Consider the following 118,948-nt stretch of genomic DNA (forward strand, 5'->3'; position numbering starts at 1 on the left):
AAGTTTCACAGTGTATGGTTGTGATTGCTTTGAGACCAGACATGGTGACATGATATTCCCTTTGAAGATGTGATTGACGAGGTTGGCAAGCACTCACAAGACTAGTGGGTATGTGTTTGAGACCACAACATTTGGATTTTGGTTTTTGAGGGCGGTCACTCACAAGAGCTTTAAAGGTCTTGTGAGTGAGGTCTCAGCTTAGGCTGCTGGCGGGAACAGTATTTAAGTTGTGCACTGTTGTTATAACCTGCTATGGTTCAAAAGTGGCTTCATGGCAGGTATGGAGATACAACTGATTTTGCTGAGTTTCGCCAACTTTAATAATTAGTTTTCATTGTTTCCAACAGGGAAGTGCAATGTGCCAGAGTCAGTTTAGCACCACAAACAGCAGTCAACAGCAGTATTTACATATTAACATATCAATATCAATGTTTTCTTTATAACAAGCACAATAACAAGTGAGTGATTATTTAACTTTGGTTTTTGAACGAAGTTGGTGGTTGGGTCGGTTCGGCCCTATATATTTTAAAGGCAGGTATTCTGGCTTCTGAATGACTTTCATAGCCATGTAGGGTTGCAAGGCTTGGGGGACGCGTATACTTCCATCCTGGAAAAGGAAAGAGAAGGATAGGAAAGACAGGAGAAATGAAACACAGGATACTTGTCTGTCAATCATAATGAGAACTACAAGAATGCTGTGCACCTTAGGGCTCCATACAAAGAAAATTCAATTAATAACGAATTGATCAAACCTTTTTTTTTTAAATTTTAAGATTTTAAATGTAGCAATGGCCAGATACACTACAGAAAAAAATGAATTAATTTCAAAATAATAAACAAAATAATGTTTTAAATAGGGCCGGGACTCGATTAAAAAAATTAATCTAATTAATTAGAGGCTTTGTAATTAATTAATCGAAATGAATCGCATTTTAATCGCATATAAATATTTGACCTGAGAACAGTGAGAAGTAATTTTTTTCACATGGATTTTTAGTATACCATTGAATAATGACTGAATACATAAGCTTAAGCAACACAAATATTGTTTATATTTGTTCAAGTCCAACAGACCAGTGCAATTTTTGCCATTAAGTGTAGCAATACCATATTTAGAAATGTAGTACATACTATAATACTTTGGGTTTTTTAAGTAAAACACAATACTTTCAAGTACATTCAGAACATTGGAAACCCTGACAGTTAGAAAACATCTCTGGTGGAGTGTGGGTTGTGTGTGGGTTGTACCCGGAGTAACTAACCCGGAGTCAGGCTTAACGTCCACGCTAGCTGCTATATGTTTTTGCATTGAGGTGATATTCGATGTGCTGCGGTGATATGCAAATTCCTTGTTGCATAGCTTGCACTGAACCATGTTCTTATCGACGCCTCCATCCGTTCGTTTTTTGTAACAAAATGTCCCATCAATTGGCCCAACCAACGCGGTCTCATCAGCTTCTTTGTTCATGTTCACTGTACCACTGTGGTTTGTTCAACTTGTTTGAACCGAATTTATGCGCGTTAGTTGGTGCGCCAGTATAATCGGTCCGTCTGGAACTCTTCCAGTGAGAAACGTTCCGCGGTGCAAAAATAGATACGATTAAAATGCGTAAAAATTTTTAACGCGTTCATTTTTGTGTAATTAATTAATCTTAATTAACGCGTTAAAGTCCCGGCCCTAGTTTTAAATGATATGGTATCAGGGCTGTAAAATGCTGAATTTGTGGTTTCGATTTAATTCCTTTGCAATGGCAATATGACAATTTATTGCAATGAAAACATGGTAAAAGCTAGATAGATAGATAGATAAATAGATAGATAAATACTTTATTAATCCCGTGGGGAAATTCTGGTATTATTCTGGTAGCTAGACAAAAGAAATACGACACAAATCTTCGATACTAATGTACAGACAATGTACTTCAATTTAAATAAAAGTTTTCAACTTAAAAATACTAATTCTGAGTAATAACCATTTAACCAACTCCATTTAAAAACAAACCCTGTACTTTTCAACATTTTACTCTTATATGGCCAATGTGATACTTAAGCAATATAGTACGAGTGCGAGTGGGGTAGGTAAGGGATATTCCCACGGGTCGGCCGTAGCCACCGAGGCCGGACATTGGCCATATAAGAGTAAAATGTTGAAAAGTACAGGGTAGAAGTATATCTAGCTTTTATTGCTTTTATAAAACAATTCTATAGTCAACCAATTAACATTTCAACACGAAGTTATTGATTTAAAAAAAAAATATTTCGCCATTGTTTCACCGCAACAAAAAATTGTTCCATTGTCAACGTCTTGGTTTGGAATTATAAGAACTTTGAATTAACAGTTATCATCAACGCACTACAGAATGTTTCATCGCAGAGTGATTTATTATTGGCTGTGAAAAGTCAGAGTTGGGTTGTTCTGGGTTAATCCAACTCATGGAACGTCTCTCGTCCAATCAGAAACAGCTAAATAACACAATAGAATCCAATTGTTTTATAATTGTCACTATAACTGATATATTCCTTGATCCAAGTCATCAAGTAATTGTTAAATAAGTGCATATTTAGAAATACATTGTAAATTATTGTAAATGCTAAATTATTAAGTCATTTGAGGGTTGTTATGAATTGTTACTATAGCTTTAAATTAAATTCCCCACTTGGTTCCATGACCCTTATTACCAAGCTACTGAGTGCTACCGAAATTACAGTCTAATTTTACTAACGTATTAGTTCATAATTCATTTCAGCCTATCAGTTTAAATGCATTTCATAGTTTATATGCATAAATTAATAAAACAAGCCCTCAAAAAAGTATTTGTCTGGGAATGATTCTGTAGTTGGTCTGTATCTCAGTTTTGAGAAATAATAGAAACAGAAATCTCTACCTTATTCTGATGAGTCTCCAAAATAGCAATGATGATGCGGGGGATGGCGCAGGCCGTGGCATTGACCTGGGATTAACACACAGTACAGTGACTCACAACAGAATGGCATTGAACTGGGATTAACACACAGTACAGTGACTCACAACAGAATGGCATTGATCTGGGATTAACACACAGTACAGTGACTCACAACAGAATGGCATTGAACTGGGATTTACACACAGTACAGTAACTCACAACAGAATGGCATTGAACTGGGATTTACACACAGTACAGTGACTCACAACAGAATGGCATTGAACTGGGATTTACACACAGTACAGTGACTCACAACAGAATGGCATTGAACTTGGATTTACACACAGTACAGTGACTCACAACAGAATGGCATTTACCTGGGATTAACAGACCGTACAGTCAGTCACAACAGAGTGTTTATCAAGATAAAAACAAGCCTTGCAGCTAAGTCTACAACATATCTGGCTATGATCTGATGCAGACCTGGCTTAAAGATGCAGTCTGTGATTCAGTTTCATATTGTTGATGTTTGAGTTTAACAGCTAATCAAATTACACCCGTCCTTTCTGTGCTCCTGAAGCATGTGTGTTGATTCTTTCTGGGTGTGTTATATGCATATTTCCCATTTACAGAACCAGGACTGCATATGAACACCAGAGTTTTCTTTGACCGCAAACACTGAACGGACAGCTTGCGGACCGTGAGGAGCAATTACCTGAATTTAACCAAAAATGGGATTAGAATTACGGACTGCACCTTCAACCCTGCTGTTAGCTGCTGTGTCACTTCCAAACAGCTATAACAGAAACTATCCACTCACTGTGTGGGCGTAGTGCAGAGTACCCTCATCCCTCTCGTAAAGAATGTTCAGCCTGCGGCTTTGGTAGTCTGTGCAGTTGGAAGCACTGGAGATCTACACACAACAGAATGGGATGAGTCATATTTAAAGTCTTAGTTGCAGTCTTTCAGCATTCTGGTAATCTAGATTATTCAAAAAAATTCCGTCCACAGATTCCAACATACAGACCTCTCCAAAACTGCCCCGTCCAGGCATCCAGGCCTCGATGTCAAACTTCCTGTACGCTGGGGCACCAAGCTCCTGGGTAGGCATTTCAAGGACCCTGCAAGACCAACAACACACAGACAAAGGGGTTACACGTTGCGCTTTAAATCCACATACACACACACACACACATATACAGTCTTTCCAATAATGAAGTGAGTTAAAAAAGTGAGGATACCTAAAGTGGAGCTCAAGGGACGAAAATATTTCTTTCTGGAGGGTGACAAACTCCTGGAGCATCTGAGCACTCTCCTCTCCTGATTCATCAGCAGTCACCCCAAACATCTCCACCTGCACACATCTTCTCATTAGTTACATCCGTTACATGCACTGTGCACAGATGCATGCTCTCTAATGCGCTCTACTTCACCTTGTTGAAGTGGTGGACTCGGTACAGGCCCCAGGTCTCTCTGCCAGTGTCAGTCTCTGCCCGGTAACACGTGCTACTGCACACAGTTCTGCAATAATATCAACAACTGATTGAGTGGCCGAGTCACTCAGCATCCGGCAGGGGTAAGCATCTGTCTCCACGGCAGTAGTGCTTTTTACCTGACTGGGAGGTCCTTTGAGTGTACAGCATGATCCATGAAGTAGCCTGCCAACCCAAATCACATGATCGTTTAAACAGTGATAAAGAGCAGAGCAGAGAACTCTGGGTCACTTTTAATCCCAGGAGCCTCCTGCCTGCCTGGGTGACTAGTCTGATGTTGAAGACCAGTCTGATCTCATCCTGCCATCTAGTCTGACCTAGTCCTGCCTGGGTGACTAGTCTGAGCTGGCACTGCCTGGCTGTGTAGTCTGAGCTGGCACTGCCTGGGTGTGTAGTCTGAGCTGACTCTGCCTGGGTGACTAGACGGAGGTAGTACCTGCGATGCCCACTTCCCCTGTGCCGGCCAGGTTGAGGTCAGGAAAGCGAGACTGGTCGAGGGAGTAGACCTGAGAGCGGTGGGCATATGGTTGCATGCCACAGCCCTCCTGAGGGAGAGGAGAAGCAGCATCTTTAAAGCACTTTGATACAGACACAGCTACTTTACAATTTCTAAAGAGCAGCAAGAAATATACAATAAATAATCATGATAACAGCAAAACCAATGGAACTCGTCGTGTCCCTAACTAAGGAGTCCTAACATACTGGCAAATTCAACGCCATTCATTTAGACCTAAAAGTGAGTAACAGCCCAGCTCCCTCGTCACCTCACTCCAAACTGAAACAATGAAATGAATCTTTATAAGTAGCCCTGATGTCATTGTGGGCAGGCCAATATTACATTCAAACTATCAGACCACACTTACAAACGAAGCTCCCATATTACACTGAACCTATATTACCATAATTGCAAACACAAGCACATACTACACTTAAACTATCAGACCATACTGATATGCACACTCTAACTATCAGACCACACTTACAGACACACTCACACTATCAGACCACACTCACAAACACACTCACACTATCAGACTACACTCACAAACACACTCACACTATCAGACTACACTCACAAACACACTCACACTATCAGACCACACTTACAAACACAGCTCCCTTATTACACTCAAACAATCAGACCATACTTACAAACACAGCTCAAACTATCAGACCATACTAACAAACACAGCTCCATACTTACAAACACAGCTCCCTTCAGAATGTCTGGCACAGCCATGGGGATGAAGCCCTGAAATATGCAGAAAAAACAAAGGTTTCTGTTAATGATTCACTACACTTGAATTAAGTTGGAGGCACTATCGTTTCCCAGATGGGAATGGTAGACCTATAAAGAAATGAACATCCACACAACAGTAGCACCCAACATTAGGGAGTAAAATACGGAAACGTTCCAGTTTCAAAATTAAAATGTAATATGCAAAATTACAATGTCTGAATTGAAATTTCCAACTCATAAGTTGGGCTCAAAATACATTTTAATTTGAATAAAGCTACTCATAAAGCATCGAAATCTGTGTAAAAAGGAAATGGCAAAAATAAAAGGAATGACTGAATTTGAATATTCATTCTGAGGCCAAACTTGCATGAATGGGACATTTAATTCAAATGTATGATTGTGTTGAGGGGGTAGCGGGGGGTTCGTGGTTTGGCAGACACTTACTCGACGCTGCAGCCTATCCAGCACAAAGTTCTGAAGGGCCGTCTGGAGTCTGGCCCCGGCTCCTCTCAAGTAGTACGACCTGTGCCCAGACACGTGGGCCAGACGTCTGAGGAAGAGGGGAGGTCATCCACATCATCATCATCATCATCAACATTAATATCACATCACAAGACTGGAGATACATTCTCCCTTTCCCATTGCTTGCTCAGACAAAGTCAAAGTTTGTGTTTCTAAGTGTCTGTCATTATCGTGAATGGATGTATCAATGTGTACCGAACAACAACACAAATGCACTTCTGACATGGTAATCTCTAGATCACAGACATAGAGACACCATCAGATAAGAAGAAAAAAAATATGTACATCTAAACCAAGATCTCAAATGTGCAAAGTGATGCATTTAGTGCACTGAGACAGTAAGAGGAGATTTGACATATGATGAGCATCAGCATTTTCAGCATACTAAATGTACCATTTGGTGTACTAAATTTACCATGAAACACTTACTATTAAACTCTATTTTGAGAATGTGTGGAGACTGTGGTATGACTGTATGGTGCGTGTATATGACTACAAAGAGTTCCATTACCTTTGCCTGAGGATGCCCAAAGCCTCGCCAATCTCTAGATGACCTCTGACTTTAAAATTAAATTCTAAATGAAAAAGTCATATATATACATATGAAAATACACTGAATACGAAGCATGACAAAAAACATATTAAAAAAAAATTATAAAAAAAAAACATTTTAGAAAACAAATTCTACTGCTTCAGGCTCTTGTCCAAAGTTCAGAGTTCACTTTGGAGAAGTATTGGTAAATGTGCCCTCAAGTGAAAAAGAATGATTAAGGCCCTTAGGGCGAGGGTTCACAGTGAGATGCTTTAGGCCATTAGGGCGAGGGTTCACAGTGAGATGCTTTAGGCCCTTAAGGCGAGGGTTCACAGTGAGATGCTTTAGGCCATTAGGGCGAGGGTTCACAGTGAGATGCTTTAGGCCCTTAGGGCGAGGGTTCACAGTGAGATGCTTTAGGCCCTTAGGGCGAGGGTTCACAGTGAGATGCTTTAGGCCATTAGGGCGAGGGTTCACAGTGAGATGCTTTACTCACCTCCAGGTGAAACTTATGCTGTGTCAGGCAGATAGCTATCTAGCTAACTATAACATTTCATGGCACCACCTATTTCCATCTGCCATTCTTTTTAATCCTCATATTTTGAAATACGAAAATACATATAAAAAACACAGAATATCACAGAAACCACAGGTTTTTTTTAAGACACTTTGACACAATTCCATGTGTAGGACTGCCAGCTGCCTCTGACCGCTTCTATTACTTCTTTTAGGTTTCTTGAGGGATCTTACCTGGCTTTTGGCCAATAAGCTCCACAATTCTAGCTTGGCTCTCATCCCCTACTGGCTAAAAGATAAAAGAAACACAGAATAATGCTGTAAGATCAAATCTATTCAGGCTGAGCCATTTCTACCCTGCCAACCTGCTCTGCTCTGGGCTGGGCTTTTTAAAGCATCTTGAGACAATGGTATTGTCTGGGCACTATACAAAATAAATTGACTGGAAAAAAGAAGAAGTTAAGTTAAGGTATTCTGCAGATGACTTTGTCCAAACGACTTAAAAAACATTAGATTAAAAAAAAAACTGTATAAAAAAAAGCATCAGAAAATTAAGTGATGAGCGTCTGTTGTCTTTGCCCTCTCTTAGCAGCTACCTTTTTATCATATGTGAGTTCTTGTAGACACAGCAACTAAATATAACCTAACCTGAGCTGAGCTGTAGGTTGAACCACATTTGGCAAAGAGACATCAAAGGGGCTTAAGACGAACAGAAGCCTGCAAGTTTAATCCTGTGTTAAACTCCTAGGTGTAGCAAGGCTAACGACAGAGCAATAGGCCCTGTATGCCCTGCTGGTTACTACACTCCCTCAACAGACTGGTCTCTCTCTGAGCATGCTCTCACCACAGCAGACTGGTCTCTCTCAAAACATGCTCTCCCGACATCAGACTGGTCTCTCTCTGAGCATGCACTCACCACATCAGACTGGTCTCTCTCTCTCTGAGCCTGCTCTCCCCACATCAGACTGGTCTCACCTCATCAGACTGGTCTCTCTCTCTGAGCCTGCTCTCCCCACATCAGACTGCTCTCACCTCATCAGACTGGTCTCTCTCTCTGAGCCTGCTCTCCCCACATCAGACTGCTCTCACCTCATCAGACTGGTCTCTCTCTCTGAGCCTGCTCTCCCCACATCAGACTGCTCTCACCTCATCAGACTGGTCTCTCTCTCTGAGCCTGCTCTCCCCACATCAGACTGCTCTCACCTCATCAGACTGGTCTCTCTCTGAGCCTGCTCTCCCCACATCAGACTGCTCTCACCTCATCAGACTGGTCTCTCTCTCTGAGCCTGCTCTCCCCACATCAGACTGCTCTCACCTCATCAGACTGGTCTCTCTCTCTGAGCCTGCTCTCCCCACATCAGACTGCTCTCACCTCATCAGACTGGTCTCTCTCTCTGAGCCTGCTCTCCCCACATCAGACTGGTCTCTCTCTAAACATGCTCTCACCACATCAGGATGGGTACGGTTGGGCAGCTTCAGGGCCTGTCGGTAGTGAGCCTCCTCCAGCTCTGTCTCCTGCAGTGCCAGCTGACTGAGTTTCGCTCTTACGAGTCGCCCTTCTTCTCGGGCTCTCTTATACTCCTCTAACTGGAAAACAAATACAATCAGTATCCCAGAGATGCCTTTCCACTTTTTTCTGCAACACACACAAAAGAACGATATATTCCCACTCTCAATGGTACTTACATCAGAAAGAGTTGTCCTGTCGTGTTGTTCCTAAAATAAAATGACATTTAAAATCCCATTAAAATCTTCATTGAGGTCTGAAGGTGATGTGATTGTTCATGATGAGGTCTGCCCTACAACAGGTTATGTATGATCTAACCACAAGTATCACAGACACACAAACATAACAGCTCTGTATGATCTAACCACAAGTATCACAGACACACAAACATAACAGCTCTGTATGATCTAACCACAAGTATCACAGACACACAAACATAACAGCTCTGTATGATCTAACCAAAAGTATCACAGACACACAAACCCAACAGCTCTGTATGATCTAACCACAAGTATCACAGACACACAAACACACCAGGTTTCACAAGTATCACAGACACACAAACACAACAGGCTCTGTCTGATCTAACCACAAGTATCTTGATAGCAGCGCTTATCCTTCTCTTCTGTTCCTCCAGCGATGCGATTCCTTTCTGGACCTCCTGCAGTCTTCCCCACACTGCCACCTGCATCAACATATCAACATATCAACTTCCTGATATTCAAACCTCCCACAGATTCTGGTGCTTCAGAATGCTGTACAAAATTGAACATGCAAAAATAAATATGGAACTGCTGACTAGGTGCATTTTTAATATCTAGTTTCATTGAGTTTGTGTTATAAAAAATGTAATTGCATTACCTTAACATTAGAACATATGGAATGTATAACACAGACAGGGATACAATAATAAAGACACCCAAAAGTGTTTATGCCGTAGCGTAGCTTTTTAGGTTGTGACGCTGCCATATGGAATGTGTTTCTAGATGAAATATATGTTTAGTACATAACTGTAAATAAATAGTTCAAGTTAAAACCATGACCTGTTAAACATATTTGGAAATGCTAATGTATTTCATTTTGTTTGTTTTGCTGCTTGCTACAAAAGCCAACCTTTTTTTTTTTACTAAACCGTCTGCACTTGAAAAACCTCACTGGCAAGGCAAAGGGTGGAGCTGCTGGGGCAGGAAGCAGTGAGTAGAGAGAGCATATGACCATCTGAGAGAGCAAAGGGGGGTGTGTTTTGGGAAAGCCTGGACAATATCTCAAAGCCCCACCATTTCCTGAGAAGGCCATCACCAAGGCTTGGAGCGCTGTCAAGTAAGTTAAGTCCAATAGGATTTAAAAAGTAGACATGTTCAAAATAAATATGTTCAAATAATATGTTGGACTTGGAAAAAAGACCTGTCCTTGCCGGTGAGAACCAGCTGGTTTGTTTTCCATATCTTTTCAATCCTTATCCTTCCTCATTTATCTGCAATGTATTGCTAAACCTTTTTTGGATATTCCTTTTCACTCCTTTTGGAACATGCGGATAAGAGGGTTGCAGCTGCAAAAGACTGTGGACTTGGAAGATAGGGTGCAGGAACTCTCCAAGTACAAATGGCATTGGAACTTATGACTCTAGGGTCTTCCTGAGCTACCGGGAGAAAACATCTCAGTCAAAAGTATTAGATGTGTGACAGGCCATCGTCCCTCTGTATTCAAGCAATCATCCCTGTGTATTCAGGCTATCATCCCTGTGTATTCAGGCTATCATCCCTGTGTATTCAGGCAAGAGCCAGGAGCAGCAATGTAGGTGTTCAAACTGTGCCTGAGGAGGAACCACGCTGTACTGTACTATTTGTGATGCACTCTGAAGAGCTGCCAAAAACTATGCTCACTTAGCCCAACATCACTTGCGATTGGCAGAGAATCTCTCATCTGAAGAGCAGGAGCAGCACAGCAAGCTTTGGCCACTAGTTGTAGACGCTCACCAACAAGGTCGCCGTGCCTACTTTGTGGGTCATAAAGGTTATGTCAACAGCAAGGAAGAGCTTGTATAAGGCAAACAAAACATTAAGTAAGCTGTGATGGTTCCAATTAGTCTTATCTTATGTTCAATGCACTATATGATAGTGCCCATTCATTAAACATGATCAACAGCATTGAAGCCTGTAGCAATGTATATAGCAATTATAGATTCACCTTCGCCTCCAAACATCGCTGGAGAAAAGTATTTGAAAAAAATCTCTACAATAAGTGCTGGAGCTGCCGTGCTGACTCAACGAAAGCACTGTGGCAAAATTACCAGGAGGCTTAGGAGTTGGTCTATGGATAAACAGGGACACATGCTCTGAAGCAGCGTTTTGGGTTGTGGGACACTAGGTTATCAAGATTCCAAGCAACCAGCGTTGTGTTGCCATCAGCCAGATTACCAAAATTACAGCCTTCGCTAAAAGAAGTGCAAGACATTTGACGAGAGTGGAGAGCAGGATGTTGATCCTGATGGATGACACGAGTTTAAAATAGAGAGGTTTAATGTGGCCATCGATACACTAGAGCCCCGGACACCGACTGTATACCTATGGGCACCTCTTCAGATTATTCAGTGTGATTTTCTGTACAAAATCAGAATCCAGTGCCTCGGTTTTTGAGAAAGCTCAAATCTTGGCAGCTGCATATCCATCTGACCTAAATGATAGTTTAGGTTATGAACTAATTCAGTTCAGATCATTCATTAAGCCTCAAGATTATAAAGGACTGCTCCAAATAATTCTTCAGTTTGGCCTAATCTATGTTCCCAAATGTTTATGTTGTTCTGCGGTTTTGTCTGACTCTGCCCGTCACCAACTGCAAAGGGAAGCGGTCATTCTCGGTACTGTTGAGGATCAAAAACAAATTGAGGACTAAAATGGCGCAAAATCGACTCAAGGCACTTTCTCTAATGGCAATTGAGAGCGAACTGAACAAGTCACTGGACTTTGATGATGTGGTTTAGGGTTTGCAAGAGCGAAAGCTGTGAAAAAATGCATTGCATGTTTCGCATAAGGTAAGACTGTTTCATGATACATTTTTTAGGCTTATTCTCGTATTCCTGTGTTTCATTGCTAACGTTATTTGTGTGACAAAGTTACTTGCTGTCTATAGTTTTTTTTACTAGAGGTGGCTTTAACTCTTATTTGTGGGTTGAGTGTGGTGCACCTATTAATGTGCTATTGGCTGTAATTGAGTGACCTGCGCTATAAATCCTGTTGTTAACAGGTGAATTTAATTTCTTGAATGGCCTATGTGTTTGCTTTAATTCACTTTATCTGCGCTGTAAATCCTGTGTTGATACAGGTTAATGTATTGTGTTGTTAGTTTTAAGTGTTCAGATGACTGTTCTATAACTGTTGAGATGCAGGTGAACGTCAAAGTAAGGCTATTATTCTGGCCCTATTTGTGCGTGCACTGTGTGTGTTACGACATTCCGCAGTACAGAACATGGAGGTGGAAAACTACCAATCCAGTCTTTCTCGTGGCACTATACAGACCCCCTGGCTCCTCTGACACTGAATTTCTTTCAGAGTTATGTGACTTCCTACCCACCCTGGTTATAAACTCAGATACAATCATCAAAAAGCACAATACGAGGCAGAGGCTTCTGCTATCGACCACCCCTGTTATTTATTGTACGCAAAGCGGTACAGTGCTAGCATATATCTACAGTCAAAACGAAAGCAATCTGGGGCCGTATTCACAAAGAATCTTAGGGCTAAAAGTAGCTCACAAGTGGCGAATTTAGGAGAAACTCCTAAAAATAATGGGCGTGTCAGTCTTAAATTTAGGACTCCTATTTTTTTTTACTAAGAGCAATTCACAAAATATTTTATCCCTAAAAGTAGCACCTAAGTCTAGGACAGCTTAAAACTCCTCATGAGGACTCCTAAGTCACTAAGACCTATTCACAAAAAGTCTTAAAATGGCTGAAGCCAGACGTAACGTGTTGGAGACAATGAACGACTCTGAATTGTTGAGAAGATATCGTTTAAACCGTGAAGGCATCAACATTTTACTAGAATTAGTGCGGGATGCAATCACGTCTCCAACTAACCGAAACAACCCAATCAGTCCGGAAGTTAAATGTTTGATAACATTAAGATTTTTGGCTACGGGGGAAATGCAACTTTGCAACGCAGACGACTTCAGAATATCGCAATCATCAGTAAGCCGATTCATTCATCAAACAATCACCGCACTCTGTAGACCACACATTGTACAACAGTTTATCCGGTTCCCTTTGGACAATCGCCTACTTCAAAGGATCAAGGTCAATTTCATGGCGATTGCAGGAATGCCCGGTGTCGTGGGTGCCATCGATGGAACACACATTAAAATAATTGCTCCATCCAGAGATGAGGACGTCTTTGTAAACCGCAAAAAGGTACATTCAATTAATACACAGATAGTGTTTGATCCAAATTTCACAATCATGGATATTGTTGCGAAGTGGCCTGGATTTACTCACGATTCGCGCATTTTAATGGAGAGCGGTCTGCGCCAGCTTTTTGAGCGGCACCATGTACCTGCTGGATGCCACTTGTTGGGTGACAGTGGCTATCCATGCAAGACATGGCTTTTGACACCCTTCCTCAATCCACAACCGGGAGCACAGTTGAACTACAACATGCAAGTATACGCATGAGGCCTATTTTGGTGACACAATACCTGTAGCCGCGACGGCTCTTTTAAAGTCCACTCCGCAATCTCCATCCTACATTGTGACTGGAGCGCATACCACCGCTTCTCGCAGTCATCGACAGAGCGACACACGGCAGGGAATGAAGCATTTATGTTAACACATATGTCCTCCCATGCCTCACGCATAGTTTGCAGGGTGCTTTAATTATTACTTCTTTCATGCAATTTCCGTGTTTTTTTCGGCAATTTCTCTTTCTCTTAACGTGCAAAGCGTCATTCTCGTTGGATGCACAAACTTGTCATCATGCGTGTGCATTCTGCTAAGTGCACTGTCCATAACTATTTAATATGACTTCATTTGAAGCCTAGGTTATTCTCTTATTTTCTGTTGATTTAGTGGGATCGTTAGGGGGATGTTAGGACTGAGTTTTGAATGAGAGCGCCTGTCAGCAACCAATCACCGTGCGCACCGCTTCTAAACTCGTGCATGAGAATTGACGTCATCCATAGCAACGGAGTTTTTGTCTTAAGCTTAGGAGTTGGTATTATCCTTAGTATGAGTAGGTCTCAGAGGCGTTGTGAATCACTTTTAAGAAATTACTCCAACGTAAAATGTTTTAGGGCGAGTTAGGAGCACTCCTAGTGGTAAGATAAAAGGCTTTGTGAATACGGCCCCTGGTGCGTTGTCTACTGCAAATTCTGTTGGTGGTTAGATTAATTGGTATAGGTGTTGGATAACAGATACAAATCACACTGGGAAATGATTATATAGCTTTTTCACAGTATACATCACTTGGAACTGTCAAGGGATTTGATTTGCTCTCTGATGAGTGTATTTCTAATCTTGGCATACTCCTGACAGTGACACTGGTAAATAAATATACAGTGCCACTTTAAAGTATGTGAACCCCTTGAGCACTAAGAGTTTTCTGTTGTTTTACCATGATTTTTCATTTTTTTCATCACCAATTTTCCATAGATGAAATGTTAGGTTTATGTTTATCATTTGCATGTACTTGTTTGGAGGGAATTGTTTGAGTAGCCAAAAAACTACATGAAACATGGAATTAGTCCATTTCAAAAGTAAGTGAACCCCCAGCTGAATTGGTAAAGTCAAGTAGGTAACAGAGTCGGTGAAACATATTTGGGTGCTTAATAAGTAAATTAAGCAAACCGATCAACTGAGACATCCTTAGGGAAAGGTTTGGGCAACACAGATTAAAAGAGAGAGGAAACCAACAAAACTACTGTAGTGCCAAGGTGTACCACACAGATCAATAATGCCGAGAGGAAACAAGATATCCGAGAACATCAGGAAGAAGGTACTGACAGCCCAAGTCAAGTGGCACTGTATGTATATTTACTAGTGCTGTCAGTTTAACGCGTTATTAACGCCGTTAACGCGAACCCATTTTAACGCCGTTAATTTTTTTATCGCGCGATTAAATATATATATATTTTTTTTTGATTAAGATTGCCCTCCCAAACTTTGTAGTAGGCTAACGTCACGTTTGAGTGAATGATGAGCGCGATACAGCGAAATGGATGATAAACAGCTTCTGAATAGAAAGTTTACCTTTAAAAGTTGTGTTGTGCAAAAGGAGCTTCACTGTTGTCTGAAAATGTCAACAGGCAGCTGGCAGCAAAAAATATTAGCCTAAGCCATGGTTTAACTGCACTATAGGCTGAGTCCTTGTTTATCTTAAATGTGCACTTTAGCTATAATTTTATTTTGTACCGCCCTGTTTATCAATGTTGTTTTTCAATAAAATAAAACATTGCTTAAAGCAAGCCAATCCACTTTTCCATGTTGATAACAGCATTAAAATAAAATAAAAATGATGGAAAAAAATTATTGAAGGGGCATTTAAGTAGGTAAAATTTGCGATCACGATTAATTTTGATTAATTTAATCGCGATTAATTTTAAGTTAACTAGCTATGACAAAAATGCGATTAATCGCGATTAAATATTTTAATCATTTGACAGCACTAATATTTACCCAAGAACAGACAGTTCAATGCATACAAGGCAAATGCTTAAAATAGGTACATTATAAAGAAAATATATGAAATCAAAATCTTTATGCACCATATGCATGCAGCTCAAACATGTTCGGCAAAACATTGTCAGTAGGCCTACAGTGCCTTTGAGATCCAACTGAACATCAACACCGATACTAGGTATTCAGCATAAAACACAGGATATCGTTTTTGGTCCATAACATTTGATGTTTACTAACAAGTCTAATTATTAGACTACGTCTTTCTGAAGTAATTTGCTGGCTGTTGTCAAAGGTCGATCCTCCTGACAGTGGCATGCATAGACATATACGTATGGTGGCATGTACCGACAGCATACGCCTCGTCACTGGGTGACATTGGCATGTCCCTCCCCTTGTCAGTGGTATGTACCTCTTGATGCCATATGCCGATTAAAAAAATAAGACTAAAAACGAAAAACGTATGTTGAACGTTGAAAAACATTGACATGAACGTAGTTTTACATATCGGATTTGTTGAACACTGCAACCTATATTTTGGTTTTGGTTCCAATAACGTGTTTTGCTAAGAAACTCATTGACTTGATTTACAAAGGTTGGTCTACTTACAATGTCTCTGACGTCTTCTTTCCGTAGGTCTCCTTTACGTTTGTCAAGTTCGGAGATAACTTCATCGGTGTCATCGCAAACCCGTGTCATGTCTAGCACGGGCTTGTGGCTGTAGCCCTCACGGACATGTTCATACAAACTGCTACGCAGATTTTGAGAAGCACAACGATATATTACTCTTGTCCAAACATATGGGCTTACACAGCACCGTGCCGAAGATTTTAAAGCAGAAGTAACACCAATCGCTACCAAAGAAGTCATGCTCATGGACGTCGCCATGTTTAGCAGCGTGTTGCCAGTGACAGTCACAAAAATGTCAATATCCGCCACCTGTAAGTTTTTCAAAATAAAAGTCGAAAACGTAGAAGAAAAATGCACATTCTGCAAACTGTATGGGCTCACAAAGTACACTGCACGTAGAGGTGGGAAAATACAAGCCTTACAGAAAAGACTGTAATATTAGTCTTTGTCTGTCTTGGTGATACTTAGGACAATGTACAATTACATGTTTCGATTACATATAGTTTTGATTTATAGTCCTTACCCTAAAGTAATCACAGCTACCATCAGCATGTTTTTTTCATTAAAATATTGTACTATTCAACCCTGCATGCTCATATCTCCACCTTAAAACAATGTCTTCTTGCTTGCTTCCATTGGTGTTCCTGCTCTAACCCACTTTTCATTGAGAGCTAGAGCCAGCTGTTCTCTTCTTCACTGAAGAGGCATCTCTCCCAACTCAACTTGAATTGCTGCCATTGGGGTGGTCTTAAGGGGCTACTTGGGCTCTTTGCAGTTAGCTAACGTTAAGGTTAGTACAAGGTCAGTAATTGGTGTTACTGCTGAACAAACCTCTACTTTTGAAATACGTAGTAGAAGTCAACGACTGTTATTGCACTAGCTATTTGTCAATCAAAAAACCGGAAAAACAAGAGCCAATAGCACACGTTGTCCTCTTCTCTAGTGTTTCTGCCTCTTCAAGGAATATATTCAAGATGGCGGCGATGTCTGTGTACCCCATGTGTGTTCGGGCTAGCCATGGCCTTCTCCGGCTACGGAAAGGTGTCCGCTGCCTAGATCCGTCGATGATGGACTTGATTCGTGTACTGTCTACAGATCCCCCCAAACCAGACGGTAGTCCCGCAGGTGGATTGGCTCAAGCAATTTTGCAAGAACGTCTTCAGCAGCAACAGAGGAGTCAGGTGAGCTGTCCAGCTAACGTTAGTTCATTCGTTCGGCTAACACAAGCCGCAGTTGTTAGCAGTAACCTTAACCTGTATGTTAAGCTTTAGTAGAGGAGACACTATTTGCTGGCATTAGAATATGAATTATGAACGACTTTTGTTTTGACTCATGAAATGTCTGTGGCATGACATTAACGTTAACATTCCTTTGGGCAAGGTAACGTTAACCGATGCTGTCAGACGTCCTACCATTTAAGTTAACGAATTTGTCTGACGTTTTTTTTTTTTTTTTTTACAACAATACTGCGATAATTCCACTTGGAAAGGTTACAGTAAATGTTTTCCTAGGTTGTATAGGTAATACAACGCTGAAGCTCATCAACACTGGAATGGTATCATCACAACGTCGACTAGCGAGTTACTTAACCATGTATCATTTGCCAGGACCAAGTGTAATGGCCACGAGTTAACTAAATTGACAAGATCACTGTACTGTACGTACAGTAGTTAGCCGGCGTTAAGTGGTGGCTACATTGGCTGAACGTGGTAACATGACCAACACCCTTGTGTCTTTTTTTAAAGGTCATAAATATTTGTAGGTGATGTGCCCAAACCTGACTTTCGAAATTAAGTTAAAGTCGGGCATTGGCTGTGTTTGAAATGGCATAGTGGTTTACGAAAACACAACGTTATTTGACAATTCGATCGCTCCACAGCAGCAACATTAGATGGATTACGATCAGTGGGAATGTTCGTGCTTAATCGTATGGAAATATCCGAAGGTAGTCTGTCAAAAAATTCTACTCATAACTGTGATCAACTGTTTTTCAACTATACTATAGCAGAAACCATTGCATTTTCTCCTAGGTGAATTCGTGGGTTTGTGGGTGATATGGCGCATGCTAGCACAATTTGATCACTATTTATGCTACTGTTTGTTGATGTAGGCTGACGTTATCTATCAAGGTGTTTTATTTAACAAGTGCGCAGGGTAACACAAGGTCGTCACAATAAGGGCAGGAATGGCAATAATAATAATAGTCAAGCAAAAAACTACAGTAAAACACTATCAGCAGTTCCAGGTCCAGTAAAGATGCTACACAACGGACAGGATAAGAGTAATACTGTTATAAATATAAAGTGTAAAAGTGGCAGACCAAATTCAAAATCAACCAAATTTTGCATTATTGCACAAATTTTGCATTATTGCACAAGAATGGCATAATCTTATGGGTTCATAATCACAAGATTTACATTCAGTGTTTGACGAGATGAAAGTCACTTGTGCCACTTTTTTAAATGCCATGTGAGCAGTCGCTATGTTCCATTATTGGGATATGGTATTCTTGCAGTTCTTGCAGCTGTGGATCTGTGTTGATTCCTGCTCCATCCTCCACCTTCCTTCATTTTCTTATTCTAGAATTATTAGAATAGGGAAGTCAAAATACTATACTTTTTTGATGCAAATCGCATAGCTGGAAATAAGGCCCATCAAATTATCTGGGAAGGAAGTGATCTTGGTGGGCAATGGCGGAGAACTTGCAGCTAAAGCGTTAAGGGCTTTGTATGTTAGAAGGAGTACTTGGAGTACAAGGTCATGAAATCGTTACTGCTACAGACTACAGGAACAGAATGTTTGATTTTATTGTGTTTTTTTGTTAGTCTAGAAATGGTGTTAAAGAGAAACCTTGGGTTGTTTTTTTATTATTTTCAATCAATACAAGAATAGGAATTTTGATTTCGCCTCAAAGTACTTGTTTATGGTTAAGAAGACTATCCTTCCACGCCAGATGGAATACCTCAAGTTATGTGGAATACCATTTTTTTTCTAGGTTCTGTCTTATTTGTTTCGGTGAACGAGTCTGATAAGTACCATGGGGCGAGTCTTTTTCTTTGTTTTATTCTACTTTTCAATGGTGCAACAGTATCAAGGGTTGAGTGAAGCGCACATATGATGCCATCTGTGAGTAGGTCGATGAGATGGGGATGTAGTGTCACACGAGTGGGTGGTGTTACAGTTTGGATGTATAAGATGAAGTACGAGGACTTCAAATGATTTGATTTTAGGCCGAATCTCGATTCATCCCCTTGCCCCTTTTGCTTTGTCTTTGTCTTTGTCTTAACCCTAGCACTTGCAAGTGTAAGGGCCAAAGGCTGAAAACTTTCCCCTATGAAATGAGACGCCACTCGGTTTCGGGTACGTCATGCGTGACTGTATGAGCTATGAAACTAGCGATTTAAAAAAAGTTTCAATGAAGAACATGGTTGCAAATATATATGTATACAACTGTGTAGAGCACGAAACAATCGTCATTTTTAAATTAATTATAAGCCAAAAATACATACATGTAGTGTATGTAGCATCTAGCTAGAAAGCTACCATATAACCCAATGAAGTGGTGGCATACGCGCTAATTGTAACCTAAAACTACCGTTTGAAAGCTTCAGTTAAGACCTACAATACTATGCATCGGTTGTGTAGCACATTTCAGATCAAACCGAGTCATTATAAACATATAAAAAGTTGTGTAGATAGCTTTATTCATGTAAAATATTCCTCGCTTCAAGCAGCCATGTTTTTTTGAAAATTCCCGAGCTGGTTTCCCTGTGTGCTCTGGGATAGCCCTTGGAGGAGCAAGTAAGCTCTCCGATAATCTTAAAAACAAGGGCCATACACCCCTCAATCTTACCCCTTAATCTTGATCAAATTGGGTATTGAGACACCACTAGCTCTCACATGAACGTGCAACTTCAAGGGTAAGGGGGAAGATAAGGGGTAAGGGGAAGTATTGAGATTGGGCCTTAAATTCAGGTGTTGAGGAAATACCTAAGTTGGCATGGGAAATTGTTGCTATTCCACTTCCTTCCACCTCCTGTACTGCAGGGAATGTGGCAGTTAACATGACTTGGAGGAGTAGATTAATTTAAAGCAAGGAATTAATCTGGTTTCGGTTAGAAAAAAGAATGTTAATGTGGTTGTCCGTTATCAACTTGTTAACCGTATGTTAATAAGGCCGAACTTTAGGTGTGTACTGGTAGCGCTTTGTACAGATAAAGTTTTTATCTTTATCAGATTTTCCTGTGTAATACCTCTTTCAGTCTGATTTTATAGTGGGTTTAGAAGTTCTGGGTAAAGATACAGTTTTTTTATGTTTCTATTGGTGCAGCAGAAGTTAGTATAGGCTAGTAGTTCTGCCTCCTAGTGTTAATTTTGGGTTGTCAGCAGTCAGGCTTGGCTAGATGGTGCGCTACGTTTTTAGAAAGGAGGCTAGCACTTTCCCGGGAGGTTTGGATGCCATCACTCTGATAACCAGTTGTTGAGTGATAATAATCTGCTATCCAATCTCATCACCAGGGTTAATGGGTTATGGGACCCAAACACACTACTAAGTCTGACATTTGTTTAGCAAGAGTAAGCACTGACATGAAATTTAGTATCTTAGTTTCTACATTTAGGGTTCGCAATTATTTGTAGGTGAAATTAGATGTTGTTTGCTCTAGCTCTGGGTATACAGTTCATTGTTTGCAACAGGGTTGCTAACTTAATGTTTCTCAGAGCAGAATCGCCAATTAACAGCTCTTTATCACCAGCACCAGTGTTACTGATCGATTTATTTTGTAATAAAGTCCTCGCTTTACCGTGACCCATTTGTCCTGCAATTTATGCTGCGGTAATGCCACAGGTTTGCTAGGAGGTGGAGTAGCCGCAATCATGTCATGGCAATGCACCATTAACCAGTGGAGCACTACAACCCTTGGTTAGTTGGCTTTAACCTTAACCTAGGTAACGTTAATAACGGTTAGCCTACTGAATGTTAGCCAGTCTACTGTACTCTCACCGATGATTTGCCAGTTCTCGGCATGTTTGTTTTTATATTAGGCTACCAAATACAAGAACGGCAAAAACTATAATGGTGGAAATCAATGGAAGTCAACAGACGTTTAAATGTGTATGGTCTCTGTAGCTAACCAGCAAATATCCAGCTGTCAGCTAGCTAGTTTACCCCCTACCTAGCTGATATTTAAGAGTGGGAGCTACTATCAGTGAACAAAAAGAAGCCTGGGGCCGTATTCACAAAGCCTTTTATCTTACCACTAGGAGTGCTCCTAACTCGCGCTAAAACCTTTTACGTAGGAGTAATTTCTTAAAAGTGATTCACAACGGCTCTGAGACCTACTCATACTAAGGATAATACCAACTCCTAAGCTTAAGATAAAAACTCCGTTGCTATGGATGACGTCCATTCTCATGCACGAGTTTAGAAGCGGTGCGTACGGTGATTGGTTGCTGACAGGCGCTCTCATTCAAAACTCAGTCCTAACATCCCCCTAACGATCCCACTAAATCAACAGAAAATAAGAGAATAACCTAGGCTTCAAATGAAGCCATATTAAATAGTTATGGATAGTGCACTTAGCAGAATGCACACGCATGATGACAAGTTTGTGCATCCAACGTGAATGACGCTTTGCACGTTAGAGAAAGAGAAATTGCCGAAAAAAACACGGAAATTGCATGAAATCAAGGAAGTAATAATTAAAGCTCCCTGCAAACTATTAGGTAATCGGCATATTTCCAGCCCTTAAACACTTCAAATATCAGTCCATACGGCTCTTTAAGTCCTCCTGTCATAATGGACGAAACGAGGGCGAGACGTAAGAGAAAGTCGAACTGGTCCCAGGACCAACTGTCCATGTTGGCCCAGAGTGTGCTGGAGAGGAAGGGAGTTATAAAAGCTAAATTTGGCTGTGGGGTGACCACAAAAAAGAAGCGTGAGGCATGGGAGGACATATGTGTTAACATAAATGCTTCATTCCCTGCCGTGTGTCGCTCTGTCGATGACCGCGAGAAGCGGTGGTATGCGCTCCAGTCACAATGTAGGATGGAGATTGCGGAGTGGACTTTAAAAGAGCCGTCGCAGCTACAGGTATTGTGTCACCAAAATAGGCCTCATGCGTATACTTGCATGTTGTAGTTCAACTGTGCTCCCGGTTGTGGATTGAGGAAGGGTGTCAAAAGCAATGTCTTGCATGGTTGCCACTGTCACCCAACAAGTGGCATCCAGCAGGTACATGGTGCCGCTCAAAAAGCTGGCGCAGACCGCGCTCTCCATTAAAATGCGCGAATCGTGAGTAGATCCAGGCCACTTCGCAACAATATCCATGATTGTGAAATTTGGATCAAACACTATCTGTGTATTAATTCAATGTACCTTTTTGCGGTTTACAAAGACGTCCTCATCTCTGGATGGAGCAATTATTTTAATGTGTGTTCCATCGATGGCACCCACGACACCGGGCATTCCTGCAAACGCCATGAAATTGACCTTGATCCTTTGAAGTAGGCGATTGTCCATAGGGAACCGAATAAACTGTTGTACAATGTGTGGTCTACAGAGTGCGGTGATTGTTTGATGAATGAATAGGCTTACTGATGATTGCGATATTCTGAAGTCGTCTGCGTTGCAAAGTTGCATTTTCCCCGTAGCCAAAAATCTTAATGTTATCAAACATTTAACTTCCGGACTGATTGGGTTGTTTCGGATAGTTGGAGACGTGATTGCATCCCGCACTAATTCTAGTAAAATGTTGATGCCTTCACGGTTTAAACGATATCTTCTCAACAATTCAGAGTCGTTCATTGTCTCCAACACGTTACGTCTGGCTTCAGCCATTTTAAGACTTTTTGTGAATAGGTCTTAGTGACTTAGGAGTCCTCATGAGGAGTTTTAAGCTGTCCTAGACTTAGGTGCTACTTTTAGGGATAAAATATTTTGTGAATTGCTCTTAGTAAAAAAAAATAGGAGTCCTAAATTTAAGACTGACACGCCCATTATTTTTAGGAGTTTCTCCTAAATTCGCCACTTATGAGCTACTTTTAGCCCTAAGATTCTTTGTGAATACGGCCCCTGATCTATAAATAATACATTTGTTTAATTCAGTTGAGTTGTTAAAGTAATGAAAGTTCAGACATTGGTCAAATGAACTTGGTTCAAACAAAGTGAACTACTTACTGAAGGTTACCCATTGGCTACATGAGTCTGTCTCAGCAGAGTTCAGCACCTCTTCCTAAAATGAAGGGCTGTATTGTGCTGTGGCCGTGCCTGCGTGAAAATGAGACAAAAAAAGTTTTTTTTGTGTGTATTAAACATATGTATTACTTTACATAATAATGTTTAGAGTAAAATATAAGGGGAAGCAATTAATTTTTTTTCCTCCTGTGATTTCTACCCCTTGGGTGGGTAGGGAAGGAGTCCACCAGAAAGTAGTTTTAATTTAGTTTTGGGCCCTTTTCTTTTAAAGTGAATGAAAAAGTGTCGTATGTCAATGTGATTGTCGCATGATTTTTTAAAAATGTATTTGTACTTTAAATTTGTAATTTTTTTATGGACAGGACCAAAATTCTGAAACGGGGGAAGATTCCAACCAAAGACAAGAGAAGAATGAGGAAAAGAAACAGAATGAAAACACAGCTTTTGCCAAGAAAGTGGTTTTCCGGTTAGCAGGACTTATGGGAGTTGGTGCTGCAGGTGGCGTCGTGTACATATTTGGTGAGTGGTTGTATAAATGATTCACCTGAGCCTCCCAGTTCTCAGCCTTCAGACTTCTCAGAATCTAAAAAAACAAATGTCTGAAAGAAAAATGTCTCTTAAGTGGTGTTTCTTTTTGGTAACCCGACAGGAAAACTTGATTGTCTCAGGACGTCGGATTAACGATTTGTTGTGGGCCCTGAGTCATTTGTTGAATCGCTTAAAAGCTAGCAACATGGCTTAACACATTGAGGTGTTGGAATGATTTTACTTGTTTGTTTTTCAGTGTTTGTGTCAAATAGGCAATAGTCAATGAACTGTCACTGATCAGACCAAACATAATCATATATTTTGAGGTACACGGGGATATTTGGTTCATCTAAAAATGTGAAACTGCCCCTTGGGTGTCAGTTGTATCTGAGTTGTGCAGCTTGGATTACTAAAGGATTAGTCATGAGTCATGACTGCTCTTCTGATTTATGAATAACGTATGAAAACACATTTTGGGACCTTTATGTTCAAAGGTTATGACCAAGTTTTAGAGACCAACCTTCTTATTTTTCATGTATAGACACACATTTTAGAGAATGTATGGCCATGAAAATCTGCCTGAAAGGCATAGAAGTCATGGAAGTCTTTTGGTAAAAATGTGTATGAAACCGGTATAAAATGCTCGTTATATCTAATCCTTAAATGCACCATCAGTGAATTTTTTTTCTTCTTTCTGTATTCAGGGTGTCAGAAGATTATATATATTTTATGTACAGATGGATCATCGGGCAGGTTGTTTTTTCATTCCAAAGGAGCCAATTCACACCCATCAGTCTTAATGTGGAAGGAAACATCTTCTTTAGAGTGGTAGCAGGAAGGTTGGTCTCCTATCCGAAGGCAAAAAGTTGGTAGATATACTTGTGCAGAAAGCGGAAATCTCTGTTTTTCTTGATGTTTTGAACATGGTAGCATGATTTAGCATCAAAGTCAGGCAGCAAGGACAGATATCTGTGACCTCCATGTGGTATTTTGGGATCCTGTGAATGCCTTTGGACTGGTGGTACATCTTCTTGTGGATGGCATTCAGTTATTTTACTTAGATTTCGGTGTTAGTCAGGGCATATTTATGAGGATATTTAGTTGTGCCTTTAAGAGTAATTACACAACATCATGGCAGTTCTTTGAGATTGGCATCATGGCTGGATGTACCAGTAATTATAAGGGCATCTAAATGGGTTGTTGGTGGTGGAAGGCTGCAGGACTGCATCTGGTTACCTCCCATCTGAGCTTAGATGGATGACATGACTACACTGACAACAATTGCTCCATGTACCCATCGGCTATTTGCCAAGTGAAATGAAATGAAATGCTCAAATGAGTAAGCATGGATGAAAGTGTAACCAAATGTAGAAGTGTTTTTTTTAGTAAGGGAAAACGAGTCGTTTAATATTGATGGTGAGTTCAATTGTAGAAAAACCTGTGAAGAGTTTAGGCAAGTGACACAATTCCACATTGAGTGAACAAGGACGGGTTTCCTAGCTGAGAGAATAAATTGGTAAGGTTATCAGTACGGTTAATAATACCGTCTTTCCTTGTAAACTGAAATTGTGGTGTTTGGGTGTTTACCACGCGCAAGGTGACCTTGCATTATGTAAGAATTTTACCTGAAAATAACCGCTTTAAATCATTTTGATTGTACACTAACTTTAAATACGGAGATTGGCGTCCGTGCCAGTGCCACAGCACGCCTGGTATCGCATCATATAACTATACACTGTATTCTCTTTCCGGACATCATGGCACATGCCATAAAGAGAAACCGAGGAATATTTTTGCGGAGGAAGTGAGCAAGGGACTGTACCAGAGTCAGTCTTGGACTGGTTTTTACTCGTTGGCGAGCCAGGCTGGCTTTCTTTCTGTTGGAAAGGAATAACTTTATAAGCCATCTTGCTATGTCTTGTGTTGCGCTTGTGTTGTGTTTGGCTGTGTTAGGAAAGTTGCCGACTTGCTAGTTTTTCATCCTAAACATCCCTGCCAGTGTTATTTATGAAAGAATGCGACGTAGGATGTAACCTTATTGGTGTCATCCCTATCCCTCTAAGATTTAGTGTTTCCAGATGCCCAAAGTCACCGATTTTTTTTTTTTTTTTTTTTTTTTATTGTCTTTGTCAATCTCACACCAAATAAGCCTGGGAAGTTTGCAACCTTGAAACCCTGCTAGCTTGTCCATAATATCCATTGGACAGTGTCATTTTACAATATGTGCCCCTCACAGCTTTGTCAGCTGCACCTTGTAATTCTGAAATTCTGAACATAGTCTTCTTCTTAAGCCCCATTTACATGAAGCCTAGATTCACCGAATAGGGTTCATTTTTCACACGAATCAAATCTTTTAATTTCGTAAAGACAGAGCCTGGTAACGAGAGATTTGCCTAAAAACTGAGCCACCAGATTGTGTTGAACGGGCTGTAGTACATACCCCACGCCTGTGGGTGGCGCTTTAGCGCTGCTACATACAACTGAAAAAACGTGAAAAACATAGAAGAAAAGACTAAACAGCACACGGTTAAACACATTACACAAGACATTCAAGCTCCAATTAGCAACATTACATTATGGTGGTTAATAAAATAAGTGGTCAGACTAAAGGTTATGCGAAAATGAATTATATTTTCTATTGATAATAAAGAGTTTGAAACAGTACAACATGACATGGCTGTCATCCCATTTCCCATGAGGCTTTGCTCCAACCATTCTACATTAATATATGAAGAAAAAAGCTAATTAAATCGCTGGCCAATTTATATTTTTGGTCATGAAAGTTATGTAACGTCTGAATAAAAAGAATTAGATCAAGATAGGAGGCTAAACAAAAATCAGTAGGCTGGATTAATGAGAGTGAATTCGAGACTCACCACGAGTGATAAGTAGAGGGAGAACAAGTGATATATATATATATATATATATATTAGGGCTGGGGGTAAACGATTATTTTCAAAACGATTAATCTGGCGATTATTTTATCGAATAGTCGACTAATCTAACGACTAATTGGACGATTAGTCTAACGATTATTTTTCTGTTGCTCGATTAAAACCATAATGTATCTCAAATAAATACCCCAAAAAATCTTAATAATATACTTTAATGAGCACCGTTTTGCACAGCAAAAGTCCAACAATGCATTTCATGTTCATCTAGAGTTCACAGTAAAAATGTTTGGTACTCAAATGAGCCCTATCACATTTGGATGTGGTGCTCATTAATTTAAATGTTTTCAGTGCTTATAAAAACATTAATTCATTGATGAGCACTGCGCACCACCTTATGTGCAGCCCTGTCCTGGACATTGCTTGGCTGCATTAGTTGACATTGGCGATCTAACGTGGTAGTGAATCATGATACATACTATAAGCTGGCCAACGTTAGTCTAATGTTATGTGTTTGACTCGTAAATGACCACAGCATGAGTTAGCTCTCTGTGCCGTTTGTTGGTGCTTGGTTGGCGTGTTCTGCAGCCGTAAGTTAACGTTTACTAAACTGACACAGCTGTCTAGCCGCTGCCGCTATAGTAGCTAGCTAACGGAACTACTAGCAACCAAGCACGAACAAACTGCACGGAGAGCTAAGAAGATAGTTAGCTAGCACCACCGAAGTGCGCAGAGCTCAAGCTACACAACACACTGAACAAACGTTAAATACGAGACGTTTGAGAATGGAGATAGAAACGCACCCCATTGTCTCTCGTGAAGGGGACAATAAGTAACGTTGGTTACATTAATTTAACGTTTGTTCAGTGTGTTGTGTAGCTTGAGCTCTGCGCACTTCGGTGGTGCTAGCAAACTATAGCTCTCCGTGCAGTTTGTTCGTGCTTGGTTGCTAGTAGTTAACGTTAGCTAGCTACTAGTGTGTCAGTTTAGTTAACGTTAACTTACGGCTGCAGAACACGGCAACTAAGCATGAACAAACGGCACAGAGAGCTAAGTCATGGTGTTGGTCAGCTTATAGTATGTATCATGATTCACTACGTTAGATCGCCAATATCAACTAATGGCGCCAAGCAATTCCCTGGGTTTCTGCTCTCTCAGTCCTTGCGCAATGTTTGTTTCTGTTTGGGTCAACCACGTGTATGTGGCGAAGCGTCGACGTAAAAATATGGCGTCGACGTAATTTTGAAATCGACGCGTCGACGTCATCGACGCATCGCTACAGCACTATATATAGGTTGGAGATTGCGAAGTGATCACTAGGGATGTCACGAGAACCGATACTAACGATACCTTTCGGTACTAAAATAACAAAACACAGACGATACCCATTTTTTTTTAAGCACCGTAGGTACCGTGAGCGCCGGTGCCAGCTGTTAGAATCGGTGCTGCGCTTCTTCTGGAACTGACGGGGGCAGTATACGCTCGGTGTACCAGTCGAAGTTTTGACATGTTTTTCACACGCAGATCTGCCATTTACTATTGTAAACGGTGAAACTAGTGGAGGTGTGAAGTGTTGCCAGACTGAAAATGGCGTATCGTGTCAGGCTCATTTTGGAGGATAATTATCATATCTGGCAACACTGGGAAGGCGGACGAAACAATGAGAGCATGCGCAAAAAGGTGGAATGTAACGGAGATACCCTTTCCAAAAGACGTAATATTAGTTTGTGAAACAGGACGTCTAGTCACCCTACTTTTGAACATTATGCAAACGATGCTACCGTGTTCTTCAGAGCAAGGGAGATAGTACTTTCAACTTAGCAAAGCACCTGAAAGACAGTCATCTGTATTTTTTTAAAGAACTCAAGGATAGTTCTGATTCATATTAACAACATCCAAATAATGCAGATTTTCAGTTTTTTAAATCTGTCATACTGAAATACACGTTACATGATGTTTAAAATGATGGGCACGTTTGTTACAATGGCTTATGTTATGTACGTACTTTAGGTAAGCTATGCTGTAGTTTTAACGTTAGCCTATAGCCTACCTTGGTTAGAAGGAGATAGAGAGAGAAAGAGAGCATGTATCTTGCAAGTATCATGATGACTAAACTAGGGAAATTCACAGAATGTCCTAGTTTAATATAGTTACACATAAATATGCAATTGGTTTGATAAAACACGATTACCCAATGTATTTATTTTTTTGCGATGCCATAGACTCAATGTTGCCGATGTTTAAGACGATTTGTGAGTGACAGCTGGAATTTTGCCGCGACCACACTGAACATTTTGATTTATTTTGTATTAAATACGTCCTTTAAGAAGCTCAAAACTCATGTTCATCTTGTTAGCTGAATGGCTGCACTGTTATATCCACGGTTTTGTTTTGCACTGTTGTTGTTTTTGCACAGCACCTTTTGAAAAGATGCCTGGAAGTCTGAAATGTGTCTGGGGTCACTAGTTGTTGCTCTTTAACCATTATATGCACTTTATTATGTTGTGCTATGCTATATTGCACATGTTTTGTATGTCTTATGACATTTTGCTATTTTGACATATTTTAATAAAGAAGTTCATGTTTCATGTTCAAGTACATGGAATCTTGGAAAATCCTTTTTTTTTTTTTAACCGTGGTATTGAAATTGGTATCGAGAATCGTGTTATTTTACTGGTACCGACTACTGAATTTTTGGTATCATGACACCCCTAGTGATCACGTGGGACAATGACGTCATCAGGTTGCGTGAATCCGTGCAGACGAACACCAGCCCCCGTACTGATTCAAATCTACTCACTTTCTACCCCCGATTTGGATCGTTGCGGATACCGTGTGCGGATAGAGAGTGTTCGTCTAAATGATAGGACTATCTGTATTCTGAACTTTACGGACGGAGACAATCTAGTCTTCGTATAAACAGCCTCTTAATCATAATAACTTGAGCAACTTCAACAGACCTTGAATGAACAGTTGGGGTGTGTGTGAGTGAGAGAGAACAAGATGCAGCTGATAAGACTGCAAGGTTAAATAAGCTTACTAACACCCCTTACAGCCTTGTCAGCTGTACCCCATAACTCTTAGCCCAGTGTTCAGTGTTGACTGACTGAGGAGCAGGGCTACCTTTCCTAGTCACAGCCTCAAAAGCTGTTTGCAGCCTCTCCTCAAAATATGTGCAGTGTGCCCTCTTCTTGTTTCTGTGTGTGTGCTCTGCCTGTCCGTCAGCACTTGACTAGCTCCGGCTCCTTGGTCTCAGTCTAATGCTCAGGTTCACTTCCTGTGCTGTCTGACTGTGGGCTGTTCTTGTGTGTTGTCCGACGATACTTCCTGACTACCTGGTCCTGGCATCTCTAGGTGTCCCTTAAACTCCCCCACCTTTTTCTTTGAAAAGACAATAGAAAACATATTCAGTATAAATACATTGCAAAATGGCTTGTTAGAATGCTCTCTCTGAAATTGCATTAACTGTAAGTGCCACTGTGCATATTCAAGCCTAATGACATTCATCATGATTTTCTCCAGCTAAGCAAAGTCTGTATGAGCTCTTGGCCATAGTAGACTTTAATATAGCCATCACGCTAGAACATGATTGACCTGTATAAAAAGTGCATATGAGTTTTGATTTCACATTATATGCCATCTTTTTTTAAATAATTGTCCTGTTCTAAATATTTACATTATGTGCATAATATGATTAACAATCTGTTCTGTCCGTTGGTTTGCTGAAGTATCAGGAGGATGCCCATGTTGTAAATGCAAGGAAAGTCTCTTGACAGTGTCCAAGTGACCATAGTATACTGTGTATTACTATGTTATCCTAACCCCATGTGATTATAACTTGCCATCCAACATCTGAGTGATCACCTTTATGCTATGATGAAACATTTCAGTTGTGATGAGTGTTTTTTTTCCAGGAAGACAATGCCCCTATCCATAGGGCTTGAGGGGTCACTGAAAGAGTTGATGTGTATGGGAATTATTTCCCATTTTTTTTTTTTTTTTTTAATGAATTAGTCTTTTTAACGCAACATTGGATTAGCCACATAATGTCATTGAAACACAAGTAGTGATGTTGGGCAGAACATGGGCCTTGGTATCTGTAAAAGCCATGTGCTATTTTAAGAAAGTCTCCACTACATTTCTGGTACCCTCTCAAAAACCTTTTCTATGGGGTTAGCGTCTCCGCTTTGCAAGTGGTTGACTTGCATTTGCTTCCAGATCAGTGCAGGTTGTTTGTATGTCACTTTGGATAAAAGTGTCTGCTAAATGCCAGTCCTTTAACTTTTTACTATAAGGTTCAAAGGTCGAAAAAGCAAATGGCTCAATCTGTTTCATATTTATGCTCTATGTGTGATTTTTCAATGTAAAGGAATAATTACCCTTGTTAAACTGTTTGTATTCCAGAGGTTGGCATATTTCCATCGTATTAAATATCAGTAGGTAACATGTGTAAAAATCTAAAGTTAGAGGGCTTTTTTATGGGTGCTATAAATGAGGGAGGATAATATACTGTATATTGTGATTTTGCCTCCTAGACTAATTGTGGAACATTAGGAATGTGCCCGCTTGAACAAACCTGTCTGTTATATCTCCACCAGTCTGTGATACAATGTTGATATATAGATGTTTAATGCAGTACCTTTTAGTTATGATGGCTGTTCTAGATATTTACAAAGATTGCTCCTTTTTTTTACAGGTAGTAATTCCGTGGACGAGCAAGGAAACAAGGTATGTGAAGTTTCACTAGGAATAGTTGTATTTGTTCTTTTTTTTTTGTAACTCTAGTAAGATAATTGATCATAATACCCTATTTCTGAAGAATACAGTATCCACTTTATTTTGAACTCAATATTTGCCCTCATGGTTCCTTTATTACTGAAAATAGCTGCTAGCTATGTGTCTGTTGATGTGTCTGTTGACTAAACACAGATGGACGTTCCAAGGTCATACTGGGGTTCTAGATTTAGTTATTTGTTTGAGGGTGCCTGTACAGCACAGAAGGGGGCAGGGTAGGACATTTACATAATTTTTCGGGGGCAATTTTTGCCCCCACTTACTGAAATCCAGGGGCATTTAACAAAAAAAGTGGGGGCACTTTTAGAAACTTGTGAAATAACATTTTACCTTTGTAAACATACTTATTTAGGCTTACAGTATATAAGCAACTGTCATCAAATGGCAATAATAAGACTACAGTATTAGGCAGAAGTCTACAAATTCAAAGTGTTTTTCTAGATTTTTTTGAACAAAAACCAAACAGAAAACATAAGTCAGACAATCATATTCAATTTTATTCTTATTTCTTTTTTTTTTTATAATAATAAATGACTATATTTATTGATTTTATTGTTACCTTTAATCATCACCTACAGGAAATACAGATGGGACTAGTTAGCTAGCTTGCAAGCTAGCCTTTGTGTCTAACGCACTCTCAGAGGTAGCTAACGTTAAACTACCTAAACCGAAATAAATCATTTCAAAATGTATTATTACTAATTATCATTAACCTTAGGCGATGGCGTGTTGCTTGGCGCCTGGTGACGAAAGGCCATGTATTTCTTTATGTTTTCGCTTCCCTTGATGAAGTCAGCAGAAGAATTTGCATGTGCTGGATTGAAAACGAACCTTGGCAACTCGTTGTCCACAAGTGCGACATGCCTTAAAAAATGCAGGTCTTTTTTTCTCCTCGTCGTCATCCTCCACCCCAAGCCAATCTAGCTTCCATTTTTCGACGGTCGCTGGGTGTGTGCATTTTATCTTTTAGAACCTGAGATGGTGATGGAGACTGTTTTTGCTGATTCTCATTTCTCCTCGCACTCGCAGTTACAGGTCTGAACAGGTTAGAGCGTTCGATTCTTCACGCACACGCAACAATCAGTCAAGGCGAAAATCTAAAACATTTTATGGCAACTGGACCAGGTCATATAGGCTACGAGGTTTTAGACAAGTTCATTAAATTACTATTACAGGAAATTATGGGGGCAATGATATTTTTTAGGGGCAGTTTTGCCCTTTGCACTCGACGCTGGTAGGGGGACGTGTTGAGGTGGCCTATGACATACATATATAATGCATAGCATTAGTTGAAACTGTTACAGTTTACAGAAATATGGACACAGAGACAATACTTAAATAAAACAATCTAATGTATATGAATTTGTCAAACACAGGTATTGTATGTTTTGAAAGAACTGGACTGAAAATAAAGAAACTCACTGAACTCGTGAACACTGTCTGGCCATACCCCCTTTTTATTTTTTCATTTGTTGCGTAGATTCTAACCCATCAGAATTAATGTTAATGTTTCGTCTAGATTATTGCTCTCAGTTTGAAAATGTAAATCATTCTCCTCTCTTGCCCTCTGCTTCCAGAGATGCGACTACATCGCTATGCGAACCCCTGGATCAATCTAAATATTCCAGGAACCGGTCCATAGCCTGATTTCTAAAATGACGTTACGTTACAACCGTTCAAGTAAAAATGACAACATTTTTATGGCTAATTCAATTCAGTTTAATTAATATTGCGCTAAAACAATGCAATTGTCTCAAGATGCTTTACAGAGCCGAGGACCTCAACCCAATTTTAATTATACAAGGAAAGCAAGGGTGGCAGGATTCCCAACAGTGAACAACTGGCTGGTGACCGGTGCACTTGTGTTACATGCTGTACCCGGGATCCACTCACTCGGAGTACTCACTCACGGTACAACATGCGCTGTCTGTAGCCCAGTTTTATTGATATTGGTGATTTTATATGTGTTTAGTTGTGATGAGTAATGTTAAGTTATGTTGGCTGGCTTGGTGCATGGGGAGTTTAGTTTAACAAGCATGGTAAGGCTGGCAGGATACAGTGCACGACTGGCTAAGGATAGCTGCAACACGTGCCACATGTACCAGGATCAGGCCCTTAGACATACTTCAACATGGGCTGTCTGTAGCACACTCATGCTAAATACAACATGGCTAACAAGAAGTATGAAGAATGTTGCGGCAGGTGAGGGTTTTTGATGCATTATTCATGACTATATAGTAAGTAAGTAAGTAAAGTTTATTTTTAGAGCACATTTAAAACAGCTCGCACTGACCAAAGTACATAGTGCATAGAAAGAATAATAAAATAAGACAAAATAAAATGGAATAAAGTAGATAAGAAAATAATTACACATACCAATCAGTGATTTAAGCTAAGGCGACACCAACAGACAACACTTAATTACAGACATAACAGGGTGAGACAATTAGAACACAGGAAAGGCCAATGTAAAAAGGTGTGTTTTGAGCCTGGTTTTAAAAAGTGTGATTGAGGGGACATTTCTAATGTCGAGTGGCAGTTGGTTCCACAGCTGGGGGCCGGCAACAGAAAAGGCACGATTACCTTTTTGCTTGAGCCGGGACCGAGGGACATGGAGGAATCCTTGGCTGGAGGATCTGAGGGACCTGGGGGCTACAAGGGGGATGAATGATCGGCCATGTAGCTGGGGGCCAGACCATGGAGAGCCTAAAAGACCAGGAGCAGTGTTTTAAATTGTATCCTGGACTGGACTGGAAGCCAGTGCAAGGAAGCTAAGACAGGTGTAATATGTGCACGCTTTTTTGTGTTGGTAAGCAACCTAGCATTTTGGACCATCTGAAGCCGTGCCACCAGTGTCAGAGGGAGACCAAAATAGAGGGAGTTACAATAATCTAGACGGGAGGTTATGAAAGCATGGATGACTTTTTCCAGATCACTGTATGACAAAACAGTCTTAAGTTTGGAGATGATTCTTAATTGATAAAAACTGGTCTTTACAACAGATGTGATTTGCTTGTCCAGGTTAAAGTGAGAGTCAAAATGAACACCCAGGTTACGTGCATGGGATTTCACATAGGGGGCCAGGGGACCAAGGTTGGCAGGGATGGAAGTTTTGGATTTTGAAGGCCCAAAGACAATAACTTCAGTTTTGTTATCATTTAACTGAAGGAAGTTGTTAGCCATCCAGATTTAAATTTCTTCCAAACAGTCTAAAAGAGGCTGCATGGAGTTGCCAGATTTAAGTGGGATGTATAGTTGGGAGTCATCTGCATAGAAATGGAATGAAATATTGAATTTCCTGATGATGTTACCTAGAGGGAGCATATACAGGCAGAAAAGTACTGGGCCCAAAATGGATCCCTGGGGGACACCGTAAGACACAGGGGCAGAGGATGAAGAGTACTGGCCTATGGATACAGGGAAAGATCTTTGGTGGAGGTTAGGGATGGGCATAATTAATCGACGATCGATTAATTGATCATTAAGAATTTCGTCGATGACATTATTTTTTCATCGATAGAACTAATGCACGTTCTGTTGCGTAGTGTTAGTCTTGAAGGAATGCAATGGATTTCGCTATGTGGCAGCAATTAAAATGTTACCAAACAAGGGCAATGTTTGAAAAAACTACTCAGTTACCTTCAAGTTTCCGTGTCTTTCAAAAGTAAACATGAAGAGGTCACCGCGTGTAGCGTGGGACCATTTTGATTTAAAAAAATGACTTCATTGACAACACTGCGAAGCTGTGTATTTAGTACAACTCGGCCACAACTCAAATTATGTACCACTTGAGCAACGCATATCCGACCATGGTTAGTGACAGTACACAACTAAGTAAGTATTAAACATTTGGAACCCACCATATTTATCAGCACTGTTGGAAATAGCTACAGCCTCCATCACTTAGCTTACCGTGGCTAAGTTAGCATACCTACCTAACCTAGGATTACTGGCGAACTTGGCTTGAAGGATTCCAAAAGGTAGCCAAGCTAGCTAACTGGTTGTTTTAAAAACGTGTGCTTTCACAGTTAGTTACTAGTTTTCAATACCTTCCAGGGTTATTGTTTCTGGTTAGAAAACCGGGGAATGACATAGCTTGAAATTGGCACTGGTCAAGAATCATCTTAAAAGTTGACGTTTACTATCAGCTGTTATTCTACGCACCTGGACTTGTAGGTTTAGGGCTTAACTATTAATATTCTCTTTAGCGGTGAATTGAATTGCTTGTCGATAATACTGTTACTGGTTGTTTTAATGGAGCTTTGTTAATTAGCCTAATTCATTGTTAGGTAGGCTAACCGAGTAAGTTGTGTTTCTGAGCACCGGCTTCTAGCTGTCGGCGCCGCAGCGCATATTCTTCAAGTGTAACCATTAAACGGATCCGGTTTAACTGCCACAAGAGTTGTCAATCTTGTAATAAAGATCTCATTGAGGAACACGCTGTGTTTTATCTTTTTTCACTGCATTTTAATATAGCCTATAAATAGTGCATTTTTGATATAATTTTTGTAATGATTAATCGAAAATCGATCGTTAATTCTCCCGACGATCGATTAAGACAATTTAATCGAATGCCCATCCCTAGTGGAGGTAGGAGTGAAACCAGTTCAGAGCTGTACCCTTAATGCCAACCCGCTGTCCAAGTGGCTGTAGCAGTGTACCATGGTCTACAGTGTCAAATGCAGCACTAAGATCCAAAAGAACCAAAATGGCATCACCTGAGTCAAGGGTGAGCAACAGGTCATTTGTCACCTTTAACAGGGCTGTCTCAGTGCTGTGACGGGCTTTGAAACCAGATTGAAATGGCTCTAGGATCTCTGTTGAGTTGAGGTATGGAAGCAGCTGTGTTAACACCACCTTCTCCAAAATCTTAGAGAGGAATGGCAGTTTTGAGATAGGCCGGAAGTTATTGGGACATTTTGCATCCAGGTTATGTTTTTTAAGCATAGGCTGGACAACCGCATGCTTGAAACATGTAGGAACGGTGCCGGTGGCAAGGCAGGAGTTAAGAATAAATTGAACAGAGGGACCACACTGCAAAAAATGCCCCTCTAGATTTAAGACAAATAATTACATATTTAAGCAGGATTTTGCTTAAAACAAGCAAATTTGGCTGCCAGTGCGTTAAGCAAATTTGGCTTGTTAAGATTTCTTAAAATAAGTAATATTTGCTTGAAATAGGTAAAAATAACCTTACCAAGAAAGCACTAGGTAAGTACAATTTAGCTAGAAACAAGACCAACTAGATTTTTCATCTCAATATAAGAGTAATAACACTAGGTTAGAAAAGCATTTTTTGCAGTGCAATAGCATCAAAAGCATCTTTGATGATCTGTGAAGGGATGGGATCGTGTGGGGCTGTTGATGGTTTCATGTGCTTTACAATGTCCCATAGATCAGTGCAGGACACTGCTTGGAATTTATCAAAAGTAGCTGTAGCAATGGGGAAATGGGGTGAAGTGTCAGATACAGCAGGAGCAGTGAACTGTGCTCTGATGCGGTTAATCTTCTCAGTAAAAAAAAACGTCAAGAACTCTTCACAGCTATTGGTAGATGCCTCAACCTCTGGAGAGACTTGGGGGTTAACAATTGAGTTTATGGTGTTAAATAGGATTTTAGGGCGATTGGAATGTTTGTTTATGATGTCAGAGAAATGCTTAGCCTTGGCTTTTATAGCTGCAGCTTGGAAGTTGGCCAGGGAATTTCTGAATATTTCTGGGGAGACTAGAAGGTGGTCTTTTTTCCACTTACGCTCAGCTCTTCGGCAAACCTGCCTTAGATGGCGGGTGGTTCACTTAAGAGGAATGTCTTTAGTAAAGATTGAAAGGGTGTCCACTTCTTGGATGGAAGCAGGATGATTATTCCACAGGAGGTATTAGCATGATGTCAGAAGGCTCTGTTACAGGTGTAAGAAGAGTAGGGACAGAAAAACATAGTCCTATTATAAATGTCAATATTTTCAGATATAGTATAATAATCTTTCATTTACTACATGCATGCATATTTCTTAAAACTTTGTGAATAAATGGCAAGTACATTTATTTAAAAAAAAGCCCTTATTGTTCCTTATGTGTAAATGTAAATCTCACAATATGCACATATTTAACACAACAATGTGTAAGGGATAATGTATAGAACGCAGGTCCTTATCGGAAAATAAGTCCCGACAGGGTGAACCGGACACCGACGCGAAGCGGAGGTGTCTTGCTTTGCCCTGAAGGGACTTATTTTCCGATAAGGACCTGCGTTCTATACATTATCCCGCTTATTATACGGTTACTTGCCACAACAAAACAATAAACACAGTGTGTCTTTTTACAATGTATTTGTTACTATACGTAGTGTTAAAAAGCAGAGAAATAGTTCGCCAAAGACGTTGAACTTCAAAGTTGTGAACATTCTTTAGAACACAGCTGCTCAACCGTCCGCTGAAACTCCATTGATAAGTTAGTGTGGAATACTTGCAGACTGATACGAAAGACCTATATCAGAAGCACAAAACCCGTTGCCATTGACAGCACAGCGGTCATTATATGCAGGTCATTATATGAAAATAAGTACCTGCGAACGTTGGGGATGGTCCATTCAAATCAACGGGGCTTTTTGGAACGTTCTGAAGAGCCGTATAATAAATCTGTTATAAAGTCACACTCATGCCTTATACTCACTAGATGGGTTGGAAAAACCTTCAGAAACGAAACACTCAGGTACTGCTTCACACCCGATCAGTGTACAGCTACCATATCCATGGATTATAGTTCCTTAAATCTTCCCTTGAATAAGACATGCCGTAAACAGCCCAGAACAGACAAAACAAAACACTTGGGTTGGTAGCAATTCAGCCACCTCACCACTAGATGCCACTAAAAACTCCACACTGTATCTTGAAAGCACTGGCTCAGGACCAAGAGAAAACTAAAGTCTACCATGAACTGTGGCTATAGTTCACAAAGAGAATTATTTCAAAGCATAACCGCATTTTAGGATTAAACTCTGTATTGCTCTGACATCTCTCTGCTGCAGCCATGTAAATATTTCCTTTGAAATAATTGCTATCCATTTTAATTATAGGCCATGGTAAATTTGCTGAATGGATGGTAGCTGAGTTTCTTGTGAAACCAGGATCATGCAGTAATGTTCAATGCAAAGCGAACATGAGGCCAGGGCAGCCAATTGAAATTGGTGCTGAAGCTGCCAAGCAGGAAGCTAGGTCATATTTCAGCAACACTTTGTTTTATCAAAACCAAACTTGGTACATGGAATCGGGACTTACAGAAGTTTTCAGATGGATTTTAGATTTTGTCATTTGAAACTCTAAACTTGCTGTGCGTGCTAACAGCCATATTCTTGACACAATGCCATCAAGTTTCCATCGTGTTTTCCAACCCTCTCCTGCTAGACTCCTTGGCTCCCTCATGCTTGCCGCTATATTTCAACATTTAGTTCTGTTCTGGCCATGGCAGCCCCTGGAACTGTGTGGGAAAAAGTTGTGAAATTTGGCACACTGGTTTGGGCTTCTACACTGATTCTAATCAGCAAGTTTGATGTGTGCCGCTCGGACAATAATAATATGTAATATGGTTTGCTGATAATGTTATGTCAGCAGTTAAACCTCTCCATAAACAACTTAAGTGGAGAGATGTCTTTCCTGAGAAATTGTTGAGAAATGGAATGTTCCATCGTTCACTTATCAAACTTACCAGCCCCCAGAGACAACAACTGCACCTGAACACAGGTTGTCCAAAACACAACAAACAGTACCCTACTGCAGTTTTTGTAGGCGTCAAATTATGGGCTTCAAGACGGCAAATGGTGCCATGACACACTTCACAGGCAGCTGTGACTTGTGTCGAGTAAGGGTCTGAAGGTGTTTGCCTGGGAAAGTGCAGACTACCATAGGGCACACTTCTCTCACATGGTACAGGTGACAGAAACTCTGTTCTTAGTGATCTCAGACAGGACTTGAAAGAGCATTGAGGCCTTGTTGGTGGGTTTATGGAAAGAGGCATGTGCCATAGTGCTGGATTTTACACCTTTGTCCATTATTTGCCACTGAAGTGGGTTGGAGAGAGAATTCAGTCAGTTCTCGGAATTTTTGCACGTTTGCTTTAAGGTCTAGCAAGGGTGTTAATCATCGAAGGGTCCATCGTTCACTTATCAAACTTACCAGCCCCCAGAGTCAACAACTGCACCTGAACACAGGTGGCCCAAAACACAGCAGAAATTAAGCCTACTGCAAAATGTGTAGGCGTTAAATGATGAGCTTCAAGACGGCAAAGGTAGATGGTTTGAAGACCAAATCAATGTTCATATTTGTTTTGCTGTACATGAAGTTAATGTTAGTCAACTCTTCAACTTTTTAGGATTATGTAAATCAAAATAGATTAAATCCCAGGAAAGTGCTCTACTGTGGTTATGTACTGAAGTGTTGCTGGTCAGCATCACATGGACAGCAAATGGTACTATGCCACACTTCACAGGCAGCTGTGACTTGTGTCGAATAAGGGTCTGAAGGTGTTTGCCTGGGAAAGTGCAGACTACCATAGGGCACACTTCTCTCACATGGTACAGGTGACAGAAACTCTGTTCTCACTGATCTCAGACAGGACTTGAAAGAGCATTGAGGCCTTGTTGGTGGCTTTTATGGAATGAGGCATGTGCCATAGTGCTGGTTTTTACACCTTTGTCCACTATTTGGCACTGAAGTGGGTTGGTGAGAGAATTCAGACAGTTCTTGGACTTTTGAATTTGCTATGCTGTTCATGTTTGTCTACTCTCATGTCAACCAGAGGTTTGGCTAGAAAAAAAATGAGTTCATTTTCCGGACATTTTAATGATAAGCCGATAAAATATCTATTACTGCTTCTAAATTTGCCTATTGAAGAAAACAGACGGCAGGCTATGTAGCTTAAAGAATGACATAATCAGGTCGTATAGAATGCAACATGTTTACTTGCCTAAGTTTACAATGAAGAAAAAAAACATGAATGTCTGATGCGCTTCAATAACGCCAGTAGGCCGAATTGCTTGCCTTATTTTTGTGCACCTGGATGGAAAAGGGATTTGCTTTCTTCAGCGAAGCAGCAACCCCACCGTGTCCCCCCATCATTACACTAGCACCATCTGAGCCCACAGCGACACAGTGGCCTTTGATCGCAACCTGCGCTGGCGTTAAATTGAGTGCATTTCGGATATCTCATTTTTTTTCACGGACTAAGTCCGCCAATTACCGGACAACGGAAACGCTGATATCAACTCTATTTAATTTTAAGGATTATGTAAATCAAAATAGATTAAATCCCAGGAAAGTGCTCTACTGTGGTTATGTACTGAAGTGTTGCTGGTCAGCATCACATGGACAGCAAATGGTACTATGCCACACTTCACAGGCAGCTGTGACTTGTGTCGAGTAAGGGTCTGAAGGTGTTTGCCTGGGAAAGTGCAGACTACCATAGGGCACACTTCTCTCACATGGTACAGGTGACAGAAACTCTGTTCTCACTGATCTCAGACAGGACTTGAAAGAGCATTGAGGCCTTGTTGGTGGGTGTTATGGAATGAGGCATGTGCCATAGTGCTGGTTTTTACACCTTTGTCCACTATTTGGCACTGAAGTGGGTTGGAGAGAGAATTCAGTCAGTTCTCAGACTTTTGCTTTAAGGTCTAGCCAGGGTGTTAATAATTTTCAAAGGCACAGAAAAACATGCCATTTAGGCTCTGTAGCCACTATGCTTCTTATCTTACTAAGTGTACAACTAAGTCACTCTAAAATATTTCTACTAAATCTTGGTCACAAAGCTGCTCAGACCAGCTTTTTTAGGAAAAACTAAAAATCCTAAACCATGGCTGATGTCAAGCTTCCTTTCAATGACTTCAGTGAGTTTGTGAGAGACAGACTGGTTTATGAGTCGGCATGCGCTTCATAGCCTACCGCGAAGAATGATAAATTAATGACTGGCTAGAAATGAAAGAATAAATGGATGTGTATAACATGTTTGTGTTGACAAAAGTTTATTTGCTACTATAAAATGTTAAATTCTTTAAGTTTAAATGCACCACTAAGTAGGCCGGATCATTTGGTTTGTGACATATTGCTTCTGTTACAAGCGCTATAATTATTCCCATGCAATTGAGACTGTATCTTTACAGTAATGCTGTATCTGCATTCAAAAACATTGGAATGTGGAATAATGGAAACGTTTTCCATTTGTTTGGGAATTGGTCTTGGTGAGTAAGGAGTCCTCTTGACTACTTAGTTCTTGTGTACGTAGGTGCTACATTAAGTACTAAGGGACTTTTGTGAATTACTCTTCTTATTCGTTGTTTTAATGATGTTTAATCATATTTGATAAGATTTAACAGTTAACTGATCTGATTATCTTTAATTGGTTTCTCCTTTTATTCTGTTCTGATATTGCCATTTGTGTCCATTTAAATGAAACCAGCCATAATGAGGCCTTTGTCCTGTTGCCAATACACCAAGACTTTGTTCCTCAAGTTTGTGATTGAAAGGTAGTCAATACTTGATGGCACTACCCTTGCTAGTGAGGCCATGAGGTTTTTTTTGTACTCTTAACCAAATGTTGCGAATGTTAAGGTCTTTTAGGATATGTGAAAAGCAGGAGGTGTAATTAAGTTGGGAACCGTTTCTCCCGCCACCAAAACAAAAAAATAATAATAATTGTATTTATATAGCACTGGCAAGGTGCTAGAGAAAAAAAGAAAAAAAAGGTGCAAACAACATGGTGTCACATGACACAGTAGGTGCTGGACAATTGTCCACATGGACAGTGTGTTAGAGGGTGAGAGTCTTGGTTAACTGGGTGGTAAAGAGCAGAAGGGCAGCACCAGCAGTAGTGACTGTAGACACACAGATCAGAGAGGTGATTTAGGAGGTGGTTGTTTGTGACTGCCTGCTGACATTTTCACTTAAGCGCTGAACAGTGATGCATTAAGTGACCCTGGAAAACTATCCTTAGGTGCCGTTGTTATGAAATGACGCAGCAGGGTTAAGGGTTCAGGCTGAGGTTGCGAGGTGGGGCGTTCACGTGGGGCAATGACCTCATCGTGTTAGAAAATGTGGATCGGTCGCCAACATGAACATGGATCCGCTGGCGTGTCAAAATGTATCCACTCTGAGGCCTGGATTCAAAAAGTTCCCGATTCGGGGACCCAACCCACCACATTCGTGTGGACGAAAGGCAGATCGGATAAAAACTGTTCCCGGATTGAGGCAATTGAATGGAAAGTGTTAATGGATGAAATGGCATCATATGAAGTTATGTTGGTTGGGGTAGGGGGAAAGGGCTTTTGTCATTGGGAATACCTCACGGCTCATTTGACTTGTGTCTTCACTGGTTGCCAATCACTGTCTGATTTGTTCTTCCGCACCTTGTAGCACCTGAATGGTTTTCTACCATGTTTGAAAAAAAAAAATCATAAAAATATGCCATACAAAACATTGTTTAAAAATGCATCAATTACATTTTAATGGTAAATGAATTTAAATAGCCTAGTTCAGGGTGACTCGTGAAATAGGTAAGACAAAATGCTAGACAAGTGTCACAAAAGAAGTGTCTTCAGTAGTGCTCCCTCTCATAACGATTATAGGGTAGTGCCGCGCCACTGTTCTGTGGCTGAGCTATAGCTCATCAAATCAGTCCATTGTTATTCAATTCAATTTTATTTATATAGCGCCATAACAATGCAATTATCTCTAGGCGCTTTACAGAGCCCAGAGCCTGAACCCCCTTATGCAAAGCCTCTCTGCTGCATGGCACACTATCCCTTATGAAGAAATTCTGAAGGGTTCCCTAATGTTAGACATCCTGTCCCTTTAACAATAGACTAACTAATACATTCATCTCAAGACCAATCTATGATTTTCTGTGCGTGATTGGTCTTGAGAGGCGTATACCATGGCTTACCTTCATAGACAAGTAGGCTGCTAATCAAACACACTGAGATAAGATAACTTCATTTGGCTAACAATGGTACACTGTTTTATTTTTCAGATTCCAGATGAATTTGATAAAGGTAAGTTCCCATCTCTTCAGTATTGCTGTATAATTATGCAATTATGCGATAACACACAATAGAGAGTGGTAGATGGAATATGCCACTAGTGCATGAAATTAAATGCTTTAGCAATCGTATATTCATAAATCACTTGACTCAAGTTTACCATAGCTTTGCATGGTAGCTCTGCATTGTCTTAGATATTCCAACCAAAGTTAAGGACTATATACAAAGAGGCAGTGAATCAGTTAAATAATCAACAGGTAAAATTGATACATTAAAACAAAGACTAGTACAATATAGAAAATGTACCTCCTCCTCTAAACATGGGGTCAGTGGGAATGGCCGAAATTGGAAAAACACGCACAAAAAAAAACATTCAACATCTACTACATATATACTCTTTTTTTTTTCGGTACAAGGTCGTTCACTCACCTATGTCAGCCGCTTTGCAGTGTGTATGCTCAGGCGTAACCAGCCCACCTTCAGCAGAAAGATTAACATGAAACACTACATTTAGTTAGTCGTGGTAAATTGTCAGCCCTAAAACTTCTTCAGAAGAATGTAAACTTCTGTGAGACATTTCAAAAGGTTGGGGCAGACTGGACTATGACACCTGAGTTGTATGCAGCCTTACAGAAGTTCACATGTCAAATGTACAGCTCCAAGTCCAGAATCACCAACATCAATGAAATGAGGCATAGAATCTTGGCAGTTACCTCCATGCTCAGATTCTCTCAGGAAGCACTGTCTCAGAGCTAACTATCAAGGTGCTATCTGGAGAAGATGCCTAGAGAACAACCCTGAAGTTCCTTCCCCAGTTGAGCATGGGTGGTATAGAGTGGACCAAGATGGTAACTTGCAGCTCTCCATAGACTGGTTCAATGTCTCCATTGGTCCACAAGCAGTACTTGAGTTTCTGTCCTGCTCATGCAAGGGGGACTGTGTCACTCCATCATGTCAGTGTGTTGCCAACAACTTGGCCTGCACTGACCTATGCCATGCAAGAAAGTGCAAAAACCAGAAGGATGACTTTGCTGATGAGAAACAATTCTATTCCTCTGATGAGGATTCCGAAGAGGAGTTTGATAGTGTTCTGGCCTTGAATGATGCAATCTGTGCGAAAATGTAATGCATAAAGGTCTTGACTTTGACCGTTTACAGCAGTCATACTCAAGTAGCGGCCGCGGGGTGTCTATTAATGGCCCTCGAGCTGTTTTGAAAAGTTTTTTTAATTATAAAAAAAAAAAAAATCGCGCTGGGCGCTCTTATTTTGAAACCGCGCGCCGCGATCTCAATACGAGGCTGGGGGTTGCAACGATAAACAGATAGCAATCACACCATATCAGCCCAGGTTTGAAGCATTGGCCAAAGAAAGCAGAGGCCAATTCTCCCATTAAAGGGGACATGTGAGAAATGTGAAATAGTTTGGTAAACAAAGCACAAAAATGAGCTGTCTGAAGGCTATTTGTTTAATAACATGGTTAATAACAGGGTTATGTTTGGTTTTATTTAGTTATTTATTTTAATATATGCACAAATTAAAATTATATTTTTATTTTAGGAACTATTTTTGTTTTTAATAAAAAGGAAATGTTATGTTATAAAATGTTGTAAATGTTATATACGTTATGTTATGATGCGTTATCGGACGTACACGGTCCCAATAAATGGCCCCTTGAGTCACTGAATTTTTTTTTTGTGGCCCTTCATCATTTCTACTTGAGTACCCCTGGTTTACAGTGATGGAAATGCCAAAATTGGGTTAACCACACCTTAAAACATAGGAATCCATGTCTCATTTGTTATACTGTTTTTGTTTGTTTTTTCAGCTACATGTATGTCAGTGTTCTGCTTAATTTATACGCATTATTTTCTAAAACGCCATGTCTGATATAACACTGGAAATTTTATAAGTGGGGACCTGATATAAATGATATGTGGTGGATATGTATTAAGGACCCTTTGAACTTTCTAAAAATGCTCAAAATGCTGAATAACAACTTTTTCTAAAAAAAAACATTTACCTCAGACTTACAACTCGACCGATCAACAAATTAGGGGTAATAGTACACTTGTTTCTGTCTTTGAAAACGCCATGTCTGATATAACACTGAAAATGACCCCCTCCAAATCAGATAATATGGGTAAATGATGCATTTTCTGAATCCTTAGGGTCATGCCAGTATTTCAGTGTTTGGATTTTGTTTCTCTGATGCTCCCTGGTGCCACAGGATTAAAAGACATAAGATGACTTAGGCGGAAATGTGTGTGATTCAAAGTTTGAAGAGCTCCAGGGTTGGCTGTACTTATCCAAAATGTTCACAAAAGGATTTAAATTAAAACTCAGTGTCTCCCCTTTAAAATGATACCAAACATAACAAAATAAAATACTCCAATATGTCCCATATAGATTTTCAGCTATGTCAGTGCTCTGCTGATTTATACGCATTATTTTCTCAACCTTAGTTTACATTATGTGTGATAACTTAAAACAGCTACTCTTGTCAGATGGCCATCATACATCATTGAAAAGCTGAGATTCCAGGTTTTCAGAAAAGGTATGGTAGCCTTTGCCACTTTTTCGGTAACGACCAACCCCTCTGGCTCACGGACTATATGGGAAAGACAGTAATAATAGTGTTAGTCTCACACAAAAAAATATTTCTCACTATCCAAGCGACACTGCCATGTGAGAAGGTCAATTGATTATCTACGTATATCTCTAATAGCGTGGTTACATGGATTCGAATTACTGGCTTTTTTTGGACTGAAATAGAATTATCCCTTTTTTGTACACACCTCTGTTCAAATAATTGCGGTCCGACTATGATCAGATTGACACCCCGAAATAACTCGGTCCGAGTCGGTTGATAATTCGGACATCGCGCGCAGGGGCGTCTTAATAGCACTTGAGGCCCCTGGGCTATGGACTTTTTATTTAAAAAATTGAGCCCTTGACTGGAGGGGCAATATTCACACGAGTCATAAGAATGAATGGCGATGTTCTACATTTTAGTTCTATCCTACACTTCATTTGGTAGTGTTTTGGTAGTGCTATCCTCTGATCGCTTGCAAACAAAGTCTTTAAGTTTTGGCAAAGTTTCTTAATAATATAGCCCGTCTGATTTTCTTCCTTTTCTGCACTCCGATTGGATGTGCACGCTTAATTTTTTTTCACCACGACACCGGCTGTTTTTTTTTCGTGAACTCTAAAACGTTGCGAATGGAATTTATTTTTGTTACATTTTGTTTAGATAGGGGGGGCCTCCCTCCACCTCCACATCCACCACCAAAATGCCACTTTAGAGCACTGTAATAACACCGCGAATACGGACGTTTATCATCAATATTTTGTAATATTACTAAGAGGCCCCTGATTGGACGAGGCCCCGGGCGTAAGCCCGTGCATCAAGGCACCACTGATTGCGCGCTTGTAAACGTTGAATTGGACTAGGAACTGGACTCTGCGTCTTTGAGCATGCTTGAGATCGCGCCGCCCGTCCCGTCTCGTCTTCTCTCCTTTATCAATCTAACCAATAGCGCCGTTTGCATTTGCAGTACTCCTATTGTCATCATGCACCAAATGTAGAGGGACGTAGCTTCACCTTGCTCTCCGTTCGCCATCTTTCTTGAATGTTGTTGTTGTTGATAGTGGTGAAGAGGTCAAGCGGATATGGCTGTATCACCACTAGTTGTACTGAGAACAGCGCCACCTATCGTACAGGGATATGACATGCTTTCGGCCAATGATTCGATTTATTCACTGCCATATATATTAGGATAATAGCAGTTGCCCCAAAAAATTGCATTGTCCAAATAAAGCTAGATTCAAATTGATACCATCATGTAAACTTACTGAGTGACACTGTGCAACCACATCTTTTGTCTGGGCAAAATGGAAACTACCTAGCCTAATGAAGCAAGCTAAAAAAAAAAAAAATGATTTGTCCACCCCTGATCAAGGTATATCTTGACCTGTTTATTGTTAGATGTATTCTCTTTGACATCATCTACTGTGTGAGACTGTTACCTAGCTGTGCAGTTCAAACTGGCAAGACATAGAAAGTAGACAGTGGATATTGCTTTCTTTCCTACGGCCAGAGTTTAAAGATAATGTATCCGTGAATACGCAGAATAAAAAAAATCCGTTTTGACAGCTCAGAGTCTCAATGAGCTGAGTCAGCTCAAACTAATGCAGAAGAGTGGATCATGTGACGTTGCGCCAGCTCTCCGTTTCTCTACTTTCCCCCCCTCTTTTAGCAACTTTTTCGTGACAAATTTGTCTACTTTGTTGTTTGTATTTGGGAATTTTTCGTGGTCTTGTTCGACCAGTTGGATGTGATTTTTCAGACCAGCAGGAGCAACTGACACGACCGGCATTTCTTAACTGAATTCGTTGCCATGGCGCAGCAAGTGGCGGTATGTTTGGGCAGCTCTCCTGCTAAAGAAAAAGAAAAGGAAAGGCAGCTCTCCTGGTCAGTTTTCATATTATTAACATTCCTGCTTGGTCAGGTGGACGTCATTTTTGAGACTGGCTAGATACGGGCACGGCCGGCATTATTTAAAAAGAACTTTATTCGTTGCCATGGTGCCGATGCGAGTGGGGGCCTGTCTTGGACGCTCTCCTGCTGGTGGACCATGGCCTGGTGGCCTGCATCGCGAACTGCCTCGCCGGCTGACCAAAGTGCCTGGAGCTGCGGGCTGGCCTGGTGTATATGCTGGTGAGCAGCACCGACACCCCCCAGGGAACTCCATCCTTCTCCTTTGTCGACTGCATCGGTAGCGAGGCAGACTGCAGAGCGCTGGTGGAGAGTTTTGTGGGCTCAGCGTCGGAGAGACCAAGGAGCTCGTGGTGGACTACCAGCGGAGCGGGAGGAGGAGCCCCCTAACTGGATGGTCTGGAGGCGGTTTGGGTGGAGAAACATGGAGGAAGCTGGATTGTTTTTAATTTATTAATGTTTGATGTGTATGTTTGTTTCCCATTTCTGTTGTCCCTTTTATTCACTTCATAATCTTGCTGCTTTGACACCTGAATTTCCCTAACGGGATTAATAAAAGTTTATCTTATCTTATCTTATTTCCCACATGATTCTTAAAAGAAATAGACCATTTACAGTCAAATGGACCCATTACTAAGGATACAAATATTTTTCTTGTCTGTGTATCTTATATTTGTTATTTTCATTTAAGTCATGTGATATATGGTACTCACTGATTTTGAGTTAGGTAACTTGAATTTGTTATTTTCTTGTAGATGACCAAATTTGTTCTGAATTTGTGACTTGATTGTTAACTTTTAGATTTTTTTGGAAAAAGTTAGCAGTTGAAAATGTGGCAGATAAACATTTTCTGTCATCTTTTATCTCTTTCTGTAGATGCGCCAGTTCTTCAACATCTGAAGAGAACATTGAAGTACTTCCAAGACTACAGACAGGTTAGTGTGGAGACAACGCAAGAAGTTCTGGTGAACTTGGCTTGAAAAAAAGACTTAAGCATCAGTCCACCTGGTGGCTTCCCCTGTTGGCATTCACTATGCTCCCTCAGACAGGTGCATTATTGTCTTCCGCTCCGTTTTGAATAGCTTGTTTCCTCATTATGACTCTGTTTCCCATAGATGATTATTGAACCCACAAGTCCTAAGCTGCTTCCAGATCCCCTGCGAGAGCCATACTATCAGCCTCCATACACATTAGTGCTGGAGCTCACTGATGTCCTGCTTCACCCAGAGTGGTCGGTGAGTACACATCTCCTGGCTGTTCACAGCTCCTTGGATTTAACTAAGATTAAAGTAAATCTCTCTTTATATTCACCCTGAGTCATCCTAGGTAATGTGAATAGATCAGACAGTAGTAAGTTGCTTGGGCTTTGCTTTTGACTACCATGATGGTGTTTTGTATTTTTGCAGTTTAATAATTGTATATGTCAAACCATTTCATGGTAAGGGTTTGTATGTGGACATGCCATTAAGATGGTAGTGGTGCATGAATACAGGTGATTCCCTCTGTGATGTATTTAGCTCTCAATGCTCTTTTAGATGGTAGTGGTTCATGAATATAATTAGGTGATTCCCTCTGTGATCTCTTTAGCTCTCAATGCTCTTTTAGATGGTAGTGGTTCATGAATATAATTAGATGATTCCCTCTGTGATCTCTTTAGCTCTCAATGCTCTTTTAGATGGTAGTGGTTCATGAATACAATTAGGGGATTCCCTCTGTGATCTCTTTAGCTCTCAATGCTCTCCTCTGCCCCTCTCCTCTCCACAGCTGGCCACGGGCTGGCGCTTCAAGAAGAGACCTGGCATAGACTACTTATTCCAACAGCTGGCTCCACTCTATGAAATTGTCATCTTCACTGCAGAGACAGGCATGGTGAGTGTCCCCCTCTAAACATATACATACTAAGATAAGGTTCACTATCAAAAAGGATTGAATAGATGGTATACAGTCAGTTACAACTCTTTTGACATTCCTTTGTGCTTTGAGAGCACAAGGAGACCACAAGCGGGTGATAAGTCTATCAGTGATAAGCCTGCGGTTGGCAACGTGTCGGTGCGTAATGGGTCAAGATGGATTATCTTCTGTGGATAACCACTAACACCTGATGTGAGCTAAACTGGGCTAGATCACTGCCCTTACATTTTGTCTACTTAGTGAAGGATTACCCAAATGTTCTCCTCAATGCCCATCTAGATAAGGTTGGCCGACTAGGTTAGCTAGCTACAATCCAGCTTATGTTATGAGCTAGCGTGGTAGCACTTTATTGGAAGGGTGAGTGCATAGGACATTCATAAAACCTGTATCAAAGATATCCCCACAACATTTCATGACAATTATGCTACAGATACTTACATTTATATTGGCTGCTGCTGGAGTTGCCAAAAGCACTGCTGTTGTCTGACATGTTTTTTTTATTTATTTTTTAAAGTTGTTGTATCATGATTTGCAGTAGCCAGAGGTGTGTGTTATATTGGGCCACCAGGGGAGCCTCATAGTACTTTGTTTTTCTAGTTGCTAGTCTAGCTAGCTAGCTAAATAAACTATGCCAAAGCCAAAGTTTGATATTTCCCAGCATGACCGAACGGTCGAGCTTAGTAAGTTGTTTATTATATGGCATTTTTCTCTCCTTTCATTTTGTAAATGAAAAGAAATGGTAATTGTAAATAGATGTCGTTTTGTTGAGCTCTCAAGTCTTCTCACGACATAATGTGTTTTAGGTGTTGCGTAGCAACCAATTACTTGTTAACTTCAAGTTACAATGATCAATAGAAAACGGGCAACACAGCTCAGCTAAAAAGGCTTTTATTTACAGTAACAACACAAGTGATTCAATTTATAGGTTTTAGTCTTCATCATCACTTTCAATAACAAATCTCCGCTTGTTCTGAATTTCCTCATGGCGGTTGATGTTTTTATTTTCGTCTGGATAGTAAAACTGAGCGCTTTCGTGCATTTTGAAATTTTCGCCAGAGGGCAATACGAATCCATATTGACCGGTGAGGAAGGCAATACGCGGGTGGCATGACTACCCATTAGCCAATCAGAAAGCCTGTACTGTCGTTGCCATATAATAAGTTATGGTTATCTACCTGATGTTATACCTGATGTCTCCTAATTTTAACTTGTACAATTCAAATTGGAAAAGGTTTGACTACCTCAGTTAACTAACTAGGATAGTTCATAGCAACTTTACTGGCATGAGACCTCATGTTCTTTACACCTCTCGCAGAGGTTTACGTTCCATAGCAGCCTGTTAAATACAGTTTGGGGGGGAATACACGACATCCGGAAGTTTGGCACGGTGATTTGGGCTGCTACACGGATTCAATTCAGCAATTTTGATGTGTGCAAACGTTATAGCACCACCAGGTGGTCAAAAGTAACTTTTGAACCACATGATTCAAATAAAAAAATTAGGTATCGCTGGATTCTTTTGGTCCCACACACCTTGACTTTAATTTCCACTTTATTAGATTTTCCAACATTTGGTGGAACTAAGTGGACTGACTCAAGACCCCGCCAAAAAAAAGTTGCCCCATTTTACCACTCGAGTGAGCTCATATCTTGACCAATCTTTGGTCCATTGATATGAAACTTGCTGTGAGTGCCTAGAATCATGCCCTTGACATAATGGCATCAAGTTTCTGTGGCAGTTATGCTTGTTCCCCCTTTACCACAGCAGCTATATTCTGTAAATCAACTTTTTCTCCATTCTACAGCTGCACGTCACGATGAAGTTGTTTGAATTATTATGCTGGAATGCATGATTTGCATTGATGTTGAATCTTTCACGTTTGCGTTGAGATGCATTATTGCAATGATTATTTTCTGTATCTGTAATTAACTCAGTCTGGTTTAACAACCAGCCCTCAAAACATTACTTGCACAATGTGTTAAGACCATTAAGCTGTGTGATTGATGTATTTTCTGTGTTTTATTATGTAAGCTGTCAGGCAAGAACAGATAAGCTAAAACAAGGACTTTGTTCTTAATTCAGGCACAGTGTAGCAAAATCATAGCTTCATGAATTTGAAATATAGTCAATTCGATGTCATCACCCTACAGCAAAGCTTTAGAACATTTGCCATTCATGATTGCATCATATCCTGAAAGTGTACTATGCTACAAGTTTGATCTCCAATAGTTTCTCATCTCTCCCGACAGACAGCTTATCCCCTCATTGACAGCATAGACCCCCAAGGCTTTGTCATGTATCGCCTTTTCAGAGACGCCACACGCTACATGGAGGGACATCATGTCAAGGTGAGTCTTCCTTGTTTCCTATCAACCTGCATGTTGAAGAACCTGTTTATGTGGATCCCAATTAGCCTCTCAGAGAAGATATTTAGTCTACCGGTCAAAACTTTCAAATAAGGCATTTCCTTTTTCTTTTTTTTCAATCAAATAATGTACAATTGGTGGGCATCCTGAGGTTCCCACGGCACCATTGGATCAGCACTCTTGGTTGTCCACTGTGGTGCTGGAAAAGTCCCATGCTGGAATTGCAGTACTCATGACCTGTGTGATGTCAGTGGGAATGAAGTAACAGTCGATTTAGGCGGTGTCGTTTTGCAGTATAATAAGGATGCAGATCTACAGTCTAAAGTCTTTAAACTGTAGTTTAGTCCATATTTATGTTGTAAATGATTATCAGAGCTGGAAAGGCCTGTTTTTAAATGATATATCTATAAAGGCAAACAAAGGGCTGTTTTTAAATTATATATCTATATAGGCATGCAAAGGGCTGTTTTCTGTAACCATCCCTCCTGCGGTTCAATATCACATTATAGATAACATTAGAAAACAACACGTATGTTTCCATAGTTATGTGGATGAGCAATAATTTCTTAGGTTAAACAAGGACAAAACTGAGATCCTACTAGTCGGCCCTAAAACAAAAAGAGAAATACTGTTTTATAATCTGGGGAAATTAACTCCCTGGATTAAATCGGAGGTTTCAAGTCATTTTAGATTCAGATTTTAGCTTCAAGTCTCACATTAACAAGGTGACGAAAACATAATTTTTCCACCTTAAAAACATTGCTCAAGTACTACCATTTATAAATCAAAACAATGCTGAAAAACTGATTCATGCCTTTATTTCAATCCGGCTTGATTATTGTAATGCAATTCTTACTGGCCACCCGAAAAAAAACACTGGGAGACTACAGCTCATTCAAAACTCTGCAGCTCGGCTATTAACCAGAACAAAGAGGAGAGAGCACATAAGTCCAGTTTTAGCTGCTTTGCACTGGCTTCCAGTAACCTTATATGCAAAGCCCTTTATGGGCTAGGACCAAGTTACATTGCAAACGCTCAAGGCAAATACTTGCTTTCAAGAACACTGCGATCGTCAAATGCTGTTTTTTATGTTCATCCTGATATAGTTGCTAGGTTACGGGGACGCTGGCGAGTCTAACGCCGCTCTGTCTAGCCCAGTTTTTGTCAGATTTTTACGATAATCTTAATTTATTTTAAATGTCAGTTCTTCTGTTGTATATAATAGCGTAGTTAAGTTAAATCGCTGTACATAGCCATTGATTTTTGTACTTTTCGATCTATTTAAAACATTATAAGGGTCTTCGTTAGTTCAGCTACCAAAAACATCACTCCGGAGACTTGTTTTTATTTAATTTTTATTGAGGCGAGGACGCTGACATCTTTGAAAGACGCTCAACATTGTCCGTCCCACCTGGAAAAGGGCTCTAAGAGAAAGGGCTCAGGGATCCAACCATCATTCTCGCCTGGATGGACAACTTTCCGCCTTTCCTCCATCTCACCACAGTGTAGCTAGCGAGGCTAGGCAGCATATCGGCTAATCGGTCACCATGGTGTTCAACTATACCAGCTCGCAGCTCTGCCGACTTCGCCCTGCAGCCACTCCTGGACTGGACAACCCCATCCTCAAGGAACTTGGACTCCTTAATCGCGATTCATTTTGAGTTAACTATGACAAAAATGCGATTAATCGCGATTAAATATTTTAATCGTTTGACAGCACTAATATATATATATATATATATATACACACACACAAAATATTTCTCATTTCTCAGCAGGTACAACATTTAAGTAGAACTTCATTGAAAGAAAAATGCTAATGCAGTGCTTTACAATAAATATAGTAATTATGGTGTATTTTTTCCTAAAGGAAGCCTTTATAAATAATGTAATAACTGGAGTGGTTTGCAACAAACTAAGCTACAAAACATGTAATTTGAATTACATTGAGGGAGCTAGGCCTATCTGGCTGTGTGGCTCATCTTGTCTGCAGGCCTATGGAAGACACACCTTTCTGACTAAACATATGTCAAAATGTTGTTGCAGTTATCAAGATCACTTTAAATAGGGCCTAATAGGTCTAATTGAAAATATTGGAAATTTCAACCTCAAATCTTCTCGCCTCACGATTTTGTCTTCGTGGCATTCATTAGACTGAAACCGCGTTCACAGTCGGCGCTAGATGCTTGGAATGTGCCACAAATGTCAAGAAGTTGTACCAGATCTGGAAAATGCTCACTTTTCAGCGTCCACCTTTTTTCAATAACCGTGAACTTGGATTCGACAAATGCGTCCCGGGACCGCATATTATGCTTCCTCCAGAAGCGCTTCGAACCTTTTCGCAAGATTGGTCACGTCATTCAGCCCATGATCAAATTTACTAACTGCCCTAGCCTGGGTGCCATCCGTTTTGTACTCGCTCAACTGATTGCTGCCTTCTCGCTGATCAAACTTTTTAACTCAGCTCAGGGAAGCGGGCATCCAAGTGCTCACAAACTTTAAGGACAAACAGAATAATGTCACGTTTGTTCACTGCATGGTTTCCCACGAGCGAACTCTTTTCGCGTTTGCCTCCGAGCATATGTAAATATGTCTGAAAGTTTTATCCTACCTGAGTCAGTTTGGACTATTTCATCTAGCCGCTCATGTTTAAACGTTAGGCAGACCTTTTTCTGGGGCACCTGCTCTGTCTTTCTTTTCGCCATGCCATGGTAGCCTATAACTGCTGGAGCAGAGCCCGGCAAGAGAGCTAAAGGAAATTTTGTTTGTAAACATTCTAACGCACATCCGGCTTGGTTGTCAGACATGTCAGTATTTTAAATGTTTATTGCCTAGCCTACATCCCCTTTGATGCTCAGTTTTTTAAACCTTAAAAAAAAAAAATTGTTTATGCCGTCTGAAAAATGTGCGCTGTCTGAAAAATCTATTGCGCGGCCTCTTCGACTGGCCTGCGCGGCCGCGCGCACAGCTTAGAGGGAACATTGCACTAGAGTCAACTTTGGCAACTTCTCTACCATTGAATACATTGCTCTCACTCTGAAAGCCGATCCAGCTATACTCCTACTGACCTTATACCGCCCTCCCAAACTTTGGACTGGCTTTCTGGACCAGTTCTCCGATCTTATGTCGCTCATAATCACCAGTTATGATGGGATAATTGTAAATGGTGATTTCAATATCCATATCAACAAGATGACAGATGCTAGAGCCAGTAGCTTTCTTGACATCTTGGATAGTCTAGAGCTAAAACAACATGTCACAGAGTCCACCCACAACCATGGCAATACCCTTGACTTGGTCATCTCTAGAGGGATAGAAGTCACCGACTTATCGTTGAGTGATATAAATATGTCTGATCATTATTGTGTATCTTTTAATTTTATACTAAACGCCATAAAAATACATCCTGAAACTACAATAAAATCACGGTTGCTGGATGCTAGAGCAGCAGTTTTTAACCCTTAGTAACTCCCTAAATCCAGATATTTTGAACAATTCTATTGACCAAATGATAGATGACTTCAATAGTGAACTAACTGTACTGCTTGACAGAGTGGCCCCGCTACAGTTTTAAAAAAAAAGGCCCAAAAGGAAATCCTCTCCTTGGAAAATATCCATGACCTAAAAAGATCTTGTAGGAAATCTGAGAGAACTTGGAGAAAAACAAAGTTACAGGTTCACCGGGACATCTTAAAAGAAAAAATAACAAATTATAATAGAGCTGTTCGGAATGAGAGAAGGATCCACTTCTCTAAGATAATTGCTGAAAATAGCAGAAACTCTAGGATTCTGTTCTCTACCATTGATCGGCTGCTACACCAAACACCGCTTGACATACTCATTCAGGCATCTCCTAGAAGATGTGAAGAATTTGCAGAATTCTTCAAAAGCAAAGTAACTTCAATAAGGGAGGCTATTGGTAGCACAGATGACACAATTGATAGTACACCCAAAATTAGCCCCCCAGAACTAAGTTCTTTTAAGGCCATTACTCAACCTGAGCTTAGCAAAATTATAACTCAGACCAGCTCCTCAACATGTGCCTTGGGCGCAGTCCCCACTAAATTCCTCAAGAAAGTATACGATAGCTTGGCCCCCTTTGTTTTTAAGATAGTGAACACCTCATTAGAAACAGGTATATTTCCAACTGCTTTTAAAACCGCTGTTGTGAAACCTCTGCTTAAAAAGACGAATCTTGACCACACCATCCTGAGTAACTACAGGCCTATTTCAAACCTACCGTTCCTGAGCAAAGTACTTGAAAAAGTTGTCTGTAATCAACTAAATACTTTCCTCAAAGAAAACAGCATATTGGAAAAGTTCCAATCAGGTTTTAGATCAAATCACAGTACCGAAACGGCCCTTGTAAAAATAGTAAATTACCTCAGACTTGCCACTGATTTAAACAAAGTATCAATCCTTATTCTTTTAGATTTGAGTGCGGCATTTGACACCATTGATCATGACATTTTAATTCACCGCCTTGCAACGTGGGTTGGTCTCTCCGGAAATGTTTTAAATTGGTTTCAAACCTACATCACTGGCAGAGATTTTTATGTTAGTCTAGGAGATAATGTATCAGTTAAACACGAATTGCCTTTTGGGGTGGCCCAGCGAAGCTGCCTTGGTCCTCTGCTCTTTTCCTTATATATGCTCCCATTAGGAAACATCATAACTCAGCATAATGTGAACTTCCACAGCTATGCTGATGACACCCAGCTTTATATTTCTGTGGAACCAACCAACCCAGATGGCTTTTCCTCCCTCACGGCATGCCTAACCTCCATTAATCAGTGGATGAGCAAAAACTTCTTAAAATTAAATGATGACAAAACAAAGGTGCTTTTGGTCGGGCCAAAATCAAGTCGAGACACCGTTCTCTGTCATCTTAGGAACTTGGCACATCAAGTCAAACCAAAAGCAACCAGCCTAGGTGTCATCTTAGATTCAGAGCTAAACTTTGAGCCCCATTTTAGTAAAGTTACCCAGACAGCTTTTTTTCACCTGAGAAATATTGCCAAAATACGCCCCTTTTTAATGCGACAAGATGCAGAAAAATTAATCCATGCTTTTATCACCAGTAGGTAACATATCAAAAAATGACAACTCATACAGAATTCTGCTGCTAGACTTTTAACAAAGACCAAGAAGAGGGAGCACATCACCCCTGTGTTGGCTGAACTGCACTGGCTCCCTGTCTCCTACAGAATTGATTTTAAGGTCATGTTAATTACTTATAAGGCTCTAAATGGAATAGCACCTTCATACATCTCTGCGCTTTTAAAACCCTATCAAACACAAAGGAACTTTAGATCTACAAATGCCTATATGTTAGCTGTACCCAAAGTACTCCACAAGCAAAGCGGAGAAGCTGCCTTTGCCTATTATGCACCAAAGCTATGGAACACCCTAACTTTGTACGTGAAGCAGGCAAGCTCAGTGGGTATCTTTAAAAAACACCTGAAAACATTTTTATATATGAGAGCATTTAGCAAGACCTGATTGTGTTTATCTTTTAAATCCATTTATTTATTTTATATCTCTTTTATATCTTTTTTTTTTTCTCTTTTATTATGTTTATCTTTTATATCTTTTATTGTGTGATGTGCTCCTGATTTGTTTTAGATGTTTTAAATCTTACATATTTGAAATGTGTGAAATGTTACTGCTTGTGTTGGATTCTTTTATTTTGTGAATGCTCCTGATTCTGTCTCTATGTAAAGCACTTTGAGCTGCATTTTTTGTATGAAAGGTGCTATACAAATAAAGCTTTATTATTATTAATAATATATAACGTGATATTAAGGGGTTAGATGAAATATATCTCTGCAGAGATTTATTTTCTATCTTATGTCATGCATTTTATGATTTAAATGTTTTTTTCTCATCTTGATGCACTCTTTCCCTGTTTTTATGCTAATTTTAATCATTATTATTATTTATAAAAAAAACAATTGCACTTTATCCTAGTTTTTATGTTTATTTTATGTCTATTTCTATGTGGATCACTTTGCGTGTTATTTCTTTGTGCACGTAATGTATTTGCTGTTAAGCACTTTGAGCTGCATTCTTTTGCATGAAAGGTGCTATATAAATAAAGTGTAGTATTATTGCTTTACACCGCCATGCCATGCCCTGTGGACGCTGCTTGACTGGAACCAAAAGCACTGTTCAAAATTATGTGGAAACAAAAGTTCTTTCCTCCGATGCCCTGAGAACTCTTCAATCTGATTGGCCCATTTTCTCAAAATGTTGTTACCATTTTCAATCAAGCACCATTTTCAACTTTCTTTAAAAGCAACTTTTTTGAACTTCTTGGTTGATCGACCAATTCTCATGAATATCCCCTAGTAGTAGTAATCCATCAACCTAGTAACATTAACAACAGAATTCTGCCTCGGCTTGAGTAGGAATGCCTAGCAACTGCCAACTGTGAAGGTGACTCCCTAAGCTAAAGTTCAATAGGTAAACTATGACTGTGCCAGGAATTATGAGTTATAGTCCTGGTACTACAAATATGATGCTGTATCTATACTAGACATCTTAGCTGGCAGTGCTGGCTCCCTCATCTTGCTGAAGTTTGCCCTCACTATTCCGTAACATGCAGTTTCATGTAGGGAATGAAGACAACTAGTGTCTGTGGTGATTGACGACTTAGAATGGCAATTAGTGTTCGGTTACAGATTGTTTTTATCTGACACTTTATTAACAATAATTTAATTCTTATTTGAAAGGGGCTTTAGGTGCCCTTTAAACGAAGTCTAGTTTCACCTAAACGGGTTCATTTTTCACACAAATCAAATCTTTTAATTTCTTAAGGACGGAGCCTGGTAACGAGAGACTTTCGTAAACACGGAGGCACCAGATTGTGTTGAGCGGGCTGTAGTACATACCCCACGCCTGTGGGTGGCGCTATAGCGCTGCTACAGACAACTGAAAAAACGGCACACGGATAAAGCACAGCACACGGATAAACACATTACACAAGACATTCAAGCTCCAATTAGCAACATTACATTTTGGTGGTTAATAAAATCAGTGGACAGACTAAAGGTTATGTGAAAATGAATTATATTTTCTATTGATAATAAGAGTTTGGAACAGTACAACATGACATATCTTCTCATCCCATTTCCCATGAGGCTTTACTCTGACCATTTTACACCAATGTATGAATAAAAAAGCAAATTAAATCGCTGGCCAATTTATATTTGTGGTCATGAAAGATATGTAACGTCTGAATAAAATGAATTAGATCAAGATAGGAGGCTAATCGAGGTTCCGGTTGAGCATGTGAGAGAGCAAGACGCAGGTGGAGAGAGCTCCCGGTTGTTTTTTCAAAATTTTCATATTTACATTTTCTCACACATAGTTACACCCCGTATTATTGTCTTATTACAGTTTTATATCCCCTTTTTTTACTGGAATGGAGAAACAGCGTCGGAACAGGACTACTACCACAACTATGTCTGCTGTAACTAAGAACTCTGACCACGCTAGCGCCTCGTCTGCTAGTGCTAATGGCGCCTCCCCTGTTAAGCTACCTGTAGATTTGGACAATCTTCGTACTGCTTTAATGTCTGACCTAACTTCTGCCATTACTGATCAACTTAAACTGGCGATTGATGCTGCTCTGAGGCCCATTGCTGATGCGATTGAGGGATTTACAGCGAAGTTTGATTCTCAAGACTGCCGCTTCGTCGATTTGGAGCAACACCTCTCCTCTTACAGTGACCGGGTTGTGTCGCTAGAAAAAGCTGTTGAAGATCTTGCCACGGCTAACAAGCAGCTAACGGATAAAATGGAAGACCTAGAATCCCGCTCCCGTCGCTGCAATCTTCGAGTCATTGGCATACCTGAGGGGGCAGAAGGAGCTGATCCATTGGCATATATGTCCACATTTTTTTCTGATGTTCTGGGGCCAGGTGTATTCCAATCACCGCCACTTCTGGACCGAGCTCATCGCATTGGCCCTAAACCATCGGATCCCAGCGCCAAGGGGCTAAAGTCGAGGGTCTTCATCGTTCGGTTCCACTACTATCAGGACAAGGAGCGAGCCTGGCGCTGGGGGATTATCAACAAGAAGCAGCTTACTCATAACGGTCGAAAGGTCTACATTTTCCCGGACTTCAATGTTAGCGTCGCTAAGAAGAGGGCTGCTTTCACCAACGTGAGACGATGTCTGAAGGAGAAGGATGTGCGGTTCTCTCTGCGTTTTCCAGCCGTACTTCGTATCGACCATGGCAATGAAAAACTTCACTTCAATTCCTCCAGGGATGCACAGAGCTGGTTTGACAGTCAATTTCATTCAGTGGTGTAGTAGGGTCTGGGCTTTCTATAAGTATAAGTATTTTGAATCTCGTTGAGTTCCATATGGCAGCTAGCTCGCTAAGCCTACTATTCTGCCCACGTATAGTTTAGCCATAGTTTGCTTGCTAGGTTACTGGCAAGCTAGAACTCATTGGCAGCTAGCCTGCTTTACACTGTTAAGGTTATTTTAGTGTTTTGTCAGCTTGCAAGCTAGCTCTTATTTGTTTTATACTATGAGGTGCTATTCCTGGGTCGTTTATAAAAGTTCTGGAAATTCTTTCACTAATTTACTTGTACTATCCGTATTAGACAATTGTGTTTTAATGAGCTATGTCTGGCCCTGTAGCCTACTGATTTGCGCTTATCGCAGGGGTGTTTTGATCATTAGCAATTTTAAATACTGGTTAATGTGTAATTTTAATGTGTAATGTGTAATTTTAACGTGTAATTTTCACCGGGGAGCCTCTCTGTTCAGAAGAGGAGACTTGCTTTTTTTTAGATGCATCGGAATTTGATGATGAGTTTTCCCGCGATTTCTCTCGATTGGGGAGGGAGATCTAGGGACTGGGGGAGGGGAGGGAGGGGGGGAAACTTTTACCTGTGTGCGCATGTGACTTTGTCTCGTTTTCTGTATGTTTTTATTTCTTCATTCATGTGTTTTGATTTGTTTTGGTTAATCTTACAGTTTTGTGATCAACTGGTGGTTGCTCTAACATTACCCCTCCTAGCTGAGGTCCGTTGGTTTATGCTAGGTGTAGGCTTATGTGCTTACTTCTCTTACCCATCTTGCTTTTTTATTCACCCTGATTTAAGGTATGGGTAATCATGTTAAAAATGATTTATCCTTGAGATTCTTGAGCTGGAATTTGAAAGGGATGAATAGCCCCGTGAAAAGATCTAGAGTGTTGTCTCACTTAAAACAGTTAAGGGTAGATGTGGCTTTTCTCCAGGAGACTCACCTGCGTGTTAAGGACCACTATAGAGTAAAACCCCCTTGGGCTCAACATTATTTTCACTCTAATTTTGATTCCAGGGCCAGAGGAGTTGCCATTCTAATCCACAAAAATGTGCACTTTACCCCAGCTAAAGTCATAGCTGATAAAAATGGTAGATATTTAATAATAGTGGGCTCTATTAACCACACACCGGTTCTTTTGGTGAATGTATATGCCCCTAATTTTGATAATTCAGAATTTGCTAATAACCTTTTAATGCAGATCCCAAACCTAAACACCCATTTATTAATATTTGGCGGAGACTTGAATTGTGTTATCAACCCTGTGCTTGACCGATCCAGTGCTCGAACCAGCGTTCCATCGTCTATGTCCAAAGCTTTCTCTGAATTCATGGTGCAGCATAAATATATTGACCCTTGGAGACATAACAAGCCTTTAGCAAGGGAATATTCATTCTTCTCTCACGTCCACCATACATTTTCTCGTATAGACTACTTTTTTGTTGATGGCTCTCTACTCCCAAAGGTTACAAACACAAAATATTTACCAATTGTTATTTCAGATCACGCTCCCTTGCTTCTTGATATTGACTTGAATTCCAACCGTGCGGACCGACCCCCATGGAGACTGAACTCCTTACTTTTATCCGACCCTTCTTTCTGTGAATTAATTTCTACATCCATTGACACTTTCCTTAGGATAAACCAAACTCCTGACACATCTTACTCTTTACTATGGGATACCCTCAAAGCTTACCTTAGGGGATACATTATATCATATGTATCACACCAAAATAAAACTAGGAAAGCTAAGCAGACAGACCTTTCCAATGCCATTCTTGACCTTGATCACCAGTATGCACTGAACCCATCTCCTGAGCTCTATAAACAACGCCTTGACCTTCAGGCTGAGTTCGACCTCCTGTCAACGGGGGCAGCAGAGAGGTTATTGCTCAAGTCTCGTGGCTCTTACTACGAATATGGCGATAAAGCCAGTCGCCTTCTAGCACATCAGCTAAAGCGTCATGCAGCAGGGCGCACTATTCCACAGATAAAAAATATCTCAGGTGCCTTAACTATTGACCCTGTTGAGATAAATTCTGCTTTTAAGTCTTACTATTCCTCTCTGTACTCGTCTGAGTTCCCACCCAACTCTGATAACATGTTCCATTTTCTTAATAACTTAGATATCCCCAATATAAATTCCACTCAAGCTGATCAACTTGATGGCCCTATAAATTTGGATGAGGTTGTGTCTTCTATCTTCTCATTGCAATCAGGCAAAGCTCCGGGTCCAGATGGGTTCCCTCCTCAATTCTATAAGAAATTTCACATTCAATTGGCCCCATTGCTTCTTTCTGTGTTTGAGGAATCTCTAAAGCAGGGTTCTCTCCCCCACACTCTAAGACAAGCTTCAATTTTTCTTCTGTTAAAGGAAGGGAAAGATCCTGATCTGTGTGGCTCCTACAGGCCCCTGAGTCTCCTCAATGCTGATGTTAAGGTCTTAGCTAAGCTGTTAGCTACCCGCATTGAAAATGTTCTTCCCTGTATAATATCTGAGGAGCAGACTGGTTTCATTAAGGGCAGACATTCATTTTTCAATATTAGAACCCTGTTTAATATTATCTACTCCAAAGACACGTGTCAACTCCCTGAAGTAGTCATCTCTCTGGATGCTGAAAAGGCCTTTGATAGAGTTGAGTGGGAATTCCTTTTCACTGTTCTGAAAAAGTTTGGCTTTGGGGATACACTAATATCCTGGATACGCCTCTTGTACACCTCGCCCCTCGCCTCTGTCAACACCAATAATACAAGGTCTGAATATTTCAATTTATCTCGTGGTACTCGCCAGGGCTGCCCACTTTCTCCCTTGCTTTTTGCTATTGCTATAGAGCCCCTCTCCATAGCTGTCAGGAATTCAACCTCATTCCTGGGGATAACCCGTAGGGGCATTGAACACAGGCTTGCATTGTATGCAGATGATTTGCTTTTGTACATTACTGATCCTCTTTCTCAACTACCTAACATTCTGTCGTTATTACAAAACTTTGGCTCCTTTTCTGGGTACAAGCTCAATCTACAAAAGAGTGAATGTCTCCCTATTAACACAAAGGCTCTTCTGCTTTCCCAGTCTGACCTACCATTTCAACTGAAAAACTGTAGCATCAAGTACCTGGGAGTAACTGTTACACGAACACTGTCTTCTTTATTAGATGCAAATTTTACCCCCCTACTCAGCAATATGAGGTCTGCTTTCCAGAGATGGCGTAATCTGCCCCTGTCTATGCTTGGTAAAATTAATGCAGTTAAGATGAACATTCTTCCAAAATTTCTATATCTTTTTCAATGTATCCCCCTATTTTTGCCTAAATCATATTTTAAATCTATTGATCAAGCAGTCATTTCCTTCATATGGAATGGAAAAACTCCTAGGATTAGGAAATCTCTCTTGCAGCAGTGCTCACTCAGTGGAGGACTGGCTTTGCCAAATTTTATGTATTACTACTGGGCAGCAAATATCCATAAATTTCTGTTTTGGGTACATAACGCCAAAGCCCCGTGGTGCCAGCTCGAGTTGAGGTCGTGTGTGTCGTCCTCACTTCCTGCTCTCCTCTTCTCACCACTTCCAACATCTCCCTCTCGTTACACAGATAACCAAATTGTCTGTAACGCCTTGAAAATTTGGTATCAATTCAGGCGCCATTTTAAATCATACTCCCCCTCTACTCTTATGCCAATAAACCGCAATCATCTTTTCCCACCTTCTTTTCTAGACTCTGCATTCCGGTTGTGGGAGAGAAATGGCCTACAGACGTTCAATGACTTATACACAGACAGAGTTTTTGCTAGCTTCACAGACCTATCGGCTTCACACGACTTGCCCACATCACACTTATTTAGATACTTTCAAATTAGGCATTGTGTCTTAAAGACTTTTTCTGTCTTCCCCTCTTCACCCCCTAGGCAGCCATGGGAAGACCTCTTTAAACTCCAACCCAATCAGAGGTCACTTGTTTCCCACATTTATCGGGGTCTTCAGTCATTTAACACAGAGCAGTGCTCTAAAAGCGCCGCTGCCTGGGAGCAGGAGTTGGGCGTACAATTTGAGGAAGATTTCTGGGAGAGAGCCATCAACAGAATACGTAATTCGTCATCATGTGCCCGTTTGGGCCTGATTCAATTTAAAATTGTTCATAGAATGCATCTGTCAAGTTCAAGGCTATCCAAAATATACCCAGACACTGTGGACATTTGTGTAAAGTGTGGAGGCACACCCTGCCACTTGACTCATATGTATATGTCATGCCCCAAACTTGACAATTACTGGATCTCCATCTTTAAAATTCTCTCAGAAATTTTAGGAATCACTTTGGAACCATGCCCTCTTGTAGCCATATTTGGTGTTTCGCCCACCCCACACGTTCTAAACAAGACCCATGCAAATGTTGTGGCATTCGCCACCCTACTGGCTAGGCGTAGAATTCTTTTCAACTGGAAATCACCACAGCCCCCTCTTGTATCTGTCTGGTTGAAAGACCTCATGTTTTTCTTAAAATTAGAGAAAATCAAATTCACTCTACGTGGGGACACAAGTAGATTTTTCAAGCACTGGCAACCATTTATACAATACTTCTCTGACTTACAAACACTCTCTTGATTTGGTTTCCTATTCTCCTTCTACACTGCCCTAGTATTTATAGGACATATATCTATTCCTTTCAATAATCTGTTTTGCAGCTAACCACCAATGCTCTGTCCACCATGTTTTTTTTTTATTATTATTATTGTTATTCATTATTATTATTATTATTTATTTTTTGTGTGTGTTTGTTTTAGGTTCATCTTTACTGTGCTTATGATTTGTGTGTCTTGAGATGTATCTGTATGCCTGTTTTGTTAAGGGAGGGGATTGGGTGGGTGTGTGGGAGGGGGATTGGGTGGGTGTGTGGGAGGGGGTGGGGTGGTGGGAGTTTGTGCTCTTTGACTCTTGAATTAATATTTGTACTGTACAATTTAATATCTGTGCGTTAAAAAGCAATAAAAAAACCTTGTTCAAAAAAAAAAAAAGATAGGAGGCTAATCAAAAATCAGTAGGCTGGATTAATGAGAGTGAATTCGAGACCCACCACAAGTGAGAAGTGGAGGGAGAACAAGTGATATATATATATATATTGGTTGGAGATCGCAAAGCGATCACGTGGGACAATGACGTCATCAGGTTGCGTGAATCCGTGCATACGAACACCAGCCCCCGTACCGATTCAAATCTACTCACTTTCTACCCCCGATTTGGATCGTTGCGGATACAGTGTGCGGATAGAGAGTGCTCGTCTAAATGATAGGGCTATCTGTATTAGCTATCTGTATTAGTTTGACAAACTAGGCTTCATGTAAAGGGCCCTTTAGAGAACAGGCTGACGTGTGCCTCAGCATCCTGTCTAGTGGCCCACCCCCTCTCCCTCCTCCCTCTAGGGCTTACAGATGACCCCGCTGATGGAGCCAACATGGCGTCCCTGTCTAGTGGCCCACCCCCTCCCTCCTCCCTCTGGGGCTTACAGATGACCCCGCTGATGGAGCCATCATGGCGTCCCTGTCTAGTGGCCCTCCCTCCTTCCTCTGGGGCTTTTGTTCACAGTTCATGGGGACAGAGATGACCCCGCTGATGGAGCCAACATGGCTTTTAAAGCAGGCTGGTGCAGGCGAAAGTGTGTCTGTCTGTCTGTATGTCTGTGTGGGTGTGCTTGATAGGGGTAAAGGATCCTACTTTTTAGAACCAGCAAACAGCCCTCTACTTGTTTCTGTGACTGTTTTCCAGTAGAGAGTGGTCTGCTCTACATTCAGTTAGTCATTTCCATCCTTAATTAACAAATCTTTACATTTATATTTCAAATATAATGAGCATATAGCTCTGATCAGGCCTACAGAATCACTGTTCAAAGCTTTCTCTTCCTGCTGCATGGTGTCTGTTAGCATCTAGATTTGGGCAAGTCTTTTGATACAGAAAAACTCCTATTAAAACCATTTCATGTTTCACAACTGATGATGCACATTTACTTCAGTATTTTGTTCAAGACTTCTCAGAATGCCCACTAGATGAGGTAGGGAACACTTGTGAACTTGGCTTTCAAATTCACAAATCCTGATTAACTGATCGAATTGGCAGGGAGGCATTTAACATCCACAACACTTTTTAAATTGTTCACTGGGTGACTTGATAGAATACCATTACCCTCCATTATCTATTTAAAACTGCAACAGACAAGCTGATTCAGGCAAAAATATGAACAGTGTCCACTTCAAGCTACTGCAGTTGTTAAAGATGGCATATTGTTTTGACTACTGCACATTTGGTTGTGTTCAGTACTCTATAGGTCTCACTAGACAGTTATGACCACTCCACACTTCAAGTCAGGATTTAAATCTAAAATCCTCAAAGCTGTGCTGTTTGTTAATGTTTCGTTGATTCCAGGGCTACCTTTTGTAAGTCGTTTTGTACATCCTTTTGATGGATTTGTCTTTTGCAGGATGTATCTTGTCTGAACAGAGACACCTCTAAAGTTATCGTGGTGGACTGCAAACGGGAAGCTTTCAACCTGCAGCCTTTCAATGGCATGGCGCTTCGCAAGTGGGATGGAAACTCTGAAGACCGCACTCTCTATGACCTGGCTGCCTTCCTGAAGAGTGCGTGGGTTTGTTTGCTTTAGAATGTGTCTGCTTTCCCCTCTGTTGAGATACACACTACGCCATGTTCTTTGCTCTAGTGATGCACTGGCATCAAATAATATTTCCAATAATGTCAGCTGACTATAGTGTAAACACAGCATTGCTGATGAGAGACTTTATCGTTATGGAATTGCAGTGATGTTTCTATTCATCCATACATTGGGTTTTTCCATAGTTTATGCAACACATTTCTGTTACAGTTTCCTGTGCACTTCTTTAACTTGGGCCTGATCCGTGCAGCTACAGCTAGCTGACTAATACTGATGAGCAAATCACATTTCTAGTGTTGGTTTTATCAGCTGTTACTAATTGAACTAATTCATCTGTGCATCCATACTGTGCACAAATCTTAACGGTGGGTTTCTGTCTCTGGTAGCCATTGCAATCAGCGGAGTTGATGATGTCCGCACAGTGCTAGAGAATTATGCCCTTGAGGATGACCCCATTGAAGCCTTCAAACGAAGACAAGCACAGCTGGCACAGGTGAACTATACTTTTTATACACAAAGTGGTTATGAGAAACATCAAACCAGTTGGAGAACTGCTTTTGTTAATCCATGCGCTTCCAGGATGTGTCTGTGTTTTAAATGTGTTTGTTTAAAGGTGATTCTTTAGTTTAAGTTGTCAAAAATGATTTGCATTGTGATGGTAGATCTACAATGTTTTTTATTATTATTTTGCACAGCAAGTGTATCTGTAGTCTTGTGCTTACTGTACGATTAAGGCACTAAACTACATCTCAGTGAAGCTGGACCTGTCAGAGTGTGATAATTACAGTGAGAGGGTGATCACTCAGGTAACAATGCCAAAGCATGGCACTACGTTTGGACTCTCTAAACAGACTGCTTGTTTAATGACCGTTATATGTGGTCTTGTTGCTGAATTTCATCCCATGTTAAAAATATAACCATTTTGATGGCGCAGACCAGTGTCATGGATCTGGTCATGCTGAAGTGACACTGATGGGCAGAACTCAAACAGCACTAGTGATGCTGCTGAACCACAGTGGAGCATTCTATCTACTAATACAGTATAACCTCTTACCAGCATGTTTATCTTTGTGCATGCGTGTGTGTATATGTTCATGCTTTCTCATATATCTCGTGTTTCTCAAAGCAGGAAGAGGAACAGCGGCTATCAGAGTTGGCTCAACAGAAGAAGCAAGGCTTCTCCCTAGGCTCTATCGCTGGACGCTGGTTTAATTCAAAGCAACAATGAAGAAATACAGAAAACACATTACTTGCCAGCTACACCCCAACAGAACTGTCACTAAACGGGGTTGGAAATACCGGCAGATACGTGCAGATCCCATCTTGTCACCTCCACTGGATTGTCACCTTTTTGGGATGTTGGCAACAGACAGCACTGCCCTCCCTCCTCTCGCAGGCACTACATGGGCGGGTTCCTGTCTGTCATCTGTTGGCCCATATTTCCATGAAGGTTACACAACATGTCTTCAAAGACTGACCCATACACCTGGGTCTAGACATTTAAAGGCAACACTCAGACTATAAAAGGGTAGCAGGGTGTTGTGACCTAATGTGAAATATTTGTGTTTAGGTCCAGAGCTTCATTAGACCCTGAGTGTCAATTGTCTCTGTTGCCTAAAGTGCTTGTGGTTTATCAAATGCAGTTAATGTCGCCCATCCAGTTATTCTTAAATAAATAAGTTATGGCAACTTTCAATTGTTTTTCTTTAAATTAATTTATGTCCCCTACAATTTGGGTTTGTTGTCTTCACTTGTTTTGCTCGTTGACTGCTCACATGTAATCTGGCTGTGATAGTCAAAACCAAATTGAAATGCTTGTGTTTGTTTGCCTTTCAGTAGGTTAAAGTATAATTGATGACTTTGATTAGACCTTTTATACTAATTAGATATTTTGTATCTTTTACAGATTTGTATTATTACTTGATATTTTGCTTATTAGTAATGCTCACTATAGGTAAACTTTAGTATTGCATCACAACAATTAGCTTATCTTTCAATACCATTAGCTCACCGATCAACAACAATTGGTTTACCTTTTTTGAGTGCCTCTTCTTTAAAGACTACCAACTGTGCCCTCTGAAACAAGTGTCACAAATTGTGTGGGCAATCTACAAGATTTAGTGTCATTGACCTGTGTAATGATGGCCGTGTGAGGTGATGAAGGTGTGGTATTCGACCTAGGGTCAAGGCAAACATGGGTCTGGAAAAGTGGTTTAAATATTCTGACTTCACAAATGCAACTGTGTTGCATTGTGCTACCTTACTGCACAGATTCAGCTGTAGGTGGACCTAATCAGAGCCATGTGCATGGTTCTGGCACTGATATACATCCAATCATTGTTACATAAATTCATTCAAATCTAGGTATATAATATATACATAACAAATACTGCAACGATCAGCAGAGGTAAATTGTGAATAAAAAAAAGAAAATTAAGTTTGCATGAAATGTAGCTGTTCTAAATGATCGGTTTATCACTGGTATTGTGCAGATTTCACACAATCAAGTTACAATTTTTCACAATTGTTAACACCCGTTTTTCAAAACAATAACGGTGTTCTCAAAACTGCACACAGAAAACTGAAAACCTCACACACAAAATGCTAAACCTGACACTCCCTTTGCGTGATGGACTCTGCCATCAAATCTCTTAACTGTTCACAAAATGGAACTCGTTTTTCTCGTTTTTCATTTGGTAGACACAGCCATATTTTCAAAAGACACACACATACATTCATTGAGTACACACAACTAAGCATTTGCGGCACACTACTAAGCATTTACAGCACACTGCAGTACAAAATTGAATACACAATCATCGAAATGGAACACCATATGAATGACAATGACTCGAGCCTGAACCATTTCTCCTTTTGTAAAATGTCTCAGTGTAGGCCTACATTTTTCAGTCAAACATAAAACAGCTGACAAATATGCAGCAAAAAAGGTTTTATTTCGGTACACACAGAGAACAGTACAGTACTGTGAGCACACTATATTCTATTGATATGCAGTATTACAGTACACAAGGCAAACAGATTTCGTACTTGTTCTCCATCCTGAAGGTTATAATGAAAAACCATGAAAACATGGTATCACAGCGGCCCAAATCTTATTAGAGATGACCATTCTCCTTCTTCTTTCTCCTCCTCCTCCTTCTCCTCCTTGTCCTCCTCTTTCTTCTCTGTCCTCCTTCTCATCGACCTCCTTCTTGTCCTCCTCTTCCTCCTCCTCTCACTCTACCCCTCTCCTTCTCTGGTTGTCGATCTTTTTAAAGTTCTCAATAGTTTACCAAACAAAACAGAGGCTCACGACATTTTTATGGTGCAATCCTCACTGCAAATTGGTCAAAATACCTGAATGTTTAGAGATTTGACTATTTGTGTCTTGTAGGTGTGCTTCGAGATTTTACCTGAGAAGTGTGTGAAACAACTGAACATTGTGTACAGTGTTTTGACAACGAGGTGATGTGTAATTGACATCAGAGTGCAACCAAGGAAAATCCCAGTCTAATGCAGATAAGGGAGTCTTAAGTAGGCCTATTGCCAAATTGGGTCGAGCGATTGGTACATGAAGTGAAGGTTATGCAGATTGTGCCGAATTTTCGCATTTTAGGTCTTAACAACTGTGAAAAACTGTAACACAGTAATTGGCATGGCTAATATATTTACTACCCGAGTAACTGGAGAATCAGTTTGAACGTACGCACATAATCTAAAATCTTTTGATCTAAAATATGTCATGCAATAAAAACTTTGGCTCCACGTTATTCCACGTGTCGTGGTGGTCAGACAAATGGCGAAGTAACTCGCCTTTGATGAGTGGTGGCGTGTGTCTGGTCTTGGGTGTGAAAATGCCTTGTGTCAGAGAAGAAAACAGAGGAGCGGAGATCTACTGCATAACAAATACTGCAACGATCAGCACAGATAAATGTGAATCCAAACGAAGAAGTTTGCATGAAATGTAGCTGTTCTAATGCTCGGTTTATCACCGTATTGTGCAGGATTCACACAACGCAGTTAACAAAGGCAATGATGCTAATATATTTAGCCTACTACCCGAGTAGCTGGAGAACCAGTTTGAAAATACGCATATATTTTAAGCTAAAATATCAAATGTAATGAAAACCTTGGCTCGACGTTATTCCACGTTTCGTGGTCCCACAAATGGTGATGTAGGATAACTCTCGCCTTTATCGAGTGGTGGCGTGTGTCTGGTATTGGGTGTGAAAATGACTTGTGCCAGAGGAAAAAACATTAGAGGAGAGGAGATATACTGCATAACAAATAGGGTACTGCAACGATCAGCACAGATAAATGTAAATCTAAACAAATAAGTAGTTTGCATGAAATGTAGCTGTTCTAAATGCTTGGTTTATCACTGGTATTGTAGGTAACTCTCGCCTTTGATGAGTGGTGGCGTGTCTTGGGTGTGAAAATGATTTGTGTCAGAGAAGAAAACGTTAGAGGAGCAGAAAGGAAATTTCATGTCAATTTAATTTTGAAACAGCAACAGACATGAAATTCACCTGAAGGAGCAAAACGTCTATAGCCTATTACTGGAATAATATAAGTAGCCTATAGGTTAACGCAGAGGGAATACGTACGATTTGTGCAAACGGTAAATGTATGGGAAATTCAACTTCACACCTGAATGTGAAGTGCACTTTCACAGTTGTTGATGCCTTCTGCCAGTAACATCTGTGTAAAACAGCGTCGTGTGCCTTTCCGCTCCTCTAGTGTTTTCTTCTTTGGCACAAGGCATTTTCACACCTGAAACCAGACACACGCCACCACTCATCAAAGGCGAGAGTTACCTCACCATTTGTGGGACCACGACACGTGGAATAACGTCGAGCCAAGGTGTTGAGGTGTGAATGTTTCTCATGATGGACTAGCCCTTTGGGTGGCAATAACGTCTTTGCCTTCCAACCCGAACCTAGGCTGCTTGATATTGGTAATAGGTCCATACGTTACATCCTTCTCTTCTCGAAACTTAATGGTGTGTAGCTAATATTTACTTTTGGTTCCTAGAAAGAAAGAAGAGCAAACTTGGTGGCACTATGGAAGTCTAGTCAGATCTTGTATGTAGCTCTACTAATTATTTTTGTTGCTGCTTAGCGAGCTGCACCGTCTTGAGCTGCCGCTTTCAGGGGACAGGCGCGGGTGAAGTTAAGGCAAGGCTACCAGAGGCACGCGTTGACCTCATTACAATAACAATGGATAAGTACATAAGATGAGCAACAGTTCCAAACAATCCATTGTCTTAATCTCCCAAACAAGCAGTCAACATGTCTGCACATAAAACAAACGCGTCGGCTATGCACTGATACTGTAGCCCACAAACGGTCGAAATCGAACTGATTATGGCCTTGAAACGTCTGCGTCCCTGTCAAAGTTATCGGGGTCAGTGTTTATTATCATGGACTAGGTCTTGCCCCCGCCGCCCCACCACACACACACACACACACACATGACGCTTCACTCTAGGTTGGATTTGGACGTTAAATGCATAAACGAGTGAGGGATGGGGTTCGGCATCCGGGGAAATATCTGAAATGTCTTCTTTCCGGCGAAGTAGCCTACTCCGGACACGAGCATATTCAGGCGTTGGTTGGGTGGCATCTCTAGCGATACGAGAGTGACCTGGCATTAACGCTGACATTCCCAGAGGTAATTGGAACATAATTTCAGACAGTGCTTTAGTCTTCTGTGTCCAGGCCATCACAACGGGCGGTGGAAAAGGCCAGGTGCTCTAAATTACCATACAGCTGTACCCGTGTCTAGCCCACTAACCCCCAACAACGCACAAAAGCGGTTAATCAGAAATCTCAAATGTTCAGTCTATAAACTACCCCCACCCCCAAACGCCCTACCCCACTCATATTCCACCCCGGATCTTTCTGAGGCGTGATAAAAGACCTTGCCGGTTTAACGACTCACACGCGTCAGGACAATTAGCAATTCTGGGATGAATGGAGGGGCAGCCACCCCTACACATCCACGCGCGGGCCCCCTCCCCCGTGAGGTCGCTTGACATCTTCAGTGGCACGCGACATTGAATGGACAGCTTAAAAAGCTCAGTAAAATGAACACCCTGGAGAACTCCATCTACCACCATTACTTTTTAGTCAACATTTGTGGAGGAATGATCTTTCCTCATGGTATAATTAAAAAAACAAGTTAACAAAAAGTTAAGCTATGGAACTTCTATTATATTCTATTCTTCAATTTGTAAAGTAGGCTGCTACGAATAGCCTAACTAGTTCAAGGCTGCACAGTTAAGGTAGGGCCTTTCATATAGTTTATTTGTTTGTTTTTATAGCCATTGGCTACACACAGGCGAGGCCACAACTAGGCTATGTTGTAGGTGGTCGGTGAAAACGGGCAGTTTAGTTGTAACACAGAGGAACACTCGGCTAGATGATGCGCAATGTGAATACGCTACGTTGATTAAAAAAAAACATTCAGAATAATTTAATGTATTGTATTCTTGTCAATTCTCTTAATATGCTATAGGTAGGCTACGAATTTTACTGACCAGGAATGAGGGTGTCACTCTCGAAGAATTTGCATACATCTGGCCCGCCCCCGTGAAGGGGTATATGTATTGCCACTGCGCCAGACTTCTACACTAAAGTTCAAAGTACAGAAGAGAACTGGAGCAGGACACTACCCTGTTTCATTGAACTATCCAAGCAACCTATTCCACTTTCTCTTGTCGTTGAACTGCTGGGAAACAAAGACTCATTCCAGCCCTGTTTCTGCTGCAACCTTTTTATTGATTGTGGTACAGAACTGGACATAACCACTGTTGCACTCAAACAACAGTCTACTATATTCACATAGTAGACCAAGAGAGAGGATGGCGTACACGCTTTTGTTGGCTTGCTTTTTAACATCCTTATCAACACAGCTGGTAAGTTATAAGTTCGTTAAACAACAGCAATTTTGCCGTTTGCACATTTAAAATTTTGTATCAAAGGTTACATCTAGGCTAATGTTATTTCATTTTTGCAGGCAGAATCATCCGGTGTGTTTGAGCTGAAAGTACACTCCTTCTCTACCACTCGTAGTGTCTGCAAACAACCGGGAGAGTGTCCGATTTTTTTCCGAGTGTGCTTGAAACACTCTCAAGATGTGATTTCCCCTGAACCCCCGTGTACCTACGGCACTGGTGTCACCGACATTTTTCGCGCTGACGAAGGTTCTATCTCTAGCAGCTCGCCGGTTAAAGTGCCTTTCCACTTTAAATGGCCGGTAAGGACCTCCATATGAGCATTGGCAAAAGGCTATCTCTGGAGCTTTTAATTCGGTCTGTTCATCAGAAACAATGTTCAATCAAACTAACCAAACTATTGTTTTTTTTTTCCTCATAGGGAACGTTTTCGCTCATTTTGGAGGCTTGGAACGCAGAGTCCTTCGCTGACCACTCATTGGGTGAGTATTCTGACAGTTACTTATTTCCTAATGATGACAACTAAATATCAAGTGCTCTTGCTGTAATTTTCGTTGTTGATTTCTGTGAATTTGGCTGTTGGCTGCTTTATTCTGTCCATTTATAGTTGCGTAATTAACCCATTTTTATTCTCATGCAGAAAACCAGAATAATCTGATAAGTCAATTGGCCACAAGAAGAAGACTGACAGTCAGTGAAGAATGGTCAAACGATGTGCATCTCGGAGAGCAAAGTGAATTGCGGTTCTCCTACCACGTTGTTTGCGATGAGAACTACCATGGAGAGAGTTGTTCGGAGTTCTGCAGGCCCCGCAACGATGCCTTCGGACATTATACCTGCGATACAACTGGCAAACGAGTCTGCCTTACTGGCTGGGAAGGCGAATACTGTTCAGAACGTAAGTATATGCATGTCACTTTCTGAGACCTGAAAGAGGTCATCTATAATTGCAAAAGTAAATGTGAAACAAGCTGTTTCTACGTCCTAAAGACAAAACGGTAACCAACTTGAAAGTCGTTGGCAAAAAAAATCGGACATGTGCTCTGACAATATATTTTGGGTTGAGGAAAGAATGATTTCAAATCAGTAGGTTTCTTACCGGGATGTCATCCTGAGGTGGACAGTAGGATTTATAGGGTGGTCAACTAAATTCAACATGAATGGCTAATGTCCAAATCTTCCACATGACCATAGTGTATGTTGCTGTTAACAGGATCAGCTAACACCAAATGTATCTTACTTCAACTGTCAAACTGTCATTAGCAACTATAGACACGAAACTAAAGAACTTAAGATAAACTAAATAAAGAATAGGATGAGACCACCTCAGACAACAACTACTTGATGTGTCTGAGTCAAGTAGCAAAGAGGGTGGTGTTGTGGTGTGAATCATTCTCATTTTTCTTTTCCCTCTTCTTTTTCACCAGCCATCTGTTCGTCTGGCTGTAGTGAGAGCCATGGGTATTGTGACCAGCCTGGAGAGTGTAAATGCCGACTGGGCTGGGAGGGCCCCTCCTGTGATGAGTGCATGCGCCACCCAGACTGTGTGCACGGCACCTGCGGCCAGCCGTGGCAATGCAACTGCAAGGAGGGCTGGGGAGGCCTGTTCTGTAACCAGGACCTCAACTTCTGCACCAACCATAAACCCTGCATGAACGGGGCAACCTGCACCAACACAGGCGAGGGCAGCTACACTTGCACATGCCAGAAAGGCTTCACTGGTGAAAGGTGTGAGATAGAGATCAACGAGTGTGACAGCAACCCATGCAAGAACGGAGGCAGCTGCAATGTACGTTGACAAACAACCTTTGTCCTAACTAATTCACTGTTTCCCAGAGCTTTGTTGATCTCGATGCACCTACACATGAAACTCAACAATCTTTATTTTTTCTGGACTTTTCAGGACATGGTGAATGACTACTCGTGCAGCTGCCCACAAGGTTTCTATGGGAAAAACTGTGAGGTGAGCGCTATGAAGTGCGCTGATGGCCCATGCTTCAACGGTGGGTCATGCAGTGAGAAGAGCAGTGGAGGCTACAGCTGTGCCTGCCCTGTGGGCTTCACTGGATCCAACTGTGAGAAGAAAGTGGACCGCTGCAGCAGTGAGCCTTGTGCTAATGGTAAGCAACATACCATCTCCTCTTCTGCTTTGCTTCATGGAAGAAAAACTTTGTTTGTTATGAGTTATTCAGGACGATTGTGAAAACCTTATCTTGCATCGCTAGGCACTGTCTGGCAAGTTGCCAAATTCTTGCTTTTTTCTCTCTTAGTCATCCGCGACAGAGAATGTTGTCTTAACATGATTTGACGGCTGTTTGTCTGTCTCTCTGATAGAAAGGCAGAGATAGTGAAGCTACCCATACTGGTCTTGCATGAATGCATCATTATGCCTCCCATGGGATCTCATTACTGAGTGTGCTGAGTGTTCTCATTTTCACTAACTCTGGTCCGTTTGTGTCTTTCTTCTTTTTCTCCCAAGGTGGTCAATGCCTGGACCTAGGACACAGCATGAAATGCCGATGCCGCCCTGGCTTTAGAGGGGCCCACTGTGAGATAAACATTGACGAATGTGCCAGGAACCCATGCGGCCATGCTGGCACCTGTGTTGATGGCATTAATGACTACACATGCACATGCCCACTTGGATACACCGGCAAGAACTGCCATATCCGCGCTGATGTTTGCTCCCAGAACCCCTGCAAGAATAGTGGCACATGTTACACCCACTTCAGTGGACCTGTTTGTCAGTGCCCGTCCAACTTCATGGGGCCCCGCTGTGAGTTTCCAAAGCCCACAAAGGAGCCGTCTGTTAAGACGGGAGGAGCCCTCCCAGCTGCCCTGGCCCTGTCCCTCACCCTGGGCTTGATCACTCTCACACTGGTGGCGTGTGCAGCCATTATGGTCCTGCGTCAGATGAGGGGAAACCGCAAAGCCATGGCCTCATCAGTACGCAATGACCTGGATGCAGCCAACAACCGCACTTCCCTGATCCCCGGCAGCGGTTCCACTGGCTGCTGGGAGAAGGAAGCCCTTCTTATCCCCGGCAGCCAGATGAAGGTGTCCAACAAGAATGCAGCCCTCAGTGCCGCTGCTCTGGAGGTGCCGCAGGACAGAGCTCATTACAAGAACATGTTTGCAGACAGCAACCTGACCAAGGACAATGAACTCACCAAGAACAAGTTGGATATGTAAGTATCATGTACTTTGTCACCGCAACCACTTTCCAAATGTACCATAGTCTGGACTATCCCCAGTTTTATGACATTTATTAAGATAGTGTTGGTCTCAGGCTGTGCTGTTTGTCCTATTAGCTGTGCATTGACATAATAACTAACAGACTTTCCTTTCTCTTCTAGAAATAAATCTGAGACAAGCATATTTGTCCCTTCAGCGAGCTTTCCTAAAGAAAGCCTTTACCATCCCATCTACATCATTTCTCAAATGGAGCAGTGCATTTTAGCAACTGAGGTAAGTAACTCGGCACTTTCTTTCTTACCCCAATACAGCACATTAGTATTAAGGAAGCTGATAGTATTTTAGGAAGCTGAAAGGCTTAACCGTTCTTGTCTGTGTCTTCCTCAGGTTTAAGGGTGTTCATCATTCTGAAGCTCCTCATCTTCCCATCGGACCAACTGACATATGTTTACACTATTTAAAAGAACAATTACAGGACCATATGAGAGTATATTATTTCTATATATAATATTTAATATTTATTTATGCTGCTCATTTATGGTTCATTGCCAATCTGGACAAACTTCCTTTGGTGAGAAATCAAGATGACTGCGAAGGACTTTAAGCATCGTTTGCACTATGATTTAAGAGTTTTATTTTTAGAGCTTTAATATACTGCCTTTGATGGAATGACACATTTTAATGGAAACCACGAAAAGAATTAAGGATCTATCCATCACAATCAAGACTGGAACTTTTCTTTTTCTCCAATTGCTTCAAATCCCAACCATTCCTCCTCAGAGACGAGGGCAAACATGTGCTCCAAGTCTTGACTAGCAGCCGTGCAGTTACGCTGGGACCATGGGCTACACACAGGATGTCTACCTTTTGTGACAATGCATGGAATAATCTCTCAACCAGTATTGACGACGGACAAACCTCTGAACAAGGGATCGGAACAACCATTGCGGTGACTTCTATGGGTTTTTCTAATGCTTAAGTGCCTGATCTTGTCATCTAATGGCCCCCTGAAAAGGTACTTCTCCTCATTGAAAATGCTTTCGTCTGGATATCTTGACTTTGATTGCAGTTTTTTCTCAAATGAAAAACTATTTTATTAAGAAAGCCTTTTTGCACAGACACTTTTTGGTGGATGCTGTTCTTTTGGAAGTTTCTCCTGATGTTTCCCACCGGTTCATCACATGAACAAGCAAAAGCATTTCATTGCAACAAAAGGGCTCACCTAGAAGATATATTAGTTTGTTTAGCCTACGGCCTGAGCTTTAAAGCAAAATCGATGTTGTATTAGTTTTTGTTTTTTTTCTTTGTTAGCTGACAATGCAATATGTATATTTTCATGAAATATGTTTTGGTCTATTTAATTGTGTAAATAATTTTTATTTATGAGGAGAATGTCTATAATAACCATATATTACAAAGAAATCTATCTATATATTTATAATATCTATCTATATATATTTTCATAAATAAACACTAAACTCTCAGAATACGTTCTATGATTTTGTTTGTTTTCAACTCAGAGGACCATAACAGCCACTGACAAGAACCAAGAAAATTGAAATTGGGCTTATTGCTGTCCAAATACATGTTACCTACAAGATTTGGAACTTTTGAGGAAAATGTAATTTCTTATAATATATCACAAATGCAAAGCAAGAATGCCGTAAGCAGGGTTCACAGTCCAATAGTAGCAATACTAGCCTCTTAAACATATCTAATCTGTTCTCACTCATGGGCTAATGGCCGTCTGTGTTTAGAGCGTATCTCCACTCTGGTGTATGCTGAGGATATTTCACAGAGGGAATAAAGGAAATTAGTGATAGAAGTATACTACATTTAATCAGTGAATCTATGTCAGTCATTTTACATAGAAAAATCTAGAATTGTAGTTCTCTCCTCTCTGTGTACTACCCTCGAGTCTGGGTAGTAAATCTCAAACATTGGTCCTTGCATGCCAGTCAATTTGTACCAGTGTAAAAACAATTAAAACTATGGTGCAGTATTAGTAAATACAAAATATACTAGATAATGAAGATGATTAATTGGGAAGTAGTTGACCTTAGATGTTCTTTTAATTAAATAATTGAATCCCCTTTTACTTCTGGTTAAGAGCCACACATGATGTCCCGGCTGGTGTTTTCTGGAATGGTGGATTGGTGGCTGAGAGGCCAAAGGAAACAGGATGTAGTTGTATACAGTGGGTTGAGGGGGTCTGAGGTTGTTGTCCATTGTTCATATCCTGTTTACAGAGTGCCGCTAAGCTATGGCATGCAGTGCTTACTAATAGGGAGAGTACAGGAGAAATCCTAGGTAATTTTCCCAAAACTTGGCATCAGGACTCTTTGGAGTAGTAAGGGACATCAGGATATGTTTTTGTAATGCAGAATCCCCTGTGTAGGTGTATACAGTAAATAGTATTCTCTTGAAGGAGTTCTTATAGAATTTATTTATGTACATGTATGGAAGTATCTTCAACAGAACATATCACTCCTTTTCGATATCGTATAGTGTATATAAATGCTGAACTATTACTGAGAATCATTTATCATATGATTCACACTGGAGTGGAGAAAATACAGACACGCTCCAGAGATACAGAGATATTACCTAAAACATCACAAAAATATCACAAAGATATTGCCTGAAACAGCAAACATAGCCTTAACATCCCACACTACATATTTGTAAAAAAAAAACAATCTACCAGTGCCCCGTGCACAGCGACACCTGTCATCAGTTCATCACTGCTCATGTTCTACCCTTCCTGGTTTTGTCTGTTTAGGTAGACCATGGAGGGGAAGCAGAAGGCATGAATCACCCCCATGTCAAACTGCACAAAGGGCTCCCTCTCCAGTTCTATGTTGTTTTAAAGAACCACTACTTCTATTCGGTAGACATGGCAAATAGAAGTGAGATAAGAAGGGTTACCCACAGATAAATCTAGCACTGTTGATTACATGTGTTAACTAAAAGTGTAAAGCCTAAATAATCGGTTGTTATTTTCCTTGTTTGCTCCAGATTGTTGAGAGTGAGATGTAGTGCTCAGCTGTATGTGTGTGGCGTGTCTTGGGCTGAGAGGGGGACTTCTTTGAATGCATCCAGGACTGCAGCTGGTAATCACCTTCATCCTGCTTAGCTTCCTGTTTTCATGGTATTTCTGTCCTGATAAGGGAAGGGAAGTGAACTTTACCTTGGTGCTCCATTAGTTTCAAGGAAATTGACCATTTTTCTGAGCCTGTCCTATCAACCAAGGAATACTTTCACAATGTTAAAATGTCCACCGTATTATTGATGCGCAAAGTGTAATCTTTTGTGCACACACATCAAAACTCCTGGCAGTAGTCTTCCTTTCTCCATCAGGAGCCACAGGAGAAGGAAAAAACAGTGGATTCCCAGCAACTTCCACACTACTGACCTGTTAACCCCAGGAGTAGACTGCTGGTGTTTTTTGGCTGCAATACCACTGGTGTGTTACCCAGAGTGACAAACTCCTGTGAGCTCTCCCTGTGTCTGTTAGGCACAGTATACTGTCCAGACGAAAGATGACCAACATGAAAGAAACGTGGTGATTTCTTTGATTGTGGCTTCATGATGCACAGTGTGACTTGCAATAAAATGGCTGGAATGTCACAGTCTATAGACGCCTTTAGACAGCGAGACAGATTCCCGTGGGCCCTAGCTGTGAATGTGCAAGTGTTATTGGGGGTGGGGTGCTTATTCACTGGGTTTAGAGTTCCTTACTTCCGATGAGTAGCTCCCCTATGACCCCAGTGCTGTGGGAACAGGAACAGCAGGGTCTGGCGTGACCAAGGATATTAGCCCAAACGACTCTAGCAGACCAACCCACACCTGACCCCCCCATCTCCAACAGACCGCAGAGAGGAGGGTGGTGAGACCTGTCTGCTGCCCACCCAGCTCGGCTACAGACCGGACTCGTTGAGTTGAATGCGCTTCTGTGAGGAGATGGTGAGAGGGAAGCTCACATGCAGTCATCAATCACATTCTGCTGCAGCCTGCTGAGTTCCACGGCCAGAACAGAGAGCAGAACCGACTGACGGAGCCTGCCTGAATAAGCAAGAGGTTACAACACAGTGGGAGGGCGAGGACAGGAAGAGTCAACATCTGAAGCACATAAAATGTTGAAGTGGCAGTTTTAAAAAGGAACCAAAAACACTCCATGAAACCGTTCAAGTTGTGACAGTACTGTCTTTCCTGTTTACTATTGAATTTGTGACTGTACTGTCTTTCCTGTTCTTTACAGTTTGAGGTTAATGCTGCTGTGGTCTAGTATGACGCTAGGTAACATGACACATGGACAACGTTATACTCAATGCGCAAACTACAGGATGAAGTTATTACCCATTATATGAAATATAACCTGGATAGTAATACAGGGAATATATTCCTGCTCAGGCACCCTATGAGCCAGGGGAATCCAGCAGTCCCTCTTGAAAATCGAACAAAGTAGCATTTGCAAGGATATTTGTAAAGAGAAACATAGAGTAAAATGCAATATACATTGCAATGGTAACGTCATTTATGCACTTTTCAGTCAGGCCAAACACCCTGCAGTCGATGGTATGGGATGTCTGTCTCTCTTTTTTGCCCTGTGGGAAAAAGGAAGTTTCCCGCAGGTTCAGTGGAGTCTTGTCCTGTAATCAAGTCGCACCTCCTGAAAGGTGTTAGGAGACGGCATTTACAATGAGCCCTGAGTTCAAAGGCTTCAACCACCAGCATCAGTGATTCAACAGTCATTAGATCACAGGCATTTTGTGTTATTATTGTTCAATGAGGCACTGTCCTGTCACTGAAGCATTTTACTGCAATTCTTTGTTTAGTATCCACATTCCGTTTTTTTTATATGAAAATGAAGGCACTGATGCCACCTCTACGGCTTGAATACATACAACAAGCTTCAGCTCCTTCAAGGGAACGCTTCTGAAATGGATTGATTTTTCATATTTGCTGTAAGGCTGTCTCTCGAATCCATACATTTACAAACCCCATCAACCAAACCTCTCTACAGCTCCTTGAGTAATAAGGAATCTGGATGTAATTTCATAGCAAAACAAACACCACCACTGCATAATGAAACCAGACTCATGTTTACTTGCAGATGGAATATTCTTTGTGGTCATTGTGTTGGAGCACACAGCAGAGGCACAATTTCTGATCTTTGGCATTTTACACATAGAAAGTGCTGAGGATCTTAGTCTAGGAGGGTGAGGAGCTCAGTCTACGGGAGGGTGACGGGAGCCACCTCCACTTCAAAGAGCATGGGGGCCTTTGCCACGACGCTTTCCCAGGCCAGCACATCCACTTTTATGGAGGACAGAATGACTTGCACAGATACTAAATTCGTCGTAAAATGAAAAAAAAGGGTAAGACAATCAAAGCTTGACAGTAAATTGGAAGACCTGAACCATATGTCGTAATAAATATGCCTTCTCTGACCACAAAAGCCATCTTCTTTGTAAAATGTGTCATTCTCAATGATGAGCAAAAACATAAATTGCATACATTTAAACATCAAAGTACATTCCAAAATAATGAAAACACACTGACACAAACCTGTTCATAAATTCATAAATACTGATGAATGTTAGATAAGGTACCACAATCTTTATGAGGTTTTAATGTCTGAACTGCTCTATTGAACTGCACTGTAATTGCTGTACAAATGTAAAGTAAAGGTTGGAAAAGGTTCCCTGAAAGTTTGATCCATCCCTGAACTCTCTCCATTCCCACTCCGACTCCATGTGTGTGTTCACGTGGATGGCCCACCACATTATATACAAGCACTATCCCAAACAAGTGGAGAGTACTAGTGGATTATAAAGCTCCCCAACAGCAAGTCTGTATTGATCCTGGCTTTGCAAGCAAGCACAATAGTTTCTTCCTGTCCATGCTGTAAAACCCTGTCTGTATTTGTGTCGTGGTACAGCTGAAGAGTACAACAACAGTACAATATTAGTAAAACTGTTGTTTGCAGCTAGGGATGGGCAATATATCTAATTAAGTAGAGCTTCTGTTTTTCAACTATATGAAAAATGCAGCACCAGCACTTCTCTAAAGTTACCATAGACTTATGACAGTAACGTTGACGGTAGACAATAGTTGGTCTGATGTTGAATGGGTTCTTCATTAGACATGTGAGAGTTGGTCTGTTGTTGAATAGGTCCTTCATTAGACATGTGAGAGCTGGTCTGTTGTTGAATGGGTCCTTCATTAGACATGTAAAAGTTGGTCTGTTGTTGAATGGGTCCTTCATTAGACATGTTAGAGTTGGTCTAATGAAGGGTTTTTACTAATGTTGACAAACATAGCCTAATTGTAACATCTTGTAGCCTATGTTAAAATTTAGCAATATAATCAACCAATCAAAATAAATACTGAAATCATCTTTGGGACGGTTCACATTGGAGATTTAATTCTGTTACATTTATTGTGGTCAGATCAGAGCCATACATAAAGTCAAGATATAACAAGTCTTCAGCCTGTAGCTCTAGTGAAGCCTGTTCTGTTTCTGTTCCTGACCTCGCAGTTCAGCCCATGCTGCTTGTCCTGCCCCAGTGTTCTGACTGGCTTCCTCTCTGGCTGTCGACGAACATGTTGCCCTTTGACCTCTCAGTAGGGTGTAAAGCTGCTGTCTGTCAGCAAGCTTAATTTATTAACAGGGTGGCACAGAGCATTCAGTGCAGAGCCTAGACAAAAAGGGGGAAAAGATTTGTATGGTTTTTATGCTGTTCTCTTAAAACTTGAACTGAACTCTGATCAAACTAAAAAGAGATCCATGCAACTCCACTCCCCTCATCTCAGCAGGGCAAATCAACACTTTAAATCGATTTACTCTCATTGAGTCGAATCTCTGATGAAAAGCATGATGTGTTTCCTATTGCTTGTATTAAGATTTAAGAAATACCTGGATCTCATCATTATAATAAATAAATAAATAAAACAAAAGAACAAATACTTTCCAATACAATTAAAACGTCTTCACTTGCTCAGAAAACGTATACATTTAAAGTTGGGTCAATTAACTACCAGTTTTTAAGTACTGAATACATAATGTTATTAAGTTAGTAGAACTGTTTGGGTTTACAGTGTACTTTGGAAGGAGGTTTTGATGCATAAACTGTCTGATCATCTGGTAGCTTGACATGCCTTTCACCGCTTCAGTTGATGGCTGTCTGATTTATTGCCCATGCAGTCTCTATGCACATCTGGACAAGAAGTCAGAGGTCTAAGAGGTACGCCGTGCAATATTCAATATTTTGTTCTGTTATTTTAATTGTGTTCCTGAACAGTTTTTCCATGGAGACTATTATAATACAGGCGGTATTTGCTTTGACCCAAAATTCAAAAGGTATTCAAAGATACAACACATCGATGAGATGAGAGGGGAGACCTGTCCAATTGCCCTGACTTAGCACCATGCTGCCATGGACACTAAGGAGAATTATGTGTGGAATGTGTAGCCACTGCACAGACTACTGGTGCCCCAAAAGGCTAGCAACCATTTCACTCAGTGCTGCAGACAGTGAGGGGAGACTTACACCTTTCCAAAGAGAGAAAACAAGAGAGAGAGAGAGAGAGAGAGAGAGAGAGAGAGAAAGAACCTTTTTATGTGCTGCTGTTTAGAATGCATGAATAGTGAAAACAGGATGCATGCTGCAAAACAACAGCGGGCAGTGGAAACACAGGGCAGTAGGTGGGCTGCACTAATGAGAAGGAATTCAGTCATTGGGCTGCTCTCTCAATCTTACCTCAGACACAGACACACTGAAGCACACTACTCTTTCAGCTCATACAATTCATCCTCTTTTGATTCCTTAGTTAGTGGTCACAATATTTCAAGTAATCACAAGGATGTCTACTGCTGTAGTCTCCCCACCTGATCTACTTGCAGAAACCGTCTGCCTACACCTCTTCATCCTGCCCACACTTTCATGCAACAATTCTACCCCGCTCATGATACTTCTGACATACTCTGTGCCAGCCCATTTACCCTTAATGTAAATAATTGCCACCATCAACATAGTTTTCCGCTTCATTGCTCTACTTACCCTTGTAACAGTAACAAGCACACTGTATAACCACTCAGCTGTTCTACAATACTTCAATGCCCTCTCCCCATTTTATCCACTATTCATTTGGTATCTAGCAAGTATACCTTCTTTATAATTGTACATTTACCACATGTATGCTAGCAAGCTTATCCTAAAACATGAATTAATTAATCTGCCATATTTCTGATTACGTACAAATCCCCCCCTCTTTGTGATGTTTACATCTACCACATGTATGCTTGCATAGTCATCCTGATACGTGTTTGAATTAATCTGCCATGTTTCTGATTGTCTCCCCTCCCCTTGGCTTCTCCTCCCTCCCCCTCTGCCACAAGCCCCAGGTCACGGCACCAATGGAACCTGCATTGTGAACGCAGTCCCACACCAGACTAACAACCTCTGGCATGGGAGTCAGCTGTGCTATTAATTGGGCACTTCCTGGTTTTGGGTTAGATTTGGGTTAAGATAGACTGTGTTCTAACCGCTCCTTACGTTGACCTCTGAATTTGTGTCCATGCCACTGGGAGACATAAGGCTTTAATCACCACACTGACCTCACCAATGAGACTGACGAGCAAAGCAGGCGAGTGAGAGCAGGAGACCAAGCTTACCTGAGTGAGACATCTCAAAGAAACCCGTTTGGGTTTTTCTTGCACCCCCTCCACGGCCCCCTCCCCAAGCTGGAGCCAGAGGGTGAGAGGATGTACAACAACTGGTCAATCCTGACTAGAGAGGATGTACAACAACTGGTCAATTCTGACTAGAGAGGATGTACAACAACTGGTCAATCCTGACTAGAGAGGATGTACAACAACTGGTCAATCCTGACTAGAGAGGATGTACAACAACTGACCAGAGAGGATGTACAACAACTGGTCAATTCTGACTAGAGAGGATGGACAACAACTGGTCAATCCTGACTAGAGAGGATGTACAACAACTGACCAGAGAGGATGTACAACAACTGGTCAATCCTGACTAGAGAGGATGGACAAAAACTGGTCAATCCTGACTAGAGAGGATGTACAACCACTGGTCAATCCTGACTAGTGCCATGTTCACAGAAGTCGCAACAGTGGTGTCTGTAGGATGCACTAAGGAGGAATGATTTAGTCTAGACTTGAAGATAGAATGGGTGTTTGCCTCTCAGATGGAGACAGTAAGATTATTCCACAGCAGAAGGCTCGTAAGCAGAAGACTCTGCCACCTTTGATATTCTTGGAATTACAAGAATAATTAAGTTAGTTTTCTAGTGATTGGACAGGGTCTGTGAGCTGCGTAAATCTTGACCCCAAACGGTCTCTTCATCAATTAAAATATTCATTGGAAGGTGACTGCTTTATCTCCAGCCTAAACTTGTCCTCGTGGCAACCGATAGCAGTGAGACCAGCATTTCTGTGTTAAAGTTTATCTATGTGTCAACAAAAACTAGTTTGGGGTCATAAAATGTTGTAAACATGTTACGTGACTTATCATCATGAAAATCTCAAGACTAAAAGTGAAACTGATACACAAGAAAGATATCTCTCAAATGGCTCCTACCTTCATGTTTCCAGGAAGATCCCTGAGGCCTATGGAAATCAGATTGAGTCAGAATACTGATAACAATAATTTATTATGGCACGTGAAAGGCAGGAACCAGTTTTGTAAACAACAAGAAAATTCCCCCTTGTATATGATTGCAGTTCTCAGAAAGAGAGTGCTGTACTGTAACATTCTTCTTGAAAAAAACCAAGACCTGCTGATTAAGTTGATAAAAGACAGGGAAATTGTAATGGTGAAGACTCATAGCTTCACTGGCATTAGTTAAATGACTCTCAAACAGTATTGTGTATGTTCTGGTGTCTAGTCTCCGTAAGAAAAGAAACTTAAATGTTCAGGAAGAGAAAACAGACATTTTTGACCTGGATTCAGCCAGAAAGTCACTGACACAGATTCCCAAGTCTTCAAATGTTCATTTAACACTGCTAATATCTGTACGTTGTTTAATGATACAGTGAAGCCCACAATCTGGTGGAACGTGTTTTTAACAGAAAATCAAACTGTTTCCAAGACCGTGCTCAGGAAGCAATCAGCAACATGTTGAAAGAATCTGATGTCACCAACACTACAATCTGAAGAATCATTGAAAAAGAATTTGGGCCAATTCCAAAGCCATGACTGCAGACAACCATCTAGGGAGGAAAGGCTAGCAATATCAAAACGTTTTCACACTGACAGAGCGTCATCCTGGTTGTGTAGTCATCTTCATCAATAGGAAACATATGATATGTCCGTTGATATCATGACCAAGCAGGCTATTCCACTGACAAAGAAAGGCTTCTATAGGATAACTATGTGTAGCAAATGCAACACTTCAAGGTATTAAAGAAGCATTCCGGATCAATTGCTATTCGCTAACGGTATGCTAGCGGCTAAAACTAACGAAATCCCTTGAAATGTGCTGACTTTGACATTATGACAAACTAGTTACTCAACAACTGTCCTAACAGAGTCAAACATCAAGCAAGTGCAACACAAGACAAAGAAGGATGGCAAATAAGCTATTTACTAGTTCGGCAGACAGTAGAAAGCCGGGCGGCGTCAGGCAATCTTACATTTAGCAGTTATATGCCTATGGACCCTGGTATGGCAATGGCACCGAGGCGATTCTCCATATTAAAAGTCATTGTAGCGCCCCAATTTTTTTCAAGCTGTTATTTTAAGGTAAAACTGCTTATCCTTACCCTAATACTGAAGTATAATTGTTGCATACTGTTACTTTTCGATACGCCCCCTATAGTTCAATACGCCCACGTGAACCGCGGTACAATGATGTCTGTTTTCCCTTTATTTTCAAAACCAGATGGAGCAAGGAAAGTCCACTAATGATTGAAAACACAACGACAAATGAAAAGCAAAAGAATTAGAAGGCCAGTGAGAGAGTGCAGGCCAAAGGCCAAACACCTTATCTTAATGTTAGCGAAAGTGAAACTGAATTTTTGGAGCCTCCCTGTGAGTCGGATCTGCTTCCAAATTAAATGGATTTTTCCTATCCTTGGCCCATGCTGCACCTCTGTACAAAGTTTTATTGAAATCTAGCTAATAGGTTTTGCGTAAAGATTAACGATTTTACAGACACTAACAAACAAGCTGCACCGAAAACATAGTTCCTAATCGGTGGTTACTGACAAAACTCTACGAAATATCACGCAGAGAAAGTGAAAACAAATCGACAGACACCCTATCAAGCACTCTCCACTGACAGGTAGACCTCCACAGCAGGTGAAAGCTACCTTGCTGAAGTAGAGACAGGAACCAGGCCTAGTCATTCATTCTGCCATTTTTCTGAATAGAAACTTTGGACTACAGGTCAAATAAATAGTTCATTGTTTAAAGGGTGGCTTTAAATTTTCTGGAATATAAAGTTCCCAAAAAACATAGATTTACCATGGCCCATAAACCCTGATACAGACAGAACCGTGGGTGCACAGAGAACATTGCCACACTTAAAAATAATCTGACAGCCTTCTGGGACTAAGAGCATTTATAAAACGTTCATACGTACAGATTTGATATTAAAATGTGTGCACGCCAAATTCCAGATCTGCATTCAGATTTATAAACATAGATTTTGAATTGTAGAAGAACTTAGCCCTAAATCAGGTCCCCACATGATGTACACACACAGGGAATGTTGGAGTATTGCAGATATTCTGAACTCCAAGAGCGCCAATTACATATTGTCCTCACGGTTCATTGAGAGTATAGGCCACAAGCTATTGTGGAAACACATAGTTTATTTTTTTCAGAATTCCATCTAGTATGATAATTCCCATACGCACCCAAGAAGAATAACCAGGACAGCAAACATATCCTGCTCATTATGTGGGTCCTTTCCAAAAAAGACACTAGAAATACAATTTATATACAGACACACATTAAACAAAATACCCACTGGTGCCATATTGGCTTTACACTCTACGAAGCACAAGAGACAGATATTCTACAGCAAAGGCTTATCTATACAACAGCCTTTACCATAGGTAAGGTGATCGTAATATTGATTACAATTTTCATGCAGGAGTTGGGCTGTAATGAATTACCACATTATCTCAAAGACATCCCATCCCACTTACTTTAAGATTCAAGCAGCTGATATCACCCCTTTATCCAAACATTTTTTGCAAAGTACATACAGTGCCCTTCACACTTTTTGGCACCCTTAGTGAATGTGATCAAAACAGGCTATAAAAAAAGATGTCTTTGCTGTTTATCCTCTTGGACTTTCACTCAAAATATTCACAAAAATCTTACCTTTTCATTGAAATAAAATTATTGAAAGAAAACTTTTTTTCTTTACATTAAATTAATATTATTCTCCAAAACAGGTGTGCCACAACTATTGGCACCCCTTAATGTCATGTTTTGAGCAGCCTCCCTTTGCCAAGATAACAGCTCCGAGTCTAATGTGTAATGAGGTTGGTGAACACATGGCACGGATCTGAGACCATTCCTACATACAGTATCTCTCCAGGTCCTTTGGATTGTGAGGTCAACGTTTGTAGACTCGGCTTCAACTCTTCCAACAGATTTTCTATGGGGTTTAGGTCGGGGGACTGTGATGGCCATGGTAAAACCTTTATTCTGCAGTCGGTAAACCATTTTTGTGTTGATTTTGAGGTGTGCTCACCTCCTGTCGCTTTGAACTTCTTAACTATTGTTCTGATTGTGGAAATGGGTATTTTGAACTGTTAAGATATTTTCTTATATCCTTTTCCGGATTTCTGCAGCTCAACAACTTTTTGTCGCACGTCGACACTGTGTTCTTTTGTCTTTTACCATCTTGATGAATGACTAAGGGTATTTGGCCTTTGTCACCTCATATTTATACCCCAGTGAAACAGGAAGTCAAGGTTGACCACTTCCTAATCAAACAGGTGAACTTAAAAATGTGACTGGTAATATACTTAAGTTAGATTTTAATTATAAGATTTTCTAGGGGTGCCAATAATTGTGGCACCCATGTTTTGGAGAAAAATATTTTATTTAATGTCAAACAAAAAAAGTTCTTTCAATAATTTGACTTCAATGACAAGGTAAGGTTTTTGTGAATATTTTGAGTGAAAGACCAAGAGGATAAACAGCAAAGACATATTTTTTCATAGCCTGTTTAGGCCACATTCACTAAGGGTGCCAATAATTGTGGAGGGCTCTGTATATGCTCAACATGAGCAGAAATCACTCATTTCACTGGACCCCTTCCTACAAAAATCCAGGGGCTCCTTTCTCTCAGTGTACCTGGAGTGCAACATTTCTCTAAACATCTGTAGTTCCAATGTAGCTTGTTATATTTGACAAACAACGGTTCTTGGAAGTGTTATCTCAAATAATTTTAGATCAACATAGGCCTACAAGATGAGTCTTGTCTGTAGGAAAGACAACATCACATTTCTGAGTACATCATCATACAGTAACATTTTTTGCAAACATTGCAATGAATTCCTGACTCATACATTGGTCTCTTCTTTACCCTCATGCAAACTATAAACTTGTATGTACTTGTACTTTACATCCTGAGAAAAATGAGAGGGAAATGTGTACATGCACTTTTCATGGAAGCCTGTTTTTGAAGCTGCCATAATAACACTCCATACAATACCGAAGAAAGTTTTAGCCATTAAAAGGAAAGAAAGCTATAAAGGAATTAAAGCTAAATTAACGATTCTTTATTTTTTCGAATTTTGCGTCACAAGAACACATCACTGACACATGTACAGATAGGACGTAATGGCACACACTTACATACTCACATACTCAGTGCTGTGTGCAAGTGCTGATGCTGTCCCCTACCTCTTCGGAAGGCAACTCATCCCAGGTATTGGTGTTCCAGAAGCTCGCTCAGTTAGAAGCCCAAGGACAGCACACTCAACTAATGAAGCCTCTTTCTCCCACATGCTTGCGGGTTATATAGATGGATGCAATCTGCAACCTCAACGCTAGATGTCACTAAATCCTACACATTTCAAGGGGAGCTAAAAGTAATTCTGATCCTTAATCAAACATTTAGGAAAAAAGACCTTCTTTAGCTATACAAGCAAGTTGATACTGTGTACATAGCAGGTACTCCAAGCATAAGTAAGAGTAAGACAGGCCACAACGGGACCCTTTGTTTTTGTTTGGCTGTCTTAATGTGATCTTTTATGTCGGCACTTACATTGTGTTTGACTGGACAAGTCTACGCAAGACTTCCTAGGTCAGTCAGTGGCACAGTGGCTGTTGTATTTATGCACACAGCTTCCTGTCCCTGATGTTCTACTAAGGCAAACCTGTTTGTACACTGACGCAGGCTATATCTAGACCACAGCTGTCCTCATTTTGTTGTGTTTAGTTTAGTTTGTTTGAATGGGAAATTAAATCAATGAACCACTAATTCAGAGTTATATGAAATCTACATTTTTATTAGCTAATGATGTCAATCTGTTGTGTATGTGTTTTCTCGTTTTTCTGCTAACACAATAAACATGCTACCACACATGCAGGCTGTAGCCGTTAATCATCATGCCCTGCGCAAATATCCATTGAACAGCATAGGAGGATAAAGGTAGACACAGATTTCATTTTAAAAATATTAACTGTGGAAATACACTGTATTAAGAAACTGCATTAAAATGACATACATTTGACAATACATTGCACTAATGGAGACATACAACTGATTGATGGATTCTTAAAAAGACTAACCTGGCTTTCTTTTTATTTAAAGGGAGATTGGCATTGGGAGGTATATTAACTTTGATATTAATATAATATGTGTGACTAATTAATAATAATTGTGACAGTCTTGTTGTCTTTTATCCCTAATTAGCATGTATGTAGTTTGTTCCTCAAGTTTGCTTTGGCAGTACTGTGTCTTATGGTACCAACCTCACATGGGCACAGGAATAAAGAACCTTTACCTTGTGGGCGGGCGCTGACATTGGTACTATCCTGATAACAGCCCCAATCAAACATTGAACCCAACAGCAGCTCAGTTTAGTTCAGTCTCATAAATCAATCTCATATATATAAATAGTTATACATTCAACTTATCAGATGCGGTGTCCGACAAACTGTTACTTTGGTAGGTTTGCAAGAAAACAACATCATTCCCTAACCCCAATATGTGCACCCTTACACCTTTTTCATACCAATATTCTACCGGGTTCAACCAGGATTAGGTTCAGGTGAAAGATGTATCAATATACCTTAGTTAGTTGTGATATGATACAATAAATAAAATATGGAACATTAAAAAAAACATACAGCACAAATCTTTCTTTTTCACGAGGGGAGAGTATTTTTTTTTAACCTCCATTTGGTGGCTTTCCAGGTGTTAATGTCAAGCACTGCATATATCCCCATAAAAAGGTATGTATAAGGGAAGTAGAAACAGCCCCAATCAACCATTGAACCCAACAGCAGCTCAGTTTAGTTCAGTCTCATAAATCAATCTCATATATCAGTCTCATCAAATATATGAAACTATCAATAGAACTCTGATTAATAATTGAATGAATAACTACAATCAAAGTTTCTTTATTAATAGCAGATGAAGGTTGAGACTTGTGCAACATTTAATAGACCAGCATATACAATCAAAGCATTTATTCACAAAATGAATAGAAATAAAACACACAATATGTAATCTAACTAAATGTATTTGACTAATGACTGACGGTGTGAAGTAGAGGGAGTGAGCATGTGTGTGGGAGTGTACAAGCTTGTGTGCTTCAGTCAGTGCGGGCACATGATGGCAGCACTCCGATCCCATCCGATTCTCTCCATGGGGTCTCCATGGGGGGTTAACTGCTCTATCTCAAAGCACATGGCAGTGACAAATCTAGATCTTGGCCGCGTCAGTTCAAATCAAATGCGGAATGTTTACATCTGCTACCGTTGATTATACAGTAAATACGTTGTGAAATAAAACAAAAACACACCACAGTTAAAGTTGTATTAGTATTGATTGATTCACATCGATATGAATGGATTACATGACTAACAACTGGTGGAAAAGTAATATGAAAATATTTGTTCACTGAATTAGCGCGTTCTGTCCCAAACAGTTCCGTTCTAGTTTCAAAGTTTCAGTTTCGGTTTCAGTATTTCAACGTGAATGAGAGGGAGCACAAGAACTGAGCGTCTAGCAGCGATTATCATATCATAGACATATATGATGCATGTATATGTCTGTGGGCACGATCTCAAGCACGTGCAAAAGTTGTTGTTGTCCAATTTGAATCTAGATTCGAGAGACACATGCGCGCCCAGTCCAATTCCCAGCGGAATCGAATCGTGTATCCAGGGGTTTACATCGGAGTCCAGTCGGACTCAAGTCGGACACAATTAATCTAGATTTGTGTCCAATCTCCAATTTAAATCGGACTGAAATCGGAAATTGGACACATGTGTCCACACTGAGTGAGCAGGCTATCTAAGCTTGGTTTACATAGCCATGCCAGTAAACGCTTGTTTGGCATTAGTACAGTTCAATAAAGTGTACACATACCCACTGTGTACACATACCCCACCCCCGCTCAACTATTTATTTTGAGTTTTCGTGTTGAAATAGCCAATAGCCTCCTTTTTTTTAAACTGGAGCTTTATTCTGGTTGCATTTATTTTCCAAATGTGTGTGCAGTGTACTGCACTTGATTAGTCCCCCCTACTCTGGATGCAGCAAGTCAAGTTCCACTCTATAGTCTGTCAGTGTTCCTGGCCAAAGAAAAGCTCATACGTCTCCAGACTTCTGTTCAATTTGTGACAGCAGCGTTATTATGAAACTCTGTGCAGGGACTATCGATTAAAGTTTTTCATTAACAAACACCAGAAACTGTGGGTTAACACGTTTTTTGAACAGGTTTTCTGTTGATTATAGGCTTCTTATGAAACTGGTGCATTTGTATTTGGATCTGCTCATCATAATAGCAGAGGCAGAAAGGTAATAGCCCAGTAACAGGTAGGACTTCTCCAGTCGCAATGCAAGTTTGCCATCTAGTGGCCACTTTAGGCTACTGTAAGTGTAGATTTAGATATTAAAATATGCCAGTTGCAGCAACGGTTGTGGATGGAATTTTACAAAACTTGGAATACAAAGAATATTATAGTGATTGACTGTGTTTCACAGAATATTTGTTTGGCGCATTTATGACTTGCAGTTTGTTCTTCCCAGATTGAAAGAAAATTGAAGAAAAAAGAATGATACACAAACAAAACAAAACAAGCTTCTCTGCGTGGACCCCTAAATACTAGGAAGACCAATACAGTGCATTGCTACTGTATGTCTGCACTGTATCAACCCATTTATAGATAGAAAAGATAGATAGATGAGGAGTAAGAGAGAGAGAGAGGGAGAGACAGACAGCGATAAAGTAATAGTGATAGAGGTTTTATATTAAGATTTAGAAACATAGATTCAAATATTAACCAAATAGTTATACATTTAACTTATCAGATGCGGTGTCCGACAAACTGTTACTTTGGTAGGTTTGCAAGAAAACAACATCATTCCCTAACCCCAATATGTGCACCCTTACACCTTTTCATACCAATATTCTACCGGGTTCAACCAGGATTAGGTTCAGGTGAAAGATGTATCAATATACCTTAGTTAGTTGTGATATGATACAATAAATAAAATATGGAACATTAAATAAAACATACAGCACAAATCTTTCTTTTTCACGAGGGGAGAGTATTTTTTTTTAACCTCCATTTGGTGGCTTTCCAGGTGTTAATGTCAAGCACTGCATATATCCCCATGAAAAGGTATGTATAAGGGAAGTAGAAACAATATAGAGTATGGAACACATTAACATATTTATGTTGTGATGCCATGTTCAGTAGCAACCCCAGGCCCTAACCCTGACCTAACCCTAGGGCCTTTGAGGGAAAACAGCCCCACAACCTCACAGACCCTCCACCATACTTAACAGTGGGATCAGGTTCTTTTCAGTATCGTCATCCTTCTTTTTACACCAAACTTACCTTGAGTGGTTGCTGAAAAAAGGCTACATTTTCCTGTCATCTGACTATATAACATGGTTCCAGTCAAAGCGAAAGACAGAGCAACCCCTATGTTTTTATGTAACTCTCCAACAGTGAACCTTGGAGAATTGTTTTGTCTCTCGTACAATCTTTCTCTCTGTGCGTGGGGCTTGAAAGTTTCTAAATACTTGGATCAACTTAAAAAAGGAAAATTTTAACGGGAAAAATGCTTCAGTTACATTTTGTTTATAAGAGGGGCGCTAATAATTGCGGCACAGGTGTTTTTTAAAAATAATTATTTCTTGATATTGTTATTTTGTTTTCCAAATCCAAAATCAAATGTTTCTTCTTTTTTCAGTGCGATTAAGTTAATTCATCAAAAGGTGACTGTTTTATAACCCCTTTTACTCATCTTTACCAGCGGTGAGACTGTATCTGATGGTCTTTCTGCCTTTCTGAGACACAACATCCAACAGTCCTGTCTAGCCAAATGGCAACACATATATATTGTTTCCATACATATAAATAAGCATTTATATACATGAACGTTTCAATCTGCACTCAGACATCAACACCGTGATATCAGTCCACTGACCAGTCCAGTCATCACACAGCACCAGTGGTTAGCAGCGCCACCTGCTGGTGCATAATAAACAGCCTTCTAGTTGCTTTAGTGAGGTATGTTTATCTCCATTTTCTGGCCCATCGGCCACGCTCAAGGGCCAAGCTGCTATTGGTCAATCTGCGATTTCGACTTCCGGGTCCAAAAAATATGCGCATTTTCAGCGCTTGCATGTCAAGAAACAAAATTAGTAGGTTTAACTCGATAAAATGGTACACAATTAGAGGTTAGGTAGCAGTCAATAAAATAAAAACTAAATATATTTTGTTCACATTTATTCATTTAGCAGGGAGATGGGAAGTGTCAGTCGTCTTAGCAGACGCTTCAGCAGGGAGACGAACCTACAATCTTCTCATCACTATACTGCTTCTCCTTACTAAACTGCTTCTCTACCTCCTACACCACTGTCGGCTGATAGTGAGAAGTTTATTTATTAGGTATTTGTGCGGCCCTTACAATTCATTATTATTTATTATTATTAGTTAAGGCACTCTACAGGTAATATTGGCATGGCCCTTACATACACGGACCAGTTTAGGCATTGTAGAGGAAATATTGGCATGGCCCTTACATCTACGGAGCAGTTAAGGCACTGTAGAGGTAATATTGGCATGGCCCTTATATCTACCGACCAGTTAAGGCACTTTACAGGTAATATTGGCATGGCCCTTACATCTACCAACCAGTTAAGGCACTTTACAGGTAATATTGGCATGGCCCTTACATCTACGGACCAGTTAAACCACTGTACCTAATATTGGCATGGCCCTTACATCTACGGAGCCGTTAAGGCACTGTACAGGTACAGGTATTGGCATTGGCCACGCTCAAGGGCCACGCTGCTATTGGTCAATCTGCGATTTCGACTTCCGGGTCCAAAAAATATGCGCATTTTCAGCGCTTGCATGTCAAGAAACTAAATTAGTAGGTTTCACTCGATAAAATGGTACACAATTAGAGGTTAGGTTTCAGTCGATAAAATAAGAAATAAATATATTGTTTTTTGCATTTATTCTTTTAGGAGACGTATCAGCAGGGAGATGGGAAAGTGCCTTAACTGGTAGGTAGATGTAAGGGCCATGCCAATATTACCTGTAAAGTGCCTTAACTGGTCGGTAGATATAAGGGCCATGCCAATATTACCTCTACAGTGCCTTAACTGCTCCGTAGATGTAAGGGCCATGCCAATATTACCTGTAAAGTGCCTTAACTGTTCGGTAGATATAAGGGCCATGCCAATATTACCTCTACAGTGCCTTAACTGCTCTGTAAGGGCCATGCCAATATTACCTGTAAAGTGCCTTAACTGGTCGGTAGATATAAGGGCCATGCCAATATTACCTGTACAGTGCCTTAACTGGTCGGTAGATGTAAGGGCCATGCCAATATTACCTGAACGGTGCTTTAACTGGTCCGTAGATGTAAGGGCCATGCCAATATTGCTGAAAATGCGCATATTTTTTGGACCCGGAAGTCGAAATCGCAGATTGACCAATAGCAGCTTGGCCCTTGAGCGTGGCCGATTGGCCAGAAAATGGAGATAAACATACCTCCTTTAGTGGTACTTTATGGGGCGCCTTTTGTAAAATGTCACACGTTCTAAAATCTTGCTCAGTTTTGATACATTTAGTATTATCATATGGGGGAAAAAAGCATGACAATATTTATATGTCACTTTTTCAAGAGAGATGAATTATGTAAATTCATGCAGTAACTTTTCCAAGGATAACGTTTGGCAGTAAAACAAAGTTGTTGAATAATATAAATGTTTCATCTAAATGTAAATGTTAAATATAAATGTAAATGTTAAATATAAACGTAAATGTTCGATGTATTATATAAATGTTAAATATAAGTGTTAAATATAAACGTAAATGTTAGATGTTATATATAAATGTTAAATATAAGTGTTAAATGTAAATACAAAATGTAAATGTTAAATGTTCAGTCTACATGTCAGACTTGAAGACAGAACCTTACAATATTTACAGTAATTGGCTTTCATAGTAGTCATGTCAGAGTTACCAACTTGCGGGCAAGAAATACACTCCACACCTGTCTACCACTAGAACTTATACAGGAACTGACCATCTTTCATTCAATATTATTTAATATCTCCCCTTCAAAATGGTCTGACTTAGGTAGTAAAATTCTAGACAGTTGTTGCTCGGTTGGCTGTTCAAATCGGCGAGGAGACAAGCCCGGATTGTGTATTCATTATTAAAACCCGCTCACGTTGTTGCCAGCTGATTGTAGATGTCTTGTGTCAACTTTTCACAGACATGCAGTAAAGGAGCCTTATTTTTGGAGCTTGCAATACAAGCAGTAACCCTGTTTTGGTCCCCTCATTCATCAGAATAACTACCTAAAAGGGGAATAGATCAAGAAATAAAGTCAAGAAACAAAGCATCAACACAATTCAAATTGGATTACCAGGCTTCTGCTGCGAGATTGTGACAAGTAGCCTACCTAAGCAAGTAGGCTTAGCTACTGTATTTCGTCATCCAACTATACTACAATGCCAGTAGAAAATATATGGGAAGATAATTTCAGTTGTCATTCGCCAGAACAGGTGGTTGTACTTGTGTTAACCAGGAAATGTTGTCAAATGATAAAGAACAGCGTTGGATAAAGGCTCGCTAGCTGGTAGCTGACTATTCAATGGCAATCATCTTTGCTCTGATAATGAAAATGTTTTTTTTTTTTGTTTCACCTTCCGGAAAACTTCGTTATGATCCCATCCCCTTCTGAAAATAAAATTACTATCTGTGCTTTTGTAGGCTTTCAGTTTTTGAGATGGTAGGGGGACGGATTTTCTATTAGATGTAAATATCTCCAAACTGGAGCTCCGGCAGGGACTTCGAAAAGTTATGGAAATGAAAAATATCAGCGGGTGCAGCAAAGGGACCACAAGTTCCCAAAATGTAATTTATTTTCTAGATATCTCTGTCTGACTATTGTGGTATGGAGCTAAGTTCCGGTATTCAATAAGAGGAGTAGCGCACGATGCGAGTCGCCTCACCTGGTGAATGAGAGCGGTGTGAAGTTGGCCCAAATACCGAAATGAAACAGGAACTAGCGCTTTAGGCTAATAGTTAGCATTTTTTCAGAATAAAAGTTTTCGGTTTTCAAGAAAGTATAAATAATAATAAAATAATCTGTTGGCTAAATTGTCGAACAATGAACACATATCACGTCTAAAGCACATATTACAATATATATCACAAAATCTAACAGAAAAGGTGTCATATCATTAAAACAATTAAAGATTAAGTAACCTATGAGCCCAACTGAACACACCTGCTGGTTTAAAGTTGTTGGGCTGAGAAAATTACAAATTGTCTCCCCTAATATGGGGCATACATCTCTTCAGCGGAACTTCTACTAACACATTCTGAAATAAAAATTGGGGAATTGTCGTCTTTGCAACGTCCAGAACCAATAAACCGAACGGCCTATGGACCTCCCTAGGCTCACTATAATACAGCTGCTGGATTAAAGTTGTTGGGCTGAGAAAACTACAAATTGTCTCCCCTAATATGGGGCATACATCTCTTCAGCAGAACTTCTACTAACACATTCTGAAATAAAAATTGGGGAATTGTCGTCTTTGCAACGTCCAGAACCAATAAACCACACGGCCTATTGACCTCCATAGGCTCACTATAATACAGCTGCTGGATTAAAGTTGTTGGGCTGAGAAAACTACAAATTGTCACCCCTAATATGGGGCATACATCTCTTCAGCAGAACTTCTACTAACACATTCTGAAATAAAAATTGGGGAATTGTCGTCTTTGCAACGTCCAGAACCAATAAACCGAACGGCCTATGGACCTCCCTAGGCTCACTTTAATACAGCTGCTGGATTAAAGTTGTTGGGCTGAGAAAACTACAAATTGTCACCCCTAATATGGGGCATACATCTCTTCAGCAGAACTTTTACTAACACATTCTGAAATAAAAATTGGGAAACGTTCATTCTGTGATTTATAGCCTATGTGTATGGACATAGGCTATGTGGACGTGTAAGGCCGAAAATATGACTCTGATGATATGTTCTGTTTTTTGTGTATGGACGTTCGCGAATAGAAAATATGACTCGGTGTGCACAAGTTTGTTCTGTTGTTTGTGTATGGACGTTCGCGAATATCAATGCCATCAATGCCAGTGTAACAGGTTTAAAGTATAACTAATATGTGTGCAATCTTTCATTTAATATTTTGTGTAATATAAGTTTTATTTCACCAAAATCTTGTTTGCTTTTATGATAGCTATGATTGCATTATTATTTCTTGAGTAAGTGCGCCCTCTATTGGCTGGTTTGGTTGTTATAGGCTGTAGTTACGTGCCAGGCTCAGTCTATGTTTTGCCATGCAACAAAAGGTACGTGTTCATAGTGTGGTCATATTAATATAATGTTAGTTAGTAATATATGTGTTTTAGCGTACATGTTGGTGCACACGGTGGTTCATGAGTATGTATTGTGATAAGAATATAGGGTTGGTAAGTTTGTTTTGGGATTTGGGGATATATTTGCTGGTTTAAGATATATTTTTACATATAGCTAACCTCGTGTGTTACCTATTTAATTGTATGCTAGTTTTCGTTTTTCTGTCGTTTTGTAGTGTAGTGTATATGTTTCAGTTGTCCTTTTCTTTTGTCTGTCTATGTTTTGCCATGCAACAAAAGGCATTCTACAAACTGGAAGTTGCAATAAAGCTACTGGAAAGAACTTCAGCGTCCTGTTAGATATTGTGCACCAGAACACAACGCAGTAGTCAGCGAGGTTAGACCACGCCGGCTACATTGGTGCCGTGACCCGGATGACATCGCTTCAGATCATCGCCAGGATGATTGCCGCTGGTTGCTGTGACGAATAAGAACCTCTTCAGGACGTTGACAAGTACACGAGCGAATGTTAATGTGTAAATTGTAACTCTTAATTGCTTATATATCAGCTAGTATAATTTTACATTGTGATTTATTTTTTTTCTATTCATATTTGAATTTGCTAGTAATTCATATATTATTGCCATAGCCTAATACATCACCACTTTTGCAAAAATGGCTGATGGTGAGGATGTAAAGACACCAATGGGCTGGGGGGGTATTGGTTTAGTAAGCTTAGGTAGGGGCCAGTTTATGAGGGATGAGAGCACGCCGGTTAGAGGTGCTGGTGCACTGGGCAAACCTGGGCTCTCGTCCACACGAGTACATACTGATGCACAGTCCCCCGCACCGCATGCACGTAGGTTAGGGTATGTCTCAGACATTGGGAGTGGTGTTAGTCCAGTGGGTCCCCCTGTATTCTCATACACTCAAACGCACACAGATGAGCACTCTCCACGTCAGCCAGTGTTTAGTCCAGATGTGAGCTCCTCAGACCTAGGGAGTCTCATTACACAGTTAGCTCACGAAATAGGAGAGAATATTGCTAGCCAGCTAAAGAGATCTGTTAGTAGTGCAGATAGCCAAACCACTCCTACACCTAGTCTGAATTTAGGACATGGACAGACTGACTTGAACATGACTGGAGTAAAGTTAGTTATGAAGACAGATGTCAAAGAGCCACCGTACTTCAGGGGTGATGGAACGGACAAACACACAGTGCATGAGTGGGAAGAGATTATGAGTGTCTACTTGAATAAGAGGGGTGTGTCTCCACGAGAACAGTCCCAGGAGATAATGTCTAGACTAATGGGAAAGGCTAGAGACATTGTTAAAGTTACACTGTGCAGCATGCCATCGCTGCGGCCAACTGATGACTCCAAGCTTGTCTTTGATATTCTGAAACAACATTTCAGTGAGATAAGCTACTCTTCGATGCCTCTAGCAGATTTTTATAACACTCTTCCTCTGGCCAGGGAGAGTCCGATGGACTACTGGATACGCTTGAATAAGGCTGTGGATGTCGCGGATGAGTGTCTGAGAAGGCAGGGGCGAAACATTGAGGATCCCTCTCACGAGGTAACAATGATGTTGGTGAAACACTGTCCTGACCCTGCTCTTGCAAGTGTCCTAAAGTGCAAAATAGCAGAGAAGTGGACAGCGGATGAGATTCAGGAACACCTCATTGAACATCAGAGAGAGGTAAGAACAATATCTCAAGCCAAAGCTTACCGGCCACAGAACATTGGTGCACATGCTCAGGCATCAGTAAGAGAGACAGTCACTGCCAATAACACCACAGACCTGACCTGCTACTCAAGGGCTATTTCACGCACCAGTGACAGTTAATGGCTGTACTCAGTTACAAGGGCTCCTCGATACAGGGTCAATGGCTTGCACTATGAGTGAAGAGGCGGAGCAGCGGCTGCTATCAGATAGCGTCCTGACCCAACAGCAAGAACTCACGCAGCGCATCATCCTTGTCGGCTGTGGAGGAGTACAGGTGAGCCCCAAGTGCATGTACGACATTGAACTGAGTCTGTATGGGGTGAAGTGCATGGTGCCAGTCCTTGTGGTCACTGGTCAGAAAGATGACGTCATAGTAGGCACCAACATGCTGAAATATGTGCTTCATCAGCTGAAAAATGAGAAGAATTATTGGACACTTATTTCACGCAACACACAGGGCTCTTCAGACGGCGAACAGTTTTTGGAGATGATGGCAAGCCTTACGAGATGGAGGGGTGAAGATGTGCCAGAAAAAGTTGGGACAGTGAAGCTTACTCAGGCGGTGACTCTCCTCCCCAAACAAGAGTACCTACTGTGGGGTAGACTGCCAAGTAACGTGCCCAAGTCACCTGGGAGCACAGTCATTGTGGAGCCTACCACTTCCAGGTGTGTGCCTCGGGGCATCATGGTGGGGAGAGTGGTCACGCCGCTGTGGGGAGATGGCTGGACCCCTATGAAAATCACCAACATCACCGACAAACCACTCACCCTTAGAAAGAACAGCAAGCTGGCAGACGTCTCTCCATGTGTCGCGGCTGAAGACTTTACACTGTTCCAGGGTTCCTCTCAGATTGACGATGGCTGTGTTGAAGTGACTCATGTGAAACAGGACGACAACACTGATTTGAAAGACAGGCTGTAGAAGTCTGGTCTGAGAGATGTTGACATTGACCATTGTGAAGCGAGCCCCTCCACCAAGCTTCAACTTGTGACATTGCTGGAGAAGTATCAGGACGTATTCTCAAAGCACCATCTAGACTGCGGGAAAGCCAAGGGCTTTGTGCATAGAGTCCGCCTCACTGACGACCGTCCTTTCCGTCTTCCCTATCGCAGAGTGCCGCCAGCCCATTATCAAAAGCTGCGTCAAACCCTCACTGAGATGGAAGAGCAGGGAATCATACAGAAATCAATGAGTGAATATGCTTCCCCGCTCGTGATGGTTTGGAAGAAGAATGGCGATCTTCGTATATGCACAGACTTTCGATGGCTGAACGCGAGAACCATCAAGGATGCTCATCCTTTGCCCCATCAATCTGACTGCTTGGCTGCCCTTGGCGGTAACACTGTCTTCAGCACCATGGACCTTACATCTGGTTTTTATAACCTGCCCATGCATGAGGAGGACAAAAAATACACCGCCTTCACATCACCACTAGGCCTGCATGAGTATAACCGAATGCCGCAGGGTCTTTGCAACAGTCCGGCGTCCTTCATGAGGATGATGTTAAGCATCTTTGGCGAACTTAACTTCAGCAGTCTTTTATGCTACCTAGATGACCTCTTGATTTTTGCCCCCTCTGAACAGCAGGCCCTCAGCAGGTTGGAGGTTGTTTTTCAGAGGCTGAAAGAGCACAACCTGAAGTTGAGTCCGAAAAAGTGCCATCTGTTGCGGAGGTCCGTGAAGTTCCTCGGACACATTGTTGACGGTGACGGTGTTGCTGTTGACCCTGAAAAAGTTGAGGTCATCGCCAAAATGTCGAAGAAGGACTTGATGGAAAACGATTGCTGCACTCCTTCAGTCCGCAGAGTGAAGTCGTTCCTGGGGATGGTATTTTATTACCAGCACTTCATACCAAATTGCTCCTCTATCGCAAAACCCCTGTTCGGCCTCACAGCTGGCCAGAAACGGAGAGGAAAGGCCGGAAAGTACACCCAGAATCCAGGAGTCTACAGAAAGCTCAAACCTGCAGACTGGACCCCTGACTGCGACTCCGCCTTCGCCAGCCTCAAGGAGAAGCTCCTGAACTGTGCGGTTCTCACCCATCCAGACTTCTCTAAGCCACTGGTTCTGGCCATCGATGCTTCTCTTGACGGCCTTGGGGCAGTTCTGTCTCAGATACCAGAGGGGGAAATGAAGGCACGTCCAATCGCCTTTGCGAGCAAGACCCTCACTGGCTCACAGAAGAGGTATCCTGCCCACCGCCTAGAATTCTTGGCGCTCAAGTGGAGTGTTTGCGAAAAATTCAGTCACTGGTTGAAGGGCCATACTTTTACAGTGTGGACTGACAATAATCCTTTAACTTATATAATGACAAAACCAAAACTTGACGCTTACGAACAAAGGTGGGTGGCAAAGCTTTCCCCATACACATTCAGTATCAAACACATCCCTGGGATAAGGAACATCGTGGCGGATGCCCTAAGTAGAGATCCTTTTGCCAAGTCAGTGAGCCAAAGGTTGATCAGCGAGCCGTATGAAGGTCTGTGTGCTGAAGCGGAGGGAACAAAGGAGGAGAAAGTCCAGGATCTCTTTCGCTGCAAGGTCCAGTGTCTCCGGACAGATGATGCAGGCTGTGGCTTGACCATGGACACCACTGAAGACACACTGGCTGGTAGTCAAGAACCCTCACATGTGAGATCTGCTTTTGAAGCTCATGTAGAGTGGGAAAAGGGAGCAGAGATAAGAGCAACTCAATTTTTCAAGGCTCTTCCTCAGGCGGTGCCCTCAGAACAAGACACAGCTCAAGCCCTCTCCATCGGCGAGCTTAGGTACAGCCAGGAAACGGATCCAGTCATCAGGGAGATCCTTCCACTCATTTTGAGGGGTGAGCCACCACCTAGGCGAGGGAGAAGTAGGTTGACTGCTACAGTGCAGACATTGTGCAAGCAGTGGCATCACCTGAAAGTCCAGGACGGAGTCCTATACAGGATGACTAAAGACCCTTTAAGCAAAGAGAAGAGGTATCAGTTTGTGCTGCCTGTTAGCTTGAAGGCCAAGGCTCTTGCTGGTGTGCATGATCTCGCTGGGCATCAAGGACAAGCTAGAACAGCACACCTTGCCCGACAGCGCTTCTTCTGGCCGCATATGGGAAGAGACATCAAGGAGTATGTGAAATGCTGCCAACGCTGTATCCTTGCAAAGACTCCTGAACCAGCTGCCCGAGCCCCCTTGGAGAGCATTCGCACTTCAGCACCCATGGAACTGGTGTGCATTGATTTTTGGAGTGCTGAGGACAGTAAGCAAAAATCTGTGGATGTGTTGGTCATAACAGACCACTTCACAAAATTGGCCCATGCGTTCCCCTGTGTCAACCAGACTGCAAAGCAAATAGCAAAGAAGTTATGGGATAACATGTTCTGCATCTATGGTTTTCCAGAGCGGATACATTCCGATCAGGGAGCCAATTTTGAAAGCAAACTCATTGCCGAACTCCTCAGCCTCACAGGGATTACCAAGTCACACACAACAGCATACCATCCCATGGGTAATGGACAAACCGAAAGGTTCAATAGGACGCTTGGCAGTATGTTGCGTGCCTTACCACTAACAGCCAAACAACACTGGGCTCAACAGATACAAACTTTGACCTTTGCTTATAATGCCACCATGCATGAAACAACTGGATATCCTCCATTCTACTTGATGTACGGTCGAGTCCCCAGACTCCCGGTAGATATGGTCTTCAAACAAGTCCTGAAGGATCCAGTCGTGGTGAATTATAAGACTTATGCAGAGAAGTTGATGGGGAACCTCCATGTGGCTGCCGGCATAGCTCAGCAGCATGCGAGGAAAGAACAGCAGCATCAAGCTGATGGCTACAATAAGAGAGTCCGTGGAACCCACTTGAACGTTGGCGACCGAGTTCTGCTAGCCAATAAAACGGAGAGGGGGAAGAGGAAGCTAGCGGACAAGTGGGAGCCCACCATGTATACCATCATAGACCGGAACCCTCAGACTCACGTTTACAAAGTCAGGGATGAGAGTGGGAAAAACAAAGTCGTCCATCGGAACCTGATGTTGGACGTGAGCTTCTTACCTGTCCTGGAACAAAGCAGTGAGGAGCTGAATGAAGATGCCTCAGATGTGGCCAGTGAGTTCCAGCCTCCTTCTGTTGATTCTTTGAGTGGCCTGGCAGTAGACGCTTCTGAGGACCGAACCTATTCGTGGTTAAGCACGTCATCTGATGCTGATGAGTGCGAGGTGGAGGATGAGACACCCCATTCTTTGTCCAGTGACTCTGTTCAACTGACACCCACGAGAAACCAGTCTGATGAGGTCCGAGGTCAAGGGGAAAACGAATCACCTGTAAGAGACTTAATTGTTTCCAGTGTTCCTCCTGACTCACACTTGACTGACTCTGACTTGCCAACCGAGGCTCTTGATTTAGGCGAGGCAGTGCACCCGAATGTCTGCTCACCTGTTACAATAGCTGATAGTCAGATACCTACACAAGCACAAGGGCCTGTTAGACAGGTAGTCAGGACACGTACTGGCAGGGTTGTTAAGGCAGTCAATCGCATGATAGAGAACATGGCGCAAAGACCACTCACCAGGGGTTTTGTTGAAGGGGTTAATAGAAGGTCATTGTCTTTACTCAGTTTATTTTAGATAGAAAAATGATAGAGACTGAGGTGCTGTGGTATAATGTCTTTAAATACCTGCAGAATGACTTGTGTCATGAGTTTGTTCCAAGATGATATATGATGTAAAAGGCATCATTTTACACACTGGAAGAAGCAGTAGGCTGATCACCTGCTGTTTTCTTTTGACTTACATTGTAAGTAGCTTTTATATGCTGTGAATGGGAAATATAGTTCCCTTATCTTTGACTACGTGAACAAGAGCTTTGTTTGTATATTTTTTTGTTTCTTTACTACTCTCTATGCTTTAAGGGATTTTGGCGAAATTAAAGAGGGGTGAATGTAACAGGTTTAAAGTATAACTAATATGTGTGCAATCTTTCATTTAATATTTTGTGTAATATAAGTTTTATTTCACCAAAATCTTGTTTGCTTTTATGATAGCTATGATTGCATTATTATTTCTTGAGGAAGTGCGCCCTCTATTGGCTGGTTTGGTTGTTATAGGCTGTAGTTACGTGCCAGGCTCAGTCTATGTTTTGCCATGCAACAAAAGGTACGTGTTCATAGTGTGGTCATATTAATATAATGTTAGTTAGTAATATATGTGTTTTAGCGTACATGTTGGTGCACACGGTGGTTCATGAGTATGTATTGTGATAAGAATATAGGGTTGGTAAGTTTGTTTTGGGATTTGGGGATATATTTGCTGGTTTAAGATATATTTTTACATATAGCTAACCTCGTGTGTTACCTATTTAATTGTATGCTAGTTTTCGTTTTTCTGTCGTTTTGTAGTGTAGTGTATATGTTTCAGTTGTCCTTTTCTTTTGTCTGTCTATGTTTTGCCATGCAACAAAAGGCATTCTACAAACTGGAAGTTGCAATAAAGCTACTGGAAAGAACTTCAGCGTCCTGTTAGATATTGTGCACCAGAACACAACGCAGTAGTCAGCGAGGTTAGACCACGCCGGCTACACCAGCAATAAGATAAAAAAAACAGTCATAAAACAGTCCGCAACATAAGATACAACACAAAACAGTCCGCAACATAAGATACAACACAAACATTAAACAGTCCGTTAGTACGCTGAACAGTCCACAACATAACAGTCATACGTTGGACTACTAATTTGATGACCATTCACCCGTTTTTCGCTGGAAATATCCCGTAACCCGGAAGTACGCAATTCTTATTTGGGCGTCTTTGGGCCAACTTCACACTGCTGTGAATGAGACGCGCATTGCATGCGATCTGAGGCGTAGCGCACGAAGCGAGTCGCTCGAGGCGCATAGCCTATACTATAAACGTGGTTGAGACGGCGCACATAGCCTACTATAAACGTGGTTGAGACTCTTATTAAAGCTCTTACTCATTCTCGTGGTTGAAAGTCGGTAACAAGTCACGATAAACGTTGTTGAGCCACTTATTAAAGATCTTACTCATTCTCGTGGTTGAAAGTTGGTAACAAAACAGAGTCAGTAACAAAACAGACAAATAGCTACACGGTCAAGCCATGTCATTTATTTCTTAAAAGTTATTGATAGAAATAGAAAATACACACTCACAAAAACAAATAAAGACGTGTAAATCACCCTGTCCATTGTCTTTGAGGTTTGTCCCTGGCCATTGTCTGACCATTGTCTTTACACCTTTGACTGAGGTGCCCCAATGTGTTTACACCTCTCTCATCAATATGCATAGTGCTCTAGGTGAAGAATAGAGTCATTTTCTAAGTTACTTATTATTAGTAGAAACCACAAACAGTTTCTGAGTGCTAAACTCACCTATGTGGACCAACACCTCTGTTTACAAGGTTCAGAGTAAAAAAGAAAACTTCCAAAATATGTACAATGTGTTTTTGTACAAAGTCTGAGCACCTCTAAAACAAGATTCAATTTTAGTGTCTTTAGATTTAACTTTAATAAAACACTTTTTAATACATTCCTTTTATTGTATTATTGCTGAGGTGTTCTAGAATATTCATTTATTCATTTTAATAAAACACTTTTTTTACTACATTCCTTTTACTGTGATTGTATTATTGCTGAGTTGTTCTAGTGTATTCATATACAGTGGGGAAAATAAGTATTTGAACCCCTTGCGATTTCACAAGTTTGGCCACTTGCAAAGAAATATGTGATCTATAATTGTAATGGTAGGTGTATATTAACAGTGAGAAACAGAATATCAACAAAAAAATCCAGAAAAATGCATTTTATAACATTTATGACTTTATTTGCATTTGATGCAAAAAATAAGTATTTGAACCCCCAAAACTGACTGACAAAAAAGACTTAGTACTTGGTGGAATAACCCTTATTGGCAAGCACAGACATCAGACGTTTCTTGTAGTTGGTCACCAGGTTTACAAACATCTCAGGAGGGATTTTGGTCCACTCCTCTTTCCAGATCCTCTCCAAATCTTTAAGGTTGTGTTTTCAATGGGAGGGAATGAGGGAATGAGGTTCAAGCCCAATATTCCACGTTACATGGCCCCATACATAGTCCCCTTGATGCAGTGGAGTCGTCCTGTACCCTTGACAGAGAAACAGCCCCAAAGCATAATGTTTCCACCTCCATGCTTGATGGTGGGTATGATGTACTCTTGGGGTCATATTCAGCATTCCCCCCCCTGTCAAACACGGCAAGTCGAGTTGATGCCAAAGAGCTTGATTTTGGTATCATCTGACCACATTCTGTCTCCCAATCCTCCCTAGAATCATTCAAGTGTGCAATGGTAAACTTCAGATGGCCCTGTACATGCGCTTCCTTTAGCAGGGGGACCTTGCAAGTGCTGCAGTACTTCAAAAAATGATGGCGTGGTGTGTTGCCAATGGTTTTCTTGGTGACTCTGGTCCCAGCTGCCTTGAGATCATTCACAAGCTCCCCCTGTGTAGTTCTTGGGTTATTCTGCACCTTTCGAATGATCACTGATTCCGCACGAGGGGATATCTTGCATGGAGCCCCAGACCTAGAGCGGGTGACAGTTGTTTGGTGTTGCTTCCATTTATGAATAATCGCACCAATAGTTATCTGCTTCTCACCAAGCTGCTTGCCGGTGGTTTTGTAGCCCATTCCAGCCTTGTGCAGGTCTACAATCTTATCTCTGACGTCCTTGGACAGCTCTTTGGTCGTGCCCATGGTGGTGAGGTTGAAGGTGTGAAGTATGATTCTTTGGACAGGTTTCTTTTATACAGGTCACCAGTTGAGATCAGGTATACCTTGTTAGACCTAATCAGGTATACCTTGTTAGACCTAATGAGGACTAATCTGTGTGCTTTTTGGGCACATAACTGGCCATTGGGAGCCAGAATTCTTGCTGTTTACTTGGGGGTTCAAATACTTATTTTTTGCATCAAATGCAAATAAAGTCATAAATCTTATAAAATGCAGTTTTCTGGATTTTTTGTTGATATTCTGTTTCTCACTGTTAAAATACACCTACCATTAAAATTCTAGATCACACATTTCTTTGCAAGTGGCCAAACTTGCGAAGTCGGCAGGGGTTCAAATACTTATTTTCCCCACTGTAAGTAGATTCTACTTATTTAAAATTGTTGTCCCTATTCATTGTATTCATATCATACCATGCCTCTTACCTCATATTCATTGAATATCATATCATGCCTCTTACCTCATATTCATTGTATATATATCATATCATGCCTCTTACCTCATATTCATTGTACTTATATCTTATTATGCCTCTTACCTCATTCATAACTTCTATTGCTACCTTCACATGTTCTTCTGCATCAGCACTTTGCATATACCTATATCATATCTGCACTAATGACCAACTATTGCTGCCAATGTTACTACTGCTCATACCCCATATATTTTGTACTGTCATATCATACTGTATACATCCCATCTATTTATTTTTATATTACCACTATATAAAATAGAATAGCCTACTCTGCACTCTTCTGCTATCTGTACTTCTGGTTAGAATCCGTTGCCTCAATACTTGTACTCTGTGTAATGACAATAAAGTTGCCATTTGTGTCTTGTTATCATTGTCAACTTGTGGGAGTTGTATTGTTAAACGGTGAGTACTTTGGTAGATTCAAGTGTAAACTTTGAATACAAATGCTATAGTACAACTTCTATGCATTATCTGTAAGGTTGTGAGTGTGCAGTGGTAATGTAAGTTTGATTCGTTTTCGTTTTTTTCGTGGAAATAACTGACATTGCTTGACCGTGTAGCTATTTGTTTAGTTTCTTTAAAGAAATAAATGACATTGCTTGACCGTTTAGCTATTTGTTTTGTCTCTGTGAGAATGAGTAAAAGCTTTAATAACAGTCAATGCAATGCGCGCAATGCGCCTCGAGCGACTCGCTTCGTGCGCTACGCCTCAGATCGCATGCAATGCGTGTCTTATTCACCAGGTGAGGCGACTCGCATCGTGCGCTACTCCTCTTATTGAATACTAGTTCTTACCTGTGGTATGATCTGTGTTTGATGGCGATCGTAGTTGAGTAGGCTGCGCTACTCGAAGATATCCACTGTTGGTCGACATCTCCGCTGTTCAGCTGTTCTTTTTGCCCGCAAGGTACCCATTGTAGTCCCGTGACTGAAAGCTATGAATTACCGTAAATATTGCAATGTTTTGTCAAGTCTGACATGCAGACTGAACATTTACATTTACATTCACATTTAACATTTACATTTAGCACTTGATATTTGTATTTACATTTAACATTTACATTTAACACTTATATTTAACATTTATATATAGCATTGAACATTTACGTTTATATTTAACATTTAAGTTTACACTTAACATTTACATTTATATTTAACATTTACATTTAACATTAACATTCAGATGAAAGATTCATATTATTTAACAACTTTGTGTTACTGCCAAAAACTATCCTTGGAAAAGTTATCGCATGAATTTACATGAATTTCTCTCTAAATGTTTGAAAAAGTGACATTTGAATATTGTCGTGCTTTTTTCCCCCATATGATAATGCTAAATGTACCAAAACTGAGAAGGATTTTAGAACGTGCAACATTTTACAAACGCAGCCCCATAGTACTTGCCCTCTAATATGACCACCTTCCCAAGACAGTGCAGTTTTTCTCTGGATATCAGCCTCATTGTGTGTGTTTTAAAATGCCTGTGATTACTATAGGTGGCACTGAATGTAATGACTGCTGAACCATCTCCAGGACACCAAAGATGGTTTTGTTGACCTCTGGCTTTTTAAAACATGAGCCCACAATATGATGGTCATATTAGCTTGCATGCCAATATAATTCCTTCACATACATGTTTGGAGTTCAGTGTATCATTCTGAAACTAGTAATGGAACATGACCTATCTGAGAATCCATTGCTCTCTATTGCTATCTATTAGCTCTTGCTGTGCCATTTCTTTGTTGTCTTTCTTTGAATGTCTTTCTTATTTTGATTAATTGATTGCTTAATACATGAGAGATAGACTGTGGCTGGCAGACATATCTTTATTTACACATAATTGTATATGTCAAAATAATTTTGGCAAGAAAAAAGAATGAAGAACAATAGAATACAACAGAAATGAGGCTGTGATGGTGGCCTTTTAATTCTTCTTAGTCTTGGGCAGGCTGGCAAAAAGAAGCCAGTACAAGGAATACCCTGTGCCTGAAACAACAGCAGAACAGCACATTTTGATAGTTGCTGGTCATAGAATGTAATGGACTAGGTAACTAGAAATAGTATGTTTACCATGGTGTATATAAAGCAGTGATATAGTAGGACCTGTTGTACCTTCATGTCATGAAAATATATCTTTACATATGTATATTATTTCCAAATTATTAAGAGAATAATCTACTGGTGACTATTACTTTGTAAGCCATGCATGGATTAGTCACTGAATATGGCCAAATAAAAGATCCATTACCTGCAAGGGTTAAAGTCATGGTAAGTCGGTAAAGCAGGACATCAGTGGTTCCACCCTTGATGTGAATAGGCAGTCCATTGTCCGCCTGTGACATAGTAATCAATGTTAAACTCTACACCTTCAAAGATACAGAATTAGAAAATACTTCATCAGAACACTGGCGTGATGGATACAGCACTGTAACATGAGACAACTAAGAGGAGCTGTCTATAGAGTCCAAAATCTGCTTTCTTTGAACATCACGGTACATTCCTACTGGTCAGTGGACCCACTGTGTATACCTGCTCTCTCTGTCCCAAAGCTGGCTATGACCAATTTTGTGCCCTAGGCAAGATTGGAGCTGGTGCAGCTTGTATCCCAGCTAATTCCACCACCAATCATTGTGTTCATACACTTACACAGACACACTGCATAGCTTCATGTCTTTGAGAATTTCTTTCTCTAAACAAACCCCCACACAAAGACAATGAGCACTGGATGCTACACCACTGCAAACAGCAAACACACCCCATTGCTTAAGTGACCAGGCCAGGGTTACTCCCCAACCCATCCAGCTGCTTAGAGTTGAACACTGGGCCTCTTCACAGACCTTGTCCTCTCGAACACTGATTATGCTGTAAATATTGTTCACTTTTCTTGATAACGTCTAAAGATTTAGCCACCACAACAGCTTCCAATATTGTTTTAGTAATGAAATATAAATTTTTGTATTGAGTCTCTGACTATTGAACGCTGATGCTCTCACCTGGAAAAGCTTCTGATGCTCTGCCACATTGTTCTTCAGCTGCCTAGTGGTCGAGCTGAACGCCCGGTAGCCCACTCGGGGGATAGTCTGGAACACATTCACATATGAAACAGGGATGCAGGTAACATAAAACTGCATATAAAGCACCATAAGAAAGACCAAACCATCAGGGCATTCACCAAATGAGCATTGAAATAAACACATTGTTGGAGTGAGGAGGACACAAAGCAACCACTACTTGGGTTTCATTTCTGAACGTCTCCATTCCCTCAGGGGGGCTCTGGGATATATTGCACGATTCATGCCAAACAGAACAGAACAACAAACAACAATGGTAAAGCGCCCTAGAATACAACAGAAATGAGGCTGTGATGGTGGCCGTTTAATCCTTCTTAGTCTTGGGCATGCTGGCAAAAAGAAGCCAGTATAAGGAAAGCCCTGTGCCTGAAACAACAGCAGAACAGCACATTTAGATAGTTGCTGATTATAGAATGTAATGGACTAGGTAACTAGATATAGTATGTGTACTATGGTGTGTATAAAGCAGTGTTTTAGTGGGACATTGTTGACAAATCTTCTTGAGCAAGGAATCTGGCTTCTACCGCTCTTCTACCGATCTCTTTAGCCATCTGAGTGGTCAACCAGTGACACATGAACTTCTTCCAGGTGATATCGCAAAAACTTTCATGCTGTGAAACAAGTGTCAGAGAGGTGTTTGACAGTCAGACTGGTTACATGGTCTTTGAGTATTAACCAGTGAGATGTTTGAGATTACTGACTAAACCTTTCTGCAGCACTCCATAAAGATCAGATTGCACTGAAGATTATGCTGCACCTGAGAGTGATGCTATGGCTGCCATATGGCATGGACATTCAAATCAAGAATGCATTTTCAGCTCCCAGTTTCTTGCCTTTCATACTACTTGCCATCGTAGCTTTGTCCAATTTCCAGATGGCATATTGTTATATTCCGGTGTATTTCTCATGTACATATCTCTTGTGTATGTACCTCCATCACTTTCAGGCCCTCCTAAGGGACCATGTAGGCCCAGATCCCAGTAAGGTTAACAGGTCACCATAACGTATACTAAAGGCATATGATGCCCGTTGGAGACAGCTCCACTATGTCTGCTTAGGCCCCTCTGTGTATGTGCTGTGTAGCATTCCTCAAAGGTGCCCATTCTATCAGGCCCAAGGGCAAGGGCATCGATGAGCTCATGAGACTGTTTACGTGTTCATATGTGTGTGTGTGTAATCCTTTGGTAGAGATGTTATACATTCTATTTGGCTTACGTAATTATACTGGTTAAATTTGGCTGCGCGCTAGACTCAGGTCGATCAGAGCAAGAATCACGAGAGACGGACACCATCTCCTCTCCAGGACGGATCCACGCAGGCCGCGTGTGCCCTGAAAGAACTCTGCTTCACCGGTACTTTAGATACTTAGACTCAGAAAAGTACTTAGTGATATTTCTTGTCTGCTACAATAAATATCTTTGGCTCTGATCCGAACCACTTCAGCTTCCTTGATTGAGACTCCATTCTACAACCAACGAGACCAGCTTTTGTGATTAAGTGCAGTAGCCTAAATAGAGAAAAGAATCTTACAATAGGAAAGTGTTAAAGGGTGCTTCATCTGTTGTGGACTCACCTGGGAGTAAAGTGATCCACCAATATCACCAATATGTTTCCAACCATTACATGCATCCTTGCTAGACCAACATCATGTTTTCTAATCTAAATAATGTGTAGCAAAAGCAGAAAAGCCTAATCTGAATTTCAGAGTATAATAACCAAGACCATTTCACTACAACCACTGGCTCATTTGATTGTGCTTGCAGATCAAATGTCCTCCTTGGACAGCTTGTCAAGCATATCCACCTTGCCTGTGCATTCTTTCTATATTTAGCACCACTAGGCTTTGAATGTCTCATTGTGATGACCGTTGCCAGGGCTCCGAGTATGAAATTGTTCATAAAATTCTTCCATAAAAAACAATAATAAGCCAATAACCAAACAAAATCCTTTGGTGCAGACTGCATAATGTCAGAGTTGTTGTAAAAACTGTTGTAAAAAAGTATTCAGGTTTACATTGGGGAAACTACTAACTTAGAAGATGTTTGAATCGATTTGTTGAATCCCTATGTAGCATTTAAATAAACACAATACTGGACATTATTGTGTGCATCACCCCCAAAATTGAATGAGCTTCAGTCATTACACGTGTCAAGGTGACAGCAAAGGACCTAGTAGATGTCAGACACATCAACATTGTTCTATATGTACAGTCTGGGGGCCTCAAGGACCTTACCTATGGGGACATTGAAGAGAAGTATGAAGATGAAAGAGAGAGTTGCTGATAGATTTTGAAAGCTGTCCTTGCTGCTCTTCAAATGCTCTAGGCCTGGATGGACACTGGAGATCATCTTGGTCAGTGGTCAGCCATCTTCCTACCCATGATTTACATTGATCCAGGAGATCTTACATCCAGTTCGTTCATGATCACGCAGCTTGCTACCAGGTCACAGCAATTCTAACCTTCGATCAACCACTATGGTGGAAAGCGATGATAATTATTGAAAGTGAAGCACCCGGCAGTCCATTAAAATCTATCAATTTCCAATTTGGTGGATTCCATGTGATCATTGGTCCTTCGATGTCAGGATCAGGCTTGGAAGATATCCTCAAATTAGTGTACACACCAAATACGGTGCCCAAAATGCTCTTTTTTGGCCATTTGAGGTCATTACCTAGTTGATGGAGCACTGAACACCATGCTGGCAGCGAAGGCTTTTCAAGTCAGACTGACCATCCCAAAAAGCTATGCTGTGGACTGGAAGGATGTGTCAAAGTTGACTGAAGATGGTACTATTGCTGATGACAGCAAGGACACACAAAGAGAGACAGCTCCAGATGAACCACTTTCTTATCAGACAGGTGGAGAATCCAGACACAACAGACACCAGGGACTTACCAGAGTAACTAGCAAAAGCCTCAGATCTGAATGACAATGTTATGGCTGCACTGCAAATGCAAGTGAACTACTTCAGTTGATAGCCTAGCATTTGAAGGCAGAGAAGACATCAATGGTAGATGACCAACATAACTCTGGCTACTCTGGCAATCATGGAGATGATTGATCTAGTCCGCGCATCAAATCAAAGAACTGGAAATTGCGAAGAATAAAACTGATCAAAAGACTAACCCGAGGAGAAGTAGGTCTGAAACACAACGTTGGCATAGGTTCTTCCCAAACCTTTAATCTAAAATCAATGCCATGCAAGAACTGTCACGGGTAAATTATAAAACTAGTGCGAAGCACAAGGACTTTAAGTGTGTCTTTCTCCCCTCATGGGACAAAGTGTTGATGAATAACCAACTGAAAACTCAGGTTTACAGGTTCTTTTCTGGCTCTGGCATCGCCAATATAATAGGGTCATATTAGTTTTTAGCAAATGATGAGTGGTTATGCACACTGACTACCATAACAAAGCACAATTCTCACAATACTGGCCCTTATATCTTATTTTCAAAGATAAATGACTGTGATTCCATGCCAAATTGCTTTGTGCTTGTCAAGGACATCAGCTCAAAGATTTGATATGATTAAACTTTTGTCAACCGATCAGCAGACACTCTGGGACACTGGGCATGTCGGTTTGGCTGCCAAAGCTCCCTTGGCTCAGCATCAACACTAAATGTGGAAAGAGCAGTGCAATCGAGGTCGAGACTCTCTGGAAGACGACTGGAGTCAAACTATGGTTAAACATTACAACGCGCCATTGGTTTACTTAATAAAATTACAGTAAATACAAAATTAGCCTTTTATCACAAATACTTCAAAACACTTGAAAGGAAATAACTGGTCAAAATAGAATGACCTTAAGGACCTTGAGATTATTTCTCCGACATATCTCCTTTAGTAAGAGACAAAACGTCCAGAAATGTGCTAAACATGGTAACTAAAGGCACTACTGAAAATCAAAGTTTAATTTTAAATGTTTTAAGTGAAGTTTTACTTCAGAACATTGGTGTATTATACCCTGGGATCTGAAAGTAAAGATAAAAAAGTATTTACCATGAGGACCCTCATGTTCACCACTTGCTTGTGAAAGCTCCTGTAGCTCGTCTGGCTTCAGCTCTCAGAAGGGCACACAAACATACGTCTGGGATTCTGAACCTGGTCCAAGTATGGTCCGCAGCAGAGAACAAACTTCATGACGGCAGAGGCATTTCTTGGAGTTGAGCCCTACTCCAGGGTCATCCCAGTTTCAACTGCTCTATCAGCAGGGTAAGTTTAATCATAAGTCACAATACCATGGACAACAGAAAACAAATCACTAGATCACTATATTTAGTTAATTTCCTGACACAAAACTAATTTCCACCAAAAACAAGAATGATCAACACAAATCTATAAACCCATAAATAAACAAGAACCCAGAGATACAAAATCAACTTCTCTGAATTAATGAAAGCCCTGAAATTGCCGGTGGACTTATGCCAACAACATACCCAGGGGGGTGTCCCAGCACATGCCTTAGTGACCCCTGAGTTAGAGTTTGGGCTCCAACTCAAAGAGGAGCCCTATGGTCTTGCTAGGAGAATGAAGCCATAGGGATCTTCTATCAGGTGGACCACTTCCTCTGAGTTACCTTTCCCAGGATTGTCACTAAACCACATACTTGGAATACCCCCCAGTTTCACATTAGTGTATTTTTTAAAGCTGCAGTAGGGGATCCTTATAAAAGTAACCTTGCCATCTTTGCTAAAACTGCGACCAAATCAAAACAACCAATCAGTGTCAGACGAAGTGTCACTGCTCGTGGGGCTGGAGCGCAGAGAGGGAGGGACCTGGAAGTTTTACTTGTTCAAATTTTCAAGCTACGAAAGGGGGACTGTAACCTGATTTGTTCAGTCTGTCTAATGTGCTTCTGTCAGGTCTATTGTGACAGTTTTAGCAACCCAAAATACTAGTTCCCCACTGCAGTTTTTAAGTAGACTATGGAATAATGTAATTTTGGTAAGGCATAACTTTCTAAGGCCACATTTTAAAACTAACATATACATACTAACATATAACTAAGACGGCACTATGATGTTCCAGCCCACAAAAGTACCATTGGATAGATCAAAACTAGCTAAGGACTGTTGCCCAAAAGAGAGGCAGTCCATGTATGGAATGCTACTGGCCTGAAACTGTGGTTCGGCAGCCTGTCTTTTGCCTATACTTATATATAAATTGATATAGTGTATATGTAAAGGATAACGGCCGACGAGCTGTACAGTTCTACAAAGATAATGGACGATGCGGGGCAAAGAACTCCACGACGCGCAGCAGAGTGGAGTTTCTCCGCGAAGTCCATTATCTTTGTAGAACTGTACAGCTCGAAGGCCGTTATCCCGCTTATCTCCCGTTTACAACATCCAAAAATGTTTTTATTATTATTATTTAGAATTTCCTTTATCTTTAGGAAACTTAATATGCATAATAACCGGATTCATTCTTGATTTGAAGCCTAGTGCTCCCGTTAGAGTACGTTGGTTGTCAATGGTA

The 118,948-nt window shown here is 40.9% G+C and overlaps 4 protein-coding genes across 5 annotated transcripts; 2 read left to right on the top strand and 2 right to left on the bottom strand.

Annotated features, from left to right (window-relative positions):
* Positions 1-301: 301 nt before the first annotated feature.
* On the bottom strand, positions 302-16,521 carry sars2 (seryl-tRNA synthetase 2, mitochondrial). Its single transcript, XM_080844616.1, has 16 exons — positions 15,987-16,521; positions 9,303-9,398; positions 8,893-8,922; positions 8,653-8,793; positions 7,441-7,495; positions 6,670-6,733; positions 6,081-6,186; positions 5,601-5,648; positions 4,833-4,941; positions 4,516-4,561; positions 4,337-4,424; positions 4,145-4,257; positions 3,931-4,024; positions 3,724-3,816; positions 2,886-2,951; positions 302-607 (listed from the first exon to the last, which is right to left on the bottom strand). The coding sequence occupies exons 1-16, from the start codon at positions 16,263-16,265 to the stop codon at positions 467-469; spliced, it is 1,569 nt and encodes a 522-aa protein (XP_080700742.1). The 5' UTR covers positions 16,266-16,521; the 3' UTR covers positions 302-466.
* Positions 16,522-16,685: 164 nt separating this feature from the next.
* On the top strand, positions 16,686-68,873 carry timm50 (translocase of inner mitochondrial membrane 50 homolog). Of its 2 annotated transcripts, none has more exons than XM_080844617.1 (12): positions 16,686-16,797; positions 16,951-17,188; positions 23,565-23,721; positions 31,318-31,349; positions 43,430-43,451; positions 48,812-48,870; positions 49,051-49,170; positions 49,700-49,804; positions 52,097-52,195; positions 67,004-67,160; positions 67,579-67,685; positions 68,319-68,873. In XM_080844617.1, the coding sequence occupies exons 2-12, from the start codon at positions 16,982-16,984 to the stop codon at positions 68,418-68,420; spliced, it is 1,167 nt and encodes a 388-aa protein (XP_080700743.1). In that variant the 5' UTR covers positions 16,686-16,797; positions 16,951-16,981; the 3' UTR covers positions 68,421-68,873. The 2 variants fall into 2 exon arrangements, with proteins under 2 accessions (XP_080700743.1, XP_080700744.1); XM_080844618.1 differs by having other exon boundaries at positions 68,322-68,873.
* A 5,101-nt stretch (positions 68,874-73,974) lies between these two features.
* On the top strand, positions 73,975-77,846 carry dlc (deltaC). Its single transcript, XM_080844662.1, has 9 exons — positions 73,975-74,111; positions 74,213-74,452; positions 74,572-74,632; positions 74,791-75,048; positions 75,578-75,939; positions 76,054-76,270; positions 76,630-77,338; positions 77,507-77,618; positions 77,733-77,846. The coding sequence occupies exons 1-9, from the start codon at positions 74,058-74,060 to the stop codon at positions 77,736-77,738; spliced, it is 2,019 nt and encodes a 672-aa protein (XP_080700788.1). The 5' UTR covers positions 73,975-74,057; the 3' UTR covers positions 77,739-77,846.
* Positions 77,847-112,208: 34,362 nt separating this feature from the next.
* cox7a1 (cytochrome c oxidase subunit 7A1) lies at positions 112,209-117,542 on the bottom strand. Its single transcript, XM_080844452.1, has 4 exons — positions 117,470-117,542; positions 113,392-113,478; positions 112,647-112,731; positions 112,209-112,384 (listed from the first exon to the last, which is right to left on the bottom strand). Exons 1-4 carry the CDS (start codon positions 117,482-117,484, stop codon positions 112,323-112,325), a joined length of 249 nt encoding a protein of 82 aa, XP_080700578.1. The 5' UTR covers positions 117,485-117,542; the 3' UTR covers positions 112,209-112,322.
* Positions 117,543-118,948: the final 1,406 nt, after the last annotated feature.

The sequence above is a fragment of the Sprattus sprattus genome (assembly GCF_963457725.1).
Source record: "Sprattus sprattus genome assembly, chromosome: 9".
Classification (NCBI taxonomy): domain Eukaryota; kingdom Metazoa; phylum Chordata; class Actinopteri; order Clupeiformes; family Clupeidae; genus Sprattus; species Sprattus sprattus.

Bases quoted from the DNA above. Each gene is read 5' to 3' on its own strand.
- timm50 (XM_080844617.1), top strand. From the start codon at position 16,982: ATGGCGGCGATGTCTGTGTACCCCATGTGTGTTCGGGCTAGCCATGGC. The intron at 43,452-48,811 runs GTAAGTTCCCAT...CTCTTTCTGTAG, and splicing joins TCCAGATGAATTTGATAAAG to ATGCGCCAGTTCTTCAACAT. The intron at 49,805-52,096 runs GTGAGTGTCCCC...CTCTCCCGACAG, and splicing joins TCACTGCAGAGACAGGCATG to ACAGCTTATCCCCTCATTGA.
- cox7a1 (XM_080844452.1), bottom strand. The intron at 112,732-113,391 runs GTGAGAGCATCA...ACTATGTCACAG, and splicing joins AGCATCAGAAGCTTTTCCAG to GCGGACAATGGACTGCCTAT. The intron at 112,385-112,646 runs GTAATGGATCTT...CTGTTGTTTCAG, and splicing joins CATGACTTTAACCCTTGCAG to GCACAGGGTATTCCTTGTAC.
- sars2 (XM_080844616.1), bottom strand. From the start codon at position 16,265: ATGGCGACGTCCATGAGCATGACTTCTTTGGTAGCGATTGGTGTTACT. The intron at 4,025-4,144 runs GTATCCTCACTT...TTGGTCTTGCAG, and splicing joins TCCCTTGAGCTCCACTTTAG to GGTCCTTGAAATGCCTACCC. The intron at 608-2,885 runs GTAGAGATTTCT...TTCCTTTTCCAG, and splicing joins TGGAGACTCATCAGAATAAG to GATGGAAGTATACGCGTCCC.
- dlc (XM_080844662.1), top strand. From the start codon at position 74,058: ATGGCGTACACGCTTTTGTTGGCTTGCTTTTTAACATCCTTATCAACA. The intron at 74,633-74,790 runs GTGAGTATTCTG...ATTCTCATGCAG, and splicing joins CTTCGCTGACCACTCATTGG to AAAACCAGAATAATCTGATA. The intron at 75,940-76,053 runs GTACGTTGACAA...TGGACTTTTCAG, and splicing joins AGAACGGAGGCAGCTGCAAT to GACATGGTGAATGACTACTC.